Consider the following 144,179-nt stretch of genomic DNA (forward strand, 5'->3'; position numbering starts at 1 on the left):
CTAATGAAAACACATTGTTTTTTATCATTTGTATTGGAAACAACATTGTCATATGTCTTTTCTTGGATCTAAATAATACGAAACCTCGCTCTATGATTTGAAGTTAAAATCCTCATATATGGTAAAATAGTGACTTTTTCACGTTAATCATGTAGTTTCATATTACGTAAATATATTAATTTTTACCAATATTTCGATACTATTTCATGTAGTATCACGATATGTGATTTGGCCTTCAGATCTCAGAATTTCGCATAATATTGCATTTAAAGCAAGTTTTCTTGCATTTTGTTTCGTACGAAAAATCATCGAATTTAGCAATATTTTGACGTTTATCATCTCTTTTTCCTTTATGTGATTTAAACAAAATATCATCGAATTAGGCAATATTTTGCCGTTTTTCCACGTTTTTGTGAATTTTCAGTCTATGGGTATTAATTCATTATATATACGATAAAAATGATGCAAACACATAATTGATTAGATAATAACCTTAAATACTTCATTTTCAATCAACTATTTGTTTCTCGTTAAAATACTGAGTAAGATATTGAAAAGGGGAGAAGTTCTATTTTTATTGCATATATCGACGTTTCAGCTGGAATAGAGAAGTTTTCGTGTACATCTTCCATCGGTAATATAAACGGAAAATCAAGAACATTTTAGTTAATTCTAATGAAAACACATTGTTTTATATCATTTGTATTGGAAAGAACATTGTCATATGTCTTTTCTTGGATCTAAATAATACGAAACCTCGCCTTATGATTTGCAGTTAAAATCCTCATATATGGTAAAATAGTGACTTTTTCACGTTAATCATGTAGTTTGATATTACGTAAATATATTCATTTTTACCAATATTTCGATACTATTTCATGTATTATCACAATATATGATTTGGCCTTCAAATCTCAGAATTTCGCATAATATTGCATTTTAAGCAAGTTTTCTTGCATTTTGTTTCGTACGAAAAAACATCGAATTTAGCAATATTTTGACGTTTATCATTCCCTTTTTCTTTATGTGATTTAAACAAAATATCATCGAATTAGGCAACATTTTCCTGTTTTTCCACGTTTTTGTGAATTTTCAGTTTATTGTTATTAATTCATTATATATACGATAAAAATGATGCAAACACATAATTGATTAGAAATTAATGTTAAATACTTCATTTTCAATCAACCATTTGTTTCTCGTTAAAATACTGAGTAGGATATTTAAAAGGGGAGAAGTTCTGTTTTTATTGCATATATCGACGTTTCAGCCGGAATAGAGATGTTTTCGTGTACGTCTTCCATCGGTAATATAAACGGAAAATCAGGAACATTTTAGTTAATTCTATTGAAAACACGTTGATTTTTATCGTTTGTATTCGATGAAACATTGTCAAATGTCTTTTCTTGGATCTAAATAATACAAAACCTCGCACTATGATTTGAGGTTAAAATCCTCATATATGGTAAAATAGTGACTTTTTCACGTTAATCATGTAGTTTCATATTACGTAAGTATATTAATTTTTACCAATATATCGATACTATTTCATGTAGTATCACGATATGTGATTTGGCCTTCAGATCTTAGAATTTCGCATAATATTGCATTTAAAGCAAGTTTTCTTGCATTTTGTTTCGTACGAAAAATCATCATATTTAGCAATATTTTGACGTTTATCATCTCTTTTTCCTTTATGTGATTTAAACAAAATATCATCGAATTAGGCAATATTTTGCCGTTTTTCCACGTTTTTGGGAATTTTTAGTCTATGGGTATTAATTCATTATATATACGATAAAAATGATGCAAACACATAATTGATTAGATAATAACCTTAAATACTTCATTTTCAATCATCTATTTGTTTCTCGTTAAAATACTGAGTAAGATATTGAAAAGGGGAGAAGTTCGGTTTTTATTGCATATATCGACGTTTCAGCCGGATTAGAGCGGTTTTACGTGTACATCTTCCATCGGTAATATAAACGGAAAATCAAGAACATTTTAGTTAATTCTAATGAAAACACACTGTTTTTTATCATTTGTATTGGAAACAGCATTGTCATATGTCTTTTCTTGGATCTAAATAATACGAAACCTCGCTCTATGACATGAAGTTAAATTCCTCAAATATGGTTAAATAGTGACTTTTTTCACGTTTTTCATGTTGTTTGATATTACGTAAATATATTCATTTTTACCAATATTTCGATACTATTTCATGTAGTATCACAATATATGATTTGGCCTTCAAATCTCAGAATTTCGCATAATATTGCATTTTAAGCAAGTTTTCTTGCATTTTGTTTCGTACGAAAAAACATCGAATTTAGCAATATTTTGACGTTTATCATTCCCTTTTTCTTTATGTGATTTAAACAAAATATCATCGAATTAGGCAACATTTTCCTGTTTTTCCACGTTTTTGTGAATTTTCAGTTTATTGTTATTAATTCATTATATATACGATAAAAATGATGCAAACACATAATTGATTAGAAATTAATGTTAAATACTTCATTTTCAATCAACCATTTGTTTCTCGTTAAAATACTGAGTAGGATATTTAAAAGGGGAGAAGTTCTGTTTTTATTGCATATATCGACGTTTCAGCCGGAATAGAGATGTTTTCGTGTACGTCTTCCATCGGTAATATAAACGGAAAATCAGGAACATTTTAGTTAATTCTATTGAAAACACGTTGATTTTTATCGTTTGTATTCGATGAAACATTGTCAAATGTCTTTTCTTGGATCTAAATAATACAAAACCTCGCACTATGATTTGAGGTTAAAATCCTCATATATGGTAAAATAGTGACTTTTTCACGTTAATCATGTAGTTTCATATTACGTAAGTATATTAATTTTTACCAATATATCGATACTATTTCATGTAGTATCACGATATGTGATTTGGCCTTCAGATCTTAGAATTTCGCATAATATTGCATTTAAAGCAAGTTTTCTTGCATTTTGTTTCGTACGAAAAATCATCATATTTAGCATTATTTTGACGTTTATCATCTCTTTTTCCTTTATGTGATTTAAACAAAATATCATCGAATTAGGCAATATTTTGCCGTTTTTCCACGTTTTTGGGAATTTTTAGTCTATGGGTATTAATTCATTATATATACGATAAAAATGATGCAAACACATAATTGATTAGATAATAACCTTAAATACTTCATTTTCAATCATCTATTTGTTTCTCGTTAAAATACTGAGTAAGATATTGAAAAGGGGAGAAGTTCGGTTTTTATTGCATATATCGACGTTTCAGCCGGATTAGAGCGGTTTTACGTGTACATCTTCCATCGGTAATATAAACGGAAAATCAAGAACATTTTAGTTAATTCTAATGAAAACACACTGTTTTTTATCATTTGTATTGGAAACAGCATTGTCATATGTCTTTTCTTGGATCTAAATAATACGAAACCTCGCTCTATGACATGAAGTTAAATTCCTCAAATATGGTTAAATAGTGACTTTTTTCACGTTTTTCATGTTGTTTGATATTACGTAAATATATTCATTTTTACCAATATTTCGATACTATTTCATGTAGTATCACAATATATGATTTGGCCTTCAAATCTCAGAATTTCGCATAATATTGCATTTTAAGCAAGTTTTCTTGCATTTTGTTTCGTACGAAAAAACATCGAATTTAGCAATATTTTGACGTTTATCATTCCCTTTTTCTTTATGTGATTTAAACAAAATATCATCGAATTAGGCAACATTTTCCTGTTTTTCCACGTTTTTGTGAATTTTCAGTTTATTGTTATTAATTCATTATATATACGATAAAAATGATGCAAACACATAATTGATTAGAAATTAATGTTAAATACTTCATTTTCAATCAACCATTTGTTTCTCGTTAAAATACTGAGTAGGATATTTAAAAGGGGAGAAGTTCTGTTTTTATTGCATATATCGACGTTTCAGCCGGAATAGAGATGTTTTCGTGTACGTCTTCCATCGGTAATATAAACGGAAAATCAGGAACATTTTAGTTAATTCTATTGAAAACACGTTGATTTTTATCGTTTGTATTCGATGAAACATTGTCAAATGTCTTTTCTTGGATCTAAATAATACAAAACCTCGCACTATGATTTGAGGTTAAAATCCTCATATATGGTAAAATAGTGACTTTTTCACGTTAATCATGTAGTTTCATATTACGTAAGTATATTAATTTTTACCAATATATCGATACTATTTCATGTAGTATCACGATATGTGATTTGGCCTTCAGATCTTAGAATTTCGCATAATATTGCATTTAAAGCAAGTTTTCTTGCATTTTGTTTCGTACGAAAAATCATCATATTTAGCAATATTTTGACGTTTATCATCTCTTTTTCCTTTATGTGATTTAAACAAAATATCATCGAATTAGGCAATATTTTGCCGTTTTTCCACGTTTTTGGGAATTTTTAGTCTATGGGTATTAATTCATTATATATACGATAAAAATGATGCAAACACATAATTGATTAGATAATAACCTTAAATACTTCATTTTCAATCATCTATTTGTTTCTCGTTAAAATACTGAGTAAGATATTGAAAAGGGGAGAAGTTCGGTTTTTATTGCATATATCGACGTTTCAGCCGGATTAGAGCGGTTTTACGTGTACATCTTCCATCGGTAATATAAACGGAAAATCAAGAACATTTTAGTTAATTCTAATGAAAACACACTGTTTTTTATCATTTGTATTGGAAACAGCATTGTCATATGTCTTTTCTTGGATCTAAATAATACGAAACCTCGCTCTATGACATGAAGTTAAATTCCTCAAATATGGTTAAATAGTGACTTTTTTCACGTTTTTCATGTTGTTTGATATTACGTAAATATATTCATTTTTACCAATATTTCGATACTATTTCATGTAGTATCACGATATGTGATTTGGGCTTCAAATCTCAGAATTTCGCATAATATTGCACTTTAAGCAAGTTTTCTTGCATTTTGTTTCGTACGAAAAATCATCAAATTTAGGAATATTTTGACGTTTATCATGCCCTTTTTCTTTATTTGATTTAAACATAATATCATCGAATTAGGCAATATTTTTGCAGTTTTCCACGTTTTTGTGAATTTTCAGTTTATTGTTATTAGTTCATTATATATACGATAAAAATGATGCAAACACATAATTGATTAGAAATTAACCTCAAATACTTCATTTTCAATCAACCATTTGTTTCTCGTTAAAATACTGAGTAGGATATTGAAAGGGGGAGAAATTCGGTGTTTATTGCATATATCGACGTTTCAGCAGTATTAGAGCGGTTTTACGTGTACATCTTCCATCGGTAATATAATCGGAAAATCAAGAACATTTTAGTTAGTTCTAATGAAAACACATTGTTTTTTATAATTTGTATTGGAAACAACATTGTCATATGTCTTTTCTTGGATCTAAATAATACGAAACCTCGCTCTATGATTTGAAGTTAAAATCCTCAAATATGGTAACTTTTTCACGTTAATCATTTAGTTTGATATTATGTAAATATATTCATTTTTACCAATATTTCGATACTATTTCATGTAGTATCACGATATGTGATTTGGCCTTCAAATCTCAGAATTTCGCATAATATTGCATTTTAAGCAAGTTTTCTTGCATTTTGTTTCGTACGAAAAATCATCGAATTTAGCAATATTTTGACGTTTATCATCCCCTTTTCCTTTATGTGATTTAAACAAAATATCATCAAATTAGGCAATATTTTGCCGTTTTTCCACGTTTTTGTGAATTTTCAGTCTATGGGTATTAATTCATTATATATACGATAAAAATGATGCAAACACATAATTGATTAGATAATAGCCTTAAATACTTCATTTCAATCATCTATTTGTTTCTCGTTAAAATACTGAGTAAGATATTGATAAATGGAGAAGTTCGGGTTTTATTCCATATATCGACGTTTCAGCCGGATTAGAGCTGTTTTACGTATACATCTTCCATCAGTAATATAAACGGAAAATCAAGAACATTTTAGTTAATTTTATTGAAAACACATTGTTTTTTATCATTTGTATTGGAAAAAACATTGTCATATGTCTTCTCTTGGATCTAAATATAACGAAACCTCGCTCTATGATTTGAAGTTAAAATCCTCAATATGGTAAAATAGTGACTTTTTCACTATTCTGAGATAGTGACTTTTTCACTATTCTGAGAGATTCTGGCTCTCTGCACGTATTCGCAGTTTGAAATTACGACTTTTTATACAGAAAAAATGCCAATTACAGAGAGCAGCGATGGATCACGTTTTGCCCAAACCCTCCCTGCAGTTTTCAAAATATCCCAAACGTCCAAAATTCGACACTTGAGCCATATTTTGGAGCCAAATTCTGGCTCTCTGCACGTATTCGCAGTTTGAAATTACGAATTTTATACCGAAAATATTCAATTACTGAGAGCAGCGATATGTGACAGTTTGCCCAAACCCTCCCTGCAGTTTAGAACATATCCCAAACATCCCAAATTCGACTATTGAACCATAATTTGGAGTCAAATTCTGGCTTTCTGCACATATTCGCAGTTTGAAATTACGACATTTTATAACGGAAATATGCCAATTACTGAACGCGCAGATGAGTCACATTTTGCCCAAGTCCTTCCTGCAGTTTTCAAAATATCTAAAACATCCCAAATTCGACGCTTGAACCATAATTTGAAGCCAAATTCTGGCTCTCTGCAAGCATTCGCAGTTTGAAATTACGACTTTTTATACCGAAAATATGCCAATTACTGAACGCGCCGATGAGTCACATTTTGCCCAAACCCCTCTGCAGTTTTCAAAACATCAAAAACATCCCAAGTACGACCCTTGAACAATATTTTGGAGCCAATTTCTGGTTCTCTGCACGTATTCGCAGTATGAAATTACGACTTTTTATACCGAAAATATGTCAGTTACGATAAAAATATACGATAAAAATGATGCAAACACATAATTGATTAGAAATTAACCTCAAATACTTCATTTTCAATCAACCATTTGTTTCTCGTTAAAATACCGAGTAGGATATTGAAAAGGGGAGAAGTTCGGTTTTTATTGCATATATCGACGTTTCAGCAGGATTAGAGCGATTTTACGTGTACATCTTCCATCGGTAATATAAACGGAAAATCAAGAACATTTTAGTTAGTTCTAATAAAAACACATTGTTTTTTATGATTTGTATTGGAAACAACATTGTCATATGTCTTTTCTTGGATCTAAATAATACGAAACCTCGCTCTATGATTTGAAGTTAAAATCCTCATATATGGTAAAATAGTGACTTTTTCACGTTAATCATGTAGTTTGATATTACGTAAATATATTCATTTTTACCAATATTTCGATACTATTTCATGTAGTATCACGATATGTGATTTGGCCTTCAAATCTCAGAATTTTGCATTATATTGCATTTTAAGCAAGTTTTATGCATTTTGTTTCGTACGAAATATCATCGAATTTAGCAATATTTTGACGTTTATCATCTCTTTTTCCTTTATGTGATTTAAACAAAATATCATCGAATTAGGCAATATTTTGCCGTTTTTCCACGTTTTTGTGAATTTTCAGTCTATGGGTATTAATTCATTATATATACGATGAAAATGAAGCAAACACATAATTGATTAGATAATAACCTTAAATACTTCATTTTCAATCATCTATTTGTTTCTCGTTAAAATACTGAGTAAGATATTGAAAAGGGGAGAAGTTCGGTTTTTATTGCATATATCGACGTTTCAGCCGGATTAGAGCGGTTTTACGTGTACATCTTCCATCTGTAATATAAACGGAAAATCAAGAACATTTTAGTTAATTCTAATAAAAACACACTGTTTTTTATCATTTGTATTGGAAACAGCATTGTCATATGTCTTTTCTTGTATCTAAATAATACGAAACCTCGCTCTATGACATGAAGTTAAATTCCTCAAATATGGTTAAATAGTGACTTTTTTCGCGTTTTTCATGTTGTTTGATATTACGTATATATATTCATTTTTACCAATATTTCGATACTATTTCATGTAGTATCACGATATGTGATTTGGGCTTCAAATCTCAGAATTTCGCATAATATTGCACTTTAAGCAAGTTTTCTTGCATTTTGTTTCGTACGAAAAATCATCAAATTTAGGAATATTTTGACGTTTATCATGCCCTTTTCCTTTATTTGATTTAAACATAATATCATCGAATTAGGCAATATTTTGCCGTTTTCCACGTTTATATGCCCATTACTGAGAGCAGCGATGGGTCACTGTTTGCCCAAACCCACCCTGCCGTTTTGCAAATATCGTAAACATCCCAAATTCGACGCTTGAGCCATATTTTGGAGGCAAGTTCTGGCTCTCTGCACATATTGGCTTTTTGAAATTATGAATTTTTATACCAAAAATATGCCAATTACTGAGCTCGCCGATGAGTCGCATTTTGCCCAAATCCTAACTGCAGTTTTCAAAATATACAAAACATCCCAAATTCGACACTTGAACCATATTTTGAAGCCAAATTCTGGCTCTCTGCACTTATTCGCAGTTTGAAATTACGAATTTTTATACTGAAATTATGCCAGTTACTGAAAGCAGCGATGGTTCACATTTTGCCCAAGCCCTCCCTGCAGTTTTCCAAATTTCCCAAACGTCCCAAATTCGACTCTTGAGCCATATTTTGGCGCCAAAATCTGTCTCTCTGCACGTATTCGCAGTTTGAAGTTACTAATTTTATACCGAAAATATGCCAATTACTGAGAGCGGCGATGGGTCACAGTTTGCCTAAACTCACCTTGCAGTTTTGAAATTATCCCAAACATCCCAAATTCAATGCTTGAGCCATATTTTGGCGCCAAATTTTGGCTCTCTGCACGTATTCGCAGTTTGAAATTACGACTTTTTATACCGAAAATATGCCAATTAATGAACGCGCCGATGAGTCACATTTTGCCCAAATCCTCCCTGCAGTTTTCAAAATATCCCAAACATCCCAAATTCGACTATTGAGCTATATTTTGGAGCCAAACTCTGGCTCTCTTCACGTATTCGCAGTTTGAAATTACGAATTTTTATACCGAATATATGCCAATTACTGGAATCAGCGATGGGTCACATATTGCCCAAACCCCTCTGCAGTTTTCGTAATATCCCAAACATCCCAATTACGACCCTTGAGGAATATTTTGGAGCCAATTTCTGGCTCACTGCACGTATTCGCAGTATGAAATTACGACTTTTTATACCGAAAATATGCCAGTTACTGAAAGCAGCGACGGATCACATTTTGCCCAAGCCCTCTCTGAAGTTTTCAAAATATCCCAAAAGTCCCAAATTCGACTCTTGAGCCATATTTTGGAGCCAAATTCGGCCTCTCGGCCCGTTTTCGCAGTTTGAAATTACGAATTTTATACCGAAAATATGCCAATTACTGAGAGCGGCGATGGGTCACAGTTTGCCCAAATTCACCCTGTACTTTTGAAAATATCTCAAACATCCCAAATTCGACTCTTGAGCCATATTTTGGAACCAAACTCTGGCTCCCTGCACGTATTCGCAGTTTGAAATTACGATTTTTTATACAGAAAAAAGGCCAATTAGTGAAAGCGGCGATGGATCACGTTTTGCTCAAACCCTCCCTGCAGTTTTCAAAATATCCCAAACGTCCAAAATTCGACGCTTGAGCCATATTTTGGAGCCAAATTCTGGCTCTCTGCACGTATTCGCAGTTTGAAATTACGAATTTTATACCGAAAATATTAAATTACTGAGAGCAGCGATATGTCACAGTTTGCCCAACCCTCCCTGCAGTTTTGAAAATATCCCAAACATCCCAAATTCGACTATTGAACCATAATTTGGAGCCAAATTCTGGCTCTCTGCACGTATTCGCAGTTTGAAATTACGAATTTTTATACCGAATATATGCCAATTTCTGGGATCAGCGATGGGTCACATTTTGCCCAAACCCCTCTGCAGTTTTCGAAATATCCCAAACATCCCCAATACAACCCTTGAGGAATTTTTTGGAGCCAATTTCTGGCTCTCTGCACGTATTTGCAGTATGAAATTCCGACTTTTTATACCGAAAACATGCCAGTTACTGAAAGCGGCGATGTATCACATTTTGCCCACGCCCTCTCTGCAGTTTTCAAAATATCACAAACATCCCAAATTCAACGCTTGAACCATATTTTGTAGCCAAACTCTGGCTCTTTGCACGTATTCGCAGTTTGAAATTACGAATTTTATTCCGAAAATATGCCAATTACTGAGAGCGGCGATGGGTCACAGTTTGCCCAAATTCACCCTGCAGTTTTGAAAATATCTCAAACATCCCAAATTCGACTTCTGAGCCATATTTTGGAACCAAACTCTGGCTCTCTGCACGTATTCGCAGTTTGAAATTGCGACTTTTTATACCGAATATTACGAAACCTCGCTCTATGACATGAAGTTAAATTCCTCAAATATGGTTAAATAGTGACTTTTTTCACGTTTTTCATGTTGTTTGATATTACGTAAATATATTCATTTTTACCAATATTTCGATACTATTTCATGTAGTATCACGATATGTGATTTGGGCTTCAAATCTCAGAATTTCGCATAATATTGCACTTTAAGCAAGTTTTCTTGCATTTTGTTTCGTACGAAAAATCATCAAATTTAGGAATATTTTGACGTTTATCATGCCCTTTTTCTTTATTTGATTTAAACATAATATCATCGAATTAGGCAATATTTTTGCAGTTTTCCACGTTTTTGTGAATTTTCAGTTTATTGTTATTAATTCATTATATATACGATAAAAATGATGCAAACACATAATTGATTAGAAATTAACCTCAAATACTTCATTTTCAATCAACCATTTGTTTCTCGTTAAAATACTGAGTAGGATATTGAAAAGGGGAGAAATTCGGTGTTTATTGCATATATCGACGTTTCAGCAGTATTAGAGCGGTTTTACGTGTACATCTTCCATCGGTAATATAAACGGAAAACCAAGAACATTTTAGTTAGTTCTAATGAAAACACATTGTTTATTATCATTTGTATTGGAAACAACATTGTCATATGTCTTTTCTTGGATCTAAATAATACGAAACCTCGCTCTATGATTTGAAGTTAAAATCCGCAAATATGGTAACTTTTTCACGTTAATCATTTAGTTTGATATTATGTAAATATATTCATTTTTACCAATATTTCGATACTATTTCATGTAGTATCACGATATGTGATTTGGCCTTCAAATCTCAGAATTTCGCATAATATTGCATTTTAAGCAAGTTTTCTTGCATTTTGTTTCGTACGAAAAATCATCGAATTTATCAATATTTTGACGTTTATCATCCCCTTTTCCTCTATGTGATTTAAACAAAATATCATCAAATTAGGCAATATTTTGCCGTTTTTCCACGTTTTTGTGAATTTTCAGTCTATGGGTATAAATTCATTATATATACCATAAAAATGATGCAAACACATAATGGATTAGATAATAGCCTTAAATACTTCATTTCAATCATCTATTTGTTTCTCGTTAAAATACTGAGTAAGATATTGATAAATGGAGAAGTTCGGTTTTTATTCCAAAAATCGACGTTTCAGCCGGATTAGAGCTGTTTTACGTGTACATCTTCCATCAGTAATATAAACGGAAAATCAAGAACATTTTAGTTAATTCTATTGAAAACACATTGTTTTTTATCATTTGTATTGGAAAAAACATTGTCATATGTCTTCTCTTGGATCTAAATATTACGAAATCTCGCTCTATGATTTGAAGTTAAAATCCTCAATATGGTAAAATAGTGACTTTTTCACTATTCTGAGATAGTGACTTTTTCACAATTCTGAGAGATTCTGGCTCTCTGCACGTATTCGGAGTTTGAAATTACGACTTTTTATACAGAAAAAATGCCAATTACTGAAAGCAGCGATGGATCACGTTTTGCCCAAACCCTCCCTGCAGTTTTCAAAATATCCCAAACGTCCAAAATTCGACACTTGAGCCATATTTTGGAGCCAAATTCTGGCTCTCTGCACGTATTCGCAGTTTGAAATTACGAATTTTATACCGAAAATATTCAATTACTGAGAGCAGCGATATGTGACAGTTTGCCCAAACCCTCCCTGCAGTTTAGAACATATCCCAAACATCCCAAATTCGACTATTGAACCATAATTTGGAGCCAAATTCTGGCTTTCTGCACGTATTCGCAGTTTGAAATTACGACTTTTTATACCGAAAATATGCCAATTACTGAACGCGCCGATGAGTCACAATTTGCCCAAACCCCTCTGCAGTTTTCAAAACATCAAAAACATCCCAAGTACGACCCTTGAAGAATATTTCGGAGCCAATTTCTGGTTCTCTGCACGTATTCGCAGTATGAAATTACGACTTTTTATACCGAAAATATGCCAGTTACGATAAAAATATACGATAAAAATGATGCAAACACATAATTGATTAGAAATTAACCTCAAATACTTCATTTTCAATCAACCATTTGTTTCTCGTTAAAATACCGAGTAGGATATTGAAAAGGGGAGAAGTTCGGTTTTTATTGCATATATCGACGTTTCAGGAGGATTAGAGCGATTTTACGGTTACATCTTCCATCGGTAATATAAACGGAAAATCAAGAACATTTTAGTTAGTTCTAATGAAAACACATTGTTTTTTATGATTTGTATTGGAAACAACATTGTCATATGTCTTTTCTTGGATCTAAATAATACGAAACCTCGCTCTATGATTTGAAGTTAAAATCCTCATATATGGTAAAATAGTGACTTTTTCACGTTAATCATGTAGTTTGATATTACGTAAATATATTCATTTTCACCAATATTTCGATACTATTTCATGTAGTATCACGATATGTGATTTGGCCTTCAAATCTCAGAATTTTGCATTATATTGCATTTTAAGCAAGTTTTCTTGCATTTTGTTTCGTACGAAATATCATCGAATTTAGCAATATTTTGACGTTTATCATCTCTTTTTCCTTTATGTGATTTAAACAAAATATCATCGAATTAGGCAATATTTTGCCGTTTTCCACGTTTTTGTGAATTTTCAGTCTATGGGTATTAATTCATTATATATACGATGAAAATGAAGCAAACACATAATTGATTAGATAATAACCTTAAATACTTCATTTTCAATCATCTATTTGTTTCTCGTTAAAATAGAGTAAGATATTGAAAAGGGGAGAAGTTCGGTTTTTATTGCATATATCGACGTTTCAGCCGGATTAGAGCGGTTTTACGTGTACATCTTCCATCGGTAATATAAACGGAAAATCAAGAACATTTTAGTTAATTCTAATGAAAACACAGTTTTTTATCATTTGTATTGGAAACAGCATTGTCATATGTCTTTTCTTGGATCTAAATAATACGAAACCTCGCTCTATGATATGAAGTTAAATTACTCAAATATGGTTAAATAGTGACTTTTTCACGTTTTTCATGTTGTTTGATATTACGTAAATATATTCATTTTTACCAATATTTCGATACTATTTCATGTAGTATCACGATATGTGATTTGGGCTTCAAATCTCAGAATTTCGCATAATATTGCACTTTAAGCAAGTTTTCTTGCATTTTGTTTCGTACGAAAAATCATCAAATTTAGGAATATTTTGACGTTTATCATGCCCTTTTCCTTTATTTGATTTAAACATAATATCATCGAATTAGGCAATATTTTGCCGTTTTCCACGTTTATATGCCCCTTACTGAGAGCAGCGATGGGTCACTGTTTGCCCAAACCCACCCTGCCGTTTTGCAAATATCGTAAACATCCCAAATTCGACGCTTGAGCCATATTTTGGAGCCAAGTTCTGGCTCTCTGCACATATTCGCTTTTTGAAATTATGAATTTTTATACCAAAAATATGCCAATTACTGAGCTCGCCGATGAGTCACATTTTGCCTAAATCCTCCCTGCAGTTTTCAAAATATACAAAACATCCCAAATTCGACACTTGAACCATATTTTGAAGCCAAATTCTGGCTCTCTGCACGTATTCGCAGTTTGAAATTACGAATTTTTATACTGAAATTATGCCAGTTACTGAAAGCAGCGATGGATCACATTTTGCCCAAGCCCTCCCTGCAGTTTTCCAAATTTCCCAAACGTCCCAAATTCGACTCTTGAGCCATATTTTGGCGCCAAATTCTGTCTCTCTGCACGTATTCGCAGTTTGAAGTTACTAATTTTATACCGAAAATATGCCAATTACTGAGAGCAGCGATGGGACACAGTTTGCCTAAACTCACCTTGCAGTTTTGAAATTATCCCAAACATCCCAAATTCAATGCTTGAGCCATATTTTGGCGCCAAATTTTGGCTCTCTGCACGTATTCGCAGTTTGAAATTACGACTTTTTATACCGAAAATATGCCAATTAATGAACGCGCCGATGAGTCACATTTTGCCCAAATCCTCCCTGCAGTTTTCAAAATATCCCAAACATCCCAAATTCGACTATTGAGCCATATTTTGGAGCCAAACTCTGGCTCTCTTCACGTATTCGCAGTTTGAAATTACGAATTTTTATACCGAATATATGCCAATTACTGGGATCAGCGATGGGTCACATATTGCCCAAACCCCTCTGCAGTTTTCGTAATATCCCAAACATCCCAATTACGACCCTTGAGGAATATTTTGGAGCCAATTTCTGGCTCACTGCACGTATTCGCAGTATGAAATTACGACTTTTTATACCGAAAATATGCCAGTTACTGAAAGCAGCGACGGATCACATTTTGCCCAAGCCCTCTCTGAAGTTTTCAAAATATCCCAAAAGTCCCAAATTCGACTCTTGAGCCATATTTTGGAGCCAAATTCGGCCTCTCGGCCCGTTTTCGCAGTTTGAAATTACGAATTTTATACCGAAAATATGCCAATTACTGAGAGCGGCGATGGGTCACAGTTTGCCCAAATTCACCCTGTAGTTTTGAAAATATCTCAAACATCCCAAATTCGACTCTTGAGCCATATTTTGGAACCAAACTCTGGCTCCCTGCACGTATTCGCAGTTTGAAATTACGAATTTTTATACCGACAATATGCCAAATACTGAAAGCGGCGATGAGTCACATTTTGCCCAAACCCCCCCTGCAGTTTTCAAAATATCCCCAACATCCCAAACTCGACCCTTGAGCCATATTTTGGAGCCAAATTCTGGCTCTCTGCACGTATTCGCAGTTTGAAATTACGACTTTTTATACCAAAATATGCCAATTACTGAACGCGCCGATGAGTCACATTTTGCCCAAACCCTCTCTCTAGATTTCAAAATATCCCAAACATCCCAAATTTGACCCTTAAGCAATATTTTGGAGCAAAACTCTGGCTCTCTGCACGTATTCGCAGTTTGAAATTACGACTTTTTATACCGAATATATGTCAATTACTGGGATCAGCGATGTGTCACATTTTGCCCAAACCCTCCCTGCAGTTTTAAAAATATCACAAACATCCCAAATTCGACTCTTGAACCATATTTTGGAGCCAAATTCTGGCTCTCTGCACGTATTCGCAGTGTAAAATTACGACTTTTTATACAGAAAAAATGCCAATTACTGAAAGCGGCGATGGATTACATTTTGCCCAAACCCTCTCTGCAGTTTTCAAAATATCCCAAACATCCCAAATTTGACCCTTGAGCAATATTTTGGAGCCAAATTCTCGCTCTCTGCACGTATTCGCAGTTTGAAATTACGACATTTTATACCGAATATATGCCAATTAATGGGATCAGCGATGGGTTACATTTTGCCCAAACCCTCCCTGCAGTTTTAAAAATATCGCAAACATCCCAAATTCAACGCTTGAACCATAATTTGGAGCCAAATTCTGGCTCTCTGCACGTATTCGCAGTTTGAAATTACGATTTTTTATACAGAAAAAAGGCCAATTAGTGAAAGCGGTGATGGATCACGTTTTGCTCAAACCCTCCCTGCAGTTTTCAAAATATCCCAAACGTCCAAAATTCGACGCTTGAGCCATATTTTGGAGCCAAATTCTGGCTCTCTGCACGTATTTGCAGTTTGAAATTACGAATTTTTTACCGAAAATATTAAATTACTGAGAGCAGCGATATGTCACAGTTTGCCCAAACCCTCCCTGCAGTTTTAAAAATATCCCAAACATCCCAAATTCGACTATTCAACCATAATTTGGAGCCAAATTCTGGCTCTCTGCACGTATTCGCAGTTTGAAATTACGAATTTTTATACCGAATATATGCCAATTTCTGGGATCAGCGATGGGTCACATTTTGCCCAAACCCCTCTGCAGTTTTCGAAATATCCCAAACATCCCCAATACAACCCTTGAGGAATTTTTTGGAGCCAATTTCTGGCTCTCTGCACGTATTTGCAGTATGAAATTCCGACTTTTTATACCGAAAACATGCCAGTTACTGAAAGCAGCGATGTATCACATTTTGCCCAAGCCCTCTCTGCAGTTTTCAAAATATCACAAACATCCCAAATTCAACGCTTCAACCATATTTTGTATCCAAACTCTAGCTCTTTGCACGTATTCGCAGTTTGAAATTACGAATTTTATACCGAAAATATGCCAATTACTGAGAGCGGCGATGGGTCACAGTTTGCCCAAATTCACCCTGCAGTTTTGAAAATATCTCAAACATCCCGAATTCGACTTCTGAGCCATATTTTGGAACCAAACTCTGGCTCTCTGCACGTATTCGCAGTTTGAAATTGCGACTTTTTATACCGAATATATGCCAATTACTGGGATCAGCGATGGGTCACATTTTGCCCAAACCCTCCCTGCAGTTTTAAAAATACCACAAACATCCCAAATTCGACGCTTGAACCACATTTTGTAGCCAAATTCTGGCTCTTTGCACGTATTCGCAGTTTGAAATTACGACTTTTTATACCGAATATATGCCAATTACTGGGATCAACGATGGGTCACATTTTGCCCAAATCCTCCCTGCAGTTTTAAAAATATCACAAACATCCCAAATTCAACCCTTGAACCATATTTTGGAGCCAAATTCTGGCTCTCTGCACGTATTCGCAGTTTGATACTACGACTTTTTAAACAGAAAAAATACCAATTACTGAAAGCGGCGATGGGTCACATTTTGCCCAAACTCCTCTGCAGTTTTCGAAATATCCCAAACATCCCAAATTCGACGCTTGGGCCATATTAAGGAGCCAAATTCTGGCTCTCTGCATGTATTCGCAGTTTGAAATTACGAATTTTATACCGAGAATATGCCCATTACTGAGAGCAGCGATGGGTCACTGTTTGCCCAAACCCACCCTGCAGGTTTGCAAATTTCGTAAACATCCCAAATTAGACTATTGAGCCATATTTTGGAGCCTAGTTCTGGCTCTCTGCACATATTCGCTTTTTGAAATTATGAATTTTTATACCGAAAATATGCCAATTACTGAGCTCGCCGATGAGTCACATTTCGCCCAAGTCCTCTCTGCAGTTTTCAAAATATACAAAACATCCCAAATTCGACACTTGAACCATATTTTGAAGCCAAATTCTGGCTCTCTGCACGTATTCGCAGTTTGAAATTACGAATTTTTATACTGAAATTATGCCAGTTACTGAAAGCAGCGATGGTTCACATTTTGCCCAAGCCCTCCCTGCAGTTTTCCAAATTTCCCAAACGTCCCAAATTCGACTCTTGAGCCATATTTTGGCGCCAAATTCTGTCTCTCTGCACGTATTCGCAGTTTGAAATTACTAATTTTATACCGAAAATATGCCAATTACTGAGAGCATCGATGGGTCACAGTTTACCCAAATTCACCCTGCAGTTTTAAAAATATCTCAAACATCCCAAATTCGACTCTTGAGCCATATTTTGGAACCAAACTCTGGCTCTCTGCACGAATTCGCAGTTTGAAATTACGACTTTTTATACCAAATATATGCCAATTACTGGGATCAGCGATTGGTAACATTTTGCCCAAACCCACCCTGCAGTTTTAAAAAATATCACAAACATCCCAAATTCGACGCTTGAACCATATTTTGTAGCCAAATTCTGGCTCTTTGCACGTATTCGCAGTTTGAAATTACGACTTTTTATACTGACAATATGCCAAATCATTTGTATTGGAAACAACATTGTCATATGTCTTTTCTTGGATCTAAATAATACGAAACCTCGCTCTATGATTTGAAGTTAAAATCCTCAAATATGGTAACTTTTTCACGTTAATCATTTAGTTTGATATTACGTAAATATATTCATTTTTACCAATATTTCGATACTATTTCATGTAGTATCACGATATGTGATTTGGCCTTCAGATCTCAGAATTTCGCATAATATTGCATTTAAAGCAAGTTTTCTTGCATTTTGTTTCGTACGAAAAATCATCGAATTTAGCAATATTTTGACGTTTATCATCTCCTTTTCCTTTATGTGATTTAAACAAAATATCATCGAATTAGGCAATATTTTGCCGCTTTTCCACGTTTTTGTGAATTTTCAGTTTATGGGTATTTATTCATTATATATACGATAAAAATGATGCAAACACATAATTGATTAGAAAATAACCTTAAATACTTCATTTCCAATCAACTATTTGTTTCTCGTTAAAATACTGAGTAAGATATTGAAAAGGGGAGAAGTTCTATTTTTATTGCACATATCGACGTTTCAGCTGGAATAGAGATGTTTTCGTGTACATCTTCCATCGGTAATATAAACGGAAAATCAAGAACATTTTAGTTAATTTTAATGAAAACACACTGTTTTTTATCATTTGTATTGGAAACAGCATTGTCATATGTCTTTTCTTGGATCTAAATAATACGAAACCTCGCTCTATGACATGAAGTTAAATTCCTCAAATATGGTTATATAGTGACTTTTTTCACGTTTTTCATGTAGTTTGATATTACGTAAATATATTCATTTTTACCAATATTTCGATACTATTTCATGTAGTATCATGATATGTGATTTGGCCTTCAAATCTCAGAATTTCGCATATTATTGCATTTTAAGCAAGTTTTCTTGCATTTTGTTTCGTACGAAAAAACATCGAATTATGCAATAATTTGACGTTTATCATTCCCTTTTCCTTTATGTGATTTAAACAAAATATCATCGAATTAGGCAACATTTTCCCGTTTTCCACGTTTTTGTGAATTTTCAGTTTATTGTTATTAATTCATTATATATACGATAAAAATTATGCAAACACATAATTGATTAGAAATTAATATTAAATACTTCATTTTCAATCAACCATTTGTTTCTCGTTAAAATACTGAGTAGGATATTTAAAAGGGGAGAAGTTCTGTTTTTATTGCATATATCGACGTTTCAGCCGGAATAGAGATGTTTTCGTGTACGTCTTCCATCGGTAATATAAACGGAAAATCAGGAACATTTTAGTTAATTCTATTGAAAACACATTGATTTTTATCGTTTGTATTGGATGAAACATTGTCAAATGTCTTTTCTTGGATCTAAATAATACGAAACCTCGCTCTATGATTTGATGTTAAAATCCTCATATATGGTAAAATAGTGACTTTTTCACGTTAATCATGTAGTTTCATATTACGTAAATATATTTATTTTTACCAATATTTCGATACTATTTCATGTAGTTTCACGATATGTGATTTGGCCTTCAGATCTCAGAATTTCGCATAATATTGCATTTAAAGCAAGTTTTCTTGCATTTTGTTTCGTACGAAAAATCATCGAATTTAGCAATATTTTGACGTTTATCATCTCTTTTTCCTTATGTGATTTAAACAAAATATCATCGAATTAGGCAATATTTAGCCGTTTTTCCACGTTTTTGTGAATTTTCAGTCTATGGGTATTAATTCATTATATATGCGATAAAAATGATGCAAACACATAATTGATTAGATAATAACCTTAAATACTTCATTTTCAATCATCTATTTGCTTCTCGTTAAAATACTGAGTAAGATATTGAAAAGGGGAGAAGTTCGGTTTTTATTGCATATATCGACGTTTCAGCCGGATTAGAGCGGTTTTACGTGTACATCTTCCCTCGGTAATATAAACGGAAAATCAAGAACATTTTAGTTAATTCTAATGAAAACACACTGTTTTTTATCATTTGTATTGGAAACAGAATTGTCATATGTCTTTTCTTGGATCAAAATAATACGAAACCTCACTCTATGACATGAAGTTAAATTCCTCAAATATGGTTTTATAGTGACTTTTTTCACGTTTTTCATGTAGTTTGATATTACGTAAATATATTCATTTTTACCAATATTTCGATACTATTTCATGTAGTATCACGATATGTGATTTGGCCTTCAAATCTCAAAATTTCGAATAATATTGCATTTTAAGCAAGTTTTCTTGCATTTTGTTTCGTACGAAAAATCATCAAATTTAGGAATATTTTGACGTTTATCATGCCCTTTTCCTTTATTTGATTTAAACATAATATCATCGAATTAGGCAATATTTTGCCGTTTTCCACGTTTTTGTGAATTTTCAGTTTATTATTATTAATTCATTATATATACGATAAAAATGATGCAAACACATAATTGATTAGAAATTAACCTCAAATACTTCATTTTCAATCAACCATTTGCTTCTCGTTAAAATACTGAGTAGGATATTGAAAAGGGGAGAAATTCAGTTTTTATTGCATATATCGACGTTTCAGCAGTATTAGAGCGGTTTTACGTGTACATCTTCCATCGGTAATATAAACGGAAAATCAAGAACATTTTAGTTAGTTCTAATGAAAGCACATTGTTTTTTATCATTTGTATTGGAAACAACATTGTCATATGTCTTTTCTTGGATCTAAATAATACGAAACCTCGCTCTATGATTTGAAGTTAAAATCCTCAAATATGGTAACTTTTTCACGTTAATCATTTAGTTTGATATTACGTAAATATATTCATTTTTACCAATATTTCGATACTATTTCATGTAGTATCACGATATGTGATTTGCCCTTCAAATCTCAGAATTTCGCATAATATTGCATTTTAAGCAAGTTTTCTTGCATTTTGTTTCGTACGAAAAATCATCGAATTTAGCAATATTTTGACGTTTATCATCCCCTTTTCCTTTATGTGATTTAAACAAAATATCATCAAATTAGGCAATATTTTGCCGTTTTTCCACGTTTTTGTGAATTTTCAGGCTATGGGTATTAATTCATTATATATATACGATAAAAATGATGCAAACACATAATTGATTAGATAATAGCCTTAAATACTTCATTTTCAATCATCTATTTGTTTCTCGTTAAAATACTGAGTAAGATATTGAAAAATGGAGAAGTTCGGTTTTTATTGCATATATCGACGTTTCAGCCGGATTAGAGCCGTTTTACATCTTCCATCGGTAATATAAACGGAAAATCAAGAACGTTTTAGTTAATTCTATTGAAAACACATTGTGTTTTATCATTTGTACTGGAAACAACATTGTCATATGTCTTCTCTTGGATCTAAATATTACGAAACCTCGCTCTATGATTTGAAGTTAAAATCCTCAATATGGTAAAATAGTGACTTTTTTACGTTAATTATGTAGTTTGATATTACGTAAATATATTCATTTTTACCAATATTTCGATACTATTTCATATAGTATCACGATATATGATTTGGCCTTCAAATCTCAGAATTTCGCATAATATTTCATTTTAAGCAAGTTTTCGTGCATTTTTTTTCGTACGAAAAATCATCATATTTAGGAATATTTTGACGTTTATCATGCCGTTTTCCTTTATGTGATTTAAACATAATATCATCGAATTAGGCAATATTTTGCCGTTTTCCACGTTTTTGTGAATTTTCAGTTTATTGTTATTAATTCATTAAATATACGATAAAAATGATGCAAACACATAATTGATTAGAAATTAACCTTAAATACTTCATTTTCAATCAACCATTTGTTTCTCGTTAAAATACTGAGCAAGATATTGAAAAGGGAAGAAGTTCTGTTTTTATAGCATATATCAACGTTTCAGCCGGAATAGAGCGGTTTTATGTGTACATCTTCCATCGGTAATATAAACGGAAAATCAAGAACATTTTAGTTAATTCTAATGAAAACATATTGTTTTTTATCATTTGCATTGGAAACAACATTGTCATATGTCTTTTCTTGGATCTAAATAATACGAAACCTCGCTCTATGATTTGAAGTTAAAATCCTCTAATATGGTAACTTTTTCACCTTAATCATGTAGTTTGATATTACGTAAATATATTCATTTTTACCAATATTTCGATACTATTTCATGTAGTAGTAGTAGCGATGGGTCACATTTTGCCCAAACCCTCCCTGCAGTTATCAAAATATCCTAAACATCCCAAATTCGACGTTTGAACCATATTTTGAAGCCAAATTCAGGCTCTCTGCACGTATTCGCAGTATGAAATAACGACTTTTTATACCTTAAAATATGCCAGTCACTGAAAGCGGCGATGGTTCACATTTTGCCCAAGCCCTCCCTGCAGTTTTCAAAATATCCCAAACGTCCCAAATTCGACGCTTGAGCCATATTTTGAAGCCAAATTCTCGCTCTCTGCACGTATTCGCAGTTTGAAATTACGACATTTTATACCGAATATATGCCAATTAATGGGATCAGCGATGGGTTACATTTTGCCCAAACCCCTCCCTGCAGTTTTAAAAATATCACAAACATCCCAAATTCGACGCTTGAACCATAATTTGGAGCCAAATTTTGGCTCTCTGCACGTATTCGCAGTTTGAAATTACGACTTTTTATACAGAAAAAAGGCCAATTACTGAAAGCGGCGATGGATCACGTTTTGCCCAAACCCTCCCTGCAGTTTTCAAAATATCCCAAACGTCCAAAATTCGACGCTTGAGCCATATTTTGGAGCCAAATTCTGGCTCTCTGCACGTATTCGCAGTTTGAAATTACGAATTTTATACCGAAAATATTCATTTACTAAGAGCAGCGATATGTCACAGTTTGCCCAAACCCTCCCTGCAGTTTTGAAAATATCCCAAACATCCCAAATTCGACTATTGAACCATAATTTGGAGCCAAATTCTGGTTCTCTGCACGTATTCGCAGTTTGAAATTACGAATTTTTATACCGAATATATGCCAATTACTGGGATCAGCGATGGGACACATTTTGCCCAAACCCCTCTGCAGTTTTCGAAATATCCCAAACATCCAAAATACAACCCTTGAGGAATTTTTTGGAGCCAATTTCTGGCTCTCTGCACGTATTCGTAGTATGAAATTACGACTTTTTATACCGAAAACATGCCAGTTACTGAGAGCAGCGAAGTATCACATTTTGCCCAAGCCCTCTCTGCAGTTTTCAAAATATCACAAACATCAAAAAATCGACGCTTGAACCATATTTTGTAGCCAAACTCTGGCTCTTTGCACGTATTCGCAGTTTGAAATTACGAATTTTATACCGAAAATATGCCAATTACTGGGAGCGGCGATGGGTCACAGTTTGCCCAAATTCACCCTGCAGTTTTGAAAATATCTCAAACATCCCAAATTCGACTTCTGAGCCATATTTTGGAACCAAACTCTGGCTCTCTGCACGTATTCGCAGTTTGAAATTGCGACTTTTTATACCGAATATATGCCAAATACTGGGATCAGCGATCTTTCACATTTTGCCCAAACCCTCCCTGCAGTTTTAAAAATACCACAAACATCCCAAATTCGACGCTTGAACCATATTTTGTAGCCAAATTCTGGCTCTTTGCACGTATTCGCAGTTTGATATTACGACTTTTTATACAGAAAAAATACCAATTACTGAAAGCGGCGATGGGTCACATTTTGCCCAAACCCCTCTGCAGTTTTCAAAATATCCCAAACAACCCAAATTCGACGCTTGGGCCATATTAAGGAGCCAAATTCTGGCTCTCTGCATGTATTCGCAGTTTGAAATTACGAATAATATACCGAAAATATGCCCATTACTGAGAGCAGCGATGGGTCACTGTTTGCCCAAACCCACCCTGCAGTTTTGCAAATATCGTAAACATCCCCAATTCGACCCTTGAGCTATGTTTTGGAGCCAAGTTCTGGCTCTCTGCACATATTCGCTTTTTTAAATTATGAATTTTTATACCGAAAATATGCCAATTACTGAGCTCGCCGATGAGTCACATTTTGACCAAGTCCTCCTTGCAGTTTTCAAAATATACAAAACATCCCAAATTCGACACTTGAACCATATTTTGAAGCCAAATTCTGGCTCTCTGCACGTATTCGCAGTTTGAAATTACGAATTTTTATACTGAAATTATGCCAGTTACTGAAAGCAGCGATGGATCACATTTTGCCCAAGCCCTCCCTGCAGTTTTCCAAATTTCCCAAACGTCCCAAATTCGACTATTGAGCCATATTTTGGCGCCAAATTTTGGCTCTCTGCACGTATTCGCAGTTTGAAATTACGACTTTTTATACCGAAAATATGCCAATTACTGAACGCGCCGAAGAGTCACATATTGCCCAAATCCTCCCTGCAGTTTTCAAAATATCCCAAACATCCCAAATTCGACTATTGAGCCATATGTTGGAGCCAAACTCTGGCTCTCTGCACGTATTCGCAGTTTGAAATTACGAATTTTTATACCGAATATATGCCAATTACTGGGATCAGCGATGGGTCACATTTTGCCCAAACCCCTCTGCAGTTTTCGAAATATCCCAAACATCCCAAATACGACCCTTGAGGATTTTTTGGAGCCAATTTCTGGTTCACTGCACGTATTCGCAGTATGAAATTACGACTTTTTATACTGAAAATATGCCAGTTACTGAAAGCAGCGATGGATCACATTTTGCCCAAGCCCTCTCTGAAGTTTTCAAAATATCCCAAAAGTCCCAAATTCGACTCTTGAGCCATATTTTAGTGCCAAATTCGGCCTTTCGGACCGTTTTCGCAGTTTGAAATTACGAATTTTATACCGAAAATATGCCAATTACTGAGAGCGGCGATGGGTCACAGTTTGCGCAAATTCACCCTGCAGTTTTGAAAATATCTCAAACATCCCAAATTCGACTCTTGAGCCATATTTTGGAACCAAACTCTGGCTCTCTGCACGAATTCGCAGTTTGAAATTACGACTTTTTATGCCGAATATATGCCAATTACTGGGATCAACGATGGGTCACATTTTGCCCAAACCCTCCCTGCAGTTTTAAAAAATATCACAAACATCCCAAATTCGACGCTTGAACCATATTTTGTAGCCAAATTCTGGCTCTTTGCACGTATTCGCAGTTTGAAATTACGACTTTTTATACCAACAATATGCCAAATATTAAAGCGGCGATGAGTCACATTTTGCCCAAACCCCCCCTGCAGTTATCAAAATATCCCCAACATCCCAAACTCGACCCTTGAGCCATATTTTGGAGCCAAATTCTGGCTCTCTGCACGTATTCGCAGTTTGAAATTACGACTTTTTATACCAAAATATGCCAATTACTGAACGCGCCGATGAGACACTTTTTGCCCAAACCCTCTCTGCAGTTTTCAAAATATCCCAAACATCCCAACTTTGAAGCTTGAGCAATATTTTGGAGCCAAATTCTCGCTCTCTGCACGTATTCGCTGAAACGTCGATATATGCAATAAAAACCGAACTTCTCCCCTTTTCAATATCTTACTCAGTATTTTAACGAGAAACAAATAGATGATTGAAAATGAAGTATTTAAGGTTATTATCTAATCAATTATGTGTTTGCATAATTTTTATCGAATATATAATGAATTAATACCCATAGACTGAAAATTCACAAAAACGTGGAAAAACGGCAAAATACTGCCTAATTCGATGATATTTTGTTTAAATCACATAAAGGAAAAAGAGATGATAAACGTCAAAATATTGCTAAATTCGATGATTTTTCGTACGAAACAAAATGCAAGAAAACTTGCTTAAAATGCAATATAATGCAAAATTCTGAGATTTGAAGGCCAAATCACATATCGTGATACTACATGAAATAGTATCGAAATATTGGTAAAAATGAATATATTTACGTAATATCAAGCTACAGGAAAAACGTGAAAAAAATCACTATTTAACCATATTTGAGGATTTTAACTTCAAATCATAGGGCGAAGTTTCGTATTATTTAGATCCAAGAAAAGACATTTGACAATGTTGTTTCCAATACAAACGATAAAAATCAATGTGTTTTCAATAGAATTAACTAAAATGTTCTTGATTTTCCGTTTATATTACCGATGGAAGATGAACACGAAAACATCTCTATTCCAGCTGAAACGTCGATATATGCAATAAAAATAGAACTTCTCCCCTATTAAATATCTTACTCAGTATTTTAACGAGAAACAAATAGTTGATTGAAAATGAAGTATTTAAGGTTATTATCTAATCAATTATGTGTTTGCATCATTTTTATCGTATATATAATGAATTAATACACATAAACTGAAAATTCACAAAAACGTGGAAAAACGGCAAAATATTGCCTAATTCGATGATAATTTGTTTAAATCACATAAAGGAAAAGGAGATGATAAACGTCAAAATATTGCTAAATTCGATGATTTTTCGTATGAAACAAAATGCAAGAAAACTTGTTTAAAATGCAATAATATGCGAAATTCTGAGATTTGAAGGCCAAATCACATATCGTGATACTACATGAAATAGTATCGAAATATTGGTAAAAATGAATATATTTACGTAATATCAAACTACATGATTAACGTGAAAAAGTCACTATTTTACCATATTTGAGGATTTTAACTTCAAATCATAGAGCGAGGTTTCGTATTATTTAGATCCAAGAAAAGACATATGACAATGTTGTTTCCAATACAAATGATAAAAAACAATGTGTTTTCCATTAGAACTAACTAAAATGTTCTTGATTTTCCGTTTATATTACCGATGGAAGATGTACACGTAAAACCGCTCTAATCCTGCTGAATCGTCTATATGCAATAAAAACCGAATTTCTCCCCTTTTCAATATCCTACTCAGTATTTTAACGAGAAACAAATGGTTGATTGAAAATGAAGTATTTGAGGTTAATTTCTAATCAATTATGTGTTTGCATCATTTTTATCGTATATATAATGAATTAATAACAATAAACTGAAAATTCACAAAAACGTGGAAAACGGCAAAATATTGCCTAATTCGATGATATTATTTTTAAATCACATAAAGGAAAAGGGCATGATAAACGTCAAAATATTCCTAAATATGATGATTTTTCGTACGAAACAAAATCCAAGAAAACTTGCTTAAAATGCAATATTATGCGAAATTCTGAGATTTTAAGGCCAAATCACATATCGTGATACTACATGAAATAGTATCGAAATATTGGTAAAAATGAATATATTTACGTAATATCAAACTACATGAAAAACGCGAAAAAAGTCACTATTTAACCATATTTGAGGATTTTAACTTCATATCATAGAGCGAGGTTTCGTAATTTTTAGATCCAAGAAAAGACATATGACAATTTTGTTTCCAATACAAATGATAAAAATCAATGTGTTTTCATTAGAATTAACTAAAATGTTCTTGATTTTCCGTTTATATTACCGATGGAAGATGTACACGTAAAACCGCTCTAATCCGGCTCAAACGTCGATATATGCAATAAAAACAGAACTTCTTTCCTTTTCAATATCTTACTTAGTATTTTAACGAGAAACAAATAGTTGATTCAAAATGAAGTATTTAAGGTTATTATCTAATCAATTATGTGTTTGCATCATTTTTATCGTATATAAAATGAATTAATACCAACAAACTGAAAATTCACATAAACGTGAAAAAACGGCAAAATTTTGCCTAATTCGATGATATTTTGTTTAAATCACAAAGGAAAAAGGGATGATGAACGTCAAAATATTGCTAAATTCGATGTTTTTGTCGTACGAAACAAAATGCAAGAAAACTTGCTTAAAATGCAATATTATTAGAAATTCTGATATATGAAGGCCAAATCACGTATCGTGATACTACATGAAATAGTATCGAAATATTGGTAAAAATGAATATATTTACGTAATATCAAACTACATGATTAACGTGAAAAAGTCACTATTTAACCATATTTGAGGATTTTAACTTCATATCATAGAGCGAGGTTTCGTATTATTTAGATCAAAGAAAAGACATAAGACAATTTTGTTTCCAATACAAATGATAAAAATCAATGTGTTTTCATTAGAATTAACTAAAATGTTCTTGATTTTCCGTTTATATTACCGATGGAAGATGTACACGTAAAACCGCTCTAATCCGGCTGAAACGTCGATATATGCAATAAAAACAGAACTTTTTCCCTTTTCAATATCCTACTCAGTATTTTAACGAGAAACAAATAGTTGATTCAAAATGAAGTATTTAAGGTTATTATCTAATCAATTGTGTGTTTGCATCATTTTTATCGTATATATAATGAATTAATACCCATAAACTGAAAATTCACAAAAACGTGGAAAAACGGCAAAATATTGCCTAATTCGATGATATTTTGCTTAAATCACATAAAGGAAAAGGAGATGATAAACGTCAAAATATTGCTAAATTCGATGATTTTTCGTATGAAACAAAATGCAAGAAAACTTGCTTAAAATGCAATAATATGAGAAATTCTGAGATTTGAAGGCCAAATCACATATCGTGATACTACATGAAATAGTATCGAAATATTGGTAAAAATGAATATATTTACGTAATATCAAACTACATGATTAACGAGAAAAAGTCACTATTTTACCATATTTGAGGATTTTAACTTCAAATCATAGAGCGAGGTTTCGTATTATTTAGATCCAAGAAAAGACATATGACAATGTTCTTTCCAATACAAATGATAAAAAACAATGTGTTTTCATTAGAATTAACTAAAATGTTCTTGATTTTCCGTTTATATTACCGATGGAAGATGAACACGAAAACATCTCTATTCCAGCTGAAACGTCGATATATGCAATAAAAATAGAACTTCTCCCCTATTAAATATCTTACTCAGTATTTTAACGAGAAACAAATAGTTGATTGAAAATGAAGTATTTAAGGTTATTGTCTAATCAATTATGTGTTTGCATCATTTTTATCGTATATATAATGAATAAATAAACATAAAATGAAAATTCACAAAAACGTGGAAAAACGATAAAATATTGCCTAATTCGATGATATTTTGTTTAAATCACATAAAGGAAAAGGGGGTGATAAACGTCAAAATATTGCTAAATTCGATGATTTTTCGTACGAAACAAAATGCAAGAAAACTTGTTTTAAATGCAATATTATGCGAAATTCTGAGATCTGAAGGCCAAATCACATATCGTGATACTACATGAAATAGTATCGAAATATTGGTAAAAATGAATATATTTACGTAATATCAAACTACATGATTAACGTGAAAAAGTCACTATTTAACCATATTTGAGGATTTTAACTTCATATCATAGAGCGAGGTTTCGTATTATTTAGATCCAAGAAAAGACATAAGACAATTTTGTTTCCAATATAAATGATAAAAATCAATGTGTTTTCATTAGAATTAACTAAAATGTTCTTGATTTTCCGTTTATATTACCGATGGAAGATGTACACGTAAAACTGCTCTAATCCGGCTGAAACGTCGATATATGCAATAAAAACAGAACTTCTTCCCTTTTCAATATCTTACTCAGTATTTTAACGAGAAACAAATAGTTGATTCAAAATGAAGTATTTAAGGTTATTATCTAATCAATTATGTGTTTGCATCATTTTTATCGTATATATAATGAATTAATACCCATAAACTGAAAATTCACAAAAACGTGGAAAAACGGCAAAATATTGCCTAATTCGATGATATTTTGTTTAAATCACATAAAGGAAAAGGAGATGATAAACGTCAAAATATTGCTAAATTCGATGATTTTTCGTATGAATCAAAATGCAAGAAAACTTGTTTAAAATGCAATAATATGCGAAATTCTGAGATTTGAAGGCCAAATCACATATCGTGATACTACATGAAATAGTATCGAAATATTGGTAAAAATGAATATATTTACGTAATATCAAACTACATGAAAAACGTGAAAAAAGTCACTATTTAACCATATTTGAGGATTTTAACTTCATATCATAGAGCGAGGTTTCGTAATTTTTAGATCCAAGAAAAGACATATGACAATTTTGTTTCCAATACAAATGATAAAAATCAATGTGTTTTCATTAGAATTAACTAAAATGTTCTTGATTTTCCGTTTATATTACCGATGGAAGATGTACACGTAAAACCGCTCTAATCCGGCTCAAACGTCGATATATGCAATAAAAACAGAACTTCTTTCCTTTTCAATATCTTACTCAGTATTTTAACGAGAAACAAATAGTTGATTCAAAATGAAGTATTTAAGGTTATTATCTAATCAATTATGTGTTTGCATCATCTTTATCGTATATATAATGAATTAATACCAACAAACTGAAAATTCACATAAACGTGAAAAAACGGCAAAATTTTGCCTAATTCGATGATATTTTGTTTAAATCACAAAGGAAAAAGGGATGATGAACGTCAAAATATTGCTAAATTCGATGTTTTTGTCGTACGAAACAAAATGCAAGAAAACTTGCTTAAAATGCAATATTATTAGAAATTCTGATATATGAAGGCCAAATCACGTATCGTGATACTACATGAAATAGTATCGAAATATTGGTAAAAATGAATATATTTACGTAATATCAAACTACATGATTAACGTGAAAAAGTCACTATTTAACCATATTTGAGGATTTTAACTTCATATCATAGAGCGAGGTTTCGTATTATTTAGATCAAAGAAAAGACATAAGACAATTTTGTTTCCAATACAAATGATAAAAATCAATGTGTTTTCATTAGAATTAACTAAAATGTTCTTGATTTTCCGTTTATATTACCGATGGAAGATGTACACGTAAAACCGCTCTAATCCGGCTGAAACGTCGATATATGCAATAAAAACAGAACTTTTTCCCTTTTCAATATCCTACTCAGTATTTTAACGAGAAACAAATAGTTGATTCAAAATGAAGTATTTAAGGTTATTATCTAATCAATTGTGTGTTTGCATCATTTTTATCGTATATATAATGAATTAATACCCATAAACTGAAAATTCACAAAAACGTGGAAAAACGGCAAAACATTGCCTAATTCGATGATATTTTGCTTAAATCACATAAAGGAAAAGGAGATGATAAACGTCAAAATATTGCTAAATTCGATGATTTTTCGTATGAAACAAAATGCAAGAAAACTTGCTTAAAATGCAATAATATGCGAAATTCTGAGATTTGAAGGCCAAATCACATATCGTGATACTACATGAAATAGTATCGAAATATTGGTAAAAATGAATATATTTACGTAATATCAAACTACATGATTAACGAGAAAAAGTCACTATTTTACAATATTTGAGGATTTTAACTTCAAATCATAGAGCGAGGTTTCGTATTATTTAGATCCAAGAAAAGACATATGACAATGTTCTTTCCAATACAAATGATAAAAAACAATGTGTTTTCATTAGAATTAACTAAAATGTTCTTGATTTTCCGTTTATATTACCGATGGAAGATGAACACGAAAACATCTCTATTCCAGCTGAAACGTCGATATATGCAATAAAAATAGAACTTCTCCCCTATTAAATATCTTACTCAGTATTTTAACGAGAAACAAATAGTTGATTGAAAATGAAGTATTTAAGGTTATTATCTAATCAATTATGTGTTTGCATCATTTTTATCGTATATATAATGAATAAATAAACATAAAATGAAAATTCACAAAAACGTGGAAAAACGATAAAATATTGCCTAATTCGATGATATTTTGTTTAAATCACATAAAGGAAAAGGGGATGATAAACGTCAAAATATTGCTAAATTCGATGATTTTTCGTACGAAACAAAATGCAAGAAAACTTGTTTTAAATGCAATATTATGCGAAATTCTGAGATCTGAAGGCCAAATCACATATCGTGATACTACATGAAATAGTATCGAAATATTGGTAAAAATGAATATATTTACGTAATATGAAACTACATGATTAACGTGAAAAAGTCACTATTTTACCATATACGAGGATTTTAACTTCAAATCATAGAACGAGGTTTCGTATTATTTAGATCCAAGAAAAGACATATGACAATGTTGCTTCCAATACAAATGATAAAAAACAATGTGTTTTCATTAGAACTAACTAAAATGTTCTTGATTTTCCGTTTATATTACCGATGGAAGATGTACACTTAAAATCGCTCTAATCCTGCTGAAACGTCGATATATGCAATAAAAACCGAACTTCTCCCCTTTTCAATATCCTACTCAGAATTTTAACGAGAAACAAATGGTTGATTGAAAATGAAGTATTTCAGGGTTATTTCTAATCAATTATGTGTTTGCATTATTTTTATCGTATATATAATGAATTAATAACAATAAACTGAAAATTCACAAAAACGTGGAAAAACGGGAAAATGTTGCCTAATTCAATGATATTTTGTTTAAATCACATAAAGGAAAAGGAGATGATAAACGTCAAAATATTGCTAAATTCGATGATTTTTCGTACGATACAAAATGCAAGAAAACTTGCTTAAAATGCAATATTATTAGAAATTCTGAGATATGAAGGCCAAATCACATATCGTGATACTACATGAAATAGTATCGAAATGTTGGTAAAAATGAATATATTTACGTAATATTAAACTACATGATTAACGTGAAAAAGTCACTATTTTACCATATATGATGATTTTAACTTCAAATCATAGAGCGAGGTTTCGTATTATTTAGATCCAAAAAAAGACATTTGACAATGTTGTTTCCAATACAAACGATAAAAATCAATGTGTTTTCAATATAATTAACTAAAATGTTCCTGATTTTCCGTTTATATTACCGATGGAAGATGTACACGAAAACATCTCTATTCCAGCTGAAACGTCGATATATGCAATATAAATAGAACTTCTCCCTTTTAAATATCTTACTCAGTATTTTAACGAGAAACAAATAGTTGATTGAAAATGAAGTATTTAAGGTTATTATCTAATCAATTATGTGTTTGCATCATTTTTATCGTATATATAATGAATAAGTAAACATTAAATGAAAATTCACAAAAACGTGGAAAAACGATAAAATATTGCCTAATTCGATGATATTTTGTTTAAATCACATAAAGGAAAAGGGGATGATAAACGTCAAAATATTGCTAAATTCGATGATTTTTCGTACGAAACAAAATGCAAGAAAACTTGCTTTAAATGCAATTTTATGCGAAATTCTGAAATCTGAAGGCCAAATCACATATCGTGATACTACATGAAATAGTATCGAAATATTGGTAAAAATGAATATATTTACGTAATATCAAACTACATGAAAAACGTGAAAAAAGTCACTATTTAACCATATTTGAGGATTTTAACTTCATATCATAGAGCGAGGTTTCGTAATTTTTAGATCCAAGAAAAGACATATGACAATTTTGTTTCCAATACAAATGATAAAAATCAATGTGTTTTCATTAGAATTAACTAAAATGTTCTTGATTTTCCGTTTATATTACCGATGGAAGATGTACACGTAAAACCGCTCTAATCCGGCTCAAACGTCGCTATATGCAATAAAAACAGAACTTCTTTCCTTTTCAATATCTTACTCAGTATTTTAACGAGAAACAAATAGTTGATTCAAAATGAAGTATTTAAGGTTATTATCTAATCAATTATGTGTTTGCATCATCTTTATCGTATATATAATGAATTAATACCAACAAACTGAAAATTCACATAAACGTGAAAAAACGGCAAAATTTTGCCTAATTCGATGATATTTTGTTTAAATCACAAAGGAAAAAGGGATGATGAACGTCAAAATATTGCTAAATTCGATGTTTTTGTCGTACGAAACAAAATGCAAGAAAACTTGCTTAAAATGCAATATTATTAGAAATTCTGATATATGAAGGCCAAATCACGTATCGTGATACTACATGAAATAGTATCGAAATATTGGTAAAAATGAATATATTTACGTAATATCAAACTACATGATTAACGTGAAAAAGTCACTATTTAACCATATTTGAGGATTTTAACTTCATATCATAGAGCGAGGTTTCGTATTATTTAGATCAAAGAAAAGACATAAGACAATTTTGTTTCCAATACAAATGATAAAAATCAATGTGTTTTCATTAGAATTAACTAAAATGTTCTTGATTTTCCGTTTATATTACCGATGGAAGATGTACACGTAAAACCGCTCTAATCCGGCTGAAACGTCGATATATGCAATAAAAACAGAACTTTTTCCCTTTTCAATATCCTACTCAGTATTTTAACGAGAAACAAATAGTTGATTCAAAATGAAGTATTTAAGGTTATTATCTAATCAATTGTGTGTTTGCATCATTTTTATCGTATATATAATGAATTAATACCCATAAACTGAAAATTCACAAAAACGTGGAAAAACGGCAAAACATTGCCTAATTCGATGATATTTTGCTTAAATCACATAAAGGAAAAGGAGATGATAAACGTCAAAATATTGCTAAATTCGATGATTTTTCGTATGAAACAAAATGCAAGAAAACTTGCTTAAAATGCAATAATATGCGAAATTCTGAGATTTGAAGGCCAAATCACATATCGTGATACTACATGAAATAGTATCGAAATATTGGTAAAAATGAATATATTTACGTAATATCAAACTACATGATTAACGAGAAAAAGTCACTATTTTACAATATTTGAGGATTTTAACTTCAAATCATAGAGCGAGGTTTCGTATTATTTAGATCCAAGAAAAGACATATGACAATGTTCTTTCCAATACAAATGATAAAAAACAATGTGTTTTCATTAGAATTAACTAAAATGTTCTTGATTTTCCGTTTATATTACCGATGGAAGATGAACACGAAAACATCTCTATTCCAGCTGAAACGTCGATATATGCAATAAAAATAGAACTTCTCCCCTATTAAATATCTTACTCAGTATTTTAACGAGAAACAAATAGTTGATTGAAAATGAAGTATTTAAGGTTATTATCTAATCAATTATGTGTTTGCATCATTTTTATCGTATATATAATGAATAAATAAACATAAAATGAAAATTCACAAAAACGTGGAAAAACGATAAAATATTGCCTAATTCGATGATATTTTGTTTAAATCACATAAAGGAAAAGGGGATGATAAACGTCAAAATATTGCTAAATTCGATGATTTTTCGTACGAAACAAAATGCAAGAAAACTTGTTTTAAATGCAATATTATGCGAAATTCTGAGATCTGAAGGCCAAATCACATATCGTGATACTACATGAAATAGTATCGAAATATTGGTAAAAATGAATATATTTACGTAATATGAAACTACATGATTAACGTGAAAAAGTCACTATTTTACCATATACGAGGATTTTAACTTCAAATCATAGAACGAGGTTTCGTATTATTTAGATCCAAGAAAAGACATATGACAATGTTGCTTCCAATACAAATGATAAAAAACAATGTGTTTTCATTAGAACTAACTAAAATGTTCTTGATTTTCCGTTTATATTACCGATGGAAGATGTACACTTAAAATCGCTCTAATCCTGCTGAAACGTCGATATATGCAATAAAAACCGAACTTCTCCCCTTTTCAATATCCTACTCAGAATTTTAACGAGAAACAAATGGTTGATTGAAAATGAAGTATTTCAGGGTTATTTCTAATCAATTATGTGTTTGCATTATTTTTATCGTATATATAATGAATTAATAACAATAAACTGAAAATTCACAAAAACGTGGAAAAACGGGAAAATGTTGCCTAATTCAATGATATTTTGTTTAAATCACATAAAGGAAAAGGAGATGATAAACGTCAAAATATTGCTAAATTCGATGATTTTTCGTACGATACAAAATGCAAGAAAACTTGCTTAAAATGCAATATTATTAGAAATTCTGAGATATGAAGGCCAAATCACATATCGTGATACTACATGAAATAGTATCGAAATGTTGGTAAAAATGAATATATTTACGTAATATTAAACTACATGATTAACGTGAAAAAGTCACTATTTTACCATATATGATGATTTTAACTTCAAATCATAGAGCGAGGTTTCGTATTATTTAGATCCAAAAAAAGACATTTGACAATGTTGTTTCCAATACAAACGATAAAAATCAATGTGTTTTCAATATAATTAACTAAAATGTTCCTGATTTTCCGTTTATATTACCGATGGAAGATGTACACGAAAACATCTCTATTCCAGCTGAAACGTCGATATATGCAATATAAATAGAACTTCTCCCTTTTAAATATCTTACTCAGTATTTTAACGAGAAACAAATAGTTGATTGAAAATGAAGTATTTAAGGTTATTATCTAATCAATTATGTGTTTGCATCATTTTTATCGTATATATAATGAATAAGTAAACATTAAATGAAAATTCACAAAAACGTGGAAAAACGATAAAATATTGCCTAATTCGATGATATTTTGTTTAAATCACATAAAGGAAAAGGGGATGATAAACGTCAAAATATTGCTAAATTCGATGATTTTTCGTACGAAACAAAATGCAAGAAAACTTGCTTTAAATGCAATTTTATGCGAAATTCTGAAATCTGAAGGCCAAATCACATATCGTGATACTACATGAAATAGTATCGAAATATTGGTAAAAATGAATATATTTACGTAATATCAAACTACATGAAAAACGTGAAAAAAGTCACTATTTAACCATATTTGAGGATTTTAACTTCATATCATAGAGCGAGGTTTCGTAATTTTTAGATCCAAGAAAAGACATATGACAATTTTGTTTCCAATACAAATGATAAAAATCAATGTGTTTTCATTAGAATTAACTAAAATGTTCTTGATTTTCCGTTTATATTACCGATGGAAGATGTACACGTAAAACCGCTCTAATCCGGCTCAAACGTCGCTATATGCAATAAAAACAGAACTTCTTTCCTTTTCAATATCTTACTCAGTATTTTAACGAGAAACAAATAGTTGATTCAAAATGAAGTATTTAAGGTTATTATCTAATCAATTATGTGTTTGCATCATCTTTATCGTATATATAATGAATTAATACCAACAAACTGAAAATTCACATAAACGTGAAAAAACGGCAAAATTTTGCCTAATTCGATGATATTTTGTTTAAATCACAAAGGAAAAAGGGATGATGAACGTCAAAATATTGCTAAATTCGATGTTTTTGTCGTACGAAACAAAATGCAAGAAAACTTGCTTAAAATGCAATATTATTAGAAATTCTGATATATGAAGGCCAAATCACGTATCGTGATACTACATGAAATAGTATCGAAATATTGGTAAAAATGAATATATTTACGTAATATCAAACTACATGATTAACGTGAAAAAGTCACTATTTAACCATATTTGAGGATTTTAACTTCATATCATAGAGCGAGGTTTCGTATTATTTAGATCAAAGAAAAGACATAAGACAATTTTGTTTCCAATACAAATGATAAAAATCAATGTGTTTTCATTAGAATTAACTAAAATGTTCTTGATTTTCCGTTTATATTACCGATGGAAGATGTACACGTAAAACCGCTCTAATCCGGCTGAAACGTCGATATATGCAATAAAAACAGAACTTTTTCCCTTTTCAATATCCTACTCAGTATTTTAACGAGAAACAAATAGTTGATTCAAAATGAAGTATTTAAGGTTATTATCTAATCAATTGTGTGTTTGCATCATTTTTATCGTATATATAATGAATTAATACCCATAAACTGAAAATTCACAAAAACGTGGAAAAACGGCAAAATATTGCCTAATTCGATGATATTTTGCTTAAATCACATAAAGGAAAAGAAGATGATAAACGTCAAAATATTGCTAAATTCGATGATTTTTCGTATGAAACAAAATGCAAGAAAACTTGCTTAAAATGCAATAATATGCGAAATTCTGAGATTTGAAGGCCAAATCACATATCGTGATACTACATGAAATAGTATCGAAATATTGGTAAAAATGGATATATTTACGTAATATCAAACTACATGATTAACGAGAAAAAGTCACTATTTTACCATATTTGAGGATTTTAACTTCAAATCATAGAGCGAGGTTTCGTATTATTTAGATCCAAGAAAAGACATATGACAATGTTCTTTCCAATACAAATGATAAAAAACAATGTGTTTTCATTAGAATTAACTAAAATGTTCTTGATTTTCCGTTTATATTACCGATGGAAGATGAACACGAAAACATCTCAATTCCAGCTGAAACGTCGATATATGCAATAAAAATAGAACTTCTCCCCTATTAAATATCTTACTCAGTATTTTAACGAGAAACAAATAGTTGATTGAAAATGAAGTATTTAAGGTTATTATCTAATCAATTATGTGTTTGTATCATTTTTATCGTATATATAATGAATAAATAAACATAAAATGAAAATTCACAAAAACGTGGAAAAACGATAAAATATTGCCTAATTCGATGATATTTTGTTTAAATCACATAAAGGAAAAGGGGATGATAAACGTCAAAATATTGCTAAATTCGATGATTTTTCGTACGAAACAAAATGCAAGAAAACTTGTTTTAAATGCAATATTATGCGAAATTCTGAGATCTGAAGGCCAAATCACATATCGTGATACTACATGAAATAGTATCGAAATATTGGTAAAAATGAATATATTTACGTAATATGAAACTACATGATTAACGTGAAAAAGTCACTATTTTACCATATACGAGGATTTTAACTTCAAATCATAGAACGAGGTTTCGTATTATTTAGATCCAAGAAAAGACATATGACAATGTTGCTTCCAATACAAATGATAAAAAACAATGTGTTTTCATTAGAACTAACTAAAATGTTCTTGATTTTCCGTTTATATTACCGATGGAAGATGTACACTTAAAATCGCTCTAATCCTGCTGAAACGTCGATATATGCAATAAAAACCGAACTTCTCCCCTTTTCAATATCCTACTCAGAATTTTAACGAGAAACAAATGGTTGATTGAAAATGAAGTATTTCAGGGTTATTTCTAATCAATTATGTGTTTGCATTATTTTTATCGTATATATAATGAATTAATAACAATAAACTGAAAATTCACAAAAACGTGGAAAAACGGGAAAATGTTGCCTAATTCAATGATATTTTGTTTAAATCACATAAAGGAAAAGGAGATGATAAACGTCAAAATATTGCTAAATTCGATGATTTTTCGTACGAAACAAAATGCAAGAAAACTTGCTTAAAATGCAATATTATTAGAAATTCTGAGATTTGAAGGCCAAATCACATATCGTGATACTACGTGAAAGTATCGAAATATTGGTAAAAATGAATATATTTACGGAATATCAAACTACATGATTAACGTGAAAAAGTCACTATTTTACCATATATGATGAATTTAACTTCAAATCATAGAGCGAGGTTTCGTATTATTTAGATCCAAAAAAAGACATTTGACAATGTTGTTTCCAATACAAACGATAAAAATCAATGTGTTTTCAATATAATTAACTAAAATGTTCCTGATTTTCCGTTTATATTACCGATGGAAGATGTACACGAAAACATCTCTATTCCAGCTGAAACGTAGATATATGCAATATAAATAGAACTTCTCCCTTTTAAATATCTTACTCAGTATTTTAACGAGAAACAAATAGTTGATTGAAAATGAAGTATTTAAGGTTATTATCTAATCAATTATGTGTTTGCATCATTTTTATCGTATATATAATGAATAAGTAAACATTAAATGAAAATTCACAAAAACGTGGAAAAACGATAAAATATTGCCTAATTCGATGATATTTTGTTTAAATCACATAAAGGAAAAGGGGATGATAAACGTCAAAATATTGCTAAATTCGATGATTTTTCGTACGAAACAAAATGCAAGAAAACTTGTTTTAAATGCAATATTATGCGAAATTCTGAGATCTGAAGGCCAAATCACATATCGTGATACTACATGAAATAGTATCGAAATATTGGTAAAAATGAATATATTTACGTAATATGAAACTACATGATTAACGTGAAAAAGTCACTATTTTACCATATACGAAGATTTTAACTTCAAATCATAGAACGAGGTTTCGTATTATTTAAATCCAAGAAAAGACATATGACAATGTTGCTTCCAATACAAATGATAAAAAACAATGTGTTTTCATTAGAACTAACTAAAATGTTCTTGATTTTCCGTTTATATTACCGATGGAAGATGTACACTTAAAATCGCTCTAATCCTGCTGAAACGTCGATATATGCAATAAAAACCGAACTTCTCCCCTTTTCAATATCCTACTCAGAATTTTAACGAGAAACAAATGGTTGATTGAAAATGAAGTATTTCAGGTTAATTTCTAATCAATTATGTGTTTGCATTATTTTTATCGTATATATAATGAATTAATAACAATAAAAAGAAAATTCACAAAAACGTGGAAAAACAGGAAAATGTTGCCTAATTCAATGATATTTTGTTTAAATCACATAAAGGAAAAGGAGATGATAAACGTCAAAATATTGCTAAATTCGATGATTTTTCGTACGAAACAAAATGCAAGAAAACTTGCTTAAAATGCAATATTATTAGAAATTCTGAGATTTGAAGGCCAAATCACATATCGTGATACTACGTGAAAGTATCGAAATATTGGTAAAAATGAATATATTTACGTAATATCAAACTACATGATTAACGTGAAAAAGTCACTATTTTACCATATATGATGATTTTAACTTCAAATCATAGAGCGAGGTTTCGTATTATTTAGATCCAAAAAAAGACATTTGACAATGTTGTTTCCAATACAAACGATAAAAATCAATGTGTTTTCAATATAATTAACTAAAATGTTCCTGATTTTCCGTTTATATTACCGATGGAAGATGTACACGAAAACATCTCTATTCCAGCTGAAACGTCGATATATGCAATATAAATAGAACTTCTCCCTTTTAAATATCTTACTCAGTATTTTAACGAGAAACAAATAGTTGATTGAAAATGAAGTATTTAAGGTTATTATCTAATCAATTATGTGTTTGCATCATTTTTATCGTATATATAATGAATAAGTAAACATTAAATGAAAATTCACAAAAACGTGGAAAAACGATAAAATATTGCCTAATTCGATGATATTTTGTTTAAATCACATAAAGGAAAAGGGGATGATAAACGTCAAAATATTGCTAAATTCGATGATTTTTCGTACGAAACAAAATGCAAGAAAACTTGTTTTAAATGCAATATTATGCGAAATTCTGAGATCTGAAGGCCAAATCACATATCGTGATACTACATGAAATAGTATCGAAATATTGGTAAAAATGAATATATTTACGTAATATGAAACTACATGATTAACGTGAAAAAGTCACTATTTTACCATATACGAGGATTTTAACTTCAAATCATAGAACGAGGTTTCGTATTATTTAGATCCAAGAAAAGACATATGACAATGTTGCTTCCAATACAAATGATAAAAAACAATGTGTTTTCATTAGAACTAACTAAAATGTTCTTGATTTTCCGTTTATATTACCGATGGAAGATGTACACTTAAAATCGCTCTAATCCTGCTGAAACGTCGATATATGCAATAAAAACCGAACTTCTCCCCTTTTCAATATCCTACTCAGAATTTTAACGAGAAACAAATGGTTGATTGAAAATGAAGTATTTCAGGTTAATTTCTAATCAATTATGTGTTTGCATTATTTTTATCGTATATATAATGAATTAATAACAATAAACTGAAAATTCACAAAAACGTGGAAAAACAGGAAAATGTTGCCTAATTCAATGATATTTTGTTTAAATCACATAAAGGAAAAGGAGATGATAAACGTCAAAATATTGCTAAATTCGATGATTTTTCGTACGAAACAAAATGCAAGAAAACTTGCTTAAAATGCAATATTATTAGAAATTCTGAGATTTGAAGGCCAAATCACATATCGTGATACTACATGAAAGTATCGAAATATTGGTAAAAATGAATATATTTACGTAATATCAAACTACATGATTAACGTGAAAAAGTCACTATTTTACCATATATGATGATTTTAACTTCAAATCATAGAGCGAGGTTTCGTATTATTTAGATCCAAAAAAAGACATTTGACAATGTTGTTTCCAATACAAACGATAAAAATCAATGTGTTTTTAATATAATTAACTAAAATGTTCCTGATTTTCCGTTTATATTACCGATGGAAGATGTACACGAAAACATCTCTATTCCAGCTGAAACGTCGATATATGCAATATAAATAGAACTTCTCCCTCTTAAATATCTTACTCAGTATTTTAACGAGAAACAAATAGTTGATTGAAAATGAAGTATTTAAGGTTATTATCTAATCAATTATGTGTTTGCATCATTTTTATCGTATATATAATGAATAAGTAAACATTAAATGAAAATTCACAAAAACGTGGAAAAACGATAAAATATTGCCTAATTCGATGATATTTTGTTTAAATCACATAAAGGAAAAGGGGATAATAAACGTCAAAATATTGCTAAATTCGATGATTTTTCGTACGAAACAAAATGCAAGAAAACTTGCTTTAAATGCAATATTATGCGAAATTCAGAGATCTGAAGGCCATATCACATTTCGTGATACTACGTGAAATAGTATCGAAATATTGGTAAAAATGAATATATTTACGTAATATGAAACTACATGATTAACGTGAAAGTTCACTATTTTACCATATAGGAGGATTTTAACTTCAAATCATAGAGCGAGGTTTCGTATTATTTAGATCCAAGAAAAGACATATGACAATGTTGTTTCCAATACAAATGATAAAAATCAATGTGTTTTCATTAGAATTAACTAAAATGTTCTTGATTTTCCGTTTATATTACCGATGGAAGATGTAAACGTAAAACCGCTCTAATCCTGCTGAGTCGTCTATATGCAATAAAAACCGAATTTCTCCCCTTTTCAATATCCTACTCAGTATTTTAACGAGAAACAAATGGTTGATTGAAAATGAAGTATTTGAGGTTAATTTCTAATCAATTATGTGTTTGCATCATTTTTATCGTATATATAATGAATTAATAACAATAAACTGAAAATTCACAAAAACGTGGAAAACGGCAAAATATTGCCTGATTCGATGATATTATGTTTAAATCACATAAAGGAAAAGGGCATGATAAACGTCAAAATATTCCTAAATTTGATGATTTTTCGTACGAAACAAAATGCAAGAAAACTTGCTTAAAATGCAATATTATGCGAAATTCTGAGATTTTAAGGCCAAATCACATATCGTGATACTACATGAAATAGTATCGAAATATTGGTAAAAATGAAAATATTTACGTAATATCAAACTACATGAAAAACGTGAAAAAAGTCACTATTTAACCATATTTGAGGATTTTAACTTCATATCATAGAGCGAGGTTTCGTAATTTTTAGATCCAAGAAAAGACATATGACAATTTTGTTTCCAATACAAATGATAAAAATCAATGTGTTTTCATTAGAATTAACTAAAATGTTCTTGATTTTCCGTTTATATTACCGATGGAAGATGTACACGTAAAACCGCTCTAATCCGGCTCAAACGTCGATATATGCAATAAAAACAACTTCTTTCCTTTTCAATATCTTACTCAGTATTTTAACGAGAAACAAATAGTTGATTCAAAATGAAGTATTTAAGTTATTATCTAATCAATTATGTGTTTGCATCATTTTTATCGTATATATAATGAATTAATACCAATAACTGAAAATTCACAAAAACGTGGAAAAACGGCAAAATTTTGCCTAATTCGATGATATTTTGTTTAAATCACAAACGAAAAAGGGATGATGAACGTCAAAATATTGCTAAATTCGATGTTTTTGTCGTACGAAACAAAATACAAGAAAACTTGCTTAAAATGCAATATTATGCGAAATTCTGATATTAGAAGGCCAAATCACGTATCGTGATACTACATGAAATAGTATCGAAATATTGGTAAAAATGAATATATTTACGTAATATCAAACTACATGAAAAACGTGAAAAAAGTCACTTTTTAACCATATTTGAGGATTTTATCATAGAGCGAGGTTTCGTATTATTTAGATCCAAGAAAAGACATAAGACAATTTTGTTTCCAATACAAAAGATAAAAATCAATGTGTTTTCATTAGAATTAACTAAAATGTTCTTGATTTTCCGTTGATATTACCGATGGAAGATGTACACGTAAAACCGCTCTAATCCTGCTGAATCGTCTATATGCAATAAAAACCGAATTTCTCCCCTTTTCAATATCCTACTCAGTATTTTAACGAGAAACAAATGGTTGATTGAAAATGAAGTATTTGAGGTTAATTTCTAATCAATTATGTGTTTGCAGCATTTTTATCGTATATATAATGAATTAATAACAATAAACTGAAAATTCACAAAAACGTGGAAAACGGCAAAATATTGCCTAATTCGGTGATATTATGTTTAAATCACATAAAGGAAAAGGGGATGATAAACGTCAAAATAATGCTAAATTCGATGATTTTTCGTACGAAACAAAATGCAAGAAAACTTGTTTTAAATGCAATATTATGCGAAATTCTGAGATCTGAAGGCCAAATCACATATCGTGATACTACATGAAATGGTATCGAAATATTGGTAAAAATGAATATATTTACGCAATATGAAACTACATGATTAACGTGAAAAAGTCACTATTTTACCATATACGAGGATTTTAATTTCAAATCATAAAACGAGGTTTCGTATTATTTAGATCCAAGAAAAGACATATGACAATGTTGTTTCCAATACAAATGATAAAAAACAATGTGTTTTCATTAGAACTAACTAAAATGTTCTTGATTTTCCGTTTATATTACCGATGGAAGATGTACACTTAAAATCGCTCTAATCCTGCTGAAACGTCGATATATGCAATAAAAACCGAACTTCTCCCCTTTTCAATATCCTACTCAGTATTTTAACGAGAAACAAATGGTTGATTGAAAATGAAGTATTTGAGGTTAATTTCTAATCAATTATGTGTTTGCATTATTTTTATCGTATATATAATGAATTAATAACAATAAACTGAAATTCACAAAAACGTGGAAAAACGGGAAAATGTTGCCTAATTCGATGATATTTTGTTTAAATCACATAAAGGAAAAGGGGATGATAAACGTCAAAATATTGCTAAATTTGATGATTTTTCGTACGAAACAAAATGCAAGAAAACTTGCTTAAAATGCAATATTATTCGAAATTCTGAGATTTGAAGGCCAAATCACATATCGTGATACTACATGAAATAGTATCGAAATATTGGTAAAAATGAATATATTTACGTAATATCAAACTAAATGATTAACGTGAAAAAGTCACTATTTTACCATATATGAGGATTTTAAATTCAAATCATAGTGCGAGGTTTCGTATTATTTAGATCCAAGAAAAGACATTTGACAATGTTTTATCCAATACAAACGATAAAAATCAATGTGTTTTCAATAGAATTAACTAAAATGTTCCTGATTTTCCGTTTATTTTACCGATTAGAACCGCAGAGGGCCTGGGCAGACCGAATTTTAGAGAGAAAGAAGGGATCATTATAGGGAAGGCAAAGATGAGTACAGAAATCCAAAGGACAAGACTCAAGGACAGGTGATATTATGATAAACTAATGTAATTAATAATAACTAATTAATTAATAATTAATAATTAATCAGCGATGGGTCACATTTTGCACAAACCCTCCCTGCAGTTTTCAAAATATCCCAAACATCCTAAATTCGACGCTTGAACCATATTTTGGAGCCAAATTCTGGCTCTCTGCACGTATTCGCAGTTTGATATTACGACTTTTTATACAGAAAAAATGTCAATTACTGAAAGCGGCGATGGATCACATTTTGCCCAAACTCTCTCTGCAGTTTTGAAAATATCCCAAACATTCCAAATTCGACCCTTGAACCATATTTTGGAGCCAAATTCTGGCTCTCTGCACGTATTCGTAGTTTGAAATTACGACTTTTTATACCGAAAATATACCAATTACTGAAAGCGGCTATGGGTCACATTTTGCCCAAACCCCTCTGCAGTTTTCGAAATATCAAAAACATCCAAATACGACCCTTGAAGAATATTTTGGAGCCAATTTCTGGCTCTCTGCACGTTTTCGCAGAATGAAATTACGACTTTTTATACCGAAAATATGCCAGTTACTGAAAGCGGCGATTTATCACATTTTGCCCAAGCCCTCTTTGCAGTTTTCAAAATATCTCAAACGTCCCAAATTCACCGCTTGAGCCATATTTTGGAGCCAAATTCTGACTCCCGGCATGTTTTCGCAGTTTGAAATTAAGAATTTTATACCGAAAATATGCCAATTACTGAGAGCGGCGATGGGGCACAGTTTGCCCAAATTCACCCTGCAGTTTTGAAAATATCTCAAACATCCCAAATTCGACTCTTGAGCTATATTTTGGAACCAAACTCTGGCTCCTCTGCACGTATTCGCAGTTTGAATTTACGACTTTTTTACCAAAATATGCCAATTACTGAACGCGCCGATGAGTCACATTTTGCCCAAACCCTCAATGCAGATTTCAAAATATCCCAAACATCCCAAATTCGACTATTGAACAATATTTTGGAGCCAAATTCTGGCTCTCTGCACGTATTCGCAGTTTGAAATTACGACTTTTTATACCGAATATATGCCAATTACTGGGATCAGCGATGGGTCACATTTTGCCCAAATCCTCCCTGCAGTTTTAAAAATATCACAAACATCCCAAATTCGACGCTTGAACCATATTTTGGAGCCAAATTCTGGCTCTCTGCACGTATTCACAGCTTGATATTACGACTTTTTATACAGAAAAAATACCAATTACTGAAAGCGGCGATGGGTCACATTTTTCCCAAACCCCTCTGCAGTTTTCAAAATATATCAAACATCCCAAATTCGACGCTTGGGCCATATTAAGGAGCCAAATTCTGGCTCTCTGCATGTATTCGCAGTTTGAAATTACGAATTTTATACCGAAAATATACCAATTACTGAGAGCAGCGATGGGTCACTGTTTGCCCAAACCCACCCTGCAGTTTTGAAAATATCGTAAACATCCCAAATTCGACGCTTGAGCCATATTTTGGAGCCAAGTTCTGGCTCTCTGCACGTATTCGCTTTTTGAAATTACGATATTTTATACCGAATATATGCCAATTACTGAGCGCGCCGATGAGTCACATTCTGCCCAAATCCTCCCTGCAGTTTTCAAAATATACCAAACGTCCCAAATTCGACACTTGTACCATATTTTGAAGCCAAATTCTGGCTCTCTGCACGTATTCGCAGTTTGAAATTATGACTTTTTATACCGAAATTATGCCAGTTACTGAAAGCAGCGATGGATCACATTTTGCCCAAGCCCTCCCTGCAGTTTTCCAAATTTCCGAAACGTCCCAAATTCGACTCTTGAGCCATATTTTAGCGCCAAATTCTGTCTCTCTGCACGTATTCGCAGTTTGAAATTACGAATTTTTATACCAAAATATGCCAATTACTGAACGCGCCGATGAGTCACATTTTGCCCAAACCCTCCCTGCAGTTTTTGAAATATCCCAAACATCCCAAATTCGACGCTTGGGTCATATTAAGGAACCAAATTCTGGCTCTCTACATGTATTCGCAGTTTGAAATTACGAATTTTATACCGAAAATATGCCAATTACTGAGAGCGGCGATGGGTCACAGTTTGCCCAAACCCACCTTGCAGTTTTGAAATTATCCCAAACATCCCAAATTCGACGCTTGAGCCATATTTTGGCGCCAAATTCTGGCTCTCTGCACGTATTCGCAGTTTAAAATTGCGACTTTTTATACCGAAAATATGCCAATTACTGAACGCGCCGATGAGTCACATTCTGCCCAAATCCTCCCTGCAGTTTTCAAAATATCTCAAACATCCCAAATTCGACTATTGAGCCATATTTTGGAGCAAAACTCTGGTTCTGTGCACGTATTCGCAGTTTGAAATTACGAATTTTTATACCGAATATATGCCAATTACTGGGATCAGCGATGGGTCACATTTTGCCCAAATCCCTCTGCAGTTTTCGAAATATCCCAAACATCCCAAATACAACCCTTGAGGAATTTTTTGGAGCCAATTTCTGGCTCTCTGCACGTATTCGCAGTTTGAAATTACGACTTTTTATACCGAAAATATGCCAGTTACTGAAAGCGGGATGGGTCACATTTTGCCCAAGTCCTCTCTGCAGTTTTCAAAATATCACAAACATCCCAAATTCGACGCTTGAACCATATTTTTTAGCCAAACTCTGGCTCTTTGCACGTATTCGCAGTTTGAAATTACGAATTTTATACCGAAAATATGCCAATTACTGAGAGCGGCGATGGGTCACAGTTTGCCCAAGCCCTCTCTGCAGTTTTCAAAATATCACAAACATCCCAAATTCGACCCTTGAGCAATATTATGGAGCCAAATTCTGGCTCTCTGCACGTATTCGCAGTTTGAAATTACGACTTTTTATACCGAAAATATACCAATTACTGAAAGCCGCGATGGGTCACATTTTGCCCAAACCCCTCTCCAGTTTTCGAAAAATCAAAAACATCCCAAATACGACCCTTGAAGAATATTTTGGAGCCAATTTCTGGCTCTCTGCACGTATTCGCAGTATGAAATTACCACTTTTTATACCGAAAATATGCCAGTTACTGAAAGCAGCGATGGATCACATTTTGCCCAAGCCCTCTTTGCAGTTTTCAAAATATCCCAAACATCCCAAATTCGACGCTTGAACCATATTTTGTAGCCAAATTCTGGCTCTTTGCACGTATTCGCAGTTTGAAATTACGACTTTTTATACCGAAAATATGCCAATTACTGAACGCGCCGATGAGTCACATTTTGCCCAAACCCTCCCTGCAGTTTTCAAAATATCCCAAACATCCCAAATTCGACTATTGAGCAATATTTTGGAGCCAAATTCTCGCTCTCTGCACGTATTCGCAGTTTGAAATAACGACTTTTTATACCGAATATATGCCAATTACTGGGATCAGCGAAGGGTTACATTTTGCCCAAACCCTCCCTGCAGTTTTAAAAATATCACAAACATCCCAAATTCGACGCTTGAACCATATTTTGGAGCCAAATTCTGGCTTTCTGCACGTATTTGCAGTTTGATATTACGACTACAGACTACTATAGAATACAGAAAAAATGCCAATTACTGAAAGCGGCGATGGATCACATTTTGCCCAAACCTTCTCTGCAGATTTCAAAATAACCCAAACGTCTCAAATTTGACGCTTGAGCCATATTTTGGAGCCAAATTCTAGCTCTCGGCACGTTTTCTCAGTTTGAAATTACGAATTTTATACCGAAAATATGCCAATTACTGAAAGCGGCGATGGGTCACAGTTTGCCCAAATTCACCCTGCAGTTTTGAAAATATCTGAAACATCCCAAATTCAACTCTTGAGCCATATTTTGGAACCAAACTCTGGCTCTTTGCACGTATTCGCAGTTTGAAATTACGACTTTTTATAACGAATATATGCCAATTACTGGGATCAGCGATGGGTCACATTTTGCCCAAACCCTCCCTGAGGTTTTAAAAATATCACAAACATCCCAAATTCGACGCTTGAATCATATTTTGTAGCCAAATTCTGGCTCTTTGCACGTATTTGCAGTTTGATATTACGACTTTTCATACCGACAATATGCCAAATACTGAAAGCAGCGACGAGTCACATTTTGCCCAAACCCCGCCTGCAGTTTTCAAAATATCCCAAACATCCCAAATTCGACCCTTGAGCCAAATTTTGGCTCTCTGCACGTATTCGCAGTTTGAAATAACGACTTTTTATACACAAATATACCAATTACTGAACGCGCTGATGAGTCAAATTTTGCCCAAACCCTACCTGCAGTTTTTAAAATATCCCAAACATCCCAAATTCGACTATTGAGCAATATTTTGGTGACAAATTCTGTCTTTCTGCACGTATTCGCAGTTTGAAATTACGACTTTTTATACCAAATATATGCCAATTACTGGGATCAGCGATGGGTCACATTTTGCACAAACCCTCCTTGCAGTTTTCAAATTATCCCAAAACATCCTAAATTCGACGCTTGAACCATATTTTGGAGCCAAATTCTGGCTCTCTGCACGTATTCGCAATTTGATATTACAACTTTTTATACAGAAAAAATGTCAATTACTGAAAGCGGCGATGGATCACACTTTGCCCAAACCCCTCTGCAGTATTCGAAATATCAAAAACATCCCAAATACGACCCTTGAAGAATATTTTGGAGCCAATTTCTGGCTCTCTGCACGTTTTCGCAGTATGGATAAACGACTTTTTATACCGAAAATATGCCAGTTACTGAAAGCGGCGATGGATCACATTTTGCCCAAGCCCTCTTTGCAGTTTTCCAAATATCCCAAACGTCCCAAATTCGCCGCTTGAGCCATATTTTGGAGCAAAATTCTGGCTCCCGGCATGTTTTCGCAGTTTGAAATTAAGAATTTTATACCGAAAATATGCCAATTACTGAGAGCGGCGATGGGTCACAGTTTGCCCAAATTCACCCTGCAGTTTTGAAAATATCTCAAACATCCCAAATTCGACTCTTGAGCCATATTTTGGAGCCAAATTCTGGCTCTCTGCACGTATTCGCAGCTTGAAATTACGACTTTTTATACCGAATATATGCCAATTACTGGGATCAGCGATGGGTCACATTTTGCCCAAATCCTCCCTGCAGTTTTAAAAATATCACAAACATCCCAAATTCGACGCTTGAACCATATTTTGGAGCCAAATTCTGGCTCTCTGCACGTATTCATAGCTTGATATTACGACTTTTTATACAGAAAAAATACCAATTACTGAAAGGGGCGATGGGTCACATTTTTCCCAAACCCCTCTGCAGTTTTCAAAATATATCAAACATCCCAAATTCGACGCTTGGGCCATATTAAGGAGCCAAATTCTGGCTCTTTGCATGTATTTGCAGTTTGAAATTACGAATTTTATACCGAAAATATGCCAGTTACTGAAAGCAGCGATGGATCACATTTTGCCCAAGCCCTCCCTGTAGTTTTCCAAATTTTCCAAACGTCCCAAATTCGACTCTTGAGCCATATTTTGGCGCCAAATTCTGTCTCTCTGCACGTATTCGCAGTTTGAAATTACGAATTTTTATACCAAAATATGCCAATTACTGAACGCGCCGATGAGTCACATTTTGCCCAAACCCTCCCTGCAGTTTTTAAAATATCCCAAACATCCCAAATTCGACGCTTGGGTCATATTAAGGAACCAAATTCTGGCTCTCTACATGTATTCGCAGTTTGAAATTACGAATTTTATACCGAAAATATGCCAATTACTGAGAGCGGCGATGGGTCACAGTTTGCCCAAACCCACCTTGCAGTTTTGAAATTATCCCAAACATCCCAAATTCGACGCTTGAGCCATATTTTGGCGCCAAATTCTGGCTCTCTGCACGTATTCGCAGTTTGAAATTACGACTTTTTATACCGAAAATATGCCAATTACTGAACGCGCCGATGAGTCACATTCTGCCCAAATCCTCCCTGCAGTTTTCAAAATATCCCAAACATCCCAAATTCGACTATTGAGCCATATTTTGGAACAAAACTCTGGTTCTCTGCACGTATTCGCAGTTTGAAATTACGAATTTTTATACCGAATATATGCCAATTACTGGGATCAGCGAGGGGTCACATTTTGCCCAAATCCCTCTCTGCAGTTTTCAAAATATCACAAACATCCCAAATTCGACGCTTGAACCATATTTTGTAGCCAAACTCTGACTTTTCAAAATATCTCAAACATCCCAAATTCGACTATTGAGCCATATTTTGGAACAAAACTCTGGTTCTCTGCACGTGTTCGCAGTTTGAAATTACGAATTTTTATACCGAATATATGCCAGTTACTGGGATCAGCGATGGGTCACATTTTGCCCAAATCCCTCTGCAGTTTTCGAAATATCCCAAACATCCCAAATACAACCCTTGAGGAATTTTTTGGAGCCAATTTCTGGCTCTCTGCGCGTATTCGCAGTATGAAATTCCGACTTTTTATACCGAAAATATGCCAGTTACTGAAAGCGGCGATGGATCACATTTTGCCCAAGCCCTCTCTGCAGTTTTCAAAATATCATTTTTCCCCCTTTTTCTTTATTTATTTAAACAAAATATCATCGAATTAGGCAATATTTTGCCGTTTTTCCACGTTTTTGTGAATTTTCAGTTTATTGTTATTAATTTATTATATATACGATAAAAATGATATATTTAAATAAATAAAATTTACTATTTTTAAGTAAATAAATATTTAAAATTTATTTATTTAAAATATTTAAATTATTTAAATAAACAAATAAAATATATAAAATTTTTATATATAAATATAATTTTTAAAATTTTTTATATATATTTATATATATATATATATATATATATATATTTATTTAATATATTTATATATATTAAAATATATATATATTTATTTATATTTTTATATAAAATATATATATATATATATATATATTTATATATATATAAATATATATATATATTTATATATATATTTATATATTTATATATTTATATATATATATTATATATTTATATATATAAAAATATATATTTTTATATATTTATATTTATTTTATATATATGTATATATATGTATATTTAAATATTGATCTGTATGGATATGGACCCTGTGGGTCCAGGAGGCCATCTGTGTCCCCTCAGATGGTCTCCCTTATCACAGTTTGTGTCTATGGGTGTGTGAGTGTGAGTGACTGTGAGTGTCCGGGTGAGTGTGGGTGTCCCTGTGAGTGTCCGGATGATTATGTGTCCGGTTACATCTGTGGTTTCAGGAGGCCATCTGTGTCCCCTCAGATGGTCTCCCTTATCACAGTCTATGGATGTGTGTGTGTGAGTGTCCCTGTGAATGTTCGGATAAGGGTGTGTGTGTGTGTGTGTGTGTGTGTGTGTGTGTGTGAGTGTCCGGATTTATGTGAGGTTTGGTTCCAGGAACCATTTGTGTCCCTCCTCCCCCAAATCTCCTCCCTTATTCCCACCGTGGGTTCGAATCCCAGGTGATTAGACCTACCCTAAGTCTATGGATCCAAGGTAACCATCCGTGGGCCCAACGGATTTCACCCCTTCCCCACTTTCCTAGGGCCAGGCCAATTCCAGCTATCCAGGGAACCTGTCGAAACAGAGGCAGCTACAGGAGGGGACACACAAATATTTGTGCCCTGCAGTTACACAGCCGTTCCGACAGGCTCGATCGCAATCTATCCAAATGAGAACACGTTCTCCTCCGACTAGACCACGCTGGAGTCGTTGTATGTTTAAAATTTGGTTCCTTTATTTATAGTTAGTATTTTTGGTGTATTAATTGATTTGTTTTATATTTTTAATGACTTAGGTAGAGTGATTTAGGGAGTGGGGGGAGGTGGGGGGGGGGAGGTTGTAGCGTGTGTAGTAGATTATACGAGATCGTGGTTAGTTAATATTTATCTAGTTGTGTTCACCTAGTTGTTCTTGCGAGGGTTGAACTCTGCTCTTTCGGCCGCCTCTCAACTGTGAATCAATCAATTTTTACTAGCTAATAAAAAAAAATTCCACATACACACACCCAGGAAGCAGCCCGTAACAGGTGTCTAATGCCCAAGTACCTATGTACTGCTAGGTAAGAGGAGCATCAGAATGAATGAAACTCTGCTGACTTTCGTTTGCGCCATCACCGGGGGATCGAACTTTGACCCTAGGATTACGAGTCGAGAGCGCTGTCCACTCAGCTATAAAGCCCTCTAGTGTGTTTATTGGTGCAAAGGATAATTTGGGCGAGGTTAATGGAAAGGAATGAAGTTTGGTGGCCTTGAAGGCGCTGGAAGAGGGTTGCCAGTTATGAATTTAAATTATAAATTGATTAAGATAGGATATATATGTTAAAGACGTTGTGAGAGATAGTAAGAAAAGTGTTTCTGACTGAGGTTAGGTACTGTGTGATTGACTTGTATGTTAGGAAAAAGAATATTTATCAGAAACATAGATGTTCTTTAGAAATGTTTGTTTGCAAATAGTTGCAAATTATTGGGTAAAAAGCCAATGGTTACCGTACCTTGAACAAACACACGTGAGCACAATTAGTCGACGGGGGTCAGAGAGTGAGAGTGAACAGCGAAACAGTAACAAAAAATGTGACAATAATGGGAAACTATGTCATTCAAACGTATACATGTTAACCATATAAATTACAGTAACACTAAACGCGCGCATACGTACATATGTCAATCAATTTACATAAATAAACATTCACTAATATGTACCTTTAAAATGGACAAATACAGATAATTACCGTACACATGTCAGTTTAATTACAGGTACACATAAACACATATAGTTCACGTGTCTGTCGGTCATGACAATAGTACACACGATTGACGGATAGACGGATGCATAGATGAGTTGATGAACGGAAAGACAGATGACTTTATGGATGGATAGAAAGATGAGTTGATGGACGGATACATGGATAGATAGATGTATATAATGATAAATGGTTGGTTTAATGGGAAGATAGATTGATGGATTGACAGATATAAGTAGATAGATAGATGGATACATTGATGGATACTTTTGTGCTAGGTTAACAGTCGAATCAGGTTAAAGAATATCTTTCGATTTGCTATTGCATCAACCGGGATTCGATCGGGGACCATTAGGATTATAACCATCGAACTCTCTCCATTTAGACGCTAGGCCTCCAGTTTGTGTGTGTGTGTGTGTGTGTGTGTGTGTGTGTGTGTGTGTGTGTGTGTGTGTGTGTGTGTGTGTGTGTATGTGTGTGTGTGTGTGTGTGTTTGTGTGTGTGTTAGTTAGAGAGAAATAGATGTAGTAGATATAAAAGAGGATAAATACATTTATTTGATAGGCGGGGTCCAAGAGCTAATAACTCGATTCTGCAGATACATATAGTAAATATAAGGATAAAACACACATACACACACACACACACACACACACACACACACACACACACACACACACACACACACACACACACACACACACACACACACACACACACGCACACACACACACACACACACACACACACACACACGCACACACACACACTCTGTATAGAAAACCCCCCTTTCCTTCCTGTCCTCCCGCCCCGTTCACCCCATTCCCTCTCTGTCCTTCCCTCTTCACTTGACCCTCCACTCCCCATCCCAGGATCCTCTGCAACCCTGGTATCCACCTCACAAATCCTCACACCCATGGCACAGCTTCCTCCACCAGCAGAACATTCACCAAGGAGGAGATTTGAGAAGGGACAGAAGAAAGTGAGCCTCAAGGCAATGTACACTAACATAGACGGTATTACAAATAAAGCAAATGAACTTGGAGAATGGGTACTAGAGGAAAACCCAGACATAATAGCTCTCACAGAAACAAAGCTGACGAAACCAATAACAAATGCAGTGTTCCCACAGGACTATTATGTTATGAGGAAAGAGAGAGAAGGACGAGGTGGGGGTGGTGTAGCTCTGCTGGTAAGAAAAGGCTAGGATTTCGAGGAGTTGGTTGTTCAGGGATATGAAGGTTTCAGTGACTACATAATAGGAACAATAACAACTGGAGGACAAAAAATTATAGTCGTAGTCATATATAATCCACCACCAAATGACAAAAGACCCAGACAGGAATATGATAGAATTTATATGGCCACCATTAACATAATGGAGAGAGCAGCTTCTGTTGCTAGCAGGAATGGATCTGGACTACTAATCATGGGAGACTTCAACCATGGGAAGATAGATTGGGAGAACAGAGACCCGCATGGAGGACCAGAAACATGGAGAGCTAAGCTGCTGGACGTGGCAACAAGAAACTTTCTAAGCCAGCACGTCAAGGATCCAACAAGAATGAGAGGAGAGGATGAACCAGCAATGCTTGATCTGATATTTACCCTAAATGAGTGGGATATAAAGGAAGTCAAGATGGAAGCGCCCTTGGGAATGAGTGATCACAGTGTTTTGAACTTTGAGTACCTGGTAGAGCTAGGAATTATCCCCCCCCCCCCCAAAAAAAAAAAAGAATTAGGAAACAAAAGGCTGGCATACCGAAAGGGAAATTATGAGGAGATGAGAAGCTTTCTAAGGGAAATACCTTGGGACACAGACCTCAGAGCTAAGTCTGTACAAGATATGATAGACTATGTCACCCAAAAGTGTCAGGAGGCAGTAAGCAGATACATCCCGGCCCAAAAGGAAATTTCCGAGAAGCAAAAGAAGAATCCATGGTATAATAGGGCATGTATGGAAGCAAAGGTACTGAACAAAAGGGCGTGGAGGAACTTCCGGAATAACAGAACACCAGAAAGCAGAGAGAGATACCAGAGAACCAGGAATGAGTATGTCAGGGTGAGAAGAGAAGCAGAGAAAAGTTATGAAAATGATATAGCAAACAAAGCCAAGACCGAACCAAAGCTACTCCACAGTCATATCAGAAGGAAAACAACAGTGAAAGAACAGGTAGTGAAACTTAGAACAGGCGAGGACAGGTATACAAAGAATGACAAAGAGGTGTGTGATGAACTCAACAAGAGGTTCCAAGAGGTCTTCACAACAGAACAAGGTGAGGTCACTGTGCTAGGAGAAAGGGAAGTAAACAAGGCGGCCTTGGAAGAGTTTGAAATTACGAGAGAGGAGGTCAAGTGACACCTGCTGGACCTGGATGTTAGAAAGGCTCTTAGTCCAGACGGGATCTCGCCATGGGTACTGAAAGAGTGTGCAGAGGCACTTTGCTTGCCACTCTCCATAGTGTATAGTAGGTCACTGGAGACGGGAGACCTACCAGAAATATGGAAGACGGCGAATGTGGTCCCAATATACAAAAAGGGCGACAGGCAAGAGGCACTGAACTACAGGCCAGTGTCCTTAACTTGTATACCATGCAAAGTGATGGAGAAGATCGTGAGAAAAAACCTGGTAGCACATCTGGAGAGAAGGGACTTCGTGACAAATCGACAACATGGGTTCAGGGAGGGTAAATCTTGCCCTGACTGGCTTAACAGAATTCTATGACCAGGTAACACAGATTAAGCAAGAAAGAGAGGGCTGGGCGGACTGCATTTTCTTGCATTGTCGGAAAGCCTTTGACACAGTACCGAATAAGAGGCTGGTACATAAGCTGGAGAGACAGGCAGGTGTAGCTGGTAAGGTGCTCCAGTGGATAAGGGAGTACCTAAGCAATAGGAAGTAGAGAGTTACAGTGAGGGGTGAGACCTACGATTGGCGTGAACTCACCAGTGGAGTCCCACAGGGCTCTGTACTCGGTCCTATCTTGTTTCTGATATATGTAAATGATCTCTCGGAGGGTATAGATTCATTTCTCTCAATGTTTGCGGACGATGCCAAAATTATTAAAAGGATTAAGACAGAAGAGGACTGTTTGAGGCTTCAAGAAGACCTAGACAAACTGCAAGAATGGTCGAACAAGTGGTTGTTAGAGTTTAACCCAACCAAATGTAATATAATGAAGATAGGTACAGGGAGCAGGAGGCCAAATACAAGGTATTATCTGGGAGAGGAAATTCTTCAGGAGTCAGAGAAAGAAAAAGACTTGGGAGTTGATATCACGCCAGACCTGTCTCCTGCAGCGCATATCAAGAGGATAACATCAGCTGCATATGCCAGGCTGGCCAACATACGAACGGCATTCGGAAATTTGTGTAAAGAATCATTCAGAACTTTGTATACCACATATGTCAGGCCAATCCTGGAGTATGCAGCCCCAGCATGGAGTCCGTATCTAGTCAAGGATAAGACTAAACTGGAAAAGGTTCAAAGATTTGCCACCAGATTAGTACCCGAGCTGAGAGGTATGAGCTACGAGGAGAGACTACGGGAATTAAACCTCACTTCGCTGGAAGACAGAAGAGTTAGGGGGGACATGATCACCACATTCAAGATTCTCAAGGGAATTGATAGGGTAGATAAAGACAGGCTATTTAACACAAGGGGCACACGCACAAGGGGACACAGGTGGAAACTGAGCGCCCAAATGAGCCACAGATATATTAGAAAGAACTTTTTTAGTGTCAGAGTGGTTGACAAATGGAATGCATTAGGAAGTGATGTGGTGGAGGCTGACTCCATGCACAGTTTCAAGTGTAGATATGATATAGCCCAATAGGCTCAGGAATCTGTACACCTGTTGAATGACGGTTGAGAGGCGGGACCAAAGAGCCAAAGCTCAACCCCCGCAAGCACAACTAGGTGAGTACAACTAGGTGAGTACACACACACACACACACACACACACACACACACACACACACAGAGGCGGGACCAAAGAGCCAGAGCTCAACCCCCGCAAGCACAACTAGGTGAGTACAACTAGGTGAGTACACACACACACACACACACACACACACACACACACACACACACACACACACACACACACACACACACACACACACACACACACACACACACACACACACACACACACACTAGTTGATAATGGACTGTTTGTGTTCGTATCCATGTGTACTATTGCCATGACCGACAGACACGTGAAGCTATATGTGTTTATGTGTACCTGTAATTAAACTGACATGTGTACGGTAATTATCTGTATGTGTCCATTTTAAAGATACATATTAGTGAATGTTTATTTATGTAAATTGATTGACATATGTACGTATGCGCGCGTTTAGTGTTACTGTAATTTATATGGTTAACATGTATACGTTTGAATGACATAGTTTCCCATTATTGTCACATTTTTTGGAACCTTTGTGTGTGTGTGTGTGTGTGGGTACTCACCTAGTTGTACTCACCTAATTGTGTTTGAGGGGGTTGAGCTCTGGCTCTTTGGTCCCGCCTCTCAACCGTCAATCTACTGGTGTACAGGTTCCTGAGCCTATTGGGCTCTATCATATCTACATTTGAAACTGTGTATGGAGTCAGCCTCCACCACATCACTTCCTAATGCATTCCATTTGTCAACCACTCTGACACTAAAAAAGTTCTTTCTAATAACTCTGTGACTCATTTGAGTCACAGAGTCACTTACCTTTGATGGTAGGACCCTTCCACCGTCTCATTCTTGCTGGTGCCAGGTGCTCCATCCAGGAGTACATTCCCTCTCTTCGACTCTGTAGTAAGTGCTGGAGGTTTGGGCATGGTGCCCTCCGCTGCTCTGGAACTCACTCACTCTCTCCTTTGTATGGGGGCGAAGGTCACTCTAAGTCAGAGTGCACTTCTCCCCAGGCTCGCTGCCTCAACTGCGGTGAGGCCCATCCTACCTTCTCCCGTGCGTGTATACATTACAAGCTTGAGGCGGCCGTCCTCAACTTGAAGCACCGGGAGCGTTTATCTTTTCCCAAGGTGAGGCACCAGGTTTACCGGGTCCCGCCTTTTGCTAACGTCTCTTATGCTCGCGTGTTGCGCTCTTCCTCTCCTCATCCTTCCCACCTTCCTCAGACTCGAAACCGTTTCCAGGCCTTGGACCCTGATACGCCCTCCGCTCCCTTCTCTGTTCCATTGAGTTATGTCCCGAAGGGTCCCCCTCTTGGTCTTCTGTCTGAGGTTCCCCTTCTTCCTGCCCGATCTGTCATGTCTCCTGTGTCTTCTTCCTCGTCTCCCTCCGATCCCCCTTCCCATCTTTCTCCGTCTATTGGCTCTCCACACCGCCTGTCGGTAAGGGCTGATGTCCATCGCTCTCCCAACGGCCGTCATGTATGCTTTCGTTCAGCTTCTCCTGTTGAGATGCTGGAATCCGTTGCCCAGTACGTATTTGCTGGGACACATGTCTCTTTGAGTCAGAAGCTTAAGCCTGGCTCCTCTCCATCCTCCTCCCCGGCGGGTAAAAAGGCTTTGCTTTCTTCCTCGTCCCCTATGTCTGACTCTCTCGCTCCGTCCTCTCCCGTTTCGGTGGTTATGCTCCCTGTTCCTGCCATGGAGGTCTCTTTGGTCCCCGCTTCCCTCTTGGTTGGTGCCCTTGCTGAAGTGCATCCCCTTGTTACTGTCCCTCCTGTTTCTGTTCTTGACCCTCGGTTATCCCCCCCTCTTCCTCCTCCGGACCCTGCTCGTCCGCCTCTGGTCGGTCCTCTAACTACTTTGCCTCCTTTCCTCAGTTTACCCATGGCCCCTAACCCTGGCTTCACTGATCCTGAGCTTCTTTGACGTGATGTGCTCCCTTTTTGCCTTTGTTTCTTCGTTGTTCTTTGATGCTGTCCTTCCTCTTCTTGTCGATGTCTATTCTTCAATGGAATGTTCGTGGTAATTACGCCAATTTCCTCGAACTCCAGCTTCCTATTTTGCAGTTTTCGCCCCTTTGTGTCTGTCTCCAGGAGCCGATGCTTGGTGTTCGTCCTGGTCGCTTTCGTGGCTATTCCTTTCTTCACCCCCCCCCCCCCCAAGCCGTTGCTGGGGCTCCTAACTCTGCTGCTCTCTTGATTCGCTCGGATGTTTCCTTTGTCCCCTTACTTTTTCCTTCAGTATTATGGTAAAATACCGAACGGTATTTCTAAAATACCTTCGGTATTATGGTAAAATAGTGACTTTTTCACGTTAATCATGTAGTTTCATATTACGTAAATATATTCATTTTTACCAATATTTCGATACTATTTCATGTAGTATCACGATATGTGATTTGGCCTTCAGATCTCAGAATTTCGCATAATATTGCATTTAAAGCAAGTTTTCTTGCATTTTGTTTCGTACGAAAAATCATCGAATTTAGCAATATTTTGACGTTTATCATCCCCTTTTCCTTTATGTAATTTAAACAAAATATCATAGAATTAGGCAATATTTTGCCGTTTTTCCACGTTTTTGTGAATTTTCAGTTTATGGGTATTTATTCATTATATATACGATAAAAATGATGCAAACACATAATTGATTAGATAATAACCTTAAATACTTCATTTTCAATCAACTATTTGTTTCTCGTTAAAATACTGAGTAAGATATTGAAAATGGGAGAAGTTCTGTTTTTATTGCATATATCGACGTTTCAGCTGGAATAGAGATGTTTTCGTGTACATCTTCCATCGGTAATATAAACGGAAAATCAGGAACATTTTAGTTAATTCTATTGAAAACACATTGATTTTTATCGTTTGTATTGGAATCAACATTGTCAAATGTCTTTTCTTGGATCTAAATAATACGAAACTTCGCCCTATGATTTGAAGTTAAAATCCTCAAATATGGTTAAATAGTGATTTTTTTCACGTTTTTCCTGTAGCTTGATATTACGTAAATATATTCATTTTTACCAATATTTCGATACTATTTCATGTAGTATCACGATATGTGATTTGGCCTTCAAATCTCAGAATTTTGCATTATATTGCATTTTAAGCAAGTTTTCTTGCATTTTGTTTCGTACGAAAAATCATCGAATTTAGCAATATTTTGACGTTTATCATCTCTTTTTCCTTTATGTGATTTAAACAAAATATCATCGAATTAGGCAGTATTTTGCCGTTTTTCCACGTTTTTGTGAATTTTCAGTCTATGGGTATTAATTCATTATATATACGATAAAAATGATGCAAACACATAATTGATTAGATAATAACCTTAAATACTTCATTTTCAATCATCTATTTGTTTCTCGTTAAAATACTGAGTAAGATATTGAAAAGGGGAGAAGTTCGGTTTTTATTGCATATATCGACGTTTCAGCGAATACGTGCAGAGAGCGAGAATTTGGCTCCAAAATATTGCTCAAGCGTCAAAGTTGGGATGTTTGGGATATTTTGAAAACTGCAGAGAGGGTTTGGGCAAAAAGTGTCTCATCGGCGCGTTCAGTAATTGGCATATTTTGGTATAAAAAGTCGTAATTTCAAACTGCGAATACGTGCAGAGAGCCAGAATTTGGCTCTAAAATATGGCTCAAGGGTCGAGTTTGGGATGTTGGGGATATTTTGATAACTGCAGGGTGGGTTTGGGGAAACAGTGACCCATCGCTGCTCTCAGTAATGGGCATATTTTCGGTATAATATTCGTAATTTCAAACTGCGAATACATGCAGAGAGCCAGAATTTGGCTCCTTAATATGGCCCAAGCGTCGAATTTGGGATGTTTGGGATATTTTGAAAACTGCAGAGGGGTTTGGGCAAAATGTGACCCATCGCCGCTTTCAGTAATTGGTATTTTTTCTGTATAAAAAGTCGTAATATCAAACTGCGAATACGTGAAAGAGCCAGAATTTGGCTACAAAATATGGTTCAAGCGTCGAATTTGGGACGTTTGTGGTATTTTTAAAACTGCAGGGAGGGTTTGGGCAAAATGTGAAAGATCGCTGATCCCAGTAATTGGCATATATTCGGTATAAAAAGTCGCAATTTCAAACTGCGAATACGTGCAGAGAGCCAGAGTTTGGTTCCAAAATATGGCTCAGAACTCAAATTTGAGATGTTTGAGATATTTTCAAAACTGCAGGGTGAATTTGGGCAAACTGTGACCCATCGCCGCTCTCAGTAATTGGCATATTTTCGGTATAAAATTCGTAATTTCAAACTGCGAATACGTGCAAAGAGCCAGAGTTTGGCTACAAAATATGGTTCAAGCGTCGAATTTTTGATGTTTGTGATATTTTGAAAACTGCAGAGAGGGCTTGGGCAAAATGTGATACATCGCCGCTCTCAGTAACTGGCATGTTTTCGGTATAAAAAGTCGTAATTTCATACTACGAATACGTGCAGAGAGCCAGAAATTGGCTCCAAAAAATTCCTCAAGGGTTGTATTTGGGATGTTTGGGATATTTCGAAAACTGCAGAGGGGTTTGGGCAAAATGTGTCCCATCGCTGATCCCAGTAATTGGCATATATTCGGTATAAAAATTCGTAATTTCAAACTGCGAACACGTGCAGAGAGCCAGAATTTGGCTCCAAATTATGGTTCAATAGTCGAATTTGGGATGTTTTGGATATTTTCAAAACTGCAGGGAGGGTTTGGGCAAACTGTGACATATCGCTGCTCTTAGTAAATGAATATTTTCGGTATAAAATTCGTAATTTCAAACTGCGAATACGTGCAGAGAGCCAGAATTTGGCTCCAAAATATGGCTCAAGCGTCGAATTTTGGACGTTTGGGATATTTTGAAAACTGCAGGGAGGGTTTGGGCAAAACGTGATCCATCGCCGCTTTCAGTAATTGGCCTTTTTTCTGTATAAAAAGTCGTAATTTCAAACTGCGAATGCGTGCAGAGAGCCAAAATTTGGCTCCAAATTATGGTTCAAGCGTCGAATTTGGGATGTTTGTGATATTTTTAAAACTGCAGGGAGGGGTTTGGGCAAAATGTAACCCATCGCTGATCCCATTAATTGGCATATATTCGGTATAAAATGTCGTAATTTCAAACTGCGAATACGTGCAGAGAGCGAGAATTTTGCTCCAAAATATTGCTCAAGCGTCAAATTTGGGATGTTTGGGATATTTTGAAAACTGCAGGGAGGGTTAGGGCAAAATGTGACTCATCGGCGCGTTCAGTAATTGGCATATTTTCGGTATAAAATTCGTAATTTCAAATTGCGAAAACGTGCCGAGAGCCAGAATTTGGCTCCAAAATATGGCTCAAGCGTCGAATTTGGGACGTTTGGGATATTTTGAAAACTGCAGGGAGGGCTTGGGCAAAATGTGAACCATCGCCGCTTTCAGTGACTGGCATATTTTCGGTATAAAAAGTCGTTATTTCATACTGCGAATACGTGCAGAGAGCCTGAATTTGGCTTCAAAATATGGTTCAAGCGTCGAATTTGGGATGTTTAGGATATTTTGATAACTGCAGGAAGGGTTTGGGCAAAATGTGATCCATCGCCGCTTTCAGAAATTGGCATTTTTTCTGTATAAAAAGTCGTAATTTCAAACTGCGAATACGTGCAGAGAGCCAGAATTTGGCTCCAAAATATGGTTCAAGAGTCGAATTTGGGATGTTTGTGATATTTTTAAAACTGCAGGGAGGGTTTGGGCAAAATGTAACACATCGCTGATCCCAGTAATTGGCATATATTCGGTATAAAAAGTCGTAATTTCAAACTGCGAATACGTGCAGAGAGCGAGAATTTGGCTCCAAAATATTGCTCAAGGGTCAAATTTGGGATGTTTGGGATATTTTGAAAACTGCAGAGAGGGTTTGGGCAAAATATGACTCATCGGCGCGTTCAGTAATTGGCATATTTTGGTATAAAAAGTCGTAATTTCAAACTCCGAATACGTGCAGAGGGCCAGAATTTGGCTCCAAAATATGGCTCAAGGGTCGAGTTTGGGATGTTGGGGATATTTTGAAAACTGCAGGGGGTGTTTGGGTAAAATGTGACTCATCGCCGCTTTCAGTATTTGGCATATTGTCGGTATAAAAAGTCGTAATTTCAAACTGCGAATACGTGCAAAGAGCCAGAATTTGGCTACAAAATATGGTTCAAGCGTCGAATTTGGGATGTTTGTGATATTTTTTAAAACTGCAGGGAGGGTTTGGGCAAAATGTGACCCATCGCTGATCCCAGTAATTGGCATATATTCGGTATAAAAAGTCGTAATTTCAAACTGCGAATACGTGCAGAGAGCCAGAGTTTGGTTCCAAAATATGGCTCAAGAGTCGAATTTGGGATGTTTGAGATATTTTCAAAACTACAGGGTGAATTTGGGGGAACTGTGACCCATCGCCGCTCTCAGTAATTGGCATATTTTCGGTATAAAATTCGTAATTTCAAACTGCGAAAACGGGCCGAGAGGCCGAATTTGGCTCCAAAATATGGCTCAAGAGTCGAATTTGGGAATTTTGGGATATTTTGAAAACTTCAGAGAGGGCTTGGACAAAATTTGACCCATCGCTGATCCCAGTAATTGGCATATTTTCGGTATAAAAAGTCGTAATTTCATACTGCGAATACGTGCAGTGAGCCAGAAATTGGTTCCAAAAAATTCCTCAAGGGTCGTAATTGGGATGTTTGGGATATTTCGAAAACTGCAGAGGGGTTTGGGCAAAATGTGACCCATCGCTGATCCCAGTAATTGGCATATATTCGGTATAAGAATTCGTAATTTCAAACTGCGAATACGTGCAGAGAGCCAGAGTTTGGCTCTAAAATATGGCTCAATAGTCGAATTTGGGATGTTTGTGATATTTTTAAAACTGCAAGGAGGGTTTGGGCAAAATGTGACACATCGCTGATCCCAGTAATTGGCATATATTCGGTATAGAAATTCGTAATTTCAAACTGCGAATACGTGCAGAGAGCGAGAATTTGGCTCCAAAATATTGCTCAAGGGTCAAATTTGGGATGTTTGGGATATTTTGAAAACTGCAGAGAGGGTTTGGGCAAAAAGTGTCTCATCGGCGCGTTCAGTAATTGGCATATTTTGGTATAAAAAGTCGTAATTTCAAACTGCGAATACGTGCAGAGAGCCAGAATTTGGCTCCAAAATATGGCTCAAGGGTCGAGTTTGGGATGTTGGGGATATTTTGATAACTGCAGGGTGGGTTTGGGGAAACAGTGACCCATCGCTGCTCTCAGTAATGGGCATATTTTCGGTATAATATTCGTAATTTCAAACTGCGAATACATGCAGAGAGCCAGAATTTGGCTCCTTAATATGGCCCAAGCGTCGAATTTGGGATGTTTGGGATATTGTGAAAACTGCAGAGGGGTTTGGGCAAAATGTGACCCATCGCCGCTTTCAGTAATTGGTATTTTTTCTGTATAAAAAGTCGTAATATCAAACTGCGAATACGTGCAAAGAGCCAGAATTTGGCTACAAAATATGGTTCAAGCGTCGAATTTGGGACGTTTGTGGTATTTTTAAAACTGCAGGGAGGGTTTGGGCAAAATGTGAAAGATCGCTGATCCCAGTAATTGGCATATATTCGGTATAAAAAGTCGCAATTTCAAACTGCGAATACGTGCAGAGAGCCAGAGTTTGGTTCCAAAATATGGCTCAGAAGTCAAATTTGGGATGTTTGAGATATTTTCAAAACTGCAGGGTGAATTTGGGCAAACTGTGACCCATCGCCGCTCTCAGTAATTGGCATATTTTCGGTATAAAATTCGTAATTTCAAACTGCGAATACGTGCAAAGAGCCAGAGTTTGGCTACAAAATATGGTTCAAGCGTCGAATTTTTGATGTTTGTGATATTTTGAAAACTGCAGAGAGGGCTTGGGCAAAATGTGATACATCGCCGCTCTCAGTAACTGGCATGTTTTCGGTATAAAAAGTCGTAATTTCATACTACGAATACGTGCAGAGAGCCAGAAATTGGCTCCAAAAAATTCCTCAAGGGTTGTATTTGGGATGTGTGGGATATTTCGAAAACTGCAGAGGGGTTTGGGCAAAATGTGTCCCATCGCTGATCCCAGTAATTGGCATATATTCGGTATAAAAATTCGTAATTTCAAACTGCGAATACGTGCAGAGAGCCAGAATTTGGCTCCAAATTATGGTTCAATAGTCGAATTTGGGATGTTTTGGTTATTTTCAAAACTGCAGGGAGGGTTTGGGCAAACTGTGACATATCGCTGCTCTTGGTAAATGAATATTTTCGGTATAAAATTCGTAATTTCAAACTGCGAATACGTGCAGAGAGCCAGAATTTGGCTCCAAAATATGGCTCAAGCGTCGAATTTTGGACGTTTGGGATATTTTGAAAACTGCAGGGAGGGTTTGGGCAAAACGTGATCCATCGCCGCTTTCAGTAATTGGCCTTTTTTCTGTATAAAAAGTCGTAATTTCAAACGGCGAATACCTGCAGAGAGCCAAGATTTGGCTCCAAAATATGGCTCAAGCGTCGAATTTTGGACGTTTGGGATATTTTGAAAACTGCAGGGAGGGTTTGGGCAAAACGTGATCCATCGCCGCTTTCAGTAATTGGCCTTTTTTCTGTATAAAAAGTCGTAATTTCAAACGGCGAATACCTGCAGAGAGCCAAGATTTGGCTCCAAATTATGGTTCAAGCGTCGAATTTGGGATGTTTGTGATATTTTTAAAACTGCAGGGAGGGGTTTGGGCAAAATGTAACCCATCGCTGATCCCATTAATTGGCATATATTCGGTATAAAATGTCGTAATTTCAAACTGCGAATACGTGCAGAGAGCGAGAATTTTGCTCCAAAATATTGCTCAAGCGTCAAATTTGGGATGTTTGGGATATTTTGAAAACTGCAGGGAGGGTTAGGGCAAAATGTGACTCATCGGCGCGTTCAGTAATTGGCATATTTTCGGTATAAAATTCGTAATTTCAAATTGCGAAAACGTGCCGAGAGCCAGAATTTGGCTCCAAAATATGGCTCAAGCGTCGAATTTGGGACGTTTGGGATATTTTGAAAACTGCAGGGAGGGCTTGGGCAAAATGTGAACCATCGCCGCTTTCAGTGACTGGCATATTTTCGGTATAAAAAGTCGTTATTTCATACTGCGAATACGTGCAGAGAGCCTGAATTTGGCTTCAAAATATGGTTCAAGCGTCGAATTTGGGATGTTTAGGATATTTTGATAACTGCAGGAAGGGTTTGGGCAAAATGTGATCCATCGCCGCTTTCAGAAATTGGCATTTTTTCTGTATAAAAAGTCGTAATTTCAAACTGCGAATACGTGCAGAGAGCCAGAATTTGGCTCCAAAATATGGTTCAAGAGTCGAATTTGGGATGTTTGTGATATTTTTAAAACTGCAGGGAGGGTTTGGGCAAAATGTGACACATCGCTGATCCCAGTAATTGGCATATATTCGGTATAAAAAGTCGTAATTTCAAACTGCGAATACGTGCAGAGAGCGCGAATTTGGCTCCAAAATATTGCTCAAGGGTCAAATTTGGGATGTTTGGGATATTTTGAAAACTGCAGAGAGGGTTTGGGCAAAATATGACTCATCGGCGCGTTCAGTAATTGGCATATTTTGGTATAAAAAGTCGTAATTTCAAACTGCGAATACGTGCAGAGAGCCAGAATTTGGCTCCAAAATATGGCTCAAGGGTCGAGTTTGGGATGTTGGGGATATTTTGAAAACTGCAGGGGGTGTTTGGGTAAAATGTGACTCATCGCCGCTTTCAGTATTTGGCATATTGTCGGTATAAAAAGTCGTAATTTCAAACTGCGAATACGTGCAAAGAGCCAGAATTTGGCTACAAAATATGGTTCAAGCGTCGAATTTGGGATGTTTGTGATATTTTTTAAAACTGCAGGGAGGGTTTGGGCAAAATGTGACCCATCGCTGATCCCAGTAATTGGCATATATTCGGTATAAAAAGTCGTAATTTCAAACTGCGAATACGTGCAGAGAGCCAGAGTTTGGTTCCAAAATATGGCTCAAGAGTCGAATTTGGGATGTTTGAGATATTTTCAAAACTACAGGGTGAATTTGGGGGAACTGTGACCCATCGCCGCTCTCAGTAATTGGCATATTTTCGGTATAAAATTCGTAATTTCAAACTGCGAAAACGGGCCGAGAGGCCGAATTTGGCTCCAAAATATGGCTCAAGAGTCGAATTTGGGAATTTTGGGATATTTTGAAAACTTCAGAAAGGGCTTGGACAAAATTTGACCCATCGCTGATCCCAGTAATTGGCATATTTTAGGTATAAAAAGTCGTAATTTCATACTGCGAATACGTGCAGTGAGCCACAAATTGGCTCCAAAAAATTCCTCAAGGGTCGTAATTGGGATGTTTGGGATATTTCGAAAACTGCAGAGGGGTTTGGGCAAAATGTGACCCATCGCTGATCCCAGTAATTAGCATATATTCGGTATAAAAATTCGTAATTTCAAACTGCGAATACGTGCAGAGAGCCAGAGTTTGGCTCTAAAATATGGCTCAATAGTCGAATTTGGGATGTTTGTGATATTTTTAAAACTGCAAGGAGGGTTTGGGCAAAATGTGACACATCGCTGATCCCAGTAATTGGCATATATTCGGTATAAAAATTCGTAATTTCAAACTGCGAATACGTGCAGAGAGCGAGAATTTGGCTCCAAAATATTGCTCAAGGGTCAAATTTGGGATGTTTGGGATATTTTGAAAACTGCAGAGAGGGTTTAGGCAAAATATGACTCATCGGCGCGTTCAGTAATTGGCATATTTTGGTATAAAAAGTCGTAATTTCATACTGCGAATACGTGCAGAGAGCCAGAATTTGGCTCCAAAATATGGCTCAAGGGTCGAGTTTGGGATGTTGGGGATATTTTGAAAACTGCAGAGAGGGTTTGGGCAAAAAGTGTCTCATCGGCGCGTTCAGTAATTGGCATATTTTGGTATAAAAAGTCGTAATTTCAAACTGCGAATACGTGCAGAGAGCCAGAATTTGGCTCCAAATTATGGTTCAATAGTCGAATTTGGGATGTTTTGGATATTTTCAAAACTGCAGGGAGGGTTTGGGCAAACTGTGACATATCGCTGCTCTTAGTAAATGAATATTTTCGGTATAAAATTCGTAATTTCAAACTGCGAATACGTGCAGAGAGCCAGAATTTGGCTCCAAAATATGGCTCAAGCGTCGAATTTTGGACGTTTGGGATATTTTGAAAACTGCAGGGAGGGTTTGGGCAAAACGTGATCCATCGCCGCTTTCAGTAATTGGCCTTTTTTCTGTATAAAAAGTCGTAATTTCAAACTGCGAATACGTGCAGAGAGCCAAAATTTGGCTCCAAATTATGGTTCAAGCGTCGAATTTGGGATGTTTGTGATATTTTTAAAACTGCAAGGAGGGTTTGGGCAAAATGTGACACATCGCTGATCCCAGTAATTGGCATATATTCGGTATAAAAATTCGTAATTTCAAACTGCGAATACGTGCAGAGAGCGAGAATTTGGCTCCAAAATATTGCTCAAGGGTCAAATTTGGGATGTTGGGGATATTTTGAAAACTGCAGGGGGGGTTTGGGCAAAATGTGACTCATCGCCGCTTTCAGTATTTGGCATATTGTCGGTATAAAAAGTCGTAATTTCAAACTGCGAATACGTGCAAAGAGCCAGAATTTGGCTACAAAATATGGTTCAAGCGTCGAATTTGGGATGTTTGTGATATTTTTTAAAACTGCAGGGAGGGTTTGGGCAAAATGTGACCCATCGCTGATCCCAGTAATTGGCATATATTCGGTATAAAAAGTCGTAATTTCAAACTGCGAATACGTGCAGAGAGCCAGAGTTTTGTTCCAAAATTTGGCTCAAGAGTCGAATTTGGGATGTTAGAGATATTTTCAAAACTACAGGGTGAATTTGGGCGAACTGTGACCCATCGCCGCTCTCAGTAATTGGCATATTTTCGGTATAAAATTCGTAATTTCAAACTGCGAAAACGGGCCGAGAGGCCGAATTTGGCTCCAAAATATGGCTCAAGAGTCGAATTTGGGAATTTTGGGATATTTTGAAAACTTCAGAAAGGGCTTGGACAAAATTTGACCCATCGCTGATCCCAGTAATTGGCATATTTTCGGTATAAAAAGTCGTAATTTCATACTGCGAATACGTGCAGTGAGCCACAAATTGGCTCCAAAAAATTCCTCAAGGGTCGTAATTGGGATGTTTTGGATATTTCGAAAACTGCAGAGGGGTTTGGGCAAAATGTGACCCATCGCTGATCCCAGTAATTGGCATATATTCGGTATAAAAATTCGTAATTTCAAACTGCGAATACGTGCAGAGAGCCAGAGTTTGGCTCTAAAATATGGCTCAATAGTCGAATTTGGGATGTTTGTGATATTTTTAAAACTGCAAAGAGGGTTTGGGCAAAATGTGACACATCGCTGATCCCAGTAATTGGCATATATTCGGTATAAAATGTCGTAATTTCAAACTGCGAATACGTGCAGAGAGCGAGAATTTTGCTCCAAAATATTGCTCAAGCGTCAAATTTGGGATGTTTGGGATATTTTGAAAACTGCAGGGAGGGTTAGGGCAAAATGTGACTCATCGGCGCGTTCAGTAATTGGCATATTTTCGGTATAAAATTCGTAATTTCAAATTGCGAAAACGTGCCGAGAGCCAGAATTTGGCTCCAAAATATGGCTCAAGCGTCTAATTTGGGACGTTTGGGATATTTTGAAAACTGCAGGGAGGGCTTGGGCAAAATGTGAACCATCGCCGCTTTCAGTGACTGGCATATTTTCGGTATAAAAAGTCGTTATTTCATACTGCGAATACGTGCAGAGAGCCTGAATTTGGCTTCAAAATATGGTTCAAGCGTCGAATTTGGGATGTTTAGGATATTTTGATAACTGCAGGAAGGGTTTGGGCAAAATGTGATCCATCGCCGCTTTCAGAAATTGGCATTTTTTCTGTATAAAAAGTCGTAATTTCAAACTGCGAATACGTGCAGAGAGCGAGAATTTGGCTCCAAAATATTGCTCAAGGGTCAAATTTGGGATGTTTGGGATATTTTGAAAACTGCAGAGAGGGTTTGGGCAAAATATGACTCATCGGCGCGTTCAGTAATTGGCATATTTTGGTATAAAAAGTCGTAATTTCAAACTGCGAATACGTGCAGAGGGCCAGAATTTGGCTCCAAAATATGGCTCAAGGGTCGAGTTTGGGATGTTGGGGATATTTTGAAAACTGCAGGGGGTGTTTGGGTAAAATGTGACTCATCGCCGCTTTCAGTATTTGGCATATTGTCGGTATAAAAAGTCGTAATTTCAAACTGCGAATACGTGCAAAGAGCCAGAATTTGGCTACAAAATATGGTTCAAGCGTCGAATTTGGGATGTTTGTGATATTTTTTAAAACTGCAGGGAGGGTTTGGGCAAAATGTGACCCATCGCTGATCCCAGTAATTGGCATATATTCGGTATAAAAAGTCGTAATTTCAAACTGCGAATACGTGCAGAGAGCCAGAGTTTGGTTCCAAAATATGGCTCAAGAGTCGAATTTGGGATGTTTGAGATATTTTCAAAACTACAGGGTGAATTTGGGGGAACTGTGACCCATCGCCGCTCTCAGTAATTGGCATATTTTCGGTATAAAATTCGTAATTTCAAACTGCGAAAACGGGCCGAGAGGCCGAATTTGGCTCCAAAATATGGCTCAAGAGTCGAATTTGGGAATTTTGGGATATTTTGAAAACTTCAGAGAGGGCTTGGACAAAATTTGACCCATCGCTGATCCCAGTAATTGGCATATTTTCGGTATAAAAAGTCGTAATTTCATACTGCGAATACGTGCAGTGAGCCAGAAATTGGTTCCAAAAAATTCCTCAAGGGTCGTAATTGGGATGTTTGGGATATTTCGAAAACTGCAGAGGGGTTTGGGCAAAATGTGACCCATCGCTGATCCCAGTAATTGGCATATATTCGGTATAAGAATTCGTAATTTCAAACTGCGAATACGTGCAGAGAGCCAGAGTTTGGCTCTAAAATATGGCTCAATAGTCGAATTTGGGATGTTTGTGATATTTTTAAAACTGCAAGGAGGGTTTGGGCAAAATGTGACACATCGCTGATCCCAGTAATTGGCATATATTCGGTATAGAAATTCGTAATTTCAAACTGCGAATACGTGCAGAGAGCGAGAATTTGGCTCCAAAATATTGCTCAAGGGTCAAATTTGGGATGTTTGGGATATTTTGAAAACTGCAGAGAGGGTTTGGGCAAAAAGTGTCTCATCGGCGCGTTCAGTAATTGGCATATTTTGGTATAAAAAGTCGTAATTTCAAACTGCGAATACGTGCAGAGAGCCAGAATTTGGCTCCAAAATATGGCTCAAGGGTCGAGTTTGGGATGTTGGGGATATTTTGATAACTGCAGGGTGGGTTTGGGGAAACAGTGACCCATCGCTGCTCTCAGTAATGGGCATATTTTCGGTATAATATTCGCAATTTCAAACTGCGAATACATGCAGAGAGCCAGAATTTGGCTCCTTAATATGGCCCAAGCGTCGAATTTGGGATGTTTGGGATATTGTGAAAACTGCAGAGGGGTTTGGGCAAAATGTGACCCATCGCCGCTTTCAGTAATTGGTATTTTTTCTGTATAAAAAGTCGTAATATCAAACTGCGAATACGTGCAAAGAGCCAGAATTTGGCTACAAAATATGGTTCAAGCGTCGAATTTGGGACGTTTGTGGTATTTTTAAAACTGCAGGGAGGGTTTGGGCAAAATGTGAAAGATCGCTGATCCCAGTAATTGGCATATATTCGGTATAAAAAGTCGCAATTTCAAACTGCGAATACGTGCAGAGAGCCAGAGTTTGGTTCCAAAATATGGCTCAGAAGTCAAATTTGGGATGTTTGAGATATTTTCAAAACTGCAGGGTGAATTTGGGCAAACTGTGACCCATCGCCGCTCTCAGTAATTGGCATATTTTCGGTATAAAATTCGTAATTTCAAACTGCGAATACGTGCAAAGAGCCAGAGTTTGGCTACAAAATATGGTTCAAGCGTCGAATTTTTGATGTTTGTGATATTTTGAAAACTGCAGAGAGGGCTTGGGCAAAATGTGATACATCGCCGCTCTCAGTAACTGGCATGTTTTCGGTATAAAAAGTCGTAATTTCATACTACGAATACGTGCAGAGAGCCAGAAATTGGCTCCAAAAAATTCCTCAAGGGTTGTATTTGGGATGTGTGGGATATTTCGAAAACTGCAGAGGGGTTTGGGCAAAATGTGTCCCATCGCTGATCCCAGTAATTGGCATATATTCGGTATAAAAATTCGTAATTTCAAACTGCGAATACGTGCAGAGAGCCAGAATTTGGCTCCAAATTATGGTTCAATAGTCGAATTTGGGATGTTTTGGATATTTTCAAAACTGCAGGGAGGGTTTGGGCAAACTGTGACATATCGCTGCTCTTAGTAAATGAATATTTTCGGTATAAAATTCGTAATTTCAAACTGCGAATACGTGCAGAGAGCCAGAATTTGGCTCCAAAATATGGCTCAAGCGTCGAATTTTGGACGTTTGGGATATTTTGAAAACTGCAGGGAGGGTTTGGGCAAAACGTGATCCATCGCCGCTTTCAGTAATTGGCCTTTTTTCTGTATAAAAAGTCGTAATTTCAAACGGCGAATACCTGCAGAGAGCCAAGATTTGGCTCCAAATTATGGTTCAAGCGTCGAATTTGGGATGTTTGTGATATTTTTAAAACTGCAGGGAGGGGTTTGGGCAAAATGTAACCCATCGCTGATCCCATTAATTGGCATATATTCGGTATAAAATGTCGTAATTTCAAACTGCGAATACGTGCAGAGAGCGAGAATTTTGCTCCAAAATATTGCTCAAGCGTCAAATTTGGGATGTTTGGGATATTTTGAAAACTGCAGGGAGGGTTAGGGCAAAATGTGACTCATCGGCGCGTTCAGTAATTGGCATATTTTCGGTATAAAATTCGTAATTTCAAATTGCGAAAACGTGCCGAGAGCCAGAATTTGGCTCCAAAATATGGCTCATGCGTCGAATTTGGGACATTTGGGATATTTTGAAAACTGCAGGGAGGGCTTGGGCAAAATGTGAACCATCGCCGCTTTCAGTGACTGGCATATTTTCGGTATAAAAAGTCGTTATTTCATACTGCGAATACGTGCAGAGAGCCTGAATTTGGCTTCAAAATATGGTTCAAGCGTCGAATTTGGGATGTTTAGGATATTTTGATAACTGCAGGAAGGGTTTGGGCAAAATGTGATCCATCGCCGCTTTCAGAAATTGGCATTTTTTCTGTATAAAAAGTCGTAATTTCAAACTGCGAATACGTGCAGAGAGCCAGAATTTGGCTCCAAAATATGGTTCAAGAATCGAATTTGGGATGTTTGTGATATTTTTAAAACTGCAGGGAGGGTTTGGGCAAAATGTGACACATCGCTGATCCCAGTAATTGGCATATATTCGGTATAAAAAGTCGTAATTTCAAACTGCGAATACGTGCAGAGAGCGCGAATTTGGCTCCAAAATATTGCTCAAGGGTCAAATTTGGGATGTTTGGGATATTTTGAAAACTGCAGAGAGGGTTTGGGCAAAATATGACTCATCGGCGCGTTCAGTAATTGGCATATTTTGGTATAAAAAGTCGTAATTTCAAACTGCGAATACGTGCAGAGAGCCAGAATTTGGCTCCAAAATATGGCTCAAGGGTCGAGTTTGGGATGTTGGGGATATTTTGAAAACTGCAGGGGGTGTTTGGGTAAAATGTGACTCATCGCCGCTTTCAGTATTTGGCATATTGTCGGTATAAAAAGTCGTAATTTCAAACTGCGAATACGTGCAAAGAGCCAGAATTTGGCTACAAAATATGGTTCAAGCGTCGAATTTGGGATGTTTGTGATATTTTTTAAAACTGCAGGGAGGGTTTGGGCAAAATGTGACCCATCGCTGATCCCAGTAATTGACATATATTCGGTATAAAAAGTCGTAATTTCAAACTGCGAATACGTGCAGAGAGCCAGAGTTTGGTTCCAAAATATGGCTCAAGAGTCGAATTTGGGATGTTTGAGATATTTTCAAAACTACAGGGTGAATTTGGGGGAACTGTGACCCATCGCCGCTCTCAGTAATTGGCATATTTTCGGTATAAAATTCGTAATTTCAAACTGCGAAAACGGGCCGAGAGGCCGAATTTGGCTCCAAAATATGGCTCAAGAGTCGAATTTGGGAATTTTGGGATATTTTGAAAACTTCAGAAAGGGCTTGGACAAAATTTGACCCATCGCTGATCCCAGTAATTGGCATATTTTCGGTATAAAAAGTCGTAATTTCATACTGCGAATACGTGCAGTGAGCCACAAATTGGCTCCAAAAAATTCCTCAAGGGTCGTAATTGGGATGTTTGGGATATTTCGAAAACTGCAGAGGGGTTTGGGCAAAATGTGACCCATCGCTGATCCCAGTAATTGGCATAAATTCGGTATAAAAATTCGTAATTTCAAACTGCGAATACGTGCAGAGAGCCAGAGTTTGGCTCTAAAATATGGCTCAATAGTCGAATTTGGGATGTTTGTGATATTTTTAAAACTGCAAGGAGGGTTTGGGCAAAATGTGACACATCGCTGATCCCAGTAATTGGCATATATTCGGTATAAAAATTCGTAATTTAAACTGCGAATACGTGCAGAGAGCGAGAATTTGGCTCCAAAATATTGCTCAAGGGTCAAATTTGGGATGTTTGGGATATTTTGAAAACTGCAGAGAGGGTTTAGGCAAAATATGACTCATCGGCGCGTTCAGTAATTGGCATATTTTGGTATAAAAAGTCGTAATTTCATACTGCGAATACGTGCAGAGAGCCAGAATTTGGCTCCAAAATATGGCTCAAGGGTCGAGTTTGGGATGTTGGGGATATTTTGAAAACTGCAGAGAGGGTTTGGGCAAAAAGTGTCTCATCGGCGCGTTCAGTAATTGGCATATTTTGGTATAAAAAGTCGTAATTTCAAACTGCGAATACGTGCAGAGAGCCAGAATTTGGCTCCAAATTATGGTTCAATAGTCGAATTTGGGATGTTTTGGATATTTTCAAAACTGCAGGGAGGGTTTGGGCAAACTGTGACATATCGCTGCTCTTAGTAAATGAATATTTTCGGTATAAAATTCGTAATTTCAAACTGCGAATACGTGCAGAGAGCCAGAATTTGGCTCCAAAATATGGCTCAAGCGTCGAATTTTGGACGTTTGGGATATTTTGAAAACTGCAGGGAGGGTTTGGGCAAAACGTGATCCATCGCCGCTTTCAGTAATTGGCCTTTTTTCTGTATAAAAAGTCGTAATTTCAAACTGCGAATACGTGCAGAGAGCCAAAATTTGGCTCCAAATTATGGTTCAAGCGTCGAATTTGGGATGTTTGTGATATTTTTAAAACTGCAAGGAGGGTTTGGGCAAAATGTGACACATCGCTGATCCCAGTAATTGGCATATATTCGGTATAAAAATTCGTAATTTCAAACTGCGAATACGTGCAGAGAGCGAGAATTTGGCTCCAAAATATTGCTCAAGGGTCAAATTTGGGATGTTGGGGATATTTTGAAAACTGCAGGGGGGGTTTGGGCAAAATGTGACTCATCGCCGCTTTCAGTATTTGGCATATTGTCGGTATAAAAAGTCGTAATTTCAAACTGCGAATACGTGCAAAGAGCCAGAATTTGGCTACAAAATATGGTTCAAGCGTCGAATTTGGGATGTTTGTGATATTTTTTAAAACTGCAGGGAGGGTTTGGGCAAAATGTGACCCATCGCTGATCCCAGTAATTGGCATATATTCGGTATAAAAATTCGTAATTTCAAACTGCGAATACGTGCAGAGAGCCAGAGTTTTGTTCCAAAATATGGCTCAAGAGTCGAATTTGGGATGTTAGAGATATTTTCAAAACTACAGGGTGAATTTGGGCGAACTGTGACCCATCGCCGCTCTCAGAAATTGGCATATTTTCGGTATAAAATTCGTAATTTCAAACTGCGAAAACGGGCCGAGAGGCCGAATTTGGCTCCAAAATATGGCACAAGAGTCGAATTTGGGACTTTTGGTTTATTTTGAAAACTTCAGAGAGGGCTTGGGCAAAATGTGACCCATCGCTGATCCCAGTAATTGGCATATATTCGGTATAAAAAGTCGTAATTTCATACTGCGAATACGTGCAGTGAGCCAGAAATTGGCTCCAAAAAATTCCTCAAGGGTCGTAATTGGGATGTTTGGGATATTTCGAAAACTGCAGAGGGGTTTGGGCAAAATGTGACCCATCGCTGATCCCAGTAATTGGCATATATTCGGTATAAAAATTCGTAATTTCAAACTGCGAATACGTGCAGAGAGCGAGAATTTGGCTCCAAAATATTGCTCAAGGGTCAAATTTGGGATGTTTGGGATATTTTGAAAACTGCAGAGAGGGTTTGGGCAAAAAGTGTCTCATCGGCGCGTTCAGTAATTGGCATATTTTGGTATAAAAAGTCGTAATTTCAAACTGCGAATACGTGCAGAGAGCCAGAATTTGGCTCCAAAATATGGCTCAAGGGTCGAGTTTGGGATGTTGGGGATATTTTGATAACTGCAGGGTGGGTTTGGGGAAACAGTGACCCATCGCTGCTCTCAGTAATGGGCATATTTTCGGTATAATATTCGTAATTTCAAACTGCGAATACATGCAGAGAGCCAGAATTTGGCTCCTTAATATGGCCCAAGCGTCGAATTTGGGATGTTTGGGATATTGTGAAAACTGCAGAGGGGTTTGGGCAAAATGTGACCCATCGCCGCTTTCAGTAATTGGTATTTTTTCTGTATAAAAAGTCGTAATATCAAACTGCGAATACGTGCAAAGAGCCAGAATTTGGCTACAAAATATGGTTCAAGCGTCGAATTTGGGACGTTTGTGGTATTTTTAAAACTGCAGGGAGGGTTTGGGCAAAATGTGAAAGATCGCTGATCCCAGTAATTGGCATATATTCGGTATAAAAAGTCGCAATTTCAAACTGCGAATACGTGCAGAGAGCCAGAGTTTGGTTCCAAAATATGGCTCAGAAGTCAAATTTGGGATGTTTGAGATATTTTCAAAACTGCAGGGTGAATTTGGGCAAACTGTGACCCATCGCCGCTCTCAGTAATTGGCATATTTTCGGTATAAAATTCGTAATTTCAAACTGCGAATACGTGCAAAGAGCCAGAGTTTGGCTACAAAATATGGTTCAAGCGTCGAATTTGGGATGTTTGTGATATTTTTTAAAACTGCAGGGAGGGTTTGGGCAAAATGTGACCCATCGCTGATCCCAGTAATTGGCATATATTCGGTATAAAATTCGTAATTTCAAACTGCGAAAACGGGCCGAGAGGCCGAATTTGGCTCCAAAATATGGCTCAAGAGTCGAATTTGGGAATTTTGGGATATTTTGAAAACTTCAGAGAGGGCTTGGACAAAATTTGACCCATCGCTGATCCCAGTAATTGGCATATTTTCGGTATAAAAAGTCGTAATTTCATACTGCGAATACGTGCAGTGAGCCAGAAATTGGCTCCAAAAAATTCCTCAAGGGTCGTAATTGGGATGTTTGGGATATTTCGAAAACTGCAGAGGGGTTTGGGCAAAATGTGACCCATCGCTGATCCCAGTAATTGGCATATATTCGGTATAAAAATTCGTAATTTCAAACTGCGAATACGTGCAGAGAGCCAGAGTTTGGCTCTAAAATATGGCTCAATAGTCGAATTTGGGATGTTTGTGATATTTTTAAAACTGCAAGGAGGGTTTGGGCAAAATGTGACACATCGCTGATCCCAGTAATTGGCATATATTCGGTATAAAAATTCGTAATTTCAAACTGCGAATACGTGCAGAGAGCGAGAATTTGGCTCCAAAATATTGCTCTAGGGTCAAATTTGGGATGTTTGGGATATTTTGAAAACTGCAGAGAGGGTTTGGGCAAAATATGACTCATCGGCGCGTTCAGTAATTGGCATATTTTGGTATAAAAAGTCGTAATTTCAAACTGCGAATACGTGCAGAGAGCCAGAATTTGACTCCAAAATATGGCTCAAGGGTCGAGTTTGGGATGTTGGGGATATTTTGAAAACTGCAGGGGGGGGTTTGGGCAAAATGTGACTCATCGCCGCTTTCAGTATTTGGCATATTGTCGGTATAAAAAGTCGTAATTTCAAACTGCGAATACGTGCAAAGAGCCAGAATTTGGCTACAAAATATGGTTCAAGCGTCGAATTTGGGATGTTTGTGATATTTTTTAAAACTGCAGGGAGGGTTTGGGCAAAATGTAACCCATCGCTGATCCCAGTAATTGGCATATATTCGGTAATAAAAGTCGTAATTTCAAACTGCGAATACGTGCAGAGAGCCAGAGTTTGGTTCCAAAATAAGGCTCAAGAGTCGAATTTGGGATGTTAGAGATATTTTCAAAACTACAGGGTGAATTTGGGCGAACTGTGACCCATCGCCGCTCTCAGTAATTGGCATATTTTCGGTATAAAATTCGTAATTTCAAACTGCGAAAACGGGCCGAGAGGCCGAATTTGGCTCCAAAATATGGCACAAGAGTCGAATTTGGGACTTTTTGGTTATTTTGAAAACTTCAGAGAGGGCTTGGGCAAAATGTGACCCATCGCTGATCCCAGTAATTGGCATATTTTCGGTATAAAAAGTCGTAATTTCATACTGCGAATACGTGCAGTGAGCCAGAAATTGGCTCCAAAAAATTCCTCAAGGGTCGTAATTGGGATGTTTGGGATATTTCGAAAACTGCAGAGGGGTTTGGGCAAAATGTGACCCATCGCTGATCCCAGTAATTGGCATATATTCGGTATAAAAATTCGTAATATCAAACTGCGAATACGTGCAGAGAGCCAGAGTTTGGCTCTAAAATATGGCTCAATAGTCGAATTTGGGATGTTTGGGATAATTTCAAAACTGCAAGGTGGGTTTGGGCAAACTGTGACACTTCGCCGCTCTCAGTAATTGGCATATTTTCGGTATAAAATTCGTAATTTCAAACTGCGAAAACGTGCCGAGAGCTAGAATTTGGCTCCAAAATATGGCTCAAGCGTCAAATTTGAGACGTTTGGGTTATTTTGAAATCTGCAGAGAAGGTTTGGGCAAAATGTGATCCATCGCCGCTTTCAATAATAGGCATTTTTTCTGTATAAAAAGTCGTAATATCAAACTGCAAATACGTGCAGAGAGCCAGAATTTGGCTCCAAAATATGGTTCAAGCGTCGAATTTGGGATGTTTGTGATATTTTTAAAATTGCAGGGAGGGTTTGGGCAAAATGTAACCCTTCGCTGATCCCAGTAATTGGCATATATTCGGTATAAAAAGTCGTTATTTCAAACTGCGAATACGTGCAGAGAGCCAGAATTTGGCTACAAAATATGGTTCAAGCGTCGAATTTGGGATGTTTGGGATATTTTGAAAACTGCAAAGAGGGCTTGGGCAAAATGTGATCCATCGCCGCTTTCAGTAACTGGCATATTTTCGGTATAAAAAGTGGTCATTTCATACTGCGAATACGTTCAGAGAGCCAGAAATTGGCTCCAAAATATTCTTCAAGGGTCGTATTTGGGATGTTTTTGATTTTTCGAAAACTGCAGAGGGGTTTGGGCAAAATGTGACCCATCGCCGCTTTCAGTAATTGGTATATTTTCGGTATAAAAAGTCGTAATTTCAAACTGCGAATACGTGCAGAGAGCCAGAATTTGGCTCCAAAATATGCTTGAAGGGTCGAATTTGGAATGTTTGGAATATTTTGAAAACTGCAGAGAGGGTTTGGGCAAAATGTGATCCATCGCCGCTTTCAGTAATTGGCATTTTTTCTGTATAAAAAGTCGTAATATCAAACAGCGAATACGTGCAGAGAGCCAGAATTTGGCTCCAAAATATGGTTCAAGCGTCGAATTTGGGATGTTTGTGATATTTTTAAAACTGCAGGGAGGGTTTGGGCAAAATGTGACCCATCGCTACTACTACTACATGAAATAGTATCGAAATATTGGTAAAAATGAATATATTTACGTAATATCAAACTACATGATTAATGTGAAAAAGTTAACATATTAGAGGACTTTAACTTCAAATCATAGAGCGAGGTTTCGTATTATTTAGATCCAAGAAAAGACATATGACAATGTTGTTTCCAATACAAATGATAAAAAACAATATGTTTTCATTAGAATTAACTAAAATGTTCTTGATTTTCCGTTTATATTACCGATGGAAGATGTACACATAAAACCGCTCTATTCCGGCTGAAACGTTGATATATGCAATAAAAACAGAACTTCTTCCCTTTTCAATATCTTGCTCAGTATTTTAACGAGAAACAATTGGTTGATTGAAAATGAAGTATTTAAGGTTATTTTCTAATTAATTATGTGTTTGCATCATTTTTATCGTATATTTAATGAATTAATAACAATAAACTGAAAATTCACAAAAACGTGGAAAACGGCAAAATATTGCCTAATTCAATAAAATTATGTTTAAATCACCTAAAGGAAAACGGCATGATAAAAGTCAAAATATTCCTAAATATGATGATTTTTCGTACGAAACAAAATGCAAGAAAACTTGCTTAAAATGCAATATTATGCGAAATTCTGAGATTTGAAGGCCAAATCACATATCGTGATACTACATGAAATAGTATCGAAATATTGGTAAAAATGAATATATTTACGTAATATCAAACTGCATGAAAAACGTGAAAAAGTCACTATTTAACCATATTTGAGGATTTTAACTTCATATCATACAGCGAGGTTTCGTATTATTTAGATCCAAGAAAAGACATATGACAGTGTTGTTTCCAATACAAATGTTAAAAATCAATGTGTTATAATTAGAATTAACTAAAATTTTCCTGATTTTCCGTTTATATTACCGATGGAAGATGTACACGAAAACCGCTCTATTCCGGCTGAAACGTCGATATATGCAATAAAAACAGAACTTTTTCCCTTTTGAATATCTTACTCAGTATTTTAACGAAGCAAATAGTTGATTGAAAATGAAGTATTTAAAGTTATTATTTAATCAATTATGTGTTTGCATCATTTTTATCGTATATATAATGAATTAATACCAAAAAACTGAAAATTCACAAAAACGTGGAAAAACGGCAAAATATTGCCTAATTCGATGATATTTTGTTTAAATCACAAAGGAAAAGGGGATGATAAACGTCAAAATATTGCTAAATTCGATGATTTTTCGTACGAAACAAAATGCAGGAAAACTGGCTTAAAATGCAATATTATGCGAAATTCTGATATTTGAAGGCCAAATCACATATCGTGATAATACATGAAATAGTATCGAAATATTGGTAAAAATTAATATATTTACGTAATATGAAACTACATGATTAACGTGAAAAAGTCTGTATTTTACCATATTTGAGGATTTTAACTTCAAATCATAGAGCGAGGTTTCGTATTATTTAGATCCATGAGAAGACATATGATAATGTTGTTTCCAATACAAATGATAAAAAACAATGTGTTTTCATTAGAATTAACTAAAATGTTCTTGATTTTCCGTTTATATTACCGATGGAAGATGTACACGTAAAACCGCTTTATTCCGGCTGAAATGTCGATATATGCAATAAAAACCGAACTTCTCCCCTTTTCAATATCCTACTCAGTATTTTAACGAGAAACAAATGGTTGATTGGAAATAAAGTATTTAAGGTTAATTTCTAATCAATTATGTGTTTTCATCATTTTTATCGTATATTTAATGAATTAATAACAATAAACTGAAAATTCACAAAAACGTGGAAAACGGCAAAATATTGCCTAATTCGATGATATTATGTTTAAATCACATTAAGGAAAAGGGCATGATAAACGTCAAAATATTCCTAAATTAGATGATTTTTCGTACGAAACAAAATGCAAGAAAACTTGCTTAAAATGCAATATTATGCGAAATTCTGAGATTTGAAGGCCAAATCATATATCGTGATACTACATGAAATAGTATCGAAATATTGGTAAAAATGAATATATTTACGTAATATCAAACTACATGATTACCGTGAAAAAGTCACTATTTTACCATATTGAGGATTTTAACTTCAAATCATAGAGCGAGGTTTCGTATTATTTAGATCCAAGAAAAGACATATGACAATGTTGTTTCCAATACAAATGATAAAAAACAATGTGTTTTCATTAGAACTAACTAAAATGTTCTTGATTTTCCGTTTATATTACCGATGGAAGATGTACACGTAAAACCGCTCTAATACTGCTGAAACGTCGATATATGCAATAAAAACTGAATTTCTCCCCTTTTCAATATCCTACTCAGTATTTTAACGAGAAGCAAATGGTTGATTGAAAATGAAGTATTTGAGGTTAATTTCTAATCAATTATGTGTTTGCATCATTTTTATCGTATATATAATGAATTAATACCAAAAAACTGAAAATTCACAAAAACGTGGAAAAACGGCAAAATATTGCCTAATTCGATGATATTTTGTTTAAATCACAAAGGAAAAGGGGATGATAAACGTCAAAATATTGCTAAATTCGATGATTTTTCGTACGAAACAAAATGCAGGAAAACTGGCTTAAAATGCAATATTATGCGAAATTCTGATATTTGAAGGCCAAATCACATATCGTGATAATACATGAAATAGTATCGAAATATTGGTAAAAATTAATATATTTACGTAATATGAAACTACATGATTAACGTGAAAAAGTCTGTATTTTACCATATTTGAGGATTTTAACTTCAAATCATAGAGCGAGGTTTCGTATTATTTAGATCCATGAGAAGACATATGATAATGTTGTTTCCAATACAAATGATAAAAAACAATGTGTTTTCATTAGAATTAACTAAAATGTTCTTGATTTTCCGTTTATATTACCGATGGAAGATGTACACGTAAAACCGCTTTATTCCGGCTGAAATGTCGATATATGCAATAAAAACCGAACTTCTCCCCTTTTCAATATCATACTCAGTATTTTAACGAGAAACAAATGGTTGATTAGAAATAAAGTATTTAAGGTTAATTTCTAATCAATTATATGTTTGCATCATTTTTATCGTATATTTAATGAATTAATAACAATAAACTGAAAATTCACAAAAACGTGGAAAACGGCAAAATATTGCCTAATTCGATGATATTATGTTTAAATCACATTAAGGAAAAGGGCATGATAAACGTCAAAATATTCCTAAATTAGATGATTTTTCGTACGAAACAAAATGCAAGAAAACTTGCTTAAAATGCAATATTAAGCGAAATTCTGAGATTTGAAGGCAAATCATATATCGTGATACTACATGAAATAGTATCGAAATATTGGTAAAAATGAATATATTTACGTAATATCAAACTACATGATTAACGTGAAAAAGTCACTATTTTACCATATTGAGGATTTTAACTTCAAATCATAGAGCGAGGTTTCGTAATATTTAGATCCAAGAGAAGACATATGACAATGTTGTTTCCAGTACAAATGATAAAACACAATGTGTTTTCAATAGAATTAACTAAAACGTTCTTGATTTTCCGTTTATATTGCCGATGGAAGATGTACACGTAAAACGGCTCTAATCCGGCTGAAACGTCGATATATGCAATAAAACCCGAACCTCTCCATTTTTCAATATCTTACTCAGTATTTTACGAGAAACAAATAGATGATTGAAAATGAAGTATTTAAGGCTATTATCTAATCAATTATGTGTTTGCATCATTTTTATCGTATATATATAATGAATTAATACCCATAGCCTGAAAATTCACAAAAACGTGGAAAAAACGGCAAAATATTGCCTAATTTGATGATATTTTGTTTAAATCACATAAAGGAAAAGGGGATGATAAACGTCAAAATATTGCTAAATTCGATGATTTTTCGTACGAAACAAAATGCAAGAAAACTTGCTTAAAATGCAATAATATGCGAAATTCTGAGATTTGAAGGCCAAATCACATATCATGATACTACATGAAATAGTATCGAAATATTGGTAAAAATGAATATATTTACGTAATATCAAACTACATACTACATGAAATAGTATCGAAATATTGGTAAAAATGAATATATTTACGTAATATGAAACTACATGATTAACGTGAAAAAGTCACTATTTTACCATATATGATTATTTTAACTTCAAATCATAGAGCGAGGTTTCGTATTATTTAGATCCAAGAAAAGACATTTGACAATGTTTTATCCAATACAAACGATAAAAATCAATGTGTTTTCAATAGAATTAACTAAAATGTTCCTGATTTTCCGTTTATATTACCGATGGAAGACGTACACGAAAACATCTCTATTCAGGCTGAAACGTCGATATATGCAATAAAAACAGAACTTCTCCCCTTTTCAATATCTTACTCAGTATTTTAACGAGAAACAAATAGTTGATTGAAAATGAAGTATTTAAGGTTATTAGCTAATCAATTATGTGTTTGCATCATTTTTATCGTATATATAATGAATAAATACCCATAAACTGAAAATTCACAAAAACGTGGAAAATGGGCAAAATATTGCCTAATTCGATGATATTTTGTTTAAATCACATAATGGAAAAGGGGATGATAAACGTCAAATATTGCTAAATTCGATGATTTTTCGTACGAAACAAAATGCAAGAAAACTTGCTTTAAATGCAATATTATGCGAAATTCTGAGATCTGAAGGCCAAATCACATATCGTGATACTACATGAAATAGTATCGAAATATTGGTAAAAATGAATATATTTACGTAATATGAAACTACATGATTAACGTGAAAAAGTCACTATTTTACCATATATGAGGATTTTAAATTCAAATCATAGAGCGAGGTTTCGTATTATTTAGATCCAAGAAAAGACATATGACAATGTTGTTTCCAATACAAATGATAAAAAAGTGTGTTTTCATTAGAGCTAACTAAAATGTTCTTGATTTTCCGTTTATATTACCAATGAAAGATGTACACGTAAAACCGCTCTAATCCGGCTGAAACGTCGAAATATGCAATAAAAACCTAACTTCTCCATTTTTCAAAATCTTACTCAGTATTTTAACGAGAAACAAATAGATGATTGAAAATGAAGTATTTAAGGTATTTAAGTATCTAATCAATTATGTGTTTGCATCATTTTTATCGTATATATAATGAAATAATACCCATAGACTGAAAATTCACAAAAACGTGGAAAAACGGCAAAATATTGCCTAATTTGATGATATTTTGTTTATTGTTTATATATGAGGATTTTAAATTCAAATCTTAGAGCGAGGTTTCGTATTATTTAGATCCAAGAAAAGACATATGACAATGCTGTTTTCAATACAAATGATAAAAATCAATGTGTTTTCATTAGAATTAACTAAAATGTTCCTGATTTTCCGTTTATATTACCGATGGAAAATGTACACGAAATCCGCTCTATTCCGGCTGAAACGTTGATATATGAAATAAAAACAGAACTTCTTCCCTTTTCAATATCTTGCTCAGTATTTTAACGAGAAACAAATAGATGATTCAAAATGAAGTATTTAAGGTTATTATCTAATCAATTATGTGTTTGCATCATTTTTATCGTATATATAATGAATTAATACCAATAAACTGAAAATTCACAAAAACGTGGAAAAAAGGCAAAATTTTGCCTAATTCGATGATATTTTGTTTAAATCACAAAGGAAAAAGGGATGATAAACGTCAAAATATTGCTAAATTCGATGATTTTTCGTACGAAACAAAATGCAAGAAAACTTGCTTAAAATGCAATATTATGCGAAATTCTGAGATTTGAAGGCCAAATCACATATCGTGATACTACATGAAATAGTATCGAAATATTGGTAAAAATGAATATATTTACGGAATATCAAACTACATGATTAAGGTGAAAAAGTCACTATTTTACCATATTTGAGGATTTTAACTTCAAATCATAAAACGAGGTTTCGTATTATTTAGATCCAAGAAAAGACATATGACAATGCTGTTTCCAATACAAATGATAAAAAACAATGTGTTTTCATTAGAATTAACTAAAATGTTCTTGATTTTCCGTTTATATTACCGATGGAAGATGTACACGTAAAACCGCTTTAATCCGGCTGAAACCTCGATATATGCAATAAAAACCGAACTTCTCCAGTTTTCAATATCCTACTCAGTATTTTAACGAGAAACAAATGGTTGATTGAAAATGAAGAATTTAAGATTAATTTCTAATTAATTATGTGTTTGCAACATTTTTATCGTATATATAATGAATTAATAACAATAAAATGAAAATTCACAAAAACGTGGAAAAACGGGAAAAATGTTGCCTAATTCGATGATATTTTGTTTAAATCACATAAAGGAAAAGGAGATGATAAACGTCAAAATATTGCTAAATTCGATGATTTTTCGTACGAAACAAAATGCAAGAAAACTTGCCTAAAATGCAATAATATGCGAAATTCTGAGATTTGAAGGCCAAATCACATATCGTGATACTACATGAAATAGTATCGAAATATTGGTAAAAATGAATATATTTACGTAATATCAAGCTATAGGAAAAACGTGAAAAAAGTCACTATTTAACCATATTTGAGGATTTTAACTTCAAATCATAGGGCGAGGTTTCGTATTATTTAGATCCAAGAAAAGACATATGAGAATGTTGTTTCCAATACAAACGATAAAAATCAATGTGTTTTCAATAGAATTAACTAAAATGTTCCTGATTTTCCGTTTATATTACCGATGGAAGATGTACACGAAAACATCTCTATTCCTGCTGAAACGTCGATATATGCAATAAAAATAGAACTTCTCCCCTTTTCAATATCTTACTCAGTATTCTAACGAGAAACAAATAGTTGATTGAAAATGAAGTATTTAAGGTTATTATCTAATCAATTATGTGTTTGCATCATTTTTATCGTATATATAATGAATAAATACCCATAAACTGAAAATTCACAAAAACGTGGAAAATGGGCAAAATATTGCCTAATTCGATGATATTTTGTTTAAATCACATAAAGGAAAAGGGGATGATAAACGTCTAAATATTGCTAAATTCGATGATTTTTCGTACGAAACAAAATGCAAGATAACTTGCTTAAAGTGCAATATTATGCGAAATTCTGAGATTTGAAGGCCAAATCACCTATCGTGATACTACATGAAATAGTATCGAAATATTGGTAAAAATGAATATATTTACGGAATATCAAACTACATGATTAAGGTGAAAAAGTCACTATTTTACCATATATGAACATTTTAACTTCAAATCATAGAGCGAGGTTTCGTATTATTTAGATCCAAGAAAAGACATTTGACAATGTTTTATCCAATACAAACGATAAAAATCAATGTGTTTTCAATAGAATTAACTAAAATGTTCCTGATTTTCCGTTTATATTACCGATGGAAGACGCACACGAAAACATCTCTATTCCGGCTGAAACGTCGATATATGCAATAAAAACAGAACTTCTCCCCTTTTCAATATCTTACTCAGTATTTTAACGAGAAACAAATATTTGATTGAAAATGAAGTATTTAAGGTTATTATCTAATCAATTATGTGTTTGCATGATTTTTATCGTATATATAATGAATAAATACCCATAAACTGAAAATTCACAAAAACGTGGAAAAACGGCAAAATATTGCCTAATTCGATGATATTTTGTTTAAATCACATAATGGAAAAGGGGATGATAAACGTCAAATATTGCTAAATTCGATGATTTTTCGTACGAAACAAAATGCAAGAAAACTTGCTTTAAATGCAATATTATGCGAAATTCTGAGATCTGAAGGCCAAATCACATATCGTGATACTACATGAAATAGTATCGAAATATTGGTAAAAATGAATATATTTACGTAATATGAAACTACATGATTAACGTGAAAAAGTCACTATTTTACCATATATGAGGATTTTAAATTCAAATCATAGAGCGAGGTTTCGTATTATTTAGATCCAAGAAAAGACATATGACAATGTTGTTTCCAATACAAATGATAAAAAAGTGTGTTTTCATTAGAGCTAACTAAAATGTTCTTGATTTTCCGTTTATATTTCCAATGAAAGATGTACACGTAAAACCGCTCTAATCCGGCTGAAACGTCGATATATGCAATAAAAACCTAACTTCTCCATTTTTCAAAATCTTACTCAGTATTTTAACGAGAAACAAATAGATGATTGAAAATGAAGTATTTAAGGTATTTAAGTATCTAATCAATTATGTGTTTGCATCATTTTTATCGTATATATAATGAAATAATACCCATAGACTGAAAATTCACAAAAACGTGGAAAAACGGCAAAATATTGCCTAATTTGATGATATTTTGTTTATTGTTTATATATGAGGATTTTAAATTCAAATCATAGAGCGAGGTTTCGTATTATTTAGATCCAAGAAAAGACATATGACATTGTTGTTTCCAATACAAATGATAAAAAAAAGTGTGTTTTCATTAGAGCTAACTAAAATGTTCTTGATTTTCCGTTTATATTACCAATGAAAGATGTACACGTAAAACCGCTCTAATCCGGCTGAAACGTCGATATATGCAATAAAAACCGAACTTCTCCATTTTTCAATTTCTTACTCAGTATTTTAACGAGAAACAAATAGATGATTGAAAATGAAGTATTTAAGGTATTTAAGTATCTAATCAGTTATATGTTTGCATCATTTTTATCGTATATATAATGAATTAATACCAATAGACTGAAAATTCACAAAAACGTGGAAAAACGGCAAAATATTGCCTAATTTGATGATATTTTGTTTAAATCACATAAAGGAAAAGGGGATGATAAACGTCAAAATATTGCTTAATTCGATGATTTTTCGTACGAAACAAAATGCAAGAAAACTTGCTTAAAATGCAATATTATGCGAAATTCTGAGATTTGAAGGCCAAATTACATATCGTTATACTACATGAAATAGTATCGAAATGTTGGTAAAAATGAATATATATACGTAATATCAAACTACATGATTAACGTGAAAAAGTCACTATTTTACCATATTTGAGGATTTTAACTTCTAATCATAGAGCGAGGTTTCGTATTATTTAGATCCAAGAAAAGACATATGACAGTGCTGTTTCCAATACAAATGATAAAAATCAATGTGTTTTCATTAGAATTAACTAAAATGTTCTTGATTTTCCGTTTATATTACCGATGGAAGATGTACACGTAAAACCGCTCGAATCCTGCTGAAACGTCGATATATGCAATAAAAACCGAATTTCCCCCCTTTTCAATATCCTACTCAGTATTTTAACGAGAAACAAATGGTTGATTGAAAATGAAGTATTTGAGGTTAATTTCTAATCAATTATGTGTTTGCATCATTTTTATCGTATATTTAATAAATTAATAACAATAAACTGAAAATTCACAAAAACGTGGAAAACGGCAAAATATTGCCTAATTCGATGATATTATGTTTAAATCAGATAAAGGAAAAGGGCATGATGAACGTCAAAATATTCCTAAATTTGATGATTTTTCGTACGAAACAAAATGCAAGAAAACTTGCTTAAAATGCAATATAATGCGAAATTCTGAGATTTGAAGGCCAAATCACATATCGTGATACTACATGAAATAGTATCGAAATATTGGCAAAAATGAATATATTTACGTTATATCAAACTACATGATTAACGTGAAAAAGTCACTATTTTACCATATTTGAGGATTTTAACTTCAAATCATAGAGCGAGGTTTCGTATTATATAGATCCAAGAAAATACATATGACAATGCTGTTTCCAATACAAATGATAAAAATCAATGTGTTTTCAATAGAATTAACTAAAATGTTCCTGATTTTCCGTTTATATTACCGATGGAAAATGTACACGAAATCCGCTCTATTCCGGCTGAAACGTTGATATATGAAATAAAAATAGAACTTCTTCCCTTTTCAATATCTTGCTCAGTATTTTAACGAGAAACAAATAGATGATTCAAAATGAAGTATTTAAGGTTATTATCTAATCAATTATGTGTTTGCATCATTTTTATCGTATATACAATGAATTAATACCAATAAACTGAAAATTCACAAAAACGTGGAAAAAAGAGAAAATTTTGCCTAATTCGATGATATTTTGTTTAAATCACAAAGGAAAAAGGGATGATAAACGTCAAAATATTGCTAAATTCGATGATTTTTCGTACGAAACAAAATGCAAGAAAACTTGCTTAAAATGCAATATAATGCGAAATTCTGAGATTTGAAGGTCAAATCACATATCGTGATACTACATGAAATAGTATCGAAATATTGGTAAAAATGAATATATTTACGGAATATCAAACTACATGATTAAGGTGAAAAAGTCACTATTTTACCATATTTGAGGATTTTAACTTCAAATCATAAAACGAGGTTTCGTATTATTTAGATCCAAGAAAAGACATATGACAATGCAGTTTCCAATACAAATGATAAAAAACAATGTGTTTTCATAAGAATTAACTAAAATGTTCTTGATTTTCCGTTTATATTACCGATGGAAGATGTACACGTAAAACCGCTTTAATCCGGCTGAAACGTCGATATATGCAATAAAAACCGAACTTCTCCAGTTTTCAATATCCTACTCAGTATTTTAACGAGAAACAAATGGTTGATTGAAAATGAAGAATTTAAGATTAATTTCTAATTAATTATGTGTTTGCATCATTTTTATCGTATATATAATGAATTAATAACAATAAAATGAAAATTCACAAAAACGTGGAAAAACGGGAAAATGTTGCCTAATTCGATGATATTTTGTTTAAATCACATAAAGGAAAAGGAGATGATAAACGTCAAAATATTGCTAAATTCGATGATTTTTCGTACGAAACAAAATGCAAGAAAACTTGCTTAAAATGCAATAATATGCGAAATTCTGAGATTTGAAGGCCAAATCACATATCGTGATACTACATGAAATAGTATCGAAATATTGGTAAAAATGAATATATTTACGTAATATCAAGCTATAGGAAAAACGTGAAAAAAGTGACTATTTAACCATATTTGAGGATTTTAACTTCAAATCATAGGGCGAGGTTTCGTATTATTTAGATCCAAGAAAAGACTTATGAGAATGTTGTTTCCAATACAAACGATAAAAATCAATGTGTTTTCAATAGAATTAACTAAAATGTTCCTGATTTTCCGTTTATATTACCGATGGAAGACGTACACGAAAACATCTCTATTCCGGCTGAAACGTCGATATATGCAATAAAAACAGAACTTCTCCCCTTTTCAATATCTTACTCAGTATTTTAACGAGAAACAAATATTTGATTGAAAATGAAGTATTTAAGGTTATTATCTAATCAATTATGTGTTTGCATGATTTTTATCGTATATATAATGAATAAATACCCATAAACTGAAAATTCACAAAAACGTGGAAAAACGGGAAAATGTTGCCTAATTCGATGATATTTTGTTTAAATCACATAAAGGAAAAGGGAATGATAAACGTCAAAATATTGCTAAATTCGATGTTTTTTCGTGCGAAACAAAATGCAAGGAAACTTGCTTAAAATGCAATAATATGTGAAATTCTGAGATTTGAAGGCCAAATCACATATCGTGATACTACATGAAATAGTATCGAAATATTGGTAAAAATGAATATATTTACGTAATATCAAACTACATGAAAAACGTGAAAAAAGTCACTATTTAACCATATTTGAGCATTTTAACTTCATGTCATAGAGCGAGGTTTCGTATTATTTAGATCCAAGAAAAGACATATGACAATGCTGTTTCCAATAGAAATGATAAAAAACAATGTGTTTTCATTAGAATTAACTAAAATGTTCTTGATTTTCCGTTTATATTACCGATGGAAGATGTACACGTAAAACCGCTCTAATCCGGCAGAAACGTCGATATATGCAATAAAAACTGAACTTCTCCCCTTTTCAATATCTTACTCAGTATTTTAACGAGAAACAAATAGATGATTGAAAATGAAGTATTTAAGGTTATTATCTAATTGTGGGATATTTGGGGCTTGAATCTGATTATTTAAATAATAATGTAGTAAATTAAATTACGAAGGACCACCCGCTTTTATAGAAGAGAGGGAAACTGAGAATTTCTGATCATTAGATAATTCCTAGATGAAACCAGTAACTATGGATAAAATACTAGAAAATATGATCATAGAAATAATTAATGGGCTGTATTATTAAATGAATCAAACCCTCAAGCACCTACATTGGGGGGTTATTACTGGAGGTAAGTACGTCCAGGAATTAGTGTGGTTCGTTCACTAATTCAATTAATAATAATCTAATCCTGTAAAATTATATTGAAACTGCTATCATTACCATAAATGGGAACATAGATTATGAGTATAGTAATGAGAATTACAGTAAACCACATATTAATCCTGAGGAATTCTGCACATAAGAAATTGCAATAGAATCATGAAAGAAAATAAAGTCTTAGCTTAATGACGATTCCTTTAGACAAGCCATAGAAGTTCCTCTTATTCTCTGGACTCGGTCGGCTGACGAATGAGACGGATTAACATGGGAGAAGGCGGCATGGAGAATTCTTCTCTCGTGTTGCAAGACAAATATTTACAGTAGCAACTAATTTAACTACTGAATCTATATATTCAAAGAAAAATGAGAGTTACAGGTGACAAAATTTAATCACCTGTTATTAGATGTTATCGTGCGTCATAACGGTCAATCACCCAGCTACTACAAAAACTCTTTACCAGATGCATCAAAATAAAGGGAATATACTGTAGGGCACTGTATAAGTTTTAAGATTGCCGTGTTTCGCGTCCCCAGGCTCCGGCTAAGCCTATCCTGGATAGTGGCGCGCTTTGCTGGCTGGTCACGTGTCGTCAAGAACCAGGTTAAAAGGTTCCTTATTTGACACCAGCACTAGCTGAAGATATTATCTGCAAGGTTATTCACGCCTCACAGTGGCGACTTTCATCTGAGGATGGATAACGTCTGCCCTAGTGGTTGGACAATGGCGTCTCCTTGTGAGTACGGTATGCACAGGTCTGCCTCTGAGCGGCTCTCCACGTGTACTGAGTTGGTTCTCCTCAACCCACGCCGCGTCGCGCGTTCATAAACAAAATATTGTCACGAACATTAATATTTCTCGCATTTACGCTTGAAACGTTGAAGACTGGACGGGTATATTATTTAGAGGAGGAAATTATTATTATTTACCAATTTAAGAATAGTAAATATATAAGGGAGAGGAATTAATGTCTCCCCATGGCATTCACTGGTGACGTTAGCTTTATTACGAGATAAACGCTATGACTCCAACGCTCTATTCGGCTTTTAGTTGGAGGTCAATTCATCTGCAATTAGTTATCATACAGAATGCCTTAGTTATAGAGAATCGAATTTAATTCTCACATACATTGGACATAATGTGTTTACTGTAAGGAAATCTGACGCAATACTGGCGTCAGGTGGCGTGAGAATTCTAGCCTACTGTACAGATGGAATTATTAGTACATGAGAATTCTACATGTTGTTAATTTTACTTACTACAATAATTAGTATAGTTAGTAATAAGTAATGAGAATACAACAGTGTTGTATTCGGTGTTGGAAATATCCAACATAACTCCGGGGGGAGGATTCTAGGGTCGTAGTGTACTGTGTTGTACTGACCTATCCCGAAGTGACATTAAGATTAGTACATTAGTATGTTAATATGTTAGTATGTTAGTACACACATAACAAACGTCCCGGATTTATCAAGGACTTACAAGAACTTGAGTCTTGCTATTTACATGTCAAATGAAACATGTTGCTTGTAGCCTACACAATGTTTATAGAATTCAACTTTCCCAATTTAAACTAACAGAATCTACGGTGATGCGATATCCTGGGTCATAGTGACATGTAATGTTTTGTTACGTGATATCACATCGTAGCATCATCATAGTTATCTCAGGGGGAAGTGAAGGAAATTACTCTTCTTCAGAGTTGTAATAGGCTTGCAAATTCCGCCTACATTGTTGAGCTGCAGCTCTAGTGGGGCGGTTGCTTGGAGGAACAAATTCATTGTCCTCTGAAATTACTGGGGAAACTGGATCTGGCTGATATTCTTGTTCAGTCAGTTCAAGGGGAACCAGCTTCTCTAAAGTTTTTAGTGGTAGTGTTGCCTCTGCATAAGACTTTAACCACTCTTAGGACACCTTGTCGATCTGGATGAATGGTGATAATTTTACCTATGGGCCATTCTGACCTTGGTCCAACACTGTCGACTAGTACCAGGTCTCCTGGCTTTAATTGCACCTTATTGTAAGGACTCGAAGCTCCGTAGTGGTACTCTCGTAGAGCTGTGAGGTACTCTCGAGTCCACACCTCATTCCACCTGTTAATAACTCTAGAAAGATGCTGGTAGCTTTCCACCAAGTCTCCTCTGGTCTACAGGGTCCTCTTCGGCTAAAGGGATGAGAGGGCTCAGTAGACCTCCATGGATCAAGTGAGAGGGGCTCAGTGGTTCTCTCTGGGTGTAATCATCAGACAGGTAAGTGATTGGGCGGTTATTGACTCGCGCCTCGATTTCCACAACTATAGTTTGGAGTTCTGAGTAACTGACTTTTGTCGGTGTAAAGTTTTCCTTAGACACTTCTTGACTGTGCCTACCATTCGCTCATAGAACCCACCTTGCCAAGGGGCTCTCGGTGCTATGAATTTCCAGTGGCATTGTCTTCTTTGTAAGACTGACTGTACTTCAGGGTGGTTCCAGACTTCTCGCAAACAACTTTCTCCTGCCACAAAATTAGATCCGTTGTCTGATATCATTAATCTAGGACATGATCGGCGGGCAGCAAATCTGCAGAAAGCTTGAATGAAAGCTTCAGCACTCATGTCTGGGGTGACCGTTAAGTGCACGCCTCTGGTTGTAGTACATGTAAAGAGACAAATGTACACCTTCACTGGTATACCATCTGGGTTACCAGTGAGGAGTAGGGCTCCTGTATAATCAACTCCAGTGGTTTCGAAAGGACGAAGATGAACCACTCGCTCTTCTGGGAGTGGGGGAGGTCCTGGGTAAGGACAGACTCTAGCGTCGTATCTCTTACAGATTACACAAGATTTAATAATGGTCTTAACAGTCTGACGACCTTGAGGAAGCCAGTACTTTTGTCTAAGGTCGGTGAGAGTATTTAAAACTCCACCATGCAGTGTACCATATTGATGGTGATGTAAGACAAGAAGTTTAGTTATGATGTGGTGACGAGGTAAAAGAATTGGATTCTTAGTGTCTAAGTCAATCTTTGCATGCAGCAAACGTCCTCCACATCGTAGTATGTTATGAGTGTTGACATCGTACCAGATGCCCAGAGACTCAAATTCGCTTCCGTAGGTCTCTTGCTGTGCACGCTTGATCCAATAGTGGACAGGATTGGGAAATTTATGTCGAATTCCTACTTTAGCAAGGAAATCAAACACGTGCGCAGTCACTCGTAACAATTTACTTAAGTTAGAATAATGATGAGGATCAATGGCTAATATTCGCTGAGGCGAATTCATGGGAAGTGAATTCGTTCGTTCGTTCGTTCTTCGTTGGTTCCTTCATGGGAGTGGTGATATTGGTCACTATGACTTGTGGCTTTTGTTTGGGCCACTGACCACCAACAAGCCATGAAGGTCCATTGAACCACAGCGAAGACTTGACAAGTTGTTTTAATGTCAATCCTCTTGATAAATAATCTGCAGGATTGTCCTTAGTAGGGACATGTCTAAACTTATATCCAGCGGATAAATCATGAATCTCCCTGACGCGATTACTGACGTAAGGAGTTTTGTTGTTATTGTTTCTTACCCATTGTAAGACTGCCTCGTTGTCTGACCACACTACAATCTCACCAAAGTGGATATTACTGAGTGTCTTTGCCAGGCAATGGGCCAATCTTACTCCCACTGGCAATGCAGTCAACTCCATCTGAGGTAAGGCTCTCTTCTTGATGGGAGCGACTCTTGCTTTTGATGTGAGTAAAATTGATTGAGCACTGTTAACTAAATAGGCGACTGCGCCATATGCTTTGCCAGAGGCATCGCAAAAAACGTGCAAATTGGTGGGTAAGTTTGGTCCTGAAGTATTACGAGGAAATTGCAAAACGCCTAACTGATTAAAATCCGTTGAGAGTATTTGCCATTTGGCTTGTAACTCATTTGATAACGGATCATCCCATCCCATATGTTTCTGCCAGCACTCCTGCATTAGGAGTTTGCCCCTTATTAATATAGGACTAAGTAGGCCTAAAGGGTCAAATGGTTGACTGACAAATGAGAGCAGTGTTCTCATGGTAAGGGTTGAATTATAAGTTTGCACTGACTTGACATTCATCTCGTCAGTGCTGGTGTTCCATTCCACGCCTAGAACCTTTAATTTACTGGGTACCTGATAATCTGGAAATTCTTTCTCGATTAACTGGTTAAGCAGTTTATTATTTGAGGCCCATGACTGTAGAGGCATATTGGCTCCTAACAGTTCACGGTTAGCCTCATGGTAGATTTCTACCAGATCAGCTTGATCATTAGTTATCCCCTGGAAATTGTCGACATACAAGTTGTCGCTAATGGTTGCCTTATAAGGGTTGTCTGATTTCCTCAAATGCGTGTCTAATGTTGCTTGCAAAAGAAACGGTGAGGACGTAGCACCAAATAATACGGAGGCAAACCGATAGGTGATTACTTCACTGTTAGGATCCAGTGGATCCTTGAACCAGAGGAATTTTGTGTAGTCACGATCTTCCTCCTGCAATCCTACTCGGAGAAAGGCTTTGCTGATGTCAGCTGTATAGGCAAAAATGCCTGTGCGAAATCGTAACAACACGTCATGTAGCCTTTGTGTTAGGCTAGGTCCCGTTTGGAGACATTCATTTAAAGACACACCGCTCGGCTTTACTTTAGCACTGCAGTTAAAGACAATACGAATAGGTGTTGTCAATGAGTCTTTCACCACAGCATGGTGAGGTAAATAATGACCTGTTTTCCGGTCATCGTGTTCAACAATTTCAATGAACTTATTGTTAAGTTGTTGTTGGATAAGTTGGTGATACATGGTTAGTTTGTCTGGCTGCTTCTGCAGTCGTGTTAATTGAGACTGCAATTGTGAGGCTGCTATAAAATAATTCACTGGAAGTTGTGGATGATCTAATTTCCATGGGAGTCTTACCCAATATTGTTTATTTGAGTAGACAACTGTATCCAGATATTGCTGGTAAGTCCACGTATCATCCGGACTTGGTTGCTCAGGGATGATGCCTAACGTATCTAAATCCCACAAACGATGTATTGGTGGGTCAGACTCAATGTCCTCGGCTATTTCCCTGAAGCGTAGGGGTGACTGCTCTAAGCCTAGTCACGCCACAATTACATTATTGGTTTGTTGGTTTGTGGACGCTGGACCTTGTCTGAAAAGCACGGGACCTGTGAGCAATTTGCCCCCTGCGGACGACAACAAATTCATACCATGTTGTCTAGTGCATCCAGTTATAAACTTGTAATAATGATCCGCGCCTATTAATATTCCAATATCTGTGAGGCAATCGGAATTTATTTTATGATCCGCTAGCCTCATGCGGTTTCGCTTAAGGTGTCTCGCAGTGCGAGCTAATCCTGTGACCTGCAGGTCCGTAGGAATCTTATCCACTACCACCGCATGGATTGGGCTAGTAGAGGATCCTAATCTAAATAGTAATTTAACTACCTTGTAATTACGAGGTCCACTATTTGACAGGAAACCAGAAATGTTTAACTTCACACTTTTGGCAGGTTTTAAATTTAATTCATCTACCAAATGTTGTGTAATGAAGGTTTTCTGTGAACCTTGGTCAAAAAGACCCCTAGTGTTAATTCTAGATCTTCGGTTTATTAATTTAAGTTGAGCTGTAGGCAAAGTAGTATTATTGCCTGACTCAGTAGCAAGTACATTCACTTCGTGATGTACTTTACAATATTGCACTGCAGTAGAATTAGTAGAATTCTCTCCAGTGGTCATGGTTGGGGTAGGAGATTTCCTGAATTAATAACAATAAACTGAAAATTCACAAAAACGTGGAAAACGGCAAAATATTGCCTAATTCGATGATATTATGTTAAAATCAAATAAAGGAAAAGGGCATGATAAACGTCAAAATATTCCTAAATTTGATGATTTTTCGTACGAAACAAAATGCAAGAAAACTTGCTTAAAATGCAATATAATGCAAAATTCTGAGATTTGAAGGCCAAATCACATATCGTGATACTACATGAAATAGTATCGAAATATTGGTAGAAATGAATATATTTACGTAATATCAAGCTACAGGAAAAACGTGAAAAAAGTCACTATTTAACAATATTTGAGGATTTTAACTTCAAATCATAGGGCGAGGTTTCGTATTATTTAGATCCAAGAAAAGACATTTGACAATGTTGTTTCCAATACAAACGATAAAAATCAATGTGTTTTCAATAGAATTAACTAAAATGTTCCTGATTTTCCGTTTATATTCCCGATGGAAGATGTACACGAAAACATCTCTATTCCAGCTGAAACGTCGATATATGCTATAAAAACAGAACTTCTCCCCTTTTCAATATCTTACTCAGTATTTTAACGAGAAACAAATTGTTGATTGAAAATGAAGTATTTAAGGTTATTATCTAATCAATTTTGTGTTTGCATCATTTTTATCGTATATATAATGAATAAATACCCATAAACTGAAAACTCACAAAAACATGGAAAAACGGCAAAATATTGCCTAATTCGATGATATTTTGTTTAAATCACATAAAGGAAAAGGGGATGATAAACGTCAAAATATTGCTAAATTCAATGATTTTTCGTACGAAACAAAATGCAAGAAAACTTGCTTTAAATGCAATATTATGCGAAATTCTGAGATCTGAAGGCCAAATCACATATCGTGATACTACATGAAATAGTATCGAATTATTGATAAAAATGAATATATTTACGTAATATGAAACTACATGATTAACGTGAAAAAGTCACTATTTTACCATATATGAGGATTTTAACTTCAAATCATAGAGCGAGGTTTCGTATTATTTAGATCCAAGAAAAGACATATGACAATGTTGTTTCCAATACAAATGATGAAAAACAATGTGTTTTCATTAGAACTAACTAAAATGTTCTTGATTTTCCGTTTATATTACCGATGGAAGATGTACACGTAAAATCGCTCTAATCCTGCTGAAACGTCGATATATGCAATAAAAACCGAACTTCTCCCCTTTTCAATATCCTACTCAGTATTTTAACGAGAAACAAATGGTTGATTGAAAATGAAGTATGTGAGGTTAATTTCTAATCAATTATGTGTTTGCATAATTTTTATCGTATATATAATGAATTAATAACAATAAACTGAAAATTCACAAAAACGTGGAAAAACGGGAAAATGTTGCCTAATTCGATGATATTTTGTCACATAAAGGAAAAGGGGATGATAAACGTCAAAATATTGCTAAATTCGATGATTTTTCGTACGAAACAAAATGCAAGAAAACTTGCTTAAAGTGCAATATTATGCGAAATTCTGAGATATGAAGGCCAAATCACCTCTCGTGATACTACATGAAATAGTATCGAAATATTGGTAAAAATGAATATATTTACGTAATATGAAACTACATGATTAACGTGAAAAAGTCACTATTTTACCATATATGATTATTTTAACTTCAAATCATAGAGCGAGGTTTCGTATTATTTAGATCCAAGAAAAGACATTTGACAATGTTTTATCCAATACAAACGATAAAAATCAATGTGTTTTCAATAGAATTAACTAAAATGTTCCTGATTTTCCGTTTATATTACCGATGGAAGACGTACACGAAAACATCTCTATTCAGGCTGAAACGTCGATATATGCAATAAAAACAGAACTTCTCCCCTTTTCAATATCTTACTCAGTATTTTAACGAGAAACAAATAGATGATTGAAAATGAAGTATTTAAGGTTATTATCTAATCAATTATGTGTTTGCATCATTTTTATCGTATATATAATGAATAAATACCCATAAACTGAAAATTCACAAAAACGTGGAAAACGGCAAAATATTGCCTAATTCGATGATATTTTGTTTAAATCACATAAAGGAAAAGGAGATGATAAACGTCAAAATATTGCTAAATTCGATGATTTTTCGTACGAAACAAAATGCAAGAAAACTTGCTTTAAATGCAATATTATGCGAAATTCTGAGATCTGAAGGCCAAATCACATATCGTGATACTACATGAAATAGTATCGAAATATTGGTAAAAATGAATATATTTACGTAATATCAAACTAAATGATTAACGTGAAAAAGTTACCATATTTGAGGATTTTAACTTCAAATCATAGAGCGAGGTTTCGTATTATTTAGATTCAAGAAAAGACTTATGACAATGTTGTTTCCAATACAAATGATAAAAAAACAATGTGTTTTCATTAGAACTAACTAAAATGTTCTTGATTTTTCGTTTATATTACCGATGGAAGATGTACACGTAAAACCGCTCTAATCCGGCTGAAACGTCGATATATGCAATAAAAACCGAACTTCTCCCCTTTTCAATATCTTACTCAGTATTTTAACGAGAAACAAATTGTTGATTGAAAATGAAGTATTTAAGGTTATTATCTAATCAATTATGTGTTTGCATCATTTTTATCGTATATATATTGAATTAATACCCATAGACTGAAAATTCACAAAAACGTGGAAAAAAGGCAAAATATTGCCTAATTCGATGATATTTTGTTTAAATCACATAAAGGAAAAAGAGATGATAAAAGTCAAAATATTGCTAAATTCGATGATTTTTCGTACGAAACAAAATGCAAGAAAACTTGCTTAAAATGCAATATAATGCAAAATTCTGAGATTTGAAGGCCAAATCACATATCGTGATACTACATTAAATAGTATCGAAATATTGGTAGAAATGAATATATTTACGTAATATCAAGCTACAGGAAAAACGTGAAAAAAGTCACTATTTAACAATATTTGAGGATTTTAACTTCAAATCATAGGGCGAGGTTTCGTATTATTTAGATCCAAGAAAAGACATTTGACAATGTTGTTTCCAATACAAACGATAAAAATCAATGTGTTTTCAATAGAATTAACTAAAATGTTCCTGATTTTCCGTTTATATTCCCGATGGAAGATGTACACGAAAACATCTCTATTCCAGCTGAAACGTCGATATATGCTATAAAAACAGAACTTCTCCCCTTTTCAATACCTTACTCAGTATTTTAACGAGAAACAAATTGTTGATTGAAAATGAAGTATTTAAGGTTATTATCTAATCAATTATGTGTTTGCTTCATTTTTATCGTATATATAATGAATAAATACCCATAAACTGAAAATTCACAAAAACGTGGAAAAACGGCAAAATATTGCCTAATTCGATGATATTTTGTTTAAATCACATAAAGGAAAAGGGGATGATAAACGTCAAAATATTGCTCAATTCAATGATTTTTCGTACGAAACAAAATGCAAGAAAACTTGCTTTAAATTCAATATTATGCGAAATTCTGAGATCTGAAGGCCAAATCACATATCGTGATACTACATGAAATAGTATCGAATTATTGATAAAAATGAATATATTTACGTAATATGAAACTACATGATTAACGTGAAAAAGTCACTATTTTACCATATATGAGGATTTTAACTTCAAATCATAGAGCGAGGTTTCGTATTATTTAGATCCAAGAAAAGACATATGACAATGTTGTTTCCAATACAAATGATAAAAACAATGTGTTTTCATTAGAACTAACTAAAATGTTCTTGATTTTCCGTTTATATTACCGATGGAAGATGTACACGTAAAATCGCTCTAATCCTGCTGAAACGTCGATATATGCAATAAAAACCGAACTTCTCCCCTTTTCAATATCCTACTCAGTATTTTAACGAGAAACAAATGGTTGATTGAAAATGAAGTATTTGAGGTTAATTTCTAATCAATTATGTGATTGCATAATTTTTATCGTATATATAATGAATTAATAACAATAAACTGAAAATTCACAAAGACGTGGAAAAACGGGAAAATGTTGCCTAATTCGATGATATTTTGTTTAAATCACATAAAGGAAAAGGGGATGATAAACGTCAAAATATTGCTAAATTCGATGATTTTTCGTACGAAACAAAATGCAAGAAAACTTGCTTAAAGTGCAATATTATGCGAAATTCTGAGATATGAAGGCCAAATCACCTATCGTGATACTACATGAAATAGTTTCGAAATATTGGTAAAAATGAATATATTTACGTAATATGAAACTACATGATTAACGTGAAAAAGTCACTATTTTACCATATATGATTATTTTAACTTCAAATCATAGAGCGAGGTTTCGTATTATTTAGATCCAAGAAAAGACATTTGACAATGTTTTATCCAATACAAACGATAAAAATCAATGTGTTTTCAATAGAATTAACTAAAATGTTCCTGATTTTCCGTTTATATTACCGATGGAAGACGTACACGAAAACATCTCTATTCAGGCTGAAACGTCGATATATGCAATAAAAACCGAACTTCTCCCCTTTTCAATATCTTACTCAGTATTTTAACGAGAAACAAATAGATGATTGAAAATGAAGTATTTAAGGTTATTATCTAATCAATTATGTGTTTGCATCATTTTTATCGTATATATATTGAATAAATGCCCATAAACTGAAAATTCACAAAAACGTGGAAAACGGCAAAATATTGCCTAATTCGATGATATTTTGTTTAAATCACATAAAGGAAAAGGAGATGATAAACGTCAAAATATTGCTAAATTCGATGATTTTTCGTACGAAACAAAATGCAAGAAAACTTGCTTTAAATGCAATATTATGCGAAATTCTGAGATCTGAAGGCCAAATCACATATCGTGATACTACATGAAATAGTATCGAAATATTGGTAAAAATGAATATATTTACGTAATATCAAACTAAATGATTAACGTGAAAAAGTTACCATATTTGAGGATTTTAACTTCAGATCATAGAGCGAGGTTTCGTATTATTTAGATTCAAGAAAAGACATATGACAATGTTGTTTCCAATACAAATGATAAAAAACAATGTGTTTTCATTAGAACTAACTAAAATGTTCTTGATTTTCCGTTTATATTACCAATGAAAGATGTACACGTAAAACCGCTCTAATCCGGCTGAAACGTCGATATATGCAATAAAAACCAAACTTCTCCATTTTTCAATATCTTACTCAGTATTTTAACGAGAAACAAATAGATGATTGAAAATGAAGTATTTAAGGTATTTAAGTATCTAATCAATTATGTGTTTGCATCATTTTTATCGTATATATAATGAAATAATACCCATAAACTGAAAATTCACAAAAACGTGGAAAAACGGCAAAATATTATAATATTGAAATATTGGTAAAAATATCGAAATATTGGTAAAAATGAATGTATTTACGTAATATCAAACTACATGATTAACGTGAAAAAGTCACTATTTAACCATATTTGAGGATTTTATCTTCAAATCATAGAGCGAGGTTTCGTATTATTTAGATCCAAAAAAAGACATATGAAAAGGGGAGAAGTTCGGTTTTTATTGCATATACCGACGTTTCAGCCGGATTAGAGCGGTTTTACGTGTACATCTTCCATCGGTAATATAAGCGGAAAATCAAGAACATTTTAGTTAATTCTAATGAAAACACATTGTTTTTTATCACTTGTAATGGAAACAACATTGTCATATGTTTTTTTTTGGATCTAAATAATACGAAACCTCGCTCTATGATTTGAAGTTAAAATCCTCAAATATGGTTAAATAGTGACTTTTTCACGTTAATCATGTAGTTTGATATTACGTAAATACATTCATTTTTACCAATATTTCGATACTATTTCGTGTAGTATCACGATATGTGATTTGGCCTTCATATCTCAGAATTTCGCATAATATAACATTTTAAGCAAGTTTTCTTGCATTTTGTTTCGTACGAAAAATAGTGACTTTTTCACGTTAATAATGAAGTTTGATATTACGTAAATATATTTATTTTTACCAATATTTCGATACTATTTCATTTAGTATCACGATATGTGATTTGGCCTTCAAATCTCAGAATTTCGCATAATATTGCATTTTAAGCATGTTTTCTTGCATTTTGTTTCGTACGAAAAATCATCGAATTTAGCAATATTTTGACGTTTATCATCCCCTTTTCCTTTATGTGATTTAAACAAAATATCATCGAATTAGGCAATATTTTGCCGTTTTTCCCCGTTATTGTGAATTTTCAGTTTATGGGTATTAATTCATTATTTATACGATAAAAATGATGCAATCACATAATTGGTTAGATAATAACCTTAAATACTTCATTTTCAATCAACTATTTGTTTCTCTTTAAAATACTGAGTAAGATATTAAAAAGGGGAGAAGTTCTGTTTTTATTGCATATATCGACGTTTCAGCCGGAATAGAGCGGTTTTCGTGTACATCTTTCATCGGTAATATAAACGGAAAATCAGGAACATTTAAGTTAATTCTAATGAAAACACATTGATTTTTATCATTTGTATTGGAAAATTGACATATGACACATTGTCATATGTCTTTTCTTGGGTCTAAATAATACGAAACCTCGCTCTATGATTTAAAGTTAAAATACTCATATATGGTAAAATAGTGACTTTTTCACGTTAATCATGTAGTTTGATATTACGTAAATATATTCATTTTTACCAATATTTCGATACTATTTCATGTAGTTTCACGATATGTGATTTGTCCTTCAAATCTCAGAATTTTGCATAATATTGCATTTTATGCAAGTTTTCTTGCATTTTGTTTCGTACGAAAAATCATCGAATTTAGCAATATTTTGACGTTTATCATCCCCTTTTCCTTTATGTGATTTAAACATAATATCATCGAATTAGGCAATATTTTGTCGTTTTTCCACGTTTTTGTGAATTTTCAGTTTATTGTTAATAATTCATTATATATACGATAAAAATGATGCAAACATATAATTGATAAGAAATTAACCTTAAATACTTCATTTTCAATCAACCATTTGTTTCTCGTTAAAATACTAAGTAGGATATTGAAAAGGGGAGAAGTTCGGTTTTTATTGCATATATCGACGTTTCAGCCGGAATAGAGCGGTTTTCGTGTATATCTTCCATCGGTAATATAAACGGAAAATCAGGAACATTTTAGTTAATTTTAATGAAAACACATTGATTTTTATCGTTTGTATTAGAAACAACATTGTCATATGTCTTTTCTTGGATCTAAATAATACGAAACCTCGCTCTATGATTTGAAGTTAAAATCCTCAAATATGGTTGAATAGGGACTTTTTTCACGTTTGTCATGTAGTTTGATATTACGTAAATATATTCATTTTTACCAATATTTCGATACTATTTCATGTAGTATCACGATATGTGATTTGGCCTTCAAATCTCAGAATTTCGCATAATATTGCATTTTAAGCAAATTTTCTTGCATTTTGTTTCGTACGAAAAATCATCGAATATAGCAATATTTTGACGTTTATCATCCCCATTTCCTTTATGTGATTTAAACAAAATTATCATCGAATTAGGCAATATTTTGCCGTTTTTCCACGTTATTGGGAATTTTCAGTTTATGGGTATTAATTCATTATATATACGATAAAAATGATGCAAACACATAATTCATTAGATAATAACCTTAAATACTTCATTTTCAATCAACTATTTGTTTCTCGTTAAGATACTGATTAAGATATTGAAAAGGGGAGAAGTTCGGGTTTTAGTGCATATATCGACGTTTCAGCCGGATTAGAGCGGTTTTACGTGTACATCTTCCAACGGTAATATAAACGGAAAATCAAGAACATTTTAGTTAATTCTAATGAAAACACATTGTTTTTTATCACTTGTATTGGAAACAACATTGTCATGTCTTTTCTTGGATCTAAATAATACGAAACCTCGCTCTATGATTTAAAGTTAAAATCCTCATATATTGTAAAATAGTGACTTTTTCACGTTAATCATGTAGTTTGATATTACACAAATATATTCATTTTTACCAATATTTTGATACTATTTCATGTAGTATCACGATATGTGATTTGGCCTTCATATATCAGGATTTCGCATAATATTGCATTTTAAGCAAGTTTTCTTGCATTTTGTTTCGTACGAAAAATCATCGAATTTAGCAATATTTTGACGTTGATCATCCACTTTTCCTCTATGTGCTTTAAACAAAATATCATCGAATTAGGCAATATTTTGCCGTTTTTCCACGTTTTTGTGAATTTTCAGTTTATGGTTTATTCATTATATATACGATAAAAACGATGCAAACACATAATTGATTAGATAATAACCTTAAATACTTCATTTTCAATCATCTATTGGTTTCTCGTTAAAATACTGTGTAAGATATTGAAAAGGGGAGAAGTTCGGTTTTTATTGCATATATCGACGTTTCAGCTTTATTAGAGCGGTTTTACGTGTACATCTTCCATCGGTAATATAAACGGAAAATCAAGAACATTTTAGTTAATGCTAATGAAAACACATTGTTTTTTATCATTTGTATTGAAAACAACATTGTCATATATCTTTCTTGGATCTAAATAATACGAAACCTCGCTCTATGATTTGAAGTCAAAATCCTCAAATATTGTATAATAGTGACTTTTTCACGTTTAATCATGTAGTTTGATATTACGTAAATATATTCATTTTTACCAATATTTCGATACAATTTCATGTAGTATCACGATATGTGATTTGGCCTTCAAATCTCAGAATGTCGCATAATATTGCATTTTAAGCAAGTTTTCTTGCATTTTGTTTCGTACGAAAAATCATCGAATTTAGCAATATTTTGACGTTATCATCCACTTTTCCTCTATGTGATTTAAACAAAATATCATCGAATTAGGCAATATTTTACCGTTTTTCCACGTTTATGTGAATTTTCAGTTTATGGGTTTAATTCATTATATATAGGATAAAATGATGCAAGCACATAATTGATTTGATAATAACCTTAAATACTTCATTTTCAATCAACTATTTGTTTCTCGTTAAAATTCTGAGTAAGATATTAAAAAGGGAAAAGTTCTGTTTTTATTGCATATATCGACGTTTCAGCCGGAATAGAGCGTTTTTCGTGTACATTTTCCATAGGTAATATAAACGGAAAATCAGGAACATTTTAGTTAATTCTAATGAAAACACATTAATTTTTATCATTTGTATTCGAAACAATATTGTCATATGTCTTTTCTTGGATCTAAATAATACGAAACCTCGCTCTATGATTTGAAGTTAAAATCCTCATATATGGTAAATAGTGATTTTTTCACGTTAATCATGTAGTTTGATATTACGTAAATATATTCATTTTTACCAATATTTCGATACTATTTCATGTAGTATCACGATATGTGATTTGGCCTTCAAATCTCAGAATGTCGCATAATATTGCATTTTAAGCAAATTTTCTTGCATTTTGTTTTGTACGAAAAATCGTCGAATTTAGCAATATTTTGACGTTTATCATCTCCTTTTCCTTTATGTGATTTAAAGAAAATATCATCGAATTAGGCAATATTTTGCCGTTTTTCCACGTTTTGTGAATTTTCAGTTTATGGGTTTAATTCATTATATATACGATAAAAATGATGCAAACACATAATTGATTAGATAGTAACCTTAAATACTTCATTTTCAATCAACTATTTGTTTCTCGTTAAAATACTGAGTAAGATATTAAAAAGGGGAGAAGTTCTGTTTTTATTGCATATATCGACGTTTTCAGCCGGAATAGAGCGTTTTTCGTGTACATTTTCCATAGGTAATATAAACGGAAAATCAGGAACATTTTAGTTAATGCTAATAAAAACACATTGTTTTTTATCATTTGTATTGAAAACAACATTGTCATATTTCTTTTCTTGGATCTAAATAATACGAAACTCGCTCCATGATTTGAAGTTAAAATCCTCAAATATTGTATAATAGTGACTTTTTCACGTTAATCATGTAGTTTGATATTACGTAAATATATTCATTTTTACCAATATTTCGATACTATTTCATGTAGTCTCACGATATGTGATTTGGCTTTCAAATCTGAGAATGTCGCATAATATTGCATTTTAAGCATGTTTTCTCGCATTTTGTTTCGTACGAAAAATCGTCTAATTTAGCAATATTTTGACGTTTCTCATCCACTTTTCCTCTATGTGATTTAAACAAAATATCATTGAACTAGGCAATATTTTGCCGTTTTTCCACGTTTTTGTGAATTTTCAGTCTATGGGTATTAATTCATTATATATACGATAAAAATGATGCAAACACATAATTGATTAGATAATAACCTTAAATACTTCATTTTCAATCATCTATTTGTTTCTCGTTAAAATACTGTGTAAGATATTGAAAAGGGGAGAAGTTCTGTTTTTATTGCATATATCGACGTTTCAGCCGGATTAGAGCGGTTTTACGTGTACAACTTCCATCGGTAATATAAACGGAAAATCAAGAACATTTTAGTTAATTCTATGAAAACACATTGTTTTTTATCATTTGTATTGAAAACAACATTTTCATATGTCTTTTCTTAGATCTAAATAATACGAAACCTCGCTCTATGATTTGAAGTTAAAACCCTCAATATATGGTAAAATAGTGAATTTTTTCACGTTTTTCCATGCAGTGTGATTTACGTATATATATACGTTTTTACCAATATTTCGATACTATTTCATGTAGTATCACGATATGTGATTTGGTCTTCAAATCTCAGAATTTCGCATAAATATTGCATTTTAAGCAAGTTTTCTTGCATTTGTTTCGTACGAAAAAATCATCGAATTTAGCAATATTTTGACGTTTATCATCCACTTTTCCTCTATGTGCTTTAAACAAAATATCATCGAATTAGGCAATATTTTGCCGTTTTTCCACGTTTTGTGAATTTTCAGTTTATGGTTTAATTCATTATATATACGATAAAAACGATGCAAACACATAATTGATTAGATAATAACCTTAAATACTTCATTTTCAATCATCTATTTGTTTCTCGTTAAAATACTGTGTAAGATATTGAAAAGGGGAGAAGTTCGGTTTTTATTGCATATATCGACGTTTCAGCTTTATTAGAGCGGTTTTACGTGTACATCTTCCATCGGTAATATAAACGGAAAATCAAGAACATTTTAGTTAATGCTAATGAAAACACATTGTTTTTTATCATTTGTATTGAAAACAACATTGTCATATATCTTTCTTGGATCTAAATAATACGAAACCTCGCTCTATGATTTGAAGTCAAAATCCTCAAATATTGTATAATAGTGACTTTTTCACGTTAATCATGTAGTTTGATATCACGTAAATATATTAATTTTTACCAATATTTCGATACAATTTCATGTAGTATCACGATATGTGATTTGGCTTTCAAATCTCAGAATGTCGCATAATATTGCATTTTAAGCAAGTTTTCTTGCATTTTGTTTCGTACGAAAAATCATCGAATTTAGCAATATTTTGACGTTTATCATCCACTTTTCCTCTATGTGATTTAACAAAATATCATCGAATTAGGCAATATTTTACCGTTTTTCCACGTTTATGTGAATTTTCAGTTTATGGGTTTAATTCATTATATATAGGATAAAAATGATGCAAGCACATAATAGATTTGATAATAACCTTAAATACTTCATTTTCAATCAACTATTTGTTTCTCGTTAAAATTCTGAGTAAGATATTAAAAAAGGGAAAAGTTCTGTTTTTATTGCATATATCGACGTTTCAGCCGGAATAGAGCGTTTTTCGTGTACATTTTCCATAGGTAATATAAACGGAAAATCAGGAACATTTTAGTTAATTCTAATGAAAACACATTGATTTTTATCATTTGTATTCGAAACAATATTGTCATGTCTTTTCTTGGATCTAAATAATACGAAACCTCGCTCTATGATTTGAAGTTAAAATCCTCATATATGGTAAAATAGTGATTTTTTTCACGTTAATCATGTAGTTTGATATTACGTAAATATATTCATTTTTACCAATATTTCGATACTATTTCATGTAGTATCACGATATGTGATTTGGCCTTCAAATCTCAGAATGTCGCATAATATTGCATTTTAAGCAAATTTTCTTACATTTTGTTTCGTACGAAAAATCGTCTAATTTAGCAATATTTTGACGTTTCTCATCCACTTTTCCTCTATGTGATTTAAACAAAATATTATTGAATTAGGCAATATTTTGCCGTTTTTCCACGTTTTTGTGAATTTTCAGTCTATTGGTATTAATTCATTATATATACGATAAAAATGATGCAAACACATAATTGATTAGATAATAACCTTAAATACTTCATTTTCAATCATCTATTTGTTTCTCGTTAAAATACTGTGTAAGATATTGAAAAGGGGAGAAGTTCTGTTTTTATTGCATATATCGACGTTTCAGCCGGATTAGAGCGGTTTTACGTGTACATCTTCCATCGGTAATATAAACGGAAAATCAAGAACATTTTAGTTAATTCTAATGAAAACACATTGTTTTTTATCATTTGTATTGAAAACAACATTGTCATATGTCTTTTCTTAGATCTAAATAATACGAAACCTCGCTCTATGATTTGAAGTTAAAACCCTCATATATGGTAAAATAGTGACTTTTTTCACGTTTTTCATGCAGTGTGATTTTACGTATATATATACGTTTTTACCAATATTTCGATACTATTTCATGTAGTATCACGATATGTGATTTGGTCTTCAAATCTCAGAATTTCGCATAATATTGCATTTTAAGCAAGTTTTCTTGCATTTTGTTTCGTACGAAAAATCATCGAATTTAGCAATATTTTTACGTTTATCATCCACTTTTCCTCTATGTGCTTTAAAACAAAATATCATCGAATTAGGCAATATTTTGCCGTTTTTCCACGTTTTTGTGAATTTTCAGTTTATGGTTTAATTCATTATATATACGATAAAAACGATGCAAACACATAATTGATTAGATAATAACCTTAAATACTTCATTTTCAATCATCTATTTGTTTCTCGTTAAAATACTGTGTAAGATATTGAAAAGGGGAGAAGTTCGGTTTTTATTGCATATATCGACGTTTCAGCTTTATTAGAGCGGTTTTACGTGTACATCTTCCATCGGTAATATAAACGGAAAATCAAGAACATTTTAGTTAATGCTAATGAAAACACATTGTTTTTTATCATTTGTATTGAAAACAACATTGTCATATATCTTTTCTTGGATCTAAATAATACGAAACCTCGCTCCATGATTTGAAGTCAAAATCCTCAAATATTGTATAATAGTGACTTTTTCACGTTAATCATGTAGTTTGATATTACGTAAATATATTCATTTTTACCAATATTTCGATACAATTTCATGTAGTATCACGATATGTGATTTGGCCTTCAAATCTCAGAATGTCGCATAATATTGCATTTTAAGCAAGTTTTCTTGCATTTTGTTTCGTACGAAAAATCATCGAATTTAGCAATATTTTGACGTTTATCATCCACTTTTCCTCTATGTGATTTAAACAAAATATCATCGAATTAGGCAATATTTTACCGTTTTTTCCACGTTTATGTGAATTTTCAGTTTATGGGTTTAATTCATTATATATAGGATAAAAATGATGCAAGCACATAATTGATTAGATAATAACCTTAAATACTTCATTTTCAATCATCTATTTGTTTCTCGTTAAAATACTGTGTAAGATATTGAAAAGGGGAGAAGTTCTGTTTTTATTGCATATATCGACGTTTCAGCCGGATTAAGCGGTTTTACGTGTACAACTTCCATCGGTAATATAAACGGAAAATCAAGAACATTTTAGTTAATGCTAATGAAAACACATTGTTTTTTATCATTTGTATTGGAAACATCATTGTCATATGTCTTTTCTTGGATGTAAATAATACGAAACCTCGTTCTATGATATGAAGTTAAAATCCTCATATATGGTAAAATAGTGACTTTTTCACGTTTTTCATGTAGTGTGATTTTACGTAAATATATACGTTTTTACCAATATTTCGATATTATTTCATATAGTATCACGATATGTGATTTGGCCTTCAAATCTCAGAATTTCGCATAATATTGCATTTTAAGCAAGTTTTCTTGCATTTTGTTTCGTACGAAAAATCGTCGAATTTAGTAATATTTTGACGTTTATCATCTCCTTTTCCTTTATGTGATTTAAACAAAATATCATCGAATTAGGCAATATTTTGCCGTTTTTCCACGTTTTTGTGAATTTTCAGTTTATGGTTTAATTCATTATATATACGATAAAAATGATGCAAACACATAATTGATTAGATAATAACCTTAAATACTTCATTTTCAATCATCTATTTGTTTCTCGTTAAAATACTGTGTAAGATATTGAAAAGGGGAGAAGTTCGGTTTTTATTGCATATATCGACGTTTCAGCCGGATTAGAACGGTTTTACGTGTACATCTTCCATCGGTAAAAAACACCGAAAATCAAGAACTTTTTAGTTAATGCTAATGAAAACACATTGTTTTTTATCATTTGTATTCGAAACAACATTGTCATATGTCTTTTCTTAGATCTAAATAATACGAAACCTCGCTCTATGATTTGAAGTTAAAACCCTCATATATGGTAAAATAGTGAACTTTTTCACGTTTTTAATGTTGTGTGATTTTACGTAAAAATATACGTTTTTACCAATATTTCGATACTATTTCATGTAGTATCACGATATGTGATTTGGCCTTCATATCTCAGAATTTCGCATAATATTGCATTTTAAGCAAGTTTTCTTGCATTTTGTTTTGTACGAAAAATCGTCAAATTTAGCAATATTTCGACGTTTATCACCTCCTTTTCCTTTATGTGATTTAAACAAAATATGATCGAATTAGGCAATATTTTGCCGTTTTTCAACGTTTTTGTGAATTTTCAGTCTATGGGTATTAATTCATTATATATTCGATAAAAATGATGCAAACACATAATTGATTAGATAATAACCTTAAATACTTCATTTTCAATCATCTATTTGTTTCTCGTAAAAATACTGTGTAAGATATTGAAAATGGGAGAAGTTCGGTTTTTATTGCATATATCGACGTTTCAGCTATATTAGAGCGGTTTTACGTGTACATCTTCCATCGGTAATATAAACGGAAAATCAAGAACATTTTAGTTAATGCTAATGAAAACACATTGTTTTTTATCATTTGTATTGAAAACAACATTGTCATATATCTTTTCTTGGATCTAAATATTACGAAACCTCGCACTATGATTTGAAGTCAAAATCCTCAAATATTGTATAATAGTGACTTTTTCACGTTAATCATGTAGTTTGATATTACGTAAATATATTCCTTTTTACCAATATTTCGATACTATTTCATGTAGTATCACGATACGTGATTTGGCTTTCAAATCTCAGAATGTCGCATAATATTGCATTTTAAGCAAATTTTCTCGCATTTTGTTTCGTACGAAAAATCATAGAATTTAGCAATATTTTGATGTTTATCATCCACTTTTCCTCTATGTGATTTAAACAAAATATCATCGAATTAGGCAATATTTTGCCGTTTTTTCCACGTTTTTGTGAATTTTCAGTTTATGGGTTTAATTCATTATATATACGATAAAAATGATGCAAACACATAATTGATTAGATAGTAACCTTAAATACTTCATTTTCAATCAACTATTTGTTTCTCGTTAAAATACTGTGTTAGATATTGAAAAGGGGAGAAGTTCGGTTTTTATTGCATATATCGACGTTTCAGCCGGATTAGAGCGGTTCTACGTGTACATCTTCCATCGGTAATATAAACGGAAAATCAAGAACATTTTAGTTAATGCTAATGAAAACACATTGTTTTTTATCATTTGTATTAGAAACAACAATGTCATATGTCTTTTCTTAGATCTAAATAATACGAAACCTCGCTCTATGATTTGAAGTTAAAACCCTCATATATGGTAAAATAGTGATTTTTTTCACGTTTTTCATGTAGTGTGATTATAACGTAAATATCTACGTTTTTACCAATATTTCGATACTATTTCATGTAGTATCACGATATGTGATTTGGCTTTCAAATCTCAGAATTTCGCATAATATTGTATTTTAAGCAAGTTTTCTTGCATTTTGTTTTGTACGAAAAATCGTCGAATTTAGCAATATTTTCACGTTTAGCATCTCCTTTTCCTTTATGTGATTTAAACAAAATATCATCGAATTAGGCAATATTTTGCCGTTTTTCCACGTTTTTGTGAATTTTCAGTTTATGGGTTTAATTCATTATATATACGATAAAAATGATGCAAACACATAATTGATTAGATAGTAACCTTAAATACTTCATTTTCAATCAACTATTTGTTTCTCGTTAAAATACTGAGTAAGATATTAAAAAGGGGAGAAGTTCTGTTTTTATTGCATATATCGACGTTTCAGCCGGAATAGAGCGTTTTTCGTGTACATTTTCCATAGGTAATATAAACGGAAAATCAGGAACATTTTAGTTAATGCTAATGAAAACACATTGTTTTTTATCATTTGTATTGAAAACAACATTGTCATATTTCTTTTCTTGGATCTAAATAATACGAAACTCGCTCCATGATTTGAAGTTAAAATCCTCAAATATTGTATAATAGTGACTTTTTCACGTTAGTCATTCGATGATATTTTGTTTAAATCACATAAAGGAAAAGGAGATGATAAACGTCAAAATATTGCTAAATTCGACGATTTTTCGTACGAAACAAAATGCAAGAAAACTTGCTTAAAATGCAATATTATGCGAAATTCTGAGATTTGAAGGCCAAATCATATATCGTGATACTATATGAAATAGTATCGAAATATTGGTAAAAACGTATATATTTACGTAAAATCACACTACATGAAAAACGTGAAAAAAGTCACTATTTTACCATATATGAGGATTTTAACTTCAAATCATAGAGCGAGGTTTCGTATTATTTAGATCCAAGAAAAGACATATGACAATGATGTTTCCAATACAAATGATAAAAAACAATGTGTTTTCATTAGCATTAACTAAAATGTTCTTGATTTTCCGTTTATATTACCGATGGAAGATGTACACGTAAAACCGCTCTAATCCGGCTGAAACGTCGATATATGCAATGAAACCGAACTTCTCCCCTTTTCAATATCTTACACAGTATTTTAACGAGAAACAAATAGATGATTGAAAATGAAGTATTTAAGGTTATTATCTAATCAATTATGTGTTTGCATCATTTTTATCGTATATATAATGAATTAATACCCATAGACTGAAAATTCACAAAAACGTTGAAAAACGGCAAAATATTGCCTAATTCGATCATATTTTGTTTAAATCACATAAAGGAAAAGGAGGTGATAAACGTCGAAATATTGCTAAATATGACGATTTTTCGTACAAAACAAAATGCAAGAAAACTTGCTTAAAATGCAATATTATGCGAAATTCTGAGATATGAAGGCCAAATCACATATCGTTATACTACATGAAATAGTATCGAAATATTGGTAAACACGTATATATTTACGTAAAATCACACTACATGAAAAACGTGAAAAAAGTCACTATTTTACCATATATGAGGGTTTTAACTTCAAATCATAGAGCGAGGTTTCGTATTATTTAGATCTAAGAAAAGACATATGACAATGTTGTTTCCAATACAAATGATAAAAATCAATGTGTTTTCATTAGAATTAACTAAAATGTTCCTGATTTTCCGTTTATATTACCTATGGAAAATGTACACGAAAAACGCTCTATTCCGGCTGAAACGTCGATATATGCAGTAAAAACAAAACTTCTCCCCTTTTCAATATCTTACTCAGAATTTTAACGAGAAACAAATAGTTGATTGAAAATGAAGTATTTAAGGTTATTATCTAATCAATTATGTGTTTGCATCATTTTTATCGTATATATAATGAATTAATACACATAGACTGAAAATTCACAAAAACGTGGAAAAACGGCAAAATATTGCCTAATTCGATGATATTTTGTTTAAATCACATAAAGGAAAAGGAGATGATAAACGTCAAAATATTGCTAAATTAGACGATTTTTCGTACAAAACAAAATGCAAGAAAACTTACTTAAAATGCAATATTATGAGAAATTCTGAGATTTGAAGGCCAAATCACATATCGTGATACTACATGAAATAGTATCGAAATATTGGTAAAAACGTTTATATTTACGTAAAATCACACTACATGAAAAACGTGAAAAAAGTCACTATTTTACCATATATATGAGGATTTTAACTTCAAATCATAGAGCGAGGTTTCGTATTATTTAGATCCAAGAAAAGACATATGACAATGTTGTTTCCAATACAAATGATAAAAATCAATGTGTTTTCATTAGAATTAACTAAAATGTTCCTGATTTTCCGTTTATATTACCTTTGAAAAATGTACACGAAAAACGGTCTATTCCGGCTGAAACGTCGATATATGCAATAAAAACAGAACTTCTGCCCTTTTTAATGTCTTCCTCAGAATTTTAACGAGAAACAAATAGATGATTGAAAACGAAGTATTTAAGGTTATTATCTAATCAATTATGTGTTTGCATCATTTTTATCGTATATATAATGAATTAATACCCATAAACTGAAAATTCACAAAAAACGTGGAAAAACGGCAAAATATTGCCTAATACGATGATATTTTGTTAAAATCACATAGAGGAAAAGTGGATGATAAACGTCAAAATATTGCTAAATTCGATGATTTTTCGTACGAAACCAAATGCAAGAAAACTTGCTTAAAATGCAATATTATGCGAATTTCTGAGATTTGAAGGCAAAATCACATATCGTGATACTACATGAAATAGTATCGAAATATTGGTAAAAATGAATATATTTACGAAATTTCAAACTATATGATTAACGTGAAAAAGTCACTATTATACAATATTTGAGGATTTTAACTTCAAATCATAGAGCAAGGTTTCGTATTATTTAGATCCAAGAAAAGATATATGACAATGTTGTTTTCAATACAAATGATAAAAAACAATGTGTTTTCGATAGAATTAACTAAAATGTTCTTGATTTCCGTTTATATTACCGATGGAAGATGTACACGTAAAACCGCTCTAATCCGGCTGAAACGTCGATATTTGCAATAAAAACCGAACTTCTCCCCTTTTCAATATCTCACACAGTATTTTAACGAGAAACAAATAGATGTTTGCAAATGAAGTATTTAAGGTTATTATCTAATCAATTATGTGTTTGCATCATTTTTATCGTATATATAATGAATTAATACCTATAGACTGAAAATTCACAAAAACGTGGAAAAACGGCAAAATATTGCCTAATTCGATGATATTTTGTTTAAATCAAGAGAGGGATTGAAATCAAGAGAGGGATATTTTGTTTAAATCAAGAGAGGCTCAAGAGAGGGATGCAGAGGCTGTGGAGAGTGATGCAGAGGCTCAGGAGAGTGATGAATAGGCTCAAGAGAGTGATGCAGAGGCTCAAGTGAGGGATGCAGAGGCTCAAGAGAGTGATGCAGAGGCTAAAGAGAGTGATGCAGAGGCTTAAGAGAGTGATGCAGAGGCTTAAGAGAGGGATGCAGAGGCTCAAGAGAGTGATGCATAGGCTCAAGAGAGTGATGCAGAGGCTTAAGTGAGTGATGCAGAGGCTTAAGAGAGGGATGCAGAAGTTCCAGAGAGTGATACAGAGGCTTAAGAGAGGGATGCAGAGGTTCAAGAGAATGATGCAGAGGCTCAAAAGAGTGTTGCAGAGGTTCAAGAGAGGGATGCTGAGGCTCCAGAGAGGGATGCAGAGGCTGAAGAGAGTGATGCAGAGGCTGAAGAGAGAGATGCAGAGGCTTTAGTGAGTGATGAAGAGGCTGAAGAGAGAGATGCAGAGGCTCAAGAGAGTGATGCAGAGGCTTAAGAGAGGGATGCAGAGGCTGAAAAGAATGATGCAGAGGCTCAAGAGAGGGATTCAGAGGCTCAAGAGAGTGATGCAGTGACTCAAGAGAGTTATGCAGAGGCTCAAGAGAGTGATGCAGAGGCACAAGAGAATGATGTAGAGGCTTAAGAGAGGGATGCAGAGACTGAAGAGAATGATGTAGAGGCTTAAGAGAGGGATGCAGAGGCTGAAGAGAGTGATGCAGAGGCTCAGGAGAGTGATGCAGAGTCTCAGGAGTGTGATCAGAGGCTGAAGAGAATGATGCAGAGGCTTACGAGAGTGATGCAGAGGCTGAAGAGAATGATGCAGAGGCTTAAGAGAGGTATGAAGAGACTCAAGAGAGTGATACAGAGGCTCAAGACAGGGGATGCAGAGGCTTAAGAGAGGGATGCAGAGACTCAAAGGAGTGATGCAGACGCCCAAGAGAGAGATGCAGAGGCTAAAGAGAGTGATTCAAAGGCTCACGAGAGGGATGCAGAGGCTCATGAGAGGGGTGCTGAGGCTCAAGTGAGGGATGGAGAGGCTTAGGAGAATGATGTAGAGGCTCAAGAGAGGGATGCAGAGGCTGATGGGAGTGATGCAGAGGCTCAAGAGAGTGATGCATAGGCTCAAGAGAGTGATGCAGAGGCTCAAGAGAGGGATGCAGAGGCTGAAGAGAGTGATGCAGAGGCTCAAGAGAGTGATGCAGAGGGTAAAGAGAGTGATGCAGAGGCTTAAAAGAGTGATGCAGAGGCTTAAGAGAGGGATGCAGAGGCTCAAGAGAGTGATGCAGAGGCTCAAGAGAGTGATGCAGAGGCTAAGGTGAGTGATGCAGAGGCTTAAGAGAAGGATGCAGAGGCTCCACAGAGTGATACAGAGGCTTAAGAGAGGGATGCAGAGGTTCAAGAGAATGATGCAGAGGCTCAAATGAGTGCTGCAGAGGTTCAAGAGAGGGATGCTGAGGCTCCAGAGAGAGATGCAGAGGCTTATGAGAGTGATGAAGAGGCTCAAGAGAGTAATGCAGAGGCTGAAGAGAGTGATGTAGAGGCTCAAGATAGTGATGCAGAGGCTGAAGAGAGTGATGCAGAGGATCACGAGAGTGATGCAGAGGCTCAAGAGAGTGATGCAGAGGATCAAGAGAGGGAAGCAGAGGCCTAAGAGCGTGATGCAGAAGCCAAAGAGAGTGATGCAGAGGCCTCAAGAGAGGGATTCAGAGGCTTAAGTGAGTGATTCAGAGGCTTTCGAGAGTGATGCAGAGGCTTAGAAGAGTGAGGTAGAGGATTAGGAGAGGGATGCAGAGGCTCAAGTGAGTGATGCAGAGGCTTAAGAGGATGATGCAGAGGCTCAAGAGAGTGATGCAGAGGCTCAAGAGAGGGATGCAGGGGCGCAAGAGAATGATGTAGAGGCTTAAGAGAGGGATGCTGAGGCACAAGAGAATGATGCAGAGGCTCAAGAGAGTGATGCAGAGGATTAGGAGAGGGATGCAGAGGCTTTAGAGAGTGATGCAGAGGCTCAAGAGAGTGATACAGAGGCTCAAGAGAGTGATGTAGAGGGTCAAGAGAGTGATGCAGAGGCTCAAGAGAATGATGCAGAGACTCACAAGAATGATGCAGAGAATCAAGAGAGGGAAGCCGAGGCTTAAGAGAGTGATGCAGAGGCCGAGGAGAGTGATGCAGAGGCTTAAGAGAGTGATGCAGAGGCTGAAGAGAGTGATGCAGAGGCTTAAGAGAGTGATGCAGAGGCTTAGAAGAGGGATGCAGAGGCTTACGAGAGTGATGCAGAGGATCAAGTGAGTGATGCAGAGGCTCGAGAGAGTTATGCAGAGGCCTCAAGAGAGGGATTCCGAGGCTTAAGAGAGTGATGCAGAGGCCTCAAGAGAGGGATTTTGAGGCTTAAGAGAGGGATGAAAAGGCTGAAAAAAGTGATGCAGAGGCTCAAGAGAGGGATGCAGAGGCTCAAGAGAGTGATTCAGAGGCTTACGAGAGTGATGTAGAGGTTTAGGAGAGGGATGCAGATGCTTAAGAGGATGATGCAGAGGCTCAAGAGAGTGATGCAGAGGCTCAAGAGAGTGATGCAGAGGCTTAAGAGAGGGATGCAGAGGCTCAAGAGAGTGATGCAGAGGCTTAAGAAAGGGATGCAGAGGCTCAAGAGAATGATGCAGAGGCTCAAGAGAAGGAAGCTGAGGCTCCAGAGAGGGATGCAGAGGCTCAAGAGAGTGATGCAGAGGCTGAAGAGAGTGATGCAGAGGCTCAAGAGAGTGATGCAGAGGCTTAAGAGAGGGATGCAGAGGCTGAGGAGAATGATGCAGAGGCTCAAGAGAGCGATTCAGAGGCTCTAGAGAGGGATGCAGAGGCTTAAGAGAGTGATGCAGAGTCTGTAGAGAGTGTTGCAGAGGCTCAAGAGAGGGATGCAGAGGCTCAAGAGAGTGATGCAGAGATTCAAGAGATATATGCAGAGGCTAAAGAGAGTGATGCAGAGGCTTACGAGAGTGATGCAGAGGCTTAAGAGAGTGACGCTGAGGCTCAACAGAGTGATGCAGAGGCTCAAGAGAGTGATGTAGAGGCTCAAGAGAGTGATGCAGAGGCTCAAGAGAGTGATGCAGAGGCTCAAGAGAGTGATGCAGAGGATCATGAGAGTGATGAAGAGGCTCAAGAGAGGGATTCAGAGGCTCTAGAGAGGGATGCAGAGGCTTAAGAGAGTGATGCAGAGTCTGAAGAGAGTGTTGCAGAAGCTCAAAAGAGGGATGCAGAGGCTCAAGAGAGTGATGCAGAGACTCAAGAGAGTTATGCAGAGGCTCAAGAGAGTGATGCAGAGGCTTACGAGACTGATGCAAAGGCTCAAGAGAGGGATGTAGATGCTCAAGAGAGTGATGCAGAAGCTCAAGAGAGTGATGCTGAGGCTCAAGTGAGTGATGCAGAGGCTTAAGAGGATGATGCAGAGGCTCAAGAGAGTGATGCAGAGGCTCAAGAGAGGGATGCAGGGGCGCAAGAGAATGATGTAGAGGCTTAAGAGAGGGATGCTGAGGCACAAGAGAATGATGCAGAGGCACAAGAGAATGATGCAGAGGCTCAAGAGAGTGATGCAGAGGATTAGGAGAGGGATGCAGAGGAATAAGAGAGTGATGCAGAGGCTCAAGAGAGTGATACAGAGGCTCAAGAGAGTGATGTAGAGGGTCAAGAGAGTGATGCAGAGGCTCAAGAGAATGATGCAGAGACTCACAAGAATGATGCAGAGAATCAAGAGAGGGAAGCCGAGGCTTAAGAGAGTGATGCAGAGGCCGAGGAGAGTGATGCAGAGGCTTAAGAGAGTGATGCAGAGGCTGAAGAGAGTGATGCAGAGGCTTAAGAGAGTGATGCAGAGGCTTAGAAGAGGGATGCAGAGGCTTACGAGAGTGATGCAGAGGATCAAGTGAGTGATGCAGAGGCTCGAGAGAGGGATGCAGGGGCGCAAGAGAATGATGTAGAGGCTTAAGAGAGGGATGCTGAGGCACAAGAGAATGATGCAGAGGCACAAGAGAATGATGCAGAGACTCACAAGAATGATGCAGAGAATCAAGAGAGGGAAGCCGAGGCTTAAGAGAGTGATGCAGAGGCCGAGGAGAGTGATGCAGAGGCTTAAGAGAGTGATGCAGAGGCTGAAGAGAGTGATGCAGAGGCTTAAGAGAGTGATGCAGAGGCTTAGAAGAGGGATGCAGAGGCTTACGAGAGTGATGCAGAGGCTTAAGAGAGTGATGCAGAGGCTCAAGAGAGGGATGCAGAGGCTTAAGAGAGGGGATGCAGAGGCTGAAGAGAGTGATGCAGAGGCTGAAGAGAGTGATGCAGGGGCTTAAGACAGGGATGGAGAGGTTCAAGAGAGGGATGCAGAGGCTCAAGAGAGGGATGCAGGGGCTCCAGAGAGAGATGCAGAGGCTCAAAAGAGGGATGCAGAGACTCTTGAGAGTGATGCAGAGGCTCAAGAGAGGGATGCAGAGGCTCAAGAGAATGATACAGAGGCTCAAGAGAGTGATGTAGAGGATCAAGAGAGGGAGGCAGAGGCTTAAGAGAGTGATGCAGAGGCTCAAGAGAGTGATGCAGAGGATCAAGAGAGTGATGCAGAGGCTTAAGAGAGTGATGCAGAGGCTCAAGAGAGTGATGCAGACAATAAAGAGAGTGATGCAGAGGCTCAAGAGAGTGATGCAGAGGATCAAGAGGAGAAGCAGAGGCTTAAGAGAGTGATGCAGAGGCTCTAGAGAGTGATGCAGAGGCTTAAGAGAGTGATGCAGAGGCTTAAGAGAGGGATGCAGAAGCTCAAGAGAGGGATGCAGAGGCTCAAGAGAGTGATTCAGAGGCTTACGAGAGAGATGAAGAGGATAAAGAGAGTGATGCAGAGGCTCGAGAGAGTTATGCAGAGGCCTCAAGAGAGGAATTCAGAGGCTTAAGAGAGTGATGCAGAGGCTTAAGAGAGTGATGCAGAGGCTCAAGAGAGGGATGCAGAGGCTCAAGAGAGTGATTCAGAGGCTTACAAGAGTGATGCAGCGGCTTAAGAGAGTGATGTAGAGGCTTGAGAGAGGGATGCAGAGGCTAAAGAGAGGGATGCAAACGCTCAAGAGAGGGATGCAGAGGCTCAAGTAAGGGATGCAGAGGCTCTTGAGAATGAACCAGAGGCTCAAGAGAGGGATGCAGCTTCTCTTGTGCCTCTGCATCCCTCACTTGAGCCTCTGCATCCCTCTCTTGAGCCTCTGCATCCCTCTCTTAAGCCTCTGCATCACTCTCTTAAGCCTCTGCGTCCCTCTGTTGAGCCTCTGCATCCCTATCAAGAGCCTCTGCATCCCTCTCTTGTGTTTCTGCATCCCTCACTTAAGCCTCTGCATCTCTCTCTTGAGCCTCTGCATCCCCCTCTTAAGCCTCAGCATCACTCTCTTAAGCCTCTGCATCACACTCTTAAGCCTCTGAATCACTCTCTTGAGGCTCTGCATCACTGTCTTGAGCCACTGCATCACTCTCTTGAGCCTCTGCATCACTCTCTTGAGCCTCTGCATCATCCTCTTAAGCATCTGCATCCCTCTCCTAAACCTCTACATCACTCTCGTAAGCCTCTGAATCACTCTCTTGAGCCTCTGCATCCCTCTCTTGAGCCTCTGCATCACTTTTTTCAGCCTTTTCATCCCTCTCTTAAGCCTCAAAATCCCTCTCTTGAGGCTTCTGCATCACTCTCTTAAGCCTCGGAATCCCTCTCTTGAGGCCTCTGCATAACTCTCTCGAGCCTCTGCATCACTCACTTGATCCTCTGCATCACTCTCGTATGCCTCTGCATCCCTCTTCTAAGCCTCTGCATCACTCTCTTAAGCCTCTGCATCACTCTCTTCAGCCTCTGCATCACTCTCTTAAGCCTCTGCATCACTCTCCTCGGCCTCTGCATCACTCTCTTAAGCCTCGGCTTCCCTCTCTTGATTCTCTGCATCATTCTTGTGAGTCTCTGCATCACTCTCTTGAGCCTCTGCATCACTCTCTTGACCCTCTACATCACTCTCTTGAGCCTCTGTATCACTCTCTTGAGCCTCTGCATCACTCTCTTAAGCCTCTGCATCCCTCTCCTAATCCTCTGCATCACTCTCTTGAGCCTCTGCATCATTCTCTTGTGCCTCAGCATCCCTCTCTTAAGCCTCTACATCATTCTCTTGAGCCCCTGCATCCCTCTCTTGAGCCTCTGCATCACTCTCTTGAGCCTCTGCATCATCCTCTTAAGCCTCTGCATCACTCACTTGAGCCTCTGCATCCCTCTCCTAATCCTCAACCTCACTCTTCTAAGCCTCTGCATCACTCTCGAAAGCCTCTGAATCACTCTCTTAAGCCTCTGAATCCCTCTCTTGAGGCCTCTGCATCACTCTCTTGAGCCTCTGAATCCCTCTCTTTAGGCCACTGCATAACTCTCTCAGGCCTCTGCATCACTCTCTTGAGCCCCTGCATACCTCTCTTGAGCCTCTGCATCACTCTCGTGAGCCTCTGCATCATCCTCTTAAGCCTCTGCATCACTCTCTTGAGCCTGTGCATCCCTCTCCTAAACCTTTACCTCACTCTCCTAAGCCACTCACTACTCTCGTAAGCGTCTGAATCACTCTCTTGAGCCTCTGTATCCCTCTATAGAGCCTTTGCATCACTCTCTTAAGCCTCTGCATCCCTCTCTTGAGCCTCTGCATCACTCTCAAGAGTCTCTGCATCCCTCTTTTGAGCCTCTGCATCTCTCTCTGGAGCCCCTGCATCCCTCTCCTGAGCCTCTGCATCCCTCTCTTGAACCTCTGCATCCCTGTCTTAAGCCTCTGCATCACTCTCTTCAGCCTCTGCATCACTCTCTTCAGCCTCTGCATCCCCTCTCTTAAGCCTCTGCATCACTCTCTTAAGCCTCAGCATCACTCTCTTGAGCTTCTGCATCACTCTCTTGAGCATCTACATCCCTCTCTTGAGCCTTTGCATCAGTCTCGTAAGCCTCTGCATCACTCTCTTGAGCCTCTGCATAACTCTCTTGAGTCTCTGCATCACTCTTTTGAGCCTCTGCATCCCTCTTTTGAGCTTCTGCAACACTCTCTTCAGACTCTGCATCACTCTCTTAAGCCTCTGCATCCCTCTCTAGAGCCTCTGAATCCCTCTCTTGAGCCTCTGCATCACTTTCTTCATCCTTTGCATCCCTCTCTTGAGCATCTACATCACTCTCTTCAGCCTCTGCATCCCTCTCTTGAGCCTCTGCATCATTCTCCTAAGCATCTGCATCACTCTCTTGAGCCTCTGCATCACACTCTTGAACCTCTGCATCCCTCACTTAAGCCTCTGCATCACTCTCTTAAGCCTCTTCATCACTCTCTTTAGCCTCTGCATCACTCTCATGATCCTCTGCATCACTCTCTTGAGCCTCTGCATCACTCTCTTGAGCCTCTACATCACTCTCTTGAGCCTCTGCATCACTCTGTTGAGCCTCAGCGTCACTCTCTTAAGCCTCTGCATCACTCTCGTAAGCCTCTGCATCACTCTCTTGAGCCTCTGCATATATCTCTTGAGTCTCTGCATCACTCTCTTGAGCCTCTGCATCCCTCTCTTGAGCCTCTGCAACACTCTCTACAGACTCTGCATCACTCTCTTAAGCCTCTGCATCCCTCTCTAGAGCCTCTGAATCGCTCTCTTGAGCCTCTGCATCATTCTCCTCAGCCTCTGCATCCCTCTCTTAAGCCTCTGCATCACTCTCTTGAGCCTCTGCATCACTCTCTTCAGCCTCTGCATCACTCTCTTGGGCCTCTGCATCCCTCTCTGGAGCCTCAGCTTCCTTCTCTTGAGCCTCTGCATCATTCTCTTGAGCCTCTGCATCCCTTTCTTAAGCCTCTGAATCCCTCTCTTGAGCCTCTGCATCCCTCTCTTAAGCCTCTGCATCACTCTCTTGAGCCTCTGCATCACTCTCTTGAGCCTCTGCATAACTCTCTTGAGTCTCTGCATCACTCTCTTGAGCCTCTGCATCCCTCTTTTGAGCTTCTGCAACACTCTCTTCAGACTCTGCATCACTCTCTTAAGCCTCTGCATCCCTCTCTAGAGCCTCTGAATCCCTCTCTTGAGCCTCTTCATCACTCTCATGATCCTCTGCATCACTCTCTTGAGCCTCTGCATCACTCTCTTGAGCCTCTGCATCACTCTCTTGAGCCTCTACATCACTCTCTTGAGCCTCTGCATCACTCTGTTGAGCCTCAGCGTCACTCTCTTAAGCCTCTGCATCACTCTCGTAAGCCTCTGCATCACTCTCTTGAGCCTCTGCATCACTCTCTTCAGCCTCTGCATCACTCTCTTGAGCCTCTGCATCCCTCTCTGGAGCCTCAGCTTCCTTCTCTTGAGCCTCTGCATCATTCTCTTGAGCCTCTGCATCCCTTTCTTAAGCCTCTGCATCACTCTCTTGAGCCTCTGCATCCCTCTCTTAAGCCTCTGCATCACTCTCTTGAGCCTCTGCATCACTCTCTTGAGCCTCTGCATCATCCTCTTAAGCATCTGCATCCCTCTCCTAAACCTCTACATCACTCTCGTAAGCCTCTGAATCACTCTCTTGAGCCTCTGCATCCCTCTCTTGAGCCTCTGCATCACTTTTTTCAGCCTTTTCATCCCTCTCTTAAGCCTCAAAATCCCTCTCTTGAGGCCTCTGCATCACTCTCTTAAGCCTCGGAATCCCTCTCTTGAGGCCTCTGCATAACTCTCTCGAGCCTCTGCATCACTCACTTGATCCTCTGCATCACTCTCGTAAGCCTCTGCATCCCTCTTCTAAGCCTCTGCATCACTCTCTTAAGCCTCTGCATCACTCTCTTCAGCCTCTGCATCACTCTCTTAAGCCTCTGCATCACTCTCCTCGGCCTCTGCATCACTCTCTTAAGCCTCGGCTTCCCTCTCTTGATTCTCTGCATCATTCTTGTGAGTCTCTGCATCATTCTCTTGAGCATCTGCATCACTCTCTTGACCCTCTACATCACTCTCTTGAGCCTCTGTATCACTCTCTTGAGCCTCTGCATCACTCTCTTAAGCCTCTGCATCCCTCTCCTAATCCTCTGCATCACTCTCTTGAGCCTCTGCATCATTCTCTTGTGCCTCAGCATCCCTCTCTTAAGCCTCTACATCATTCTCTTGCGCCCCTGCATCCCTCTCTTGAGCCTCTGCATCACTCTCTTGAGCCTCTGCATCATCCTCTTAAGCCTCTGCATCACTCACTTGAGCCTCTGCATCCCTCTCCTAATCCTCTACCTCACTCTTCTAAGCCTCTGCATCACTCTCGAAAGCCTCTGAATCACTCTCTTTAGCCTCTGCATCACTCTCTTGAGCCTCTGCATAACTCTCTTGAGTCTCTGCATCACTCTCTTGAGCCTCTGCATCCCTCTTTTGAGCTTCTGCAACACTCTCTTCAGACTCTGCATCACTCTCTTAAGCCTCTGCATCCCTCTCTAGAGCCTCTGAATCCCTCTCTTGAGCCTCTGCATCACTTTCTTCATCCTTTGCATCCCTCTCTTGAGCATCTACATCACTCTCTTCAGCCTCTGCATCCCTCTCTTGAGCCTCTGCATCATTCTCCTAAGCATCTGCATCACTCTCTTGAGCCTCTGCATCACACTCTTGAACCTCTGCATCCCTCACTTAAGCCTCTGCATCACTCTCTTAAGCCTCTTCATCACTCTCTTTAGCCTCTGCATCACTCTCATGATCCTCTGCATCACTCTCTTGAGCCTCTGCATCACTCTCTTGAGCCTCTACATCACTCTCTTGAGCCTCTGCATCACTCTGTTGAGCCTCAGCGTCACTCTCTTAAGCCTCTGCATCACTCTCGTAAGCCTCTGCATCACTCTCTTGAGCCTCTGCATATATCTCTTGAGTCTCTGCATCACTCTCTTGAGCCTCTGCATCCCTCTCTTGAGCCTCTGCAACACTCTCTACAGACTCTGCATCACTCTCTTAAGCCTCTGCATCCCTCTCTAGAGCCTCTGAATCGCTCTCTTGAGCCTTTGCATCATTCTCCTCAGCCTCTGCATCCCTCTCTTAAGCCTCTGCATCACTCTCTTGAGCCTCTGCATCACTCTCTTCAGCCTCTGCATCACTCTCTTGAGCATCTGCATCCCTCTCTGGAGCCTCAGCTTCCTTCTCTTGAGCCTCTGCATCATTCTCTTGAGCCTCTGCATCCCTTTCTTAAGCCTCTGAATCCCTCTCTTGAGCCTCTGCATCCCTCTCTTAAGCCTCTGCATCACTCTCTTGAGCTTCTGCATCACTCTCTTGAGCCTCTGCATCATCCTCTTAAGCATCTGCATCCCTCTCCTAAACCTCTACATCACTCTCGTAAGCCTCTGAATCACTCTCTTGAGCCTCTGCATCCCTCTCTTGAGCCTCTGCATCACTTTTTTCAGCCTTTTCATCCCTCTCTTAAGCCTCAAAATCCCTCTCTTGAGGCCTCTGCATCACTCTCTTAAGCCTCGGAATCCCTCTCTTGAGGCCTCTGCATAACTCTCTCGAGCCTCTGCATCATTCACTTGATCCTCTGCATCACTCTCGTAAGCCTCTGCATCCCACTTCTAAGCCTCTGCATCACTCTCTTAAGCCTCTGCATCACTCTCTTCAGCCTCTGCATCACTCTCTTAAGCCTCTGCATCACTCTCCTCGGCCTCTGCATCACTCTCTTAAGCCTCGGCTTCCCTCTCTTGATTCTCTGCATCATTCTTGTGAGTCTCTGCATCATTCTCTTGAGCCTCTGCATCACTCTCTTGACCCTCTACATCACTCTCTTGAGCCTCTGTATCACTCTCTTGAGCCTCTGCATCACTCTCTTAAGCCTCTGCATCCCTCTCCTAATCCTCTGCATCACTCTCTTGAGCCTCTGCATCATTCTCTTGTGCCTCAGCATCCCTCTCTTAAGCCTCTACATCATTCTCTTGCGCCCCTGCATCCCTCTCTTGAGCCTTTGCATCACTCTCTTGAGCCTCTGCATCATCCTCTTAAGCCTCTGCATCACTCACTTGAGCCTCTGCATCCCTCTCCTAATCCTCTACCTCACTCTTCTAAGCCTCTGCATCACTCTCGAAAGCCTCTGAATCACTCTCTTAAGCCTCTGAATCCCTCTCTTGAGGCCTCTGCATCACTCTCTTTGGCTTCTGCATCACGCTCTTAGGCCTCTGCTTCCCTCTCTTGATCCTCTGCATCACTCTCTTGAGCCTCTGCATCACTCTCGTGATCCTCTGCATCACTCTCTTCAGCCTCTTCATCACTCTCTTGAGCCTCTACATCTCTCTCTTCAGCCTCTGCATTACTCTCTTGAGCCTCTTCATCACTCTCATAAGCCTCTGCATCTCTCTCTGGAGCCTCAGCATCCCTCTCTTGAACCTCTGCAGCACTCATTTGAGCCTCTGCATCATTCTCTTGAACCTCTGCATCCCTCTCTTAAGCCTCTGTATCACTCTGTGGAGCCTCTGCATCCTTCTCTTATGCCTCTGCATCACTCACCTTAGCCTCTGCATCACTCTCTTGAGCCTCTGCATCACTCTCTTGAGCCTCTGCATCCCTCTCTTAAGCCTCTGCATCACTCTTTTAAGCCTCTGCATCACTCTCTTTACCCTCTGCATCACTCTCTTGAGCCTCTGCATCACTCTCTTCAGCCTCTGCATCCCTCTCTTGAGCCTCTGCATCACTCTCTTGAGCCTATGCATCACTCTCTTGAGCCTCTGCATCACTCCCTTCAGCCTCTGCATCCCTCTCTTGAGCCTCTACATCATTCTCCTAAGCCTCTCCATCCCTCACTTGAGCCTCAGCATCCCTCTCATGAGCCTCTGCATCCCTCTCGTGAGCCTTTGAATCACTCTCTTTAGCCTCTGCATCTCTCTCTTGGGCGTCTGCATCACTCCTTTGAGTCTCTGCATCCCTCTCTTAAGCCTCTGCATCCCCTGTCTTGAGCCTCTGTATCACTCTCTTGAGTCTCTTCATACCTCTCTTAAGCCTCTGCATCATTCTCTTCAGCCTCTGCATCACTCTCGTAAGCCTCTGCATCATTCTCTTCAGCCTCTGATCACACTCCTGAGACTCTGCATCACTCTCCTGAGCCTCTGCATCACTCTCTTCAGCCTCTGCATCCCTCTCTTAAGCCTCTACATCATTCTCTTCAGTCTGCATCCCTCTCTTAAGCCTCTACATCATTCTCTTGTGCCTCTGCATCACTCTCTTGAGCCTCTGCATAACTCTCTTGAGTCTCTGCATCACTCTCTTGAGCCTCTGAATCCCTCTCTTGAGCCTCTGCATCATTCTTTTCAGCCTCTGCATCCCTCTCTTAAGCCTCTGCATCACTCTCTTGAGCTTCTGCATCTCTCTCTTCAGCCTCTTCATCACTCACTAAAGCCTCTGCATCTCTCTCTTCAGCCTCTGCATCACTCTCTTCAGCCTCTGCATCCCTCTCTGGAGCCTCAGCATCCCTCTCTTGAACCTCTGCAACACTCTTTTGAGCCTCTGCATCATTCTCTTGAACCTCTGCATCCCTCTCTTAAGCCTCTGTATCACTCTCTGGAACTTCTGCATCCCTCTCTTAAACCTCTGCATCACTCACTTAAGCCTCTGCATCACTCTCTTGAGCCTATGCATCACTCTCTTGAGCCTCTGCATCCCTCTCTTAAGCCTCTGCATCACTCTCCTAAGCCTCTGCATCACTCTCTTTAGCATCTGCATCACTCTCTTCAGCCTCTGCATCCCTCTCTTGAGCCTCTGCATCACTCTCTTGAGCCTATTCATCACTCTCCTGAGCCTCTGCATCACTCTCCACAGCCTCTGCATCCCTCTCTTGAGCCTCTCTTGATTTAAACAAAATATCCCTCTCTTGATTTCAATCCCTCTCTTGATTTAAACAAAATATCATCGAATTAGGCAATATTTTGCCGTTTTTCCACGTTTTTGTGAATTTTCAGTCTATGGGTAATAATTCATTATATATACGATAAAAATGATGCAAACACATAATTGATTAGATAATAACCTTAAATACTTCATTTTCAATCATCTATTTGTTTCTCGTTAAAATACTGTGTAAGATATTGAAAAGGGGAGAAGTTCGGTTTTTATTGCAAATATCGACGTTTCAGCCGGATTAGAGCGGTTTTACGTGTACATCTTCCATCGGTAATATAAACGGAAAATCAAGAACATTTTAGTTAATTCTATCGAAAACACATTGTTTTTTATCATTTGTATTGAAAACAACATTGTCATATATCTTTTCTTGGATCTAAATAATACGAAACCTTGCTCTATGATTTGAAGTTAAAATCCTCAAATATTGTATAATAGTGACTTTTTCACGTTAATCATATAGTTTGAAATTTCGTAAATATATTCATTTTTACCAATATTTCGATACTATTTCATGTAGTATCACGATATGTGATTTTGCCTTCAAATCTCAGAAATTCGCATAATATTGCATTTTAAGCAAGTTTTCTTGCATTTGGTTTCGTACGAAAAATCATCGAATTTAGCAATATTTTGACGTTTATCATCCACTTTTCCTCTATGTGATTTTAACAAAATATCATCGTATTAGGCAATATTTTTCCGTTTTTCCACGTTTTTGTGAATTTTCAGTTTATGGGTATTAATTCATTATATATACGATAAAAATGATGCAAACACATAATTGATTAGATTAAATACTTCGTTTTCAATCATCTATTTGTTTCTCGTTAAAATTCTGAGGAAGACATTAAAAAGGGCAGAAGTTCTGTTTTTATTGCATATATCGACGTTTCAGCCGGAATAGAGCGTTTTTCGTGTACATTTTTCAAAGGTAATATAAACGGAAAATCAGGAACATTTTAGTTAATTCTAATGAAAACACATTGATTTTTATCATTTGTATTGGAAACAACATTGTCATATGTCTTTTCTTGGATCTAAATAATACGAAACCTCGCACTATGATTTGAAGTTAAAATCCTCATATATGGTAAAATAGTGACTTTTTTCACGTTTTTCATGTAGTGTGATTTTACGTAAATATATACGTTTTTATCAATATTTCGTTACTATTTCATGTAGTAACACGATATGTGATTTGGCCTTCAAATCTCAGAATTTCGCATAATATTGCATTTTAAGCAAGTTTTCTTGCATTTTGTTTCGTACGAAAAATCGTCGAATTTAGCAATATTTCGACTGTTTATCATCTCCTTTTCCTTTATGTGATTTAAACAAAATATCATCGAATGATTAACGTGAAAAAGTCACTATTATACAATATTTGAGGATTTTAACTTCAAATCATGGAGCGAGTTTCGTATTATTTAGATCCAAGAAAAGAAATATGACAATGTTGTTTTCAATACAAATGATAAAAAACAATGTGTTTTCATTAGCATTAACTAAAATGTTCTTGATTTTCCGTTTATATTACCGATGGAAGATGTACACGTAGAACCGCTCTAATCCGGCTGAAACGTCGATATATGCAATAAAAACCGAACTTCTCCCCTTTTCAATATCTAACACAGTATTTTAACGAGAAACAAATAGTTGATTGAAAATGAAGTATTTAAGGTTACTATCTAATCAATTATGTGTTTGCATAATTTTTATCGTATATATAATGAATTAAACCCATAAACTGAAAATTCACAAAAACGTGGAAAAACGGCAAAATATTGCCTAATTCGATGATATTTTGTTTAAATCACATAGAGGAAAAGTGGATGATAAACATCAAAATATTGCTAAATTCTATGATTTTTCGTACGAAACAAAATGCGAGAAAATTTGCTTAAAATGCAATATTATGCGACATTCTGAGATTTGAAAGCCAAATCACGTATCGTGATACTACATGAAATAGTATCGAAATATTGGTAAAAATGAATATATTTACGTAATATCAAACTACATGATTAACGTGAAAAAGTCACTATTATACAATATTTGAGGATTTTAACTTCAAATCATAGAGCGAGGTTTCGTATTATTTAGATCCAAGAAAAGACATATGACAATGTTGTTTCGAATACAAATGATAAAAATCAATGTGTTTTCATTAGAATTAACTAAAATGTTCCTGATTTTCCGTTTATATTACCTATGGAAAATGTACACGAAAAACGCTCTATTCCGGCTGAAACGTCGATATATGCAATAAAAACAGAACTTTTCCCTTTTTTAATATCTTACTCAGAATTTTAACGAGAAACAAATAGTTGATTGAAAATGAAGTATTTAAGGTTATTATCAAATCAATTATGTGCTTGCATCATTTTTATCCTATATATAATGAATTAAACCCATAAACTGAAAATTCACATAAACGTGGAAAAACGGCAAAATATTGCCTAATTCGATGATATTTTGTTTAAATCACATAGAGGAAAAGTGGATGATAAACGTCAAAATATTGCTAAATTCGATGATTTTTCGTACGAAACAAAATGCAAGAAAACTTGCTTAAAATGCAATATTATGCGACATTCTGAGATTTGAAGGCCAAATCACATATCGTGATACTACATGAAATAGTATCGAAATATTGGTAAAAATGAATATATTTACGTAATATCAAACTACATGATTAACGTGAAAAAGTCACTATTATACAATATTTGAGGATTTTGACTTCAAATCATAGTGCGAGGTTTCGTATTATTTAGATCCAAGAAAAGATATATGACAATGTTGTTTTCAATACAAATGATAAAAAACAATGTGTTTTCATTAGCATTAACTAAAATGTTCTTGATTTTCCGTTTATATTACCGATGGAAGATGTACACGTAAAACCGCTCTAATATAGCTGAAACGTCGATATATGCAATAAAAACCGAACTTCTCCCATTTTCAATATCTTACACAGTATTTTTACGAGAAACAAATAGATGATTGAAAATGAAGTATTTAGGGTTATTATCTAATCAATTATGTGTTTGCATCATTTTTATCGTATATATAATGAATTAATACCCATAGACTGAAAATTCACAAAAACGTTGAAAAACGGCAAAATATTGCCTAATTCGATCATATTTTGTTTAAATCACATAAAGGAAAAGGAGGTGATAAACGTCGAAATATTGCTAAATTTGACGATTTTTCGTACAAAACAAAATGCAAGAAAACTTGCTTAAAATGCAATATTATGCGAAATTCTGAGATATGAAGGCCAAATCACATATCGTGATACTACATGAAATAGTATCGAAACATTGGTAAAAACGTATATTTTTACGTAAAATCACACAACATTAAAAACGTGAAAAAGTTCACTATTTTACCATATAAGAGGGTTTTAACTTCAAATCATAGAGCGAGGTTTCGTATTATTTAGATCTAAGAAAAGACATGACAATGTTGTTTCCAATACAAATGATAAAAAACAATGTGTTTTCATTAGCATTAACTAAAAAGTTCTTGATTTTCGGTGTTTTTTACCGATGGAAGATGTACACGTAAAACCGTTCTAATCCGGCTGAAACGTCGATATATGCAATAAAAACCGAACTTCTCCCCTTTTCAATATCTTACACAGTATTTTAACGAGAAACAAATAGATGATTGAAAATGAAGTATTTAAGGTTATTATCTAATCAATTATGTGTTTGCATCATTTTTATCGTATATATAATGAATTAATACCCATAGACTGAAAATTCACAAAAACGTGGAAAAACGGCAAAATATTGCCTAATTCGATGATATTTAGTTTAAATCACATAAAAAAAAGGAGATGATAAACGTCAAAATATTGCTAAATTCGACGATTTTTCGTACAAAACAAAATGCAAGAAAACTTGCTTTAAATGCAATATTATGAGAAATTCTGAAATTTGAAGGCCAAATCACATATCGTGATACTACATGAAATAGTATCGAAATATTGGTAAAAACGTATATATTTACGTAAAATCACACTACATGAAAAACGTGAAAAAAGTCACCATTTTACCATATATGAGGGTTTTAACTTCAAATCATAGAGCGAGGTTTCGTATTATTTAGATCTAAGAAAAGACATATGACAATGTTGTTTCCAATACAAATGATAAAAAACAATGTGTTTTCATTAGAATTAACTAAAATGTTCTTGATTTTCCGTTTATATTACCGATAGAAGATGTACACGTAAAACCGCTCTAATCCGTCTGAAACGTCGAGATATGCAATAAAAACCGAACTTCTCCCCTTTTCAATATCTAACACAGTATTTTAACGAGAAACAAATAGATGACTGAAAATGAAGTATTTAAGGTTATTATCTAATCAATTATGTGTTTGCATCATTTTTATCGTATATATAATGAATTAAACCCATAATTTGAAAATTCACAAAAACGTGGAAAAACGGCAAAATATTGCCTAATTCGATGATATTTTGTTTAAATCACATAAAGGAAAAGGAGATGATAAACGTCAAAATATTACTAATTTCGACGTTTTTTCGTACGAAACAAAATGCAAGAAAACTTGCTTAAAATGCAATATTATGCGAAATTCTGAGATTTGAAGGCCAAATCACATATCGTGATACTATATGAAATAATATCGAAATATTGGTAAAAACGTATATATTTACGTAAAATCACACTATATGAAAAACGTGAAAAAGTCACTATTTTACCATATATGAGGATTTTAACTTCAAATCATAGAGCGAGGTTTCGTATTATTTACATCCAAGAAAAGACATATGACAATGATGTTTCCAATACAAATGATAAAAAACAATGTGTTTTCATTAGCATTAACTAAAATGTTCTTGATTTTCCGTTTATATTACCGATGGAAGTTGTACACGTAAAACCGCTCTAATCCGGCTGAAACGTCGATATATGCAATAAAAACCGAAATTCTCCCCTTTTCAATATCTTACACAGTATTTTAACGAGAAACAAATAGATGATTGAAAATGAAGTATTTAAGGTTATTATCTAATCAATTATGTGTTTGCATCATTTTTATCGTATATATAATGAATTAATACCCATAGACTAAAAATTCACAAAAACGTGGAAAAACGTCAAAATATTGCCTAGTTCAATGATATTTTGTTTAAATCACATAGAGGAAAAGTGGATGAGAAACGTCAAAATATTGCTAAATTAGACGATTTTTCGTACGAAACAAAATGCGAGAAAACATGCTTAAAATGCAATATTATGCGACATTCTGAGATTTGAAAGCCAAATCACATATCGTGAGACTACATGAAATAGTATCGAAATATTGGTAAAAATGAATATATTTACGTAATATCAAACTACATGATTAACGTGAAAAAGTCACTATTATACAATATTTGAGGATTTTAACTTCAAATCATGGAGCGAGTTTCGTATTATTATTTAGATCCAAGAAAAGAAATATGACAATGTTGTTTTCAATACAAATGATAAAAAACAATGTGTTTTCATTAGCATTAACTAAAATGTTCCTGATTTTCCGTTTATATTACCTATGGAAAATGTACACGAAAAACGCTCTATTCCTGCTGAAACGTCGATATATGCAATAAAAACAGAACTTCTCCCCTTTTTAATATCTTACTCAGTATTTTAACGAGAAACAAATAGTTGATTGAAAATGAAGTATTTAAGGTTACTATCTAATCAATTATGTGTTTGCATCATTTTTATCGTATATATAATGAATTAAACCCATAAACTGAAAATTTACAAAAACGTGGAAAAACGGCAAAATATTGCCTAATTCGATGATATTTTCTTTAAATCACATAAAGGAAAAGGAGATGATAAACGTCAAAATATTGCTAAATTCGACGATTTTTCGTACAAAACAAAATGCAAGAAAACTTGCTTAAAATGCAATATTATGCGAAATTCTGAGATTTGAAAGCCAAATCACATATCGTGATCCTACATGAAATAGTATCGAAATATTGGTAAAAACGTATATGTTTACGTTATAATCACACTACATGAAAAACGTGAAAAAAATTCACTATATTACCATATATGAGGGTTTTAACTTCAAATCATAGAGCGAGGTTTCGTATTATTTAGATCTAAGAAAAGACATATGACATTGTTGTTTCCAATACAAATGATAAAAAACAATGTGTTTTCATTAGCATTAACTAAAATGTTCTTGATTTTCCGTTTATATTACCGATGGAAGATGTACACGTAAAACCGCTCTAATCCGGCTGAAACGTCAATATATGCAATAAAAACCGAACTTCTCCCCTTTTCAATATCTAACACAGTATTTTAACGAGAAACAAATAGTTGATTGAAAATGAAGTTTTTAAGGTTGCTATCTAATCAATTATGTGTTTGCATCATTTTTGTCGTATATATAATGAATTAAACCCATAAACTGAAAATTCACAAAAACGTGGAAAAACGGCAAAATATTGCCTAATTCGATGATATTTTGTTTAAATCACATAGAGGAAAAGTGGATGATAAACGTCAAAATATTGCTAAATTCGATGATTTTTCGTACGAAACAAAATGCAAGAAAACTTGCTTAAAATGCAATATTATGCGAAATTCTGAGATTTGAAGACCAAATCACATATCGTGATACTACATGAAATAGTATCGAAATATTGGTAAAAACGTATATATATACGTAAAATCACACTGCATGAAAAACGTGAAAAAAGTCACTATTTTACCATATATGAGGGTTTTAACTTCAAATCATAGAGCGAGGTTTCGTATTATTTAGATCTAAGAAAAGACATATGACAATGTTGTTTTCAATACAAATGATAAAAAACAATGTGTTTTCATTAGAATTAACTAAAATGTTCTTGATTTTCCGTTTATATTACCGATGGAAGATGTACACGTAAAACAGCTCTAATCCGGCTGAAACGTCGATATATGCAATAAAAACAGAACTTCTCCCCTTTTCAATATCTTACACAGTATTTTAACGAGAAACAAATAGATGATTGAAAATGAAGTATTTAAGGTTATTATCTAATCAATTATGTGTTTGCATCATTTTTATCGTATATATATTGAATTAAACCATAAACTGAAAATTCACAAAAACGTGGAAAAACGGCAAAATATTGCCTAATTCGATGATATTTTGTTTAAAGCACATAGAGGAAAAGTGGATGATAAACGTCAAAATATTGCTAAATTCGATGATTTTTCGTACGAAACAAAATGCAAGAAAACTTGCTTAAAATGCAATATTATGCGAAATTCTGAGATTTGAAGACCAAATCACATATCGTGATACTACATGAAATAGTATCGAAATAATGGTAAAAACGTATATATATACGTAAAATCACACTGCATGAAAAACGTGAAAAAAGTCACTATTTTACCATATATGAGGGTTTTAACTTCAAATCATAGAGCGAGGTTTCGTATTATTTAGATCTAAGAAAAGACATATGACAATGTTGTTTTCAATACAAATGATAAAAAACAATGTGTTTTCATTAGAATTAACTAAAATGTTCTTGATTTTCCGTTTATATTACCGATGGAAGATGTACACGTAAAACAGCTCTAATCCGGCTGAAACGTCGATATATGCAATAAAAACAGAACTTCTCCCCTTTTCAATATCTTACACAGTATTTTAACGAGAAACAAATAGATGATTGAAAATGAAGTATTTAAGGTTATTATCTAATCAATTAGGTGTTTGCATCATTTTTATCGTATATATAATGAATTAATACCCATAGACTGAAAATTCACAAAAACGTGGAAAAACGGCAAAATATTGCCTAATTCAATGATATTTTGTTTAAATCACATAGAGGAAAAGTGGATGAGAAACGTCAAAATATTGCTAAATTAGACGATTTTTCGTACGAAACAAAATGCGAGAAAACATGCTTAAAATGCAATATTATGCGACATTCTGAGATTTGAAAGCCAAATCACATATCGTGAGACTACATGAAATAGTATCGAAATATTGGTAAAAATGAATATATTTACGTAATATCAAACTACATGATTAACGTGAAAAAGTCACTATTATACAATATTTGAGGATTTTAACTTCAAATCATGGAGCGAGTTTCGTATTATTTAGATCCAAGAAAAGAAATATGACAATGTTGTTTTCAATACAAATGATAAAAAACAATGTGTTTTCATTAGCATTAACTAAAATGTTCTTGATTTTCCGTTTATATTACCGATGGAAGATGTACACGTAAAACCGCTCTAATCAGGCTGAAACGTCGATATATGCAATAAAAACCGAACTTCTCACCTTTTCAATATCTAACACAGTATTTTAACGAGAAACAAATAGTTGATTGAAAATGAAGTATTTAAGGTTACTATCTAATCAATTATGTGTTTGCATCATTTTTATCGTATATATAATGAATTAAACCTATAAACTGAAAATTCACAAAAACGTGGAAAAACGGCAAAATATTGCCTAATTCGATGATATTTTGTTTAAATCACATAGAGGAAAAGTGGATGATAAATATCAAAATATTGCTAAATTCTATGATTTTTCGTACGAAACAAAATGTAAGAAAATTTGCTTAAAATGCAATATTATGCGACATTCTGAGATTTGAAGGCCAAATCACATATCGTGATACTACATGAAATAGTATCGAAATATTGGTAAAATTAATATATTTACGTAATATCAAACTACATGATTAACGTGAAAAAAGTCACTATTTTACCATATATGAGGATTTTAACTTCAAATCATAGAGCGAGGTTTCGTATTATTTAGATCCAAGAAAAGACATATGACAATATTGTTTCGAATACAAATGATAAAAATCAATGTGTTTTCATTAGAATTAACTAAAATGTTCCTGATTTTCCGTTTATATTACCTATGGAAAATGTACACGAAAAACGCTCTATTCCGGCTGAAACGTCGATATATGCAATAAAAACAGAACTTTTCCCTTTTTTAATTTTTACTCAGAATTTTAACGAGAAACAAATAGTTGATTGAAAATGAAGTATTTAAGGTTATTATCAAATCAATTATGTGCTTGCATCATTTTTATCCTATATATAATGAATTAAACCCATAAACTGAAAATTCACATAAACGTGGAAAAACGGTAAAATATTGCCTAATTCGATGATATTTTGTTTAAATCACATAGAGGAAAAGTGGATGATAAACGTCAAAATATTGCTAAATTCGATGATTTTTCGTACGAAACAAAATGCAAGAAAACTTGCTTAAAATGCAATATTATGCGACATTCTGAGATTTGAAGGCCAAATCACATATCGTGATACTACATGAAATTGTATCGAAATATTGGTAAAAATGAATATATTTACGTAATATCAAACTACATGATTAACGTGAAAAAGTCACTATTATACAATATTTGAGGATTTTGACTTCAAATCATAGAGCGAGGTTTCGTATTATTTAGATCCAAGAAAAGATATATGACAATGTTGTTTTCAATACAAATGATAAAAAACAATGTGTTTTCATTAGCATTAACTAAAATGTTCTTGATTTTCCGTTTATATTACCAATGGAAGATGTACACGTAAAACCGCTCTAATCAAGCTGAAACGTCGATATATGCAATAAAAACCGAAATTCTCCCCTTTTCAATATCTTACACAGTATTTTAACGAGAAACAAATACATGATTGAAAATGAAGTATTTAAGGTTATTATCTAATCAATTGTGTGTTTGCATCATTTTTATCGTATATATAATGAATTAAACCATAAACTGAAAATTCACAAAAACGTGGAAAAACGGCAAAATATTGCCTAATTCGATGATATTTTGTTTAAAGCACATAGAGGAAAAGTGGATGATAAACTTCAAAATATTGCTAAATTCGATGATTTTTCGTACGAAACAAAATGCAAGAAAACTTGCTTAAAATGCAATATTATGCGAAATTCTGAGATTTGAAGACCAAATCACATATCGTGATACTACATGAAATAGTATCGAAATATTGGTAAAAACGTATATATATACGTAAAATCACACTGCATGAAAAACGTGAAAAAGTCACTATTTTACCATATATGAGGGTTTTAACTTCAAATCATAGAGCGAGGTTTCGTATTATTTAGATCTAAGAAAAGACATATGACAATGTTGTTTTCAATACAAATGATAAAAAACAATGTGTTTTCATTAGAATTAACTAAAATGTTCTTGATTTTCCGTTTATATTACCGATGGAAGATGTACACGTAAAACCGCTCTAATCCGGCTGAAACGTCGATATATGCAATAAAAACAGAACTTCTCCCCTTTTCAATATCTTACACAGTATTTTAACGAGAAACAAATAGATGATTGAAAATGAAGTATTTAAGGTTATTATCTAATCAATTATGTGTTTGCATCATTTTTATCGTATATATAATGAATTAATACCCATAGACTGAAAATTCACAAAAACGTGGAAAAACGGCAAAATATTGCCTAATTCAATGATATTTTGTTTAAATCACATAGAGGAAAAGTGGATGAGAAACGTCAAAATATTGCTAAATTAGACGATTTTTCGTACGAAACAAAATGCGAGAAAACATGCTTAAAATGCAATATTATGCGACATTCTGAGATTTGAAAGCCAAATCACATATCGTGAGACTACATGAAATAGTATCGAAATATTGGTAAAAATGAATATATTTACGTAATATCAAACTACATGATTAACGTGAAAAAGTCACTATTATACAATATTTGAGGATTTTAACTTCAAATCATGGAGCGAGTTTCGTATTATTTAGATCCAAGAAAAGAAATATGACAATGTTGTTTTCAATACAAATGATAAAAAACAATGTGTTTTCATTAGCATTAACTAAAATGTTCCTGATTTTCCGTTTATATTACCTATGGAAAATGTACACGAAAAACGCTCTATTCCGGCTGAAACGTCGATATATGCAATAAAAACAGAACTTCTCCCCTTTTTAATATCTTACTCAGTATTTTAACGATAAACAAATAGTTGATTGAAAATGAAGTATTTAAGGTTACTATTTAATCAATTATGTGTTTGCATCATTTTTATCGTATATATAATGAATTAAACCCATAAACTGAAAATTCACAAAAACGTGGAAAAACGGCAAAATATTGCCTAATTCGATGATATTTTCTTTAAATCACATAAAGGAAAAGGAGATGATAAACGTCAAAATATTGCTAAATTAGACGATTTTTCGTACGAAACAAAATGCGAGAAAACATGCTTAAAATGCAATATTATGCGACATTCTGAGATTTGAAAGCCAAATCACATATCGTGAGACTACATGAAATAGTATCGAAATATTGGTAAAAATGAATATATTTACGTAATATCAAACTACATGATTAACGTGAAAAAAGTCACTATTTTACCATATATGAGGATTTTAACTTCAAATCATAGAGCGAGGTTTCGTATTATTTAGATCCAAGAAAAGACATATGACAATATTGTTTCGAATACAAATGATAAAAATCAATGTGTTTTTATTAGAATTAACTAAAATGTTCCTGATTTTCCGTTTATATTACCTATGGAAAATGTACACGAAAAACGCTCTATTCCGGCTGAAACGTCGATATATGCAATAAAAACAGAACTTTTCCCTTTTTTAATTTTTACTCAGAATTTTAACGAGAAACAAATAGTTGATTGAAAATGAAGTATTTAAGGTTATTATCAAATCAATTATGTGCTTGCATCATTTTTATCCTATATATAATGAATTAAACCCATAAACTGAAAATTCACATAAACGTGG

Source organism: Procambarus clarkii, chromosome 52, assembly GCF_040958095.1.
Source record: "Procambarus clarkii isolate CNS0578487 chromosome 52, FALCON_Pclarkii_2.0, whole genome shotgun sequence".
NCBI lineage: Eukaryota > Metazoa > Arthropoda > Malacostraca > Decapoda > Cambaridae > Procambarus > Procambarus clarkii.